This window comes from Rhineura floridana, chromosome 6, assembly GCF_030035675.1.
Source record: "Rhineura floridana isolate rRhiFlo1 chromosome 6, rRhiFlo1.hap2, whole genome shotgun sequence".
Lineage (NCBI taxonomy): Eukaryota > Metazoa > Chordata > Lepidosauria > Squamata > Rhineuridae > Rhineura > Rhineura floridana.
Window position 1 is genome coordinate 104,027,651 of NC_084485.1, and position 144,179 is coordinate 104,171,829.

At 42.1% G+C, this 144,179-nt stretch overlaps 3 protein-coding genes and 1 non-coding gene across 7 annotated transcripts; 1 reads left to right on the forward strand and 3 right to left on the reverse strand.

Annotated features, from left to right (window-relative positions):
• The first annotated feature begins 14,807 nt into the window (after positions 1-14,807).
• Positions 14,808-54,104, forward strand: LOC133387806 (probable methylcrotonoyl-CoA carboxylase beta chain, mitochondrial). 3 transcript variants are annotated; one of them, XM_061633394.1, is made up of 13 exons: positions 14,808-15,000; positions 21,499-21,831; positions 23,169-23,365; positions 25,308-25,486; positions 34,618-34,698; positions 35,082-35,260; positions 37,795-37,987; positions 41,950-42,041; positions 47,742-47,898; positions 49,293-49,415; positions 50,755-50,903; positions 51,224-51,305; positions 53,419-54,104. In XM_061633394.1, exons 2-13 carry the CDS (start codon positions 21,503-21,505, stop codon positions 53,506-53,508), a joined length of 1,851 nt encoding a protein of 616 aa, XP_061489378.1. In that variant the 5' UTR covers positions 14,808-15,000; positions 21,499-21,502; the 3' UTR covers positions 53,509-54,104. The 3 variants fall into 3 exon arrangements, with proteins under 3 accessions (XP_061489378.1, XP_061489379.1, XP_061489380.1); XM_061633395.1 differs by having other exon boundaries at positions 14,808-14,963; XM_061633396.1 differs by lacking the exons at positions 37,795-37,987; positions 41,950-42,041.
• A 586-nt stretch (positions 54,105-54,690) lies between these two features.
• Positions 54,691-65,812, reverse strand: RPE65 (retinoid isomerohydrolase RPE65). The gene is made up of 11 exons (XM_061633397.1): positions 65,721-65,812; positions 65,479-65,620; positions 63,125-63,272; positions 62,578-62,659; positions 62,129-62,261; positions 61,867-62,006; positions 61,046-61,175; positions 56,578-56,692; positions 56,245-56,339; positions 55,114-55,225; positions 54,691-54,842 (listed from the first exon to the last, which is right to left on the reverse strand). Exons 1-11 carry the CDS (start codon positions 65,795-65,797, stop codon positions 54,691-54,693), a joined length of 1,326 nt encoding a protein of 441 aa, XP_061489381.1. The 5' UTR covers positions 65,798-65,812.
• Positions 65,813-73,178: 7,366 nt separating this feature from the next.
• Positions 73,179-89,702, reverse strand: DEPDC1 (DEP domain containing 1). 2 transcript variants are annotated; one of them, XM_061633398.1, is made up of 12 exons: positions 89,577-89,702; positions 87,703-87,968; positions 87,066-87,213; positions 85,816-85,934; positions 84,549-84,679; positions 83,948-83,995; positions 83,050-83,190; positions 81,768-82,628; positions 80,944-81,116; positions 80,524-80,700; positions 78,193-78,378; positions 73,179-74,920 (listed from the first exon to the last, which is right to left on the reverse strand). In XM_061633398.1, exons 1-12 carry the CDS (start codon positions 89,622-89,624, stop codon positions 74,780-74,782), a joined length of 2,439 nt encoding a protein of 812 aa, XP_061489382.1. In that variant the 5' UTR covers positions 89,625-89,702; the 3' UTR covers positions 73,179-74,779. The 2 variants fall into 2 exon arrangements, with proteins under 2 accessions (XP_061489382.1, XP_061489383.1); XM_061633399.1 differs by lacking the exon at positions 81,768-82,628.
• A 14,878-nt stretch (positions 89,703-104,580) lies between these two features.
• Positions 104,581-104,780, reverse strand: LOC133388194 (U2 spliceosomal RNA). The gene has a single exon (XR_009763679.1). It is a non-coding gene; the product is annotated as a U2 spliceosomal RNA (small nuclear RNA).
• Positions 104,781-144,179: the final 39,399 nt, after the last annotated feature.

The window sequence follows — 144,179 nt, forward strand, 5'->3', positions numbered from 1 at the left end:
TCTGTCACCAGGAAACCACTCTGTCTTGGAGCTGCCTGTGAGGGCCTGCACCTGGTGTCGGGCTAAGGAGACAGGAAACTAGGGTTGCTGCTGGTGTACCATCCACCCTGCTGCCCAGCAGCTTCTCTGACTGAGCTGGTGGAGGCCATCTCAGCTGTGGTATTGGAGGAGCCCAGAATGATAGTCCTGGGTAATTTCAATGTCCATGCTGAGGTTGCGTCTAGTGTTCCGGCTCAGGACTTCATGGGCTCCATGATGACCATGGGGCTGTCTCAAGTTGTCACCAGCCTGATACATAGGGCAGGGCACATCCTCGATTTGATTTTTGCTTCAGATGGAAGAAGGGGTGATCTGGAGATGGCGGGGTGGATGTCAACCCTCTGTTATGATCAGACCACTTCCTGGTAAAGTTTAGCCTTACAGCTCCAATCCTACCTTGCAGGGATGGCGGACATATTAAGATGGTCTGCCCCTAAAGCCTAATGGAATCCACTGGATTCCTGAATGTCCTGGTAGAGTTCCCAGTAGATAGAACAAGTGACCCTATTGAAGCCCTTGTCATGCCTTGGAACCACGAGGCGCATTGGGCTCTTCATAAGGTTCTCTCTGGCATTGTGGAGCTCGGTTTGTGCTTTTGTACACCAGTGAACTAAGGGCAATGAAACAGGCTGGATGATGGCTAGAGAGCAAGTGGTGAAAGACATGCTGTGAGGGAGATCAGGCATCAGTAAAACATCATAACCATGCCTACCGTGTGGCAATGAGGGCGGCGAAGAAGGCCCACTTCTCTGCCACCATCACATCCTCAGGTAGCAGTCCAGTGGAGCTTTTCTGTATTGTCAGGAGTTTGTTGACATCAACTCTAGGAAATGGAGATTTAGACCCTTCAGAGGCCCACTGTGAATTGTTTGCATGACACTTTGAGGGTAAAGTTGCTCACCTCCATAGCAATCTTGATGCCTCATCCACATCTACTGTAGTCCCCAGTGAGGTGTCCAGTGCAACGTCTGCTGCAACTTCTTGGGAAAGGTTTCAGTTGATGCAGCCTGATGACGTGGACAAGGTGCTTGCGATGGTGTAGCCTCTCGACCTTTGCCCTTCTTGGCCTATTAAAACTTGCTGAGGGGGTTTGACAGAGTGGATCCAGGGTGTGGTCAAAGCGTTGTTGTGGAAGGGAGTGGTTTCAGCTGCCCTGAAAGAGGAGGTGATGTGATGGCTCCTGAAGAAGCCCACCCTGGACCCATTGGTTTGTGACAACTACTACCCCATGGCAAATACTCCCTTTTTAGGGAAGGTGATCAAGAAGCTTGTGGCGCAGCAACTGCAAATACTCTTGGATGAAACAGATTATCTTGACCCATTCCAATCTGGGTTCAGGCCTGGTTATGGGACTGAATCGGCTTTGGTCGCCCTGATGGATGACCTATATTGGGAGAAGGACAGGGGGAGTGTGACCCTGTTATTCTTACTTGATCTCTCAGCAGCTTTTGATACCATTGACCATAGTATCCTTCTGGGCCCACTTGGTGAGACGGGCATTGGAGACTGTGATGTCCCTGTATATAGATATTACTGTAAATATGGTAAGTGCAGGTTTATTAAAGTATATATGGTAAGTGGACTGAGTGAGAGGGGGGAGTACATGGGCTAGAATGCTGGAGAATGCTGTATGAGTGGCTGAGTGTTTGAGTGGCTGAAGGTATAAATGAGAGGATGACAGTTGAGAGGGGGTTGAGTTTGGGAGTTCAGTCTGGTTGTTGTGGGTTGGAGTTGGTTGTGGGTTGGATTGTATTAGGCTGGTATTGAGGCAGATTATATATGACTAGAAACATAAAGAGGAATGCAATATATGAAACCATACACTTGTTAAATATACCTTAAGTAATCTTGTTATTTCCTGGTGTTTATAAATAAATATTTTCTTGGTTTACTAAAAGCCTGATCCTTGGCTGGGGCTTTCACAGACCAGAAGGGTGGGCAGGGTATTTACCAAGGTGGAGAAACAGTATCAAATGGTGGCAGCGGTGAAGAGATAGTGTAACATCATCAAGTATCCAGAGCAACCCAGGGCTGTATGCTTTATAGGCACAAAGATACAGGGGGTTGTGGCCTGCAAGTGCACCCAGACACAAAGTAACAATAAGCCAGAAGGAGACTAAGGCAAAGTCCCAAGGCAATATTGTGAAATAGGGAATGGCTGGTGGTGCTGCCTAGCAGTGGGATCTTGCGAGATCTGTGCTAGAGCCGGTGAGAGAACAAATAAAAACCAGGATCCTGACTGGAGGGACCTGACAGGTGGTGGCAGCAGGCGGTACTAATTTACAGTGGTTCCAATCCTATCTCCAGAGTTGTTTTCAGAGAATAGCATTGGGTGATTGTCTTTCAGCTCCCTGGCAGTTCTGCTGTGGGGTGCCGTAGGGTACCATCTTGTCCCCCATGCTGCTTAACATCTATATGAAACCCTTGGGATCAGTCATCAGGAGATTTGGGGCGAGGTGTCAGTATTATACTGATGACACCCAGCTCTATTTTTCTGTAACATCTGAATCCGGAGAGGCTGTGCAAGCCCTGGACTGGTGCCTGAACTTGGTGGTGGGCTGGATGAGGGCCAATAAAGTGAGTCTGAAACCTAGCAAGATGGAGGCACTGTGGAGTGGTGGTTCCCGAGTTCCAATAATTGGTCAGTTGCCTGCTTTGGATACGGTCATACTCCCTCTGGAAGAGCAGGTTTGTAGTCTGGGAGTGCATCTGGATCCATCTTTGTCACTAGTGGCCCAGGTGACCTCAGTGGCTAGGAGTGCCTTTTACCAGCTTCGGCTGGTGAGACAGCTGCAGCCGTTTCTGGACCAGGATAGCCTGACCATTGTTATCCATGTGCTGGCAACCTCTATGCTGGATTACTGTAATGTGCTCTAGGTTGGTCTGGATGCTGCAGCTAGTGCAAAATGTGGTGGAACAGCTGCTCACTGGGACACAGTGTTGCCAACATGTCACCCTTTTGCTGAAATAATTGCACTGGCTGCCCATTAGCTACTAGGCCAAGTTTAAGGTTTAGGTCTACCAAGCCCTATACAGCTAAGAACCAGGATAGCTGAAATATTGTTTTACCCCATATGTACCTAGTCGGTCATTACACTCTGCAGGTGAGGGCCTCCTGCAGATACCATTTTATCAGGAGGTCCGTTCTGCACAACATAGGAAGCAGACCTTTAGTGTAGTGGCACCTACCCTGTGGAATTCCCTCCCCTTAAATATTAGACAGGGACCATCTGTTATTTCTTTTTGGTGCCTACTGAAGACCTTCCTCTTTCAACAGCATTTTAAATAGAGACCTTAGTCCAGTCTGCGTCTGTGTTGGAATTCCTTTTAAGATGTTTTTCAAGGTGTTTTTTTTAAAAAAGATGTTTTTATAAATGTTTTGTTTTAATATATTTTAAAGTCTCTTTTTATGGAGTTTTATACTGTTTTTAGAGTTTTTGTTGCTGCCGTGGGCTCCTACTGGGAGGAAGGGTGGGATATAAAATTATTATATATTATTATATATTATTAGCAGGAGCTGGGGATTTTATCATGTCAGTTCTTCATTATTTACATGCGCTGTCAGTTGCAGGGCTCAGTCCAAGATGCTGCTCTTAATATAGCAGGTCTCCTACTGAATCCTGTAGACTCATTGCCAGGGGTGTAGTCGTCCAGGGTCTCGGGGTGGTAGTAGTCTTAGACCCTTTAGTTTTTTGGGAGCAGGGTCCCAGCATCTTCAGCATCCTATGAGACAATCATCATGAAAGGGGAGTGTGTTAACCACTGTATCTTCTAACATCTCTCTCTCTCTCTTGCTCACACACACACGCACACAGGGCAGCCTCAAAGCTACAGTAGGGCCCCGCTTTACAGCGCTTTGCTTTACAGCACTTCACTAATGCAGCAGTCTCAATTAGATGCAATTAGACTAAAGCCCCACTCATACGGCGCTTATTCCACTTTTATGGTGGTTTTCGGGCGTCGCATGTCATTCTATTCAATGAGTTCCGCTTTTCGGCGGGGGTCCAGAACGCAACCCGCCATATGAGTGGGGCCCTACTGTACTAAAGCACCTCATCCTACACAAACTGCTAAGTGCACTTCAGGTAGGAGGGCCTTCCTGGAGAATCCAGAGGCATCGCAGGAGGAGCTCTCAGGTCCTCAAACACTATACACTTGAGCTTGGATCCCATTAATGGAAAGCTCATGGAAGGATACCTTCCCTCATACTTTGGCTAAACAAGCATGTCTTAGCTTTATGTGCAAACCTGGCCAATGTCAGGCCTGGCGCAATTTAGAAACCTGCTGCTCCCTCCCCATCAGATTAACACATTATAGAGCATTTGTTATGTCACAGGAATCTTGCATCTATAACATTGTTCTCTTTTTCATAACATGACTGGCAGTCTCTTCTACTCCTGGCTTTCTGGTATAAACTGGAAAGGGGTAGGACAGAGAGGCTTTGGGCTATAAGATTTTCATGTCGCACAAGACATACATATTTCTAGATTCGCCTGCTTGCCCATTTCCATCCACCCCCACCCCCACTCCCAGAGGTTAGGGGTTAACTTTGGGATTGATATCAGGGGATAGGAAAAGTAGGCTGAGAGAAGTCTCTCGAGATTAGCAAGATCATACAGAAATGTTTTGCTTCTTTTATATTGATGTATTTGGTTGAGAACTTTTAATCAATATTTTATTATAATTGTTTTATATAAACGTTGCAAATGTGCCTAGAGTATAGGACTGGTACAGTGGACAGATATGAATGAATAAATTAAGCATTCTACTACCTGTGTAGGCACCACATCTTCCAGCCTCGAGATGGACTGCAAATAATTGTTTAATGCTCCACATCACATTGGTTCTACATAACTGAAATTATTACTTGTTATATATGCTGCCAGTTTCCAGATTATCACTGCTTACATGCAACAAAATAAGAAAGATGTGCACTATAGGTTTAGAGTCCTTAACCCCCTTTTTTCACTCTTATTTTGTCATTTTTGTCCATTCTGCAGTTTTCTGATCTATAGTTCATTTTCTTATCTTTTAGTATTGCCAAGCGTTCAAGCACCCTGAAGCAAACATATTCATTATTACATTTATGTACAACCAGTTGAGTGGACTGCTTGGTAGAGTTAAGGGAGCCAAAATTGTTGTGGTTCTGGGGTTTCTCTAGGAAAACAAACAAAACTCTCTAATTTAGACACAGTTTCCAAGCAACTATTGTCAAGGTATGTGTGAAAGGGCTTTTCATATTTTTTTAAAAAGCAACTGAATAAGTAACAGGTTGGAATAGATTTCTGCAGGAATGTACTTAGCTTTAGCAGAACATTACAAGATGTGATGCCCTGGTCCCCTCTAGCAGCCAGTGCAAAAGTGTTTTGGTTATCAAATAAAAGTCAAGCAATGGACTATGCTACCCATAAGGAGTATGCCTTCTATGGCTACACAGTGCTTTCAAAATACTCTGAGCTTTGCTAAAATCCTTCTTAAGCTAGCAAATATGGAAAAGCTGTTGGTATAGTTTTTCATTTGGCTATTTCTAGACCGTCTGTTTTAAATATTTAAGATAATGCAAAAAAAAAAAAAGTTAACAAGTAAGCACTTTATGGTTCCAAATGCAAACTCTACATGAATTTTTAAAAATCAGTTTCACCTCAGTTCAGGTATCTTCCATTTGGTTGCTTATTGAAGCATGTCAAAACAGCATAAATTATATGACCATCTGAAGAATTCTGATAAGTGGAATATTTGTGTCTAACACAGTATATTTGATGTCCACAGCTGCCTCCCAAATGGAACAACAAATTTTATTAGAAGAAAAATTCTTACACAGTATTTCCTGTTTGTAACATGAGACATTTGTATGCAGTGTATCGAAAATGGTGTTGGCTCCACGGCCAAAGAGTGGCACAATGAACATATTTAATTAAATCAAACTGTGTTAGTGGGTGAGAAGAACTGTTTCCCAATGTGGAACATGTCAGTATCAGAAAGAATGGAAATACTTACATAAAACGCCAACACATCAGTGGGCTGGCTATCTAGATTAAAAGAAATGTGGCATTAAATGCAGCTGACTCTCTGGGAATCTTGAGAATTATGTTGTACTTACACCCAAGTACAAGATCTGCTGCTGTTCAAAGCATGTAGTGTATCCAATGCCTGACATCTTTCAGTTGTAGCAAAACCCCAAACAAAATCTGACCAAAAGACATAGTCCTCTTCAACTCGCCCCTTATTTACGTTCTCTCCTGTTTGAAAAACTAGATGCTGTCAACGCTCCATAGTGACTAAGCTATTGCATATTTAGATATGGATCTATGGGGAAAAAAATGAATTGCAGGGGAAAAAAAGGTTTTAATATTATTCATTAACAAGTTAAGCCATTTCCCCTGTATAGCTAAGGTGTTATGATTTTGTAATATTTCAAATAATACTCACATTAAATAACGACTCTTTTCTCTCCCTTGCCTCCCCCTTTTTTACAAGTTATATAACCACTAAAAAGTTAGGGATGAATGGAAAGGTATCTATTTCAGAGTCTATTCATCATTTTTTCCAGCATATTAACAGTTTTTCCAGCATGTTGTGCAGTGAAAGCACTGTCGAATTAGATGTGGCCTCCTCTGCCCCAGCTGAGTTCAGATAAAGGCAGTTTTGCCAGTATGCAATTGAATTCCACCCGCAAAATAGTGATAGTCTAGAAGCAGACAGAGTAAAGTTGTGAGGAAGGAAACATTATATATAACTCATGGAGACCTCTGCAGGACAATTAATGAAATGCAAGTTGAATTGCAACATCCTCCTATTATGTCTCTCTCCTCTGGGAGTATCAAGTTTTCATCTGGTCAAACCTCTGGCATCCTAAGGTTATTGTTATATACAGCTTTTCTATATTATTTTTAAGGTCAGCAAATTCAACTCATTCATATATATTATTCACTAATACGCAAAAAACCTTGCGGTTTAAGAATGTACCTATAGCCCACAGATATTTCTACCAAACTTTAAAAAGCAGGGAAATTGGGCAGCTATAGTGAATGCACCAGGGGAGCAGGAGACCTGACCTCCTCTCTGAGATATTGTACTGCCCTACAAAGTTGTCAAAATGCAAACACAATTTGGGTTGGTCTTTCACAGTCCAATCCACTTCCTGTGTAGCTTGGAAGAATTTGGTAACATGTGCCTCTGAGCATATGGTGAGTGTGGGCAACACCTGTAATCAGCCCAAATAATAGAAAGAAGATATGTCCTGTGCTGATCTTGTTTTAGCCGGGAGGGAGCAACATTATTAAGACAGTTGATATAGTTGAGATGGTTACTTTAAATATGTCTGATTTAATGGACTGGATGAGAGTGAATAAATTGAGGCTCAATCCAGACAAGACTGAGATGCTGTTAGTAGGTGGTTCTCCTGAACAGATGGTGGATGTTTATCCTGTCCTGGATGGGGTTGCACTCCCCCTGAAGGAGCAGGTCCGTAGTCTGGGAGTTCTTTTAGAACCATCCTTGTCACTAGAGGCACAGGTAGCCTCGGTGGCACGGAGTGCTTTCTACCAACTTCGGCTGGTGGCCCAACTACGCCCCTATCTGGACAGGGACAACCTTGCGTCAGTTGTCCATGCACTGGTAACCTCTAAACTAGACTACTGCAATGCACTCTACGTGGGGCTGCCTTTGAAGACGGTTCGGAAGCTACAGCTTGTGCAAAATGCAGCGGCCAGACTATTAACAGGGACTAGGCGGTCCGATCATATAACACCGACTCTGGCCCGCTTGCACTGGTTGCCCATATGTTTCCAAGCTTGATTCAAAGTGCTGGTTTTAACTTATAAAGCCCTAAACGGCTTGGGACCGCAATACTTGTTGGAACGCCTCTCCCGATACTAACCTACCCGTACACTGCGCTCAACATCAAAGGCCCTCCTCTGGGTGCCTACTCAGAGAGAAGCCCAGAAGGTGACAATGAGAAAAAGTGCCTTCTCAGTGGTGGCCCCACTTGATGAGGTACGCCTGGCGCCAACATTATTATCTTTTCGGCACCAGGTAAAAACCTTCCTCTTCTCCCAGGCATTTTAATATTTTAATATTTAATATTTTAATACCTTTAATATTCAATATTGTAATTTTTAACACCTTAACATCTTCACATCCTAATATCTTAACTAATTAATTTTAACATTTATTATCATGTACTGAGTTTTTTTAGTTATTTCTGTGTTTAATTATGTTTGATTTATGGTATAATGAATCTTTTCTAAAGTTGTTTAACATATGGTCTTAATTGTGTATTGGTTGTTTGTCTGTTGTGCACCGCCCAGAGAGCTTCGGCTATGGGGCGGTATATAAATTTAATTAATAAATAATAAATAATAAATATTTACTTTGCAATTTTAGTGACGTTTCCTATAGGAAATCATTCTTAAACCGCAAGGTTTTTTGCGTATTAGTGAATTTCTTTGCTTTTTAATCCAGGAGGTAAGAAATGGGATCCTGCGCAAGTTTGCTGAGAATGGATTGATCATTTGCATGCTTATTGAGTTAAGTGGGATTTACACACGCACACGGCAATCATGCTTAGGATAGGTGAAACTGACCACAGGGGATGGAGGGATGGAGTGGGCAGAGGAGGTGGAAGAAGGAAGAGGGCAGGGGAGGAGAAAGGGAGAGGAAAGGGGAAGGAGGGAAAAGGTAGGTCTGATGATTTGTATGATTATTGAGTTGAATCGGATATACTCCTATGCAATCATGATTAGGATAGGTAAAACTGACCAGGCTGGGCCTGGCAACCAAGATGTCTTCTGTATCTTTCAAAGTTGGGCAGGGGGAAGGGAGAATTCTACCTTGTGGTTTTTCCCATTACAGAGTTGCAAGAACACCTGCACTTGGCTGACTTTCTCTTCTCCTAAAGATACAGGATCAGTCTCAGGCCCTGAACCTGGCAACCCTACATCCCACCCAAATTTAAAACAAAGCTGTCCCTGGCCCAGAGCTTGGAAAAGTTACTTTTTTGAACTACAACTCCCATCAGCCCAATCCAGTGGCCATGCTGGCTGGGGCTGATGGGAGTTGTAGTTTTAAAAAAGTAACTTTTCCAAGCTCTGCCCTGGCCACATCCACACCAGGCCTCTATTACACTTTGGACAATCATTATTTATTTATCTATTTATTTAGTGTATTTATATACCGCCCCATAGCCGAAGCTCTCTGGGCGCTTTAAAATAAACATTAAAAACAAATATACAAATTTAAAAACACATCTTTTAAAAACAATTTAAAAGAATTTATCATGGCTTCGCTCAAAGCCAATCATGGCTTCTCTCAAAGAATCCTGGGAAGTGTAGTTAGTGAAGGGTGCTGAGAGTTGCTAGGAGATGCCCTGTTCCTCTCACAGACCTTCAATCAGAGTGGCTGATTGTTAACCATTCTCTTAGGGGAACACGAGTCTCCTCTCAGCACCCTTCACAAACTACACTTCCCAGGATTCTTTGAGGGAAGCCATGACTGTCTCAAGTGAAATCAAGTCTGGTGTGGGTGTGGCCCCCTGATTAGCCAAGCCCAGCAGCTGTGAGGCTTTTAGAACATTGACAGTTGGTCCTTACTGAGCATGCCCCGCGTTATAATAGGCTTCCAGCCAAAATTTCTTAAATTAATTAAAAATCAACCAAGCATTTTTTTAACTTTTAAACTGCAGTAGATGAAGGTCAGAGTATGGGGCAAGGTCAGTATTAGGATTACAGCTACTCTGTGAACACGGCTGATTTTTAATGAATTTCAACAGATTATGAGAACTCTGGCAGAAAAAAGTCTGAAAGGGCTCTGAGGTTTTTCCTCTCTCTTTTTAGACTTTGAACTCTCGATTCTCTCTGACTGTTTTGTGTATCGCCATGAAAATTGACAGGGTTGTTAAGCAAGCGTTTCTGAGTTCACAACTATAAGTTTTGTAAGGTTTTGTTTTGAAATGAGCTTATGGGAAGCATCAGAATGGCATGTGGGGGTATTTTCCATTTAACATTGCGGAATGTGAAAAATCCATGCTGGCTATAGTATACAGCCACTCTCGTGGCTGTATAATTTTGTAGTAATTGCTCTAACAGCAAACTCAGCTAAAGAGTGCACATACGACTGTAATAAAAAGCAGAGCTACTGAGAAAAAAAGAGGAAAATATCAGCATGCTGTGGAAACTCCGAGATTTGCAGAACAACAACAAAAAAACTTTAGGAAAACTCTAATGGGTGACCTTCCCTCCCCAAAACAGCCCATTGCTTAGCAGCCACAGACTGCAAATATCGGGAGGGGGGTGAAAAACAAGGGAGGGGAAAACGGAATGGACTATAAGAGTTCATAGCTGACTGTTCACAGTATATTTTGTTTATTAAATTTATATTCCGCCTTCCTCCCAGAAGGAGCCCAGGGCAGCAAACAAAAACACTGAAAGCACTCAAACATATTAAAACAAAACATCATGAAAAGCAGTTCCAATACAGACACAGACTGGGACAAGGTCTCTACTTAAAAGGTTTGTTGAAAGAGGAAGGTTTCCAGTAGGTGCTGAAAAGATAACAGGGATGGTCCCTGTCTAATATTTATGGGGAGGCAATTCCAAAGGGTAGGTGCCATAACATAAAACGTCGGCTTCCTATGTCGTGCAGAATGGACCTCCTGATAAGATGATATCTGCAGGAAGCCCTCACCTGCAGAGCCCAGTGATTGACTGGGTATATAAGGGGTAAGACATATATTCTGGTTCCAAGCTGCATAGGGCTTTGTACACCTAAACCTTGAACTTCACCAGGTAGCTAATGGACAGCCAGTGCAATTCTTTCAGCAGGAGGGTAACATGTTGGCAATAACCTGCCCCAGTGAGCAGTTGCACTGCTGCATTTTGCAGCAGCTGCAGAATCCGGACCAACCTCAAGGGCAGCCCCACATAGAGCACATTACTAGCCTGGGGGTTACCAGTGCATGGACAACAATGGTCGGGCTATCCTGGTCCAGAAACAGCTACAGCTGTCTTACCAGCCAAAGCTGGTAAAGAGCACTCCTAGCCACTGAAGTCACCTGGGTCTCAGGATTCCAAGATGGATCCAGGAGCATCCCCAGATTAGGAACCTGCTCTTTCAGAGGAAGTATGACCCTATCCAAAGCAGGCAACTGACCAATTATTCCAACTTGGGGACCACCAACCCACAGTGCCTCCATCTTGCTAGGGTTCAGACTCAGTATATTGGCCCTCATCCAGCCCACCACTGAATCCAGGCACTGGTCCAGGGCTTGCATAGCCTCTTCTGATTCAGATGTTACAGAGAAATAGAGCTGGGTATCATCAGCGTACTGCTGACACCTCACCCAAAATCTCTTAATGGCAGCTCCTAAGGACTTCACATAGATGTTAAACAGCACTGGGGACAGTACCCTGCGGCGCCCCACAGCACAACTGCCAAGAGGCTGAAAGACAACCACCCAATGCTCTTCTCTGAAAATGACCCTGGAGATAGGATTGGAACCACTGTAAAACAGTGCCTCTGATACCCATCTTAACATGTCGGCCCAGGATACCAGTCAATAATATCAAAAACTGCCAAGATATTAAGTAAGAATAACATGTTTGCACTCCCCTACCCTTCTCCTGATAAAGGTCATCTATCAGGGTGACCAAGGCCGATTCAGTCCTATAACCAGGCCTGAACCCAGACTGGAATGGGTCAAGATAATCTGTTTCACCCAAGAGTACTTGCTATGCCACAACCCTCTCAATCACCTTCCCTAAAAAGGGGATATTTGTGTTCAGATCACCATCTCTTTCAGAGCAGCTGAGACCACTCCATCCCACAGAGACTCACTGACCACACCCTGGATCCACTCAGTCATACTCCCATGGCAAGCTTTAATAAGCCAAGGGCAAGGATTGAGATGACTCATTGCTGGCCGCATTGTCACAAGCGCCTTGTCCACATCATCAGGCCGCATAAACTGAAACTGATCCCAAGAAGTTGCAGCAGACTTTGCACTGGCCACCTGACTGGGGACTAGAGTATATGTGGATGGGGCTTCAAGATTGTTATGGAGGCGAGCATGAATGCAACTATCTGGACTGTTTTGTTCCTCTCTACTAGCATGGGATAGAAACAAACCATAACTCCTAAACCAAGAACTTACCTTGGCTTATTACTGAGGCTTGTTTGCAGTGAAACAAACAATCCATGGTTTGGATGCAATGCTAAGCAGCCATCATGGTTGCTTTCCTCTGCATCTAGTGGGGATGAGTAAAGCAGGCACAGTCAGCTCAGCTCTTATACAATTAATCATAGTATATGGTTATACAAGATCTGACACACTGAGATGTGTGAATGCAGTTCTTACAACAGGTCTGTCACACAGGTCAGGCATGTAATGATGGGAAAACAAAAAAAAATCAAGGTCTAAATAGACACAATAAGTTTCAAAAAATATGAAAATAAATAGTAGAAAATATAAACAAAGCTGGTAGTCGACAGAATGCGCGAAGAAGCCCAATTTCAAATGCACAGGCACTTTAGGAAGAGTGTGCTGTAAAATGTTGACTCAAGAATCAAAAATGTACACATACCACACAATGTACCAATAAAATGCAGAGATGTACAATTACAGAAATATGGAAATTACAAAGATAAAATGCACAACAAAAGTCATATAATATGCCAAATATGCCAGTTGCGTTTCGACTTAGTTCAAGTTTTCATCAGTGGCATCTATTTGGAGGGCTTCTCTATGTGTGTTGATTCAATTTGTACAATATTTAAAAATATAAAACACAAAATATAAACTGCTTGGATTCATTCTGTCAATAATTAACATATTGAATACAGTGAATTGAAATTACAGAACTTAACATATAATACAGTCAAAAATCCTTAAAAAAGAGCCACGAAGGCTTACAAACAATGGCTAGGGATACCCAATAAATAATCTATGAACAGAAGGGTATGACCCTACATGATAGGCATCCAATCTGGGTTGGGTCATGTAATGATAACATGGATGCAGCCCAGTTGTACATTGTTAAAATATAATAAAAATATAAAATATAATAATAATAAAAAGCATAACAATGGTTGCAGCCTCTATGAACTTAGTCATATCTGATCACATCTGTGCGCTGGACAGACCGGTCAAGGAGACCTGTACTAACATCCTCACTCAGTCATAAAACTCACCTTGAGTTTTGACACCATCACTCAGCCTACCTTACCTCACAAAGTTGTGAAGATGAGAGGAGGAAGGAACCATGTTTGAACTGTTTGAATGTTTATTTCGGTCCATGACCAGCCAGGAATGAACCATGTATGCCACCCTGAGCTCCTTGTTAAAAGGATGAGACATATTTGGTAATATAGGATTTAGTAATATACATACGCAAATGTTCTCAATAGTTACTGAGTTTCTCCTTAAGCTGTTGTAGTCTTTATTTGTTTTATAAGCTTACCCATGATAAACTAAGTACTGCTGTAATCAGTGCGTTTCCTGATCTTCCTTTTTGTTGCCTAAATTTTTGAACTCGATTTCCAAATAAAATTTGTTTTTATGTGCCTTCAAGTCTACTACGACTTATGGCGACCCCATGAATCAGTGATCACCAAGAGCATCTGTCGTGAACCACCCTGTTCAGATCTTGTAAGTTCAGGCCTGTGGCTTCCTTTATGGAATCAATCCATCTCTTCTTTGGCCTTCCTCTTGTTCTACTCTCTTCAATTTTCCCCAGCATTATTGTTTTTTCTAGTGAATCATGTCTTCGCATGATGTGTCCAAAGTATGATAACCGAAGTTTCATCATTTTAGCTTCTAGTGACAGTTCTGGTTTAATTTGTTCTAACACCCAATTATTTGTCTTTTTCGCAGTCCATGGTATGCGCAAAGCTCTCCTCCAACACATTTCAAATGAATTGATTTTTCTCTTATCCCCTTTTTTCACTGTCCAACTTTCACATCCATACACAGAGGTCTGGAATACCATGGTCTGAATGATCCTGACTTTAGTGTTCAGTGATGCATCTTTGCATTTGAGGACCTTTTCTAGTCCTCTCATGGTTGCGCTCCCCAGTCTCAGCCTTCTTCTAATGCAGCGTAAAAAAAAAAAAGTAAAAAGAATTAAAGAGGGGATCAAACCAGCACTTAAAAGGTGAGACTCTTCCACTACTTCTGTTGAATTGCCACTGGTTTTCCGCCTGTTTATTATTTGTTCACTTGTTTGTTTGCTTAATTTAAATGACATATGAAAGGCAATGCAATAAAAGGCGGTAACTTTATTTCCACTTGTGGTCAACTCTCAGAATCAAAATAAGCCTTCCTGTGCAAGTCCCCAGACAGATAAAAAAAGAGAGTTTTGATAAGTTTAAACACTCTCTGCATATTAATTTTTTAAAAATCCAAAATAAAGTTTATTAAGGAACAGAAGGGGAGGGAAAGTAAGATAGCATGCTGAAGGGATATGAAAATCTGACGAAATCTATTCAGGAAAAGGAACGGCCAGGGCCTAGAACATATGGATGACAATGAAACTAGGCGGGAGATGAGCGGTGAATATTCCGAGCGTTATTTATTGAGCTCGAGACATGGACAAGAACTCGCGACCGATGACAAGCTGCTATACAGACCAGAACGTTGAAGAAACTCAGCACGTGCCTGGGCAAAGGAAAGCGATTAAGAAAATGACGGGCATGCGCACTTCACCACTTACAAGGCAACGAGTGTGTTCCACTGTTTGGGACGCCAAGGGGGCGGGGTCTTTTCTGCAAGGGGGAAGACGCGATACGTACAGAGGCGGGCCGGGGCTTCTGGGAAAGGCGAGGACTTGAGAACGGTGACTTCAAACTTTCTTTCGGCGCGTCGAGGGTCGGTGCGGGAAGGAGAAGCAAACTTTGAGACGAAGGCTGCAATCCGATACATGTCTACAGAAGTAAGTCGTATTCGGGTTCAGTGGCACTTACTCCCAGGTAAGTAGCATTGGATTGCAGCCTAAGGGTAGGACATGGCTACTTTGTTGTTATTGTTATGTGCCTTCAAGTTGATTACGACTTATGGCGAGCCTATGAATCAGCGACCTCCAATACTTACTAGCTACTAAATATGGCTACTAGCGCTTAATAAAATGGAGTGGCTGTCAGGCTTTGGGCGCTCATTCAGTCTGGATGCAATCAACGGTGGGCGAACCTAGCGATGTTGTCGAGGTGACACCTGGGGGGGCGAAGGCTTCTCACGTCTACAACTACTTTGCCGGTACAGCCGTTTCCCTCGAAACTTCAGTGCCACCTTTTAAGGAGTTTGGGGGAGTTTTGCGCCCTTCAGGAATCGTCCCCTAAGAGATTTTTATTGGGACTATAAAATGCTCACTGCTGGGCTCCTTTATTTACCAGCTGAGAGTGTCACTTAAAACTAAAGACAAGAAAGAGTCGAGGCACAGTAGTCAGAATGGCTTAGCATGGATGTCACAATCTCAGTGGGAAAAGGATGGATTCCTGCCCCTCTTAAATGCCTACTTTCCATCTCGGAGGTGTGAAGGAGGAGATTTAAACTCAGGCTACCATTATTGCAATGACTTAATAGAAGCCGACGATGGGACCACGTGTATTAATTTTATCCAACCTCTCCCTGAGCTCCAAAGTGCTTACAGTGATTCTTCTATATTAGTATGTCTTCCTCCAATGGACTTACAATCTAAATATAATTTGGAATACTGTATATGTTTCTGGACACCTTATCTCAAAAAAGAATATTGTAGGGCTGGAAAAGTGCAGAAAACAGCAACCAAAGTGATCAGGGGATTGGTGCACAGAAAAGGTTATAAAACCATTAATGGTGTGGAAAAAGTGACTTGAGAAGTTTTTTCCCCATTTCTTTCTCATGATAGAACTTGAGGTCATCCAGTAAAATTGACTGGTAGTAGATTCTTTTGTCCAGTCAGACAAAAGAAAGTACTTCACACAAAACATCATTAACTTACAGAATTCACTGCCACAAGATGACTTCCAACTGTTAGAGTGGTATGACAATGAAACCAATTTCCTAGGGAGATGGTGGGCTCTCCATCACTGGAGGCCTTCAAGAGGCAGCTGAACAGCCACATGTCGTGTATGCTTTAATTTGGATTCCTTCATTGAGCAGGGGGTTGGACTCGATGGCCTTATAGGCCCCTTCCAACTTTACGATTCTATGATTCTATGATGACACTTGTCAGTAGCTTGGATGGCTTTAAAAGGGGATCAAATAAATTTTGGTGATAACTCTGTCAGTGGGAATATCTGGGTTCAGAAGTAGTATGCCACTGAAGACAGTGGGAGAGGACTTTACATCAGCCTGTCGGGATATAAAGTCAGTAATAATTTAATAATACCTTACTTCTGGCCCTAGAACCAATTGGTTGGCAGAAGCTGGAAACAGGATGCAGGAACAGATGAAGCCATAGTCTGATTCAGCAGGGATTTTCATTTGTATTGTGTGGATTACAATATTTGCTTTTGTGCTTCAGTGTGTGTCTGTATCTGACTGGAATTACTATCGATTCTTTTTGACATTATTTGTAGTATATTGTAGTATACCCCCTTGTCATGGTCAGATCACTACTTGGTGAGAGTAGACCTTTCGATGCCACACACCCTCCACGCCCCAGACGCTTGATGGATCCTGATGGATTCCTGAATGCGCTTGGGGACTTTATGGAGCCTGCAGACGGGCACTCGGTTGAGACCCTGGTGGAGGAGTGGAATAAGGCAATCACCGGGGCATTAGACCGGGTGGCTCTGAAATGCCCTCTCCCTCTGAATAGAGCTCAGACAGCACCGTGGTATACTCCACGGTTGCAAACTCTGAGGCGGGAGGTGAGATGGCTAGAGCGCCGGTGGCGGACATCTCGTTCTGATGACGATCGGACACGGGTTAGAGCGGCTGCAGCAGCCTACCATGTGGCGATAAGGGCAGCAAAAAAGGATTTTTATGCTGCCTCTATTGCGTCCGCAGAGTGCTTTGGAACCTATGGAACATTCTAAGACTTCCTGTGATGAGTTTGCAAAGCACTTTGCAGATAAAATCGATCGTCTAAGGAGTGCTATTCCGTGCGCTGTGGACACAGTGAGCGAGCCAGAGTCGGTCCAGTGGTTCTCCGGTGGTGTGGGATCGGTTCCAGCTTCTTCCTTCTGATGAAGTGGACAAGGTGCTTTCAACCTTAAGGCCAAGCACCTGCTTACTCGACCCTTGCCTGTCATGGCTCATTATGAGCTGCAAGGATAGACTGGGTGAGGGGATCAAGGCGGTGGTAAATGTGTCCTTGGAAGAGGGCGTAATGCCATCAGCCCTCAGGGAGGCAGTAATAAAACCAATTTTAAAGAAGCCCTCCTTGGATCCCCAAGATTTGAACAACTTTTGCCCAATCTCAAACTTACCATTTTTGGGCAAGGCAGTGGCGGCGAAGCAGTTTGCAAGCGCATTTGGAGGAAGCGGATTATCTGGATCCATTTCAGTTGGGTTTCAGGCCTGGACATGGGACTGAAACAGCCTTGGTCGCCTTGGTGGATGATATGAGGAGAGCATTGGATAGGGGTGAGTGCACCTTCCTCGTCCTCCTGGACCTCTCAGTGGCTTTTGATAACGTTGACCACAGTATCCTGGATCGCCTGGAGGAGTTAGGCACCAAAGAGTAGCATTGGGGGATGAGGTTTCGGACCCTTGGCCTCTTACATGTGGGGTGCCACAGGGTTCCATCCTCTCCCCAATGCTATTTAACATCTATATAAAGCCGCTGGGGACTATCACCACGAGATTTGGGCTGCAGTGTCACCAATATGCGGATGACACGCAGCTCTATCTCTCATTTAAATCTTCACTGAGGTTGGCTGTAGAAACCCTATCCAAGTGCCTGGAATTGGTGAGTGGCTGGATGGGAAGGAATAAGCTGAAGCTGAACCCTGACAAAACCGAGGTACTGTTTGTGGGAGACAAGGGAAGGTTAGGGGATTTCGACCTGGTGCTCAATGGGGTACAATTGCCCCTGAAAGACCAGTTCCATAGCCTCGGGGTCATTCTTGACTCCCAACTGTCCATGGAAGCTCAGGTTTCGGCTGTGAGCCGGGCAGCACTCCATCTGATACAGAGGCTACGCCCCTGCCCTCCCAATCATCTGCTCCCATCGGTGGTACATGCCCTGGTCTCCTCTCGCCTTGACTACTGTAATGCGCTCTACGTGGGGCTACCCTTGAAAATGGTCCGGAAGCTGCAACTGGTACAGAACGTGGCGGCGCGCCTGATTAAAGGCAGCCGCCGGCGAGATCATATCACTCCAGTGCTAAAAGAGTTGCACTGGTTACCAGTTGCTTACCGGGCCCAATTCAAGGTGTTGGTTTTGACCTTTAAATCCCTATACGGTTTTGGCCCAGTCTATCTAAAGGAGTGCCTCCAGCATCATCAGCTATGCCGCCCAACAAGATCAGCCTCAAAAGACCTTCTCTCCATCCCATCAGTCAAAACAGCCAAACTGGTGAGGACTAGAGAGAGGGCTTTTTCAGTTGTGGCTCCCACCCTGTGGAACTCCCTCCCAAATGGTCTCCGCCATGCCCCTTCCATGATGAGTTTCCGCCGGGCCTTGAAGACCTGGCTCTTCAGGCAGGCTTTTGGGGTGGGCTAGATTTTATCTTCATTGTTTTTAGATTTTTAATGTCTAGGTATTGTATGCCTATTTTGTACGTCGCCCAGAGTGGCTGGACAGCCAGCCAGATGGGCGACTAATAAAGTCAATAAATAATTAAATAATTGTAGTATATTAGCTAAAACGAAAGGCAATCAATATCTGCTCCTCTCCAGACTAAAAGAAAAAGACCAATGCAATGAAAGTGAAGTATCAACAAACACACACTTTTGGCCAAGGGCTTGCTGAATATGTTGAAATGAACAAAGTATTCAAGCTTAATATGCAGCTAAAACAAACAGTGTCCAAGAATTAAATATGTTCATAATTCTGCTTCAGTGCATTTCAGAATAGAATTACAATTTTAATAGCAAAGATATGAAGAAAAGCAGGCCATATTGGGGCGGGGGATGTTTGGCCCTCTCTCAATGTTGCTGAACTGCAACTTCCATCACCCCAGTAAGTGTGGCCAATGGCCAGAGATGATGGGAGCTGTAGTTCAGCAACATCTGGAGGGCCAAAAGTTCCCACACCTGGTGTAGGGATAGCTCCATGCAGCCTTCCCTGACTTCTTGTCCTCCAGGTGGTATGCACTACAACTCCCATCAACCCCAGCCACCATGGCCAATGGTTAGGAATGATGGGAGCTGTAGTCCCAAAAATCTGGAGGGCACCATGTTGGGGAAGTCTGTTCTAAGGGCTGGAACATCCTGAATGAACTCCCAGGGTTTACCTTGCTACAAAATGATTTCATATTATTATGGATGGTTCAGATTTATAATAATAATAATAATAATTGTTGTTGTTGTTGTTGTTGTTATTATTATTATCATTCACCCTTCACTAGCAGGTCCCAGGGCAGGTTATATCAGTTTAAAATTCAGCATTAAAAGCAATTAAAATAAATTACAATCAACAGGAATAGGATGGCTCCTGAAAACATACTTCTCAAGTGGCAAAGGCCAGGGTAAAAAGGTGCATATTTAGCATTTCCCCCAAACTGTACAGCTCACGTGTCAGGCGCATCTCTGTAGGCAGGGAATTCCACTTAGGGACTTTCTCCCAGTCCACTGTCCCTCAAACTTCTTAGGGTGGTGGAAGTATCAAAAAGACCCCTCTCCTAATCTTAACACCTGAGGGTCTGTAGGGAAAGAGTCTCTCAGATATTTGGGGCCTAAGTTGTTTAGGGCTTTCAACGCTAGCGAGAGCACCTCAAATTGGGCCCAGAAAAGAACTGTCAACCAATACAACCATTTTAGAATGAGTTATAAGGGTTCTGAAAGCAATTCCAGCCAGTAGTCTGGCTGCTGCATTTTGGACCAGATGAAATTTTTGAGTCGTCTTCAAGGGCAGCCTCACAAAGAGCACATTGCAATAATCCAGTCTGGAAGTTACTAGAGAAGAGGAGTACGATGGCCAAGTCATATGTGTCCAAAAGGGGCTGGAGCTGGCGAACTAGCGGGAGCTGGAAATAGGCATTCATAACCACCAAGGTCACTTGGGGCTCAAGTGACAGTGTTGGATCCAGGAGTACCAAGCTATGAACCTGCTTCTCCAGGGGAGTGCAGCTCCATCCAGAACAGATTGTCTTCCCATCCCTGGACTCAAGAACCTGTTTTGTCAGGATTTGGTTTCAGTTTGTTGGCCTACATCCAGCCCATCACTGCCTTTAAACACCTCCCAGTTTAGATGGAACAGAGAGATACAGATGGGTGTCATCTGCATATTGATGTCTCTTTACTCCAAACTCCTGATGACAGCTCCCGGCAGCTTCATATAGATGTTAAATAGCTGGGGGACAAGATGGAACCCTGCAGGACATCACAGAAGAGCTCCCACAGTGTCGAACAGTAGCCTCCCATAACTACTTTCTGGAACATCCCTGAAGGTGGGAGCTGAAACCCTGAAGTACAGTGCCCCAACCCACACTTCCGTGAGCCACTCCAGAAGGATACCGTGGTCAATAGTATCAAAAGCTGCTGAGAACAAGCAGGGGTGCACTCCCCACATCTCTTTCCCAACAAATGTCATCAACCAGGGCAACCGAGGCAGTTCCAGTGTCATGATCGGGCCTAAAGCTAGACTGAAATGGATCTAGCCTGTCCCTTTACAAAATAAAGTTGAGCTGTTACTGACACAACTTACATACTAATCCTATATGCACCAGCCCAGAAGTAAAGGTGCAATCCTAATCCCCAGATACACAAAATCCTAACATTATCCAGCAGTGTGTTTCTTTCCACCTGCTGAGCTGGAGGCAGCATGCTTCCAAATAGCAGTTGCTGGAAACTGCAGGAGGGGAAAGTCCTCTTGTACTCTGGTACCCATGGGCAACCAGTTGACCACTGTGAGAACAAGATGCTGGATTAGATGGGCCGTTTGCCTGATCCAGCAGGCTCTTTTGTGTTCTTAAGGTGATGTAAATGACTTACCTTGGCATACATCTACTTACATCAGCTGAGGGAAAACCCTGGTGGTACAAGGTAAGCCAGCAGAAGTTATGTTGGTATACACACCCCAAGGGGATATGTCAAGGGAGGGGACCAGCATTAAGGTAGACCCTAGAATTGTCCTGCCCTTTGCTTAAATTCTGTAACCATTGAAATGAAATTAATGAGCAGAGATTTTGCTTCAAGAAAACACTTTTTAATGTACTTGCTTCAGTACATCAATAAAAATTGTTAATGAAATGGTATGTGCTATATTATTTGATCTCGTGCGATTTATTGGTGTACTTTTGTATGAACCAAGGGACGATACTGGATAATGTATTTTAAAAATAAGTAATATGTTGTTATATTTCTATATATGTTTCTAGGATCATGTGGAACCATATCACTTTCATGATGCTCTCTAGGTATTCCCGATGCCTCTTGGCTACATCCTGTTCTCCATTATTCCACACTTCTAAGAGCATAGCCCAGGAATTTGGCATAGGCAGACAGCAAATGAGCCTACTGAGCTGCAAGAGTGGAATAAAATATGTCAAGGTGGTTCTATGCAACAAGATACACTCTTCACCTGTAAGGTTCAAAATAAAAAATAAATATCAGCATACAAAAAACTTTCCAGTATTAGATGGGGGCATCCCTTCCCTATATAGACATGTATTTGAAAGCAACACAAGGAACAGTGAGATCTGCATTCAAAGGTAACTATTTTTTTTTCTAATAGCCTTACAACATTAGCACCTTAATTCAACAGTTTTAGGCAGGATATGTACTTTTCAGTTCCTGTAAACTAGCCTTACCTTGAGTTGGGATCCAAAGTAATTATGCTGAAGATTTAAGTCTGAATCAGTTTGGTAATTTCAAATATCTATAAACTTGAAAACTATTAAAATTATTTCTCTTACCTCTTGAAAGGTTTAGAATGATTTCTCAACTTAGAGATAAGAGATAAACATATGCTGTATATATCTGGAAATCGATGAAGATTTTTGCCTTCACAGGATAGTTAGGTATGTGAGTACCTTTGGAGTAATGTTAGATAATTGAAAGAGACATTAAGCATGCTGATACCTTTTTAAAGGTTAGCTGTGGTGTATGTTTTCATATTTTTGAAAATTTAATAAAACTTGTCCCATGTTCCATTTGAATTTGAAATAAATTCAAAGACATATATAATGAGTAACATCATTCTAAAACCCTAGTGAATTCATGGTTGACAGCTTTCAATGTGTTTTAAATGTGTTTTAAATTGTATATTTGTTTTAATGTTTTTGATTGCTGTAAACTGCCCAAAGAGCTTCTGCTATGGGGTGGTATACAAGTGCAATAAAGTAAAGTAAGTAATTAACTATGATTCATTAATAAAGGCAGAAAAGTGACTAACTACTTTTATGGATTGGTCCTAAAGGACCATATACCAGCAGCCCCAAGGGCTTTATTCAGTACTATTAACATAAGCTGAAAGACAACTCATGAAGATGATGGTATGACTTTTCATAGTTTAACTGTTTCTACAGTATTTTCTGAGGAAGCCAAAGTCAAAATATCAAATAGTGCAATATTGTCCAAATGTCAGATTGTCATAGTTTTGCAGATTAGTCATAGGCTGTTAGTAAAGTAGATGAAGCAGTTTCATTTTGGGGACTGGTTCCAGATGAAGACAAAATTCTATTCTTTTATTTTCTAAATAAATGTAGTGCTGACGGTGCTTCTGTTTTTTAAGTCTGTACTTTAATCTCTAGTCACAGTCCCCTTAAGCAAGCATTTTCATGTTTCTGATCAAGGTTATGTCTGAGTCATATAACATTTCCCCAAATTTGACATGTGAACAGATGTACATGTCCAGTTTAAATTCAGATTTGATTTTTTTCTTTTTGCTGAATTTTGAATAATACAGTAGGAACTTTTCATCTATCTACACAAATATCAACTAATTACCTCACTATTTTCCCATAAATATGTCAGGGTAGTTAATATATTTGTTGTATTAAGAAAATGTTGGTTTTCAGCTCCTTTGAGGTTTTCATTTTGATATCAGGTACTCAGAGTTGTTTGCGAAGGTCAGTAAAGGAGGAGGAAAAAATGCAATATTTCGTCACACTCAGAGGAACAAAAAGATGCTTGTTCGTGAACGCTTAAAGATGCTTCTTGATGATGAAAATTTCCTTGAGCTCTCGCCTTTTGCAGGCCTTGATATGCCTTATGGTGATGTTCCTGCAGCAGGATGTCTCACTGGTAGGTCTTGTATAAGGAAATTTTTAAAAAGTAAATTGTATTATAATAAATCTGTATGCACTTAATTAGATCAGGTCAATCAGTAGTTTAGCCTGCCCCCAACAACAAATAAGAAAATCCATTTCATCTGTGCTGTGTCTGTTGGAAGATGCAATAGTGAAGACGGAATGAGCGGAGACATCAGAGTGATTTTAACTACCTTTTTGACAGAAACAAAAATGCTTGGGATCAGGTGTGATTTGGAACATCTAATAAGGTAATCCTAGGTGGGCACTAATCTACAGCAACCTCATACATCTGTTCATGGTACCCACCTTACAAGGCAAGAGTGGTGCTCTTATGTTTTCTTTCATATTTTAATACAATGTTTTTGTTCTGCGTATAGTAACTAATGATTTCTGAGGGACAGCTTATGTCTGTTAGCTGATTTGAAGTAGCAACTGCTGGCTGTGGAAAAAAGACAGAATGGCACACTCCTATCCATAGTTAACCTTTTGCCAACTCTTCAGCCTGCCTGCTGCTTGCCCCAGTGCAGCAGTGACATGTGATGTAAGCAATGGAAATTGGCCCTCGCTAAGCGACAAGATTGGAAAGAGTAATAAAGGGCTTTACCAGCTAACAGTACTTAGAATTTAAGTAATGGTCATGGAGTAGGTAGGAAAGCTGTTCATTTGAACTTTCAAATAGTGGTTGCCGGTATAGTACATATTCTGTTGTTGTTCCTCTATGATGGGCAGACTGTTTACCTCAATATTTTGCAATAGATTTTAATTGGTAAATTAATCAACTAAAGCTTCAGTCAATTAATTGGTCAGGCTGTGATTGAGAAAATAACATATTTGGAGGATATTTTGGATTCTTGCATGTGAAACAGGATTGAAGAAGGAAGTATTAAAGATGGCCTTTCATTCTGATATCTCAAAGTACCCAAATTGAAGTTTTGGTAATATGCAAATTTAATTGATCAGATAAAGTTAGATGATAATCAGTTAACAGAGCAATCCAACACCCATTTTGCCAGACTGGGGGGTTTGGAATCAGTAGAGACATCTCTCAGCCCAGCTCTGTTGGCTGGCTGCGAGCATGTGGCCAGGCAGGAGGCCTGCTGGACATATCCCAACCTACAGAGCCCAGCATTAAGCCCCAAAACGGGGATTCCATGGGTGGGAAGGAGGCTGAGCCAATGTGGGATCCAATGGATACCGAGCCAGATTTCCTTCAGTTGGACGATGGCATTGGGCCTGATCCAGACCTGATCAGTGCACCACCCTTGAGCTAGCTCAGGGATCAGGCCTGATCGTCCTGCCTTCTCCCCCACCTTCCACTGTGGCCACCATGACTGGCCAGGCTGTGGATGCAGCGGTGGCTCTGCTGCTTTGCAAAGCCCTGGCAGCAGTGGGGAAGAGTTAGGGTTGTAACTTCAAATTATTTTTTTTATTTATTATTAGATTTCTATCCTGCCCTTCCACCCAGTAGGAGCCCAGGGCGGCAAATTACTTAATTGATTGACAGAATTAATTTGCTGTGGACAAAGATAATCACTCTTATGATAACAACCAGAGTAAAGCAAAGTAAGGAGGTTCTATATTGAACTTATGGGATCTTTTGATAAGTACATTTATTTGTATTTATTGAAAAATGATACCATAAGATTCCTTATTGGTCTTGTCACGGCTTAGTTCAAAAACTGTTCTTATATATTCCACATGTTCACACTGTAGAAGCACTGCAAGTAAACCAGGATGCTTAAAGTCAAGCTGCATTCTTTCTGACTTCTTTGGCATTTTCATATGTTGCAAGACCTCTCCAGCATATTTATGTACTTATGTGCCATACTTTATGATACAATTACAAAATATTTCCATACGGATAATTCATATTATTTGTAAAATGTAATTCTTTCTCTTTGGACGATCTTTTCAATAGTTTTTCTTTGTTGCAGGCATTGGAAAAATCTGTGGAGTCTGGTGTGTCTTCATGGCAAATGATGCAACAGTGAAAGGTGGGACCATTTATCCTATTTCAGTGAAGAAACAACTGAGAGCTCAAGAAATAGCAATAAAAAATAGACTTCCGTCTGTTTACCTTGTGGACAGTGGGGGAGCATTCTTGCCACTTCAGGTAAAAGACATGTTGTATAAAATCAGTTGATGTCATCTGCTTAAAATGATTCCCCTTGACTTGTTTTATAGTTAGCTTTCAAGCCTGTGTCCTAAAAGTTTTGTGTACTAGAAAATATAAATATTTTAAAAATCACAAAATTTCAATCTTTGAAATTTAATTAGCTGTTGAATACTTTTCTTTACTGAAGTGAACACCCTACCTAGCCACTAACTGAGCTGCTTCAGGTGTCATGAACATTCTAACTGCTTAAGTGCTAAAACTCAATATACAGAGCCAAGGGGTGGAAATATGCAGGAGGTATTACTACTGTGACAACAGTCAGCTGTTAATATCTTCATAGTATTTCATTTCATTGTGAAGATTTGTACATTGTCTTTCAATCAAATAATCTCCAAGGAGGCTTCCAATACATGAACACAGTACAAAAACTACCCACCATCATTGGCCTCTTTCCCCTAACCTGAGGAACAGAATGTTCCTCCCCTTGCATTTACAGCTCCATGGCAACTGGAAGTTATTTTATTATTATTATTTGTAAATATTTGTATACTGCCAAACATTAAAAAATACCAAGGCGGTGAACAACAAAAAAATCATGAGTAAGATTACATTGATAAAAACAAGTAAATTATTATTATTATTATTATTATCCAGTAGGAGCCCAGGGCGGCAAACAAAAGCACTAAAAACACTTTAACACATCATAAAAACTGACTTTAATATATATTAAAACAAAACCACCATTAAAAACATTAAAACAAAACATATTTAAAAACATTTTTTAAAAGCTTTAAAAATGTATATTTTTTTAAAAAGAAGGCTTATAAACCTATTAAGTTGCAATTCCAATGCAGACGCAGACTGGGATAAGGTCTCTACTTAAAAGGCTTGCTGAAAGAGGAAGGTCATCAGTAGGTGCTGGAAAGATAACAGAGATGTTGCCTGTCTAATATTTAAGGGGAGGCAATTCCAAATGGTAGGTGCCACTACACTAAAGGTCCGGTTCCTATGTTGTGTGGAACGGACCTCCTGATAAGATGGTATCTGCAGGAGGCCCTCACCTGCAGAGCACAGTGATTGACTGGGCATATAAGGGATAAGACGGTCTTCCAGGTATCCTGGTCCCAAGCTGTATAGGGCTTTGTAATTCAAAACTAGAAACTTGAACTTAGCCTGGTAGCTAATTGGTAGCCAGTGCAATTCTTTCAGGAGCGGGGTGATATGTTGGCGATACCCTGCCCCAGTGAACAGTCTCGCTGCCACATTTTGCACTGCTGCAGCTTCCAGACCAACCTCAAGGGTAGCCTCAGAATGAGTGCATTACAGTAATCCAGCCTGGAGGTTACCAGTGCATGGACAACAGTGGTCAGACTATCCTGGTCCAGAAACGGCTGCAGCTGTCTTACTAGCTGAAGCTGGAAAAAAGCACTCCTAGCCACTGAGGTCACCTGAGCCTCTAGTGACAAAGATGGATCCAGGAGCACCCCCAGACTACAGACATTCTCTTTCAGAGGGAGTATGACCCCATCCAAAGCAGGCAACTGACCAATTATCCAAATTCGGGAACCACCAACCCACACCGTCTCCATGTTGCTACGGTTCAGAGTCAGTTTATTGGCCCTCATCCAGCCCACCACCGAATCCAGGAACTGGTCCAGGGCTTGCACAGCCTCTCCCGATTCAGATGTTACAGAGAAATAGAGCTGGGTATTGTTGGCGTACTGCTGACACCTGATCCCAAATCTCCTGATGACCGCCCCCAAGGGCTTCATATAGATGTTAAACAGCATGGGGGACAAGATGGTACCCTGCGGCACCCCACAGCAGAACTGTCAGGAGGTCGAAAGACAATCACCCAATGCTCTTCTCTGAAAACAACCCTGGAGACATGATCGGAACCACTGTGAAACAGTGCCTCCAATACCCATCTCACCAAGTTGCTCCAGAAGGATACCATGGTCAATGGTATCAAAAGCCACCAAGAGATCAAGTAAAAATAACAGGGTTGCACTCCCCTTGTCCTTCTCTCGATAAAGGTCATCCATCATGGCGACCAAGGCCGATTCAGTCCCATAACCAGGCCTGAACCCAGACTGGGATGGGGCAAGTTAATCTGTTTCATCCAAGATGCAGTTGCTGCGCCACAACCCTCTCAATCACCTTCCCTAAGAAGGGAGTATTTGCGATGGGGCAGTAGTTGTAGCAAACCAATGGGTCCAGGGTGGGCTTTTTCAGGAGCGATTGGATCACTGCCTCTTTCAGGATGGTTGGAACCCCTCCCGCAACAATGCATTGACCACACCTTGGATCCACTCAATTAAACCCCCTTGGCAAGCTTTAATAAGCCAAGAAGGGCAAGGGATGAGAGGATACATTGCTGGCCGCATCGTTGCAAGCACCTTGTCCATGTCATCAGGCTGCATCAACTGAAACTGATCCCAAGAAGTTGCAGCAGACGTTGCACTGGACCCCTCACTGGGGACTAGAGTAGATGTGGATGAGGGATCAAGATTGCTACAGAGGCGAGCAACTTTACCCTCAAAGTACCTTGCAAACAATTCACAGTGGTCCTCTGAAGGGCCTAAAGCTCTGTTTCCTGGAATTGATGTCAGCAGACCCCTGACAATACGGAAAAGCTCCACAGGACTGCTACTTAAGGATGTGACGGTGGCAAAGAAATAGGCCTTCTTCACCGCCGCACAGTAGGCATGGTTATGATGTTTTACTTGTGCCCAATCAGCCTCACAGCACGTCTTTTGCCACTTGCTTTCTAGCCATTGTCCAGCCTGTTTCATTGCCCTTAGTTCACTGGTGTACCAGGGTGCAAACCGGGTTCCACAATGCCAGAAAGGGCGCTTGGGGGCAACTGTGTCAAGAGCCCAACGTGCATCGCTGTTCCAAAGCATGACAATGGCTTCAACAGGGTCACTTGTTCTATCTACTCAGAACTCCCCCAGGGCATTCAGGACTCCAGTGGATTCCATTAGTCTCTGCAGGTGGACCATCTTAATCTGCCCATCACTTCTGCAGGGGAGGATTGGAGCCATCAGTCTAAACGTCACCAGGAAGTGGTCTGACCCATGACAATGGGGTGACATCCACCCCCCCATCTCCAGACCACCCTTTCCTCCATCTGGAGCAAAAACCAAGTCGAGGGTGTGCCCTGCCCTATGCGTTGGGCCAGTGACAACTTGAGACAGCCACATGGTTGTCATGGAGGCTATGAAGTCCTGAGCCAGAATACTAGAGGCAGCCTCAGCATGGACACTGAAATCACCCAGCACTATCATTTTGGGCTCCTCCAATACCACAGCCGCGATGGCCTCCACCAGCTCAGTCAGAGAAGCTGCTGGGCAGCAGGGTGGATGGTACACCAGCAGCAACCCTAGTTTCCTGTCTCCTTAGCCCAACACCAAGTGCAGGCCCTCACAGCCAGCTCCAAGACTGAGTGGTTTCCTTGTGACAGAGATCGAAGTTCTGTTGATCTCAGCAACACTTTCCCCCCCGTCCCTGCAGCCTTTGCTGGTGTTGCACCAAGTATTCAGGTGGGCAAAGCTGGGTCAGATCAACTCCTCCCAGCTCACCCACTCAGGTCTCAGTGATGCACACCAAATCGGCACCCTCATTCATGATCAAATTATGGATGAGTGTGGTCATATTGTGTACCAATCTGGTGTTAAACAACAGGCCCGTGGGCTGATGAGCAATGAGGAACCTGCCCATGGGAGAAATGGGAGCGAGGAACAAGGCGTAGATTGATTTGTTTGTTGGGAGGTTAGACGGTGTTGCATCAAGCGTTATCCCACATTTTCCAGTGCATTTTTAATCATAAAATCATAGAGTTGGAAGGGGCCTTGTAGGCCATCGAGTCCAACCCCCTGCTCACAGCAGGAAATCCACAGCTAGAGCATCTCCCGCAGATAGCTGTCCAGCCTCTGCTTGAAGACATCCAGTGAAGGGGATCCCACCACCTCCCTAGGCAGTCGGTTCCATTGCCGAACTGCCCTTACTGTCAAGAAGTTCCTTCTAATTTCCAATCTGAATCTACACTCCAACTTAAAACCATTAGACCTAGTCCTACCCTCTGGGGCAGCAGTGAACAAATCTGTACCCGGCTCTATGTGACAGCCCTTCAGGTACTTAAAGAGTGTAATCATGTCGCCCCTCAGCCTTTTCTTCACCAGACTGAACATGCCAAGTTCCTTCAACCTTTCCTCATAAGACTTGTTCTCTATACTGGCTATCATCCTTGTCGCCCTCTTCTGAACCCGTTCTAACTTGTCTATATCTTTCTTAAAGTGAGGCACCCAGAACTGAACGCAGTATTCCAGATGAGGCCTGACTAATGCAGAATATAGTGGGACTATTATTTCCCTCGACCTGGAAACTATAGCTCTGTTTATGCATCCCAAAACCACGTTTGCCTTTTTTGCCGCAGCATCACACTGCTGGGTCATGTTCAACTTGCGATCCACTACAATTCCAAGGTCCTTCTCACACGCACTACTGCTAAGCACTACTGCTAATATCACTTTCCTTATTGCAGAAAGCCTGATCTTTTGGGGGAAGCAGGTTTGTTGCATAGTATCTCCCAATCAACTTTAATTGTGCAACCTGAATTGGCCACCTGAAAATAGCAATAGTCTGAAAGTGCTCCGTATTAACTATTGTAAGCCACTATGAATAATGCATATCCATTATAAGGACAGGATAGAAATTCTTGAATAAATGAATAAATAGTGCTTAGCAAATTGTCTTCTGAAGACCTTGTCTCTCTTTTTGCTGATCCTTCTCACTGCGGAATCCATGATTAAATCATGGATGAGTGTGGTCTTATTGTGTACTGTTCTGGCATTAAACAACAGCACACTCAGGCCAGTGGGCACAGCAGTTGAGCAATGAGGAACCCGTCCATGAGAGGAGTGGGAGTGAGGAACAAGGTGTAGATAGCCTTGCCTTCATCTTCTATGGTAGTTCACCACCTCCCCATGGCCACACCTCCCTCTACCCATGATTACTGAAATTGGGGTGGCATCACCTGTGTTCCTCCTTACTAAGAGTTCTCCTAAACACCTGATGTGGACCCAGCAAGAGCCCACCAGCAAAACCTGCCTGAGCCAATTATCCCGGTAGGCCTCTGCGAGAATTGGGAATAGTCAAACCTACTCAATCTCTTTCACACAGGGCACATCTACTTCCCCCTTTCTGACACCCAGGGAGGGCCAGCCTTCTGCCAGTTACAGACTTTCACTCTGAAGGCAGCTGGCGACTCTCCTATCATTGAGTTTACCGCACAGGCTCTCACTGTGTGCAGGAACTACATATGCACCACACACCCTCCCTGCTACCAGTCTCCTCTAGATTGGTACAAAAAAAATAAAAATAGAAGGGGGTAGTGCCTTCTCCCTTGGAACTCCCTAAGGGGCTATTCCCTTTGGTGGTGACCCCAGCGGCAGCAGACCTGCCACCCAAGGGCAGTCGGGCTTTTATGCCCGCTGACCCAGCCAGGAGCTGACGCAAGAGGCAGCAAGATTGACTGCAGCCTCTCTCTGGAGTCAGGGTCAGGCAGGGGGTCCCAGTCCTTGCAGCACTTATCAGGGACTTCAGCTGTCTCAAGAGACAGCAGCCCAGAGGAGCGAGCAAACAAGCAAGCACCAGATGCTCAGATACTCACTCCCAGGGCAGGTCTTCTCCAGTCCCCCAGTGCTGCAGCTGTTCTTCAATGAATCAGATTAATAACTGACCTTAACTGGATTGCCCATCACTAAAAGCCTGGGTAAACAAATGTGTTTTAAGCAGGTGCCTAAACGCCAATACTGTAGGCACCTGCCTGATATTTGCTGGGAGCACATTCCAAATGGTGGGTGCCATAACTCTAAAAGCCCTGTTTTTTGTGGACATAAGGTGACTCTTGGGAGCGTGCAGCACTATTAAGAGTGTCTCTCCCAAGGAATGCAGTGACCCATAGAGTAAGGTAATCCTGAAGACAATCTGGTCCAAAGGACTTTAAATGCTGAAAATGAGACCTTAAACTTGGCTCAGTAGTACGTCGGCATCCAGTGTAGTTCTTGCAGCAATGGTGTTGCATATTGTCGAAAGGACATCCCTTTAGCAACCTCGCTGCTGCATTCTGCACTAGCTGTAGCTTCCAGACCAGTTTTACGGAAAGCTTCACAAAGAGCATATTGCAGTAATCAGTTCCAGATGTTGCCAATACCTGTACTAATACAGGAATGGCTGTAGCTGTTGGAGAAGAGTTCTTTCTGGCAAGCTGCTCATTCTTTGGCCAATAGCTCAGACAGGTTGTTCATCCGCTTTCCATGGTGCTCCTCCTGGGAATGGGGAAGGGCAACCTTCAAGCAGCCTTTCTTCCTCTGACTGGATGAGAGAGATCAGAGTGTACTTCCCTCTAATTAATTTTGGTCACACAGTTCAATCACTTTATCCTGTTGAGTAGAAAAGCATTGCCTAGACTCATTCTTACCTGTTCTATATGTAGGTAAACTAGAACACCTCTGTGGTGGTAGTTGAAGAATATAAGGAGTGTCAGTTTAAGTCCTTATCATATTGGCTTTAGTTCATACACAGTCTTTCCCCCAGCTATGCAAAACTATTGTCAAAAGAACTAATTTTTCTGAGTTTAGAAATAGGCTGAAACAATTCATTTATTTATTATCATTTAAAATATTTTAGGCTACATTTTATGGTAAAACCCTCACAAGGTGGTTTACAATCAGAATATAAAGTATATTAAAACATCAAACAACTGAAGCAATGATAAAACAGCAGCTGAAAAAAGGTGACAAAACAATGAAGATAGGAATGTGGCTTTACTGAAACACCTGAGCAAGAACTATTCTGTTCTTTCAGTTTTGCCCTGGTTATATCTTAAACTATTGACCTTGTAGGAGCAAAGAAGGCCTCTTCACAGACCCAAGATGTGTACATTTCTATCTTGTGCAGCACAGTATTGCCGTCTCACAACAAATATTTTGCTTAGGGGCTGGGGTTCAACCCCTTAAAATGTGGATTTCATGGGGAACAGGATTAACAGTTTATTCACGAGGGAATGGAAAACATCAAGCTAATTTTGTTGGTGCTTGTAATTATTATTTATAGTATGAGCTTCTTTTTTACTGTTCTTTTTACACAAAAGAGTTTCCAAGCAGGATGTCTCATTCCTTACCTAAGAATTCCACCCACCATTTTCCCATGCCCACTAACAGCTTTAACCAGCAAATGACAACTGCTCATTTATTTATTTATTATTTGATATATATCTCGCCCTTCCTCCCAGCAGCAGCCCAGGGCAGCAAACAAAATAACTAAAAACACTTTAAAACATCATAAAAACAGACTTTAAAAAAACATTAAAACAAAACGTCTTTAAAAACTTTTTTTAAAAAACAAAGCTTTCAAAACATCTTAGAAAAAGGTTAAAAACATACCGTATATTCCGGCGTATAAGATGACTGGGCGTATAAGACAACCCCCAACTTTTCCAGTTAAAATACAGTTTGGGATATACTCGCCGTATAAGACTACCCCTGCTTATGACATGCAAGCGATGTACCTTACCGGCGATTGGCTGGTTGTTGTATACAAAGCCTATCGTGCGAAGGCAAGAATGTCTTTGAAGTCAAGACTAGGGGCGTCAGACCCCTCCCACTCTCCAGTTCATTCTTGCCTTCGTACGAACAAGATTGAGATCCTATAGCGTAGCATTTAGCTAAGTATTTGTTTGTGTGTTTGTTTGACAGGGTGCGGAGGTAGTGTTTCTTGTGTGTCTCCCTAGTCCTTCCCTTCCCCTGTCTTGCTTTTCACTGCTTATTTCAGCTTATTTCATTTACCCGGGCAGTTTATTTTCCCTGTTGATTGTCTGACGGCCCCTAGAGTGACCGCGGCTGCGGGTCTCTACGGCTTTGGCCATTTCCGAGCTTTTCCCCCTGAGTCACAGTCCTTGCGAGCTTGCGGCTGTGACTTTCCCGTAGCGGCTTTTCTGGGCTGGGCTGCCTCGAGCCGCGTTCTGTGGCGTCGTTGGAGAGACCGTGGCTGCGGTTCTCTCTCAGGCGGGAGCTTGCGGCTGCGGCTCCCTGCCTTTCCCCGCCAACTCTTTTTAGCTTGCCCGGGTATTGCCGCGCTCCACGGGAGCCTGCGGCTGCGGCTCTCTCATTAGAGAGATTCTTTTTCCTTAGCCGCACTCCGCTGCTTTAAATTCCGCCGTGGAGAGCTCTGCAGTCGGCGCCGTCGGCTGCTTGTCCCTGCTGCCTTACACTTCACAGTATTCTCCTGGCCGTCCCTTCCTGGGGTTTTTCTTTTTCAGAGCCGCTAGTGCGGCTATCGGCCCCGCGGCTGCTCCTGCGAGCCTGTGCTGGGCAGTTTCTCCCCAGTTCAACAGCATACGGCCGCCATTGCCCCTTCTTCTCCGTCATTTTTTGACTTAATTTTCCCGCTCTTTTTCAGCACCCGGCGTATAAGACGACCCCCGACTTTTGAGAAGATTTTCCTGGGTTAAAAAGTCGTCTTATACGCCGGAATATACGGTACTTAAAAAAAAAAGCTTTCAAAACATATTAAAAAACAATTCCAACACAGACGCAGACTGGGATAAGGACTCGACTTAAAAGACTTGTCGAAAGAGGAAGGTCCTTACTCTGCATTCTGCTCTCCAGTAGACTCCCCTCCATCTTACCTTAAATTACCATCCTCCGAAGAATTCCCCCCTTTCATCCAATAACACTCTAGAACACAAGGACTACATCAGTTAGTTATGAGAACACAGGAAGCTGCTTTATACTGAATCAGACATTGGTTCGTCTAGCGCTGTACTCTCCACACTGAGTGGCAGCGGCTCTCCAGGTTTTCAGGCAGGAGACATTCCCAGCCCTGTCTGGAGGTGCCAGGGATTGAATCTGGGACCTTATTACATGTAAAAAGAACATGTGAAATAGTTCGAAAAGACTGCTGTTCTCTAAGAATGCCTTTCTAAGATTTGGCTTATTGTGAAATATGGTTGGATGTATTTTTTTGAGTGGGGTTAGCCTAAAGTATAGATAAGAAGTTAGGTTTTGGATTTCTACTGTCCTACAGAAACGCACTCTTGTTCTTTCCTGCTCCTGTATTGTCAGGCAGAGCTATTTCCCGACCAATTCCACGGAGGCCGAATTTTCTACAACGAGGCTGTGATGTCTGCATTGAGAATCCCTCAGGTACAATATTGGGAAGAGATCTGTGAATTTAAAATGCATTTCCCAGTAGTATTCAGTTAATAACCAAAATAATGTACTGCTGAGCATAGCACTTGATAGTATTTCAGAAATGTTATGCAGGATCTTGCATTTTGCATTTGTTGCACTAGGCTGCTGTGTTCAGAAACCATTATGGTAGATAGCCCTGTAGTTACTCATTACATTCTTGTCTTAAACATCTGTCAGTGCTTTCATCACATTCTCTGCAACAGACTAGTGAAAAATAGCCAGTAGATCAAGTGCAGAAACAGTATTCCTTTTTGCAGCTGATAGGAAGATCTACGTGCAGTTCACATCATAATGCCTGTGGGTCTCTACCTAATCTGAGCTGGTGTGTCCTCCAGGTGGCAGTCGTGTGTGGTTCTTGTACTGCAGGAGGTGCTTACGTTCCTACCATGGCAGAGGAAACAGCCATTGTAGATAAAATTGGCACAATGTTTCTTGCTGGGCCCCCTCTAGTTAAAGCTGCCACAGGAGAAGACATTCATCCCGAGGAACTAGGAGGAGCCAACCTGCATGCTAAGTAGGTATAATACTGATTGAATCATACCTTCAGTCATAGTTGTGCTAGACATCAAAATGTCCATTATGAAAAATGGCCTGCAGAGCTGTATTCAGAAACAAAGAAGCCATGCTTTATTTGCACTGAACTTGGCTCCAGATTTATTTTCAGACTGACAATTGTCCCTCATCACACAACATTTATATCCTGTTCAGTTACAAAGGCTTTCAGTTGCTTATACAAATACTTAGCATTTTACATTAAACTGGGGGAGGGTCAAAACAAAATAGCATACAGTACTAATGATTTTTTTCTTGCCTGCTAAAGGTATATGGTTTTTATATTTTACCATTCCCATTCCCCCCCTTTTGCTTTTTTTCAGACACTATTGTTCCCGGTCCAAGATGTACATTCTGAAATGTAGGGCAGAACCGGTCTGTGTTGCAGGTACATTCCCATTGGAGCAGGGTTCGGAACCTGTAGCCCCTCTAGATGTTGTTGGTGGACTACAACTCCCTTTTCCCTGACCATTGACCATGCTGACTAGGGCTGATGGGAGTTGGAGTCCCACAACATCTGGAGGACCACAGGTTCCCCATCTCTGAATTGGGAGGAAAATGCTAGAATCATGTGCACGCACGAGCCATGACTCAGTAGGTGAGCATCTGCTTGGCATGCAGAAGGTCCCAGGTTCAATCCCCGGCATCTCCAAGTAGGACTGGAAGAGAGCCCAGTCTGAAGCTGGAAACCCACTGCAGTCAGTGCAGATAGGAGCTAGGTGGACCAAAGATCTGACTCCTTTTAAGCCAGCTTGCTATGTTCCTACATAGCTAAGTACAAGCAGAAAGTACTTATGCGCGTGCGTGCGTGTGCGTGCGCACACACACACACAGATATAGATAGATAGATAGATAGATAGATAGATAGATAGATAGATAGATAGATAGATAGATAGATAGATAGATAGATAGATAGATAGGAGGCCTCATATTTCTTTCCATCAGCAGCTCCTTTCACCTTGCTTTGGAGGACCTTCCAATGATGGGGAGGGTACTTTGCAGGGGATGTGGGAGTCTGTTGGTGGAAAGAGTAGAGTACAGTTGCGCAGCATGGATACCAGTCAATACAGATTGCTAGACTTAGATTAACAAGAGACATCTAGAAATACAAACACTAGCATCCATGTCAAATTTCAGTTCTAGAAGGGTGCCTGGGAATCTTTGAGGAGTTCTGTGTCATCCTAGGAGATGAATCTTCCATATTATATATTTGTGTTTCTCTGAACATGCAAGCTAACTAAAAAGGAAGTGACTCTAGATTTAGACCCAGCACTTATTTTTACACATCTGTGTTGAATATACATTCTCCATACCTTTCTTGTCCATTCTATACATTCTTACCCATTGAACTTAAGGGGGCTTATTTCTGAGTTCACATGTATAGAATTGCAGTGTAAGTCCTGTGAAACGACTCTTGATTTCTAGCATATCTCTTTTTAGAAATGAACTGTTATTTCAAAAATTCTCAGGTGGTAATGTTGCAACAATAGCTTCAAATATATAGTTTTTGAAATTTATATATATGATATGATTTCTAAACCACCCTTCATAAAACTTATCCCAAGGCACTTTACCCATCTGTACAATTAAATTAAAATATATAATAAAAACAGTAAAATATAAAATGAAAAACCAAATAAAAATCATTCCTTTAAAACTGTTGAGACAAAAGAACAATGGCAAGAATCATATCACAAAAAGCCAGACAGCATCAATCTGCACTGTAAGCCTGATTAAATCTCAATAAGGAGAGAGCTAACTACCTCTGGGGGAGGGACTTCCACAGACAGAGTGCCACAACTGAGAGGGCCTCTCTTTGTATTGCTGCCCCATGCACTTTGCTTAGTGGGGGAATCATGAGGATCTGCTAAGATCTTCAGCAAATCAAAAGGCACAGACTGGCTGATAATAGGAGAGGTGCTCCTTCAAGTACTTAGGACCCAAGTTGTTCAGAGCTTTATAAGTTTTGTTGTTACCTTGAATTGGACAACAAGTGCAATTTGTACAGAACCAGTGTTTAGAGATGTGAAGGTCTGGAAAAAAACTGGAAAAAAAGCATACTTTTCCATCCCCCCATCCCCCCCCAGTTTTTCCATTTTTCCCCCCTGGGCCTTCACATTTCTGCTATTGTTATATGGTCCCAAAGCACCACTCACTGCCTTGGCAGCTGCATTCTGCACTATGTGGAGCTTCTGTACAGAGCATGTTACACTAAACATGAGAACTTTGGAAGAAAAATATGATTGAGTGCTATTTTTTCTTCTTCAGTACAGTTAATGCAAATGATAGTACAGTCTCTCAAGCCATAAGTCTTTCGTAACCTATTTTCTGCAATAAATGATCTTGACTGAGGCAAATGTTTGTTGTTTCCAGTCACAGGAAAGTCTCAATATAAATATAAGGAATTCTTCATTTTACTGTTAGTACTAATGCTTTGCTGATAATGTTGTCTTGAACTTTACTTGTGGACAAATATTTGTGAAATCTTTTTCTTAGGATCAGTGGTTGTGTTGACCATTTTGCATCTTCAGAAGAAGAAGCATATGAGTGTGTTAGAAATATTATTTCAACATTCAATTATGAAATTCCTACAGAAGAAACTATAGAATATGACAACCCCTTGTACAATGCTGATGAGCTTCTGGGGCTTGCACCACAAGATTATAGGAACACTCTGCATATAAAATTGGTAAGAAAAATGCTGATAGCAATCCTGAGCAGTTAGGCTGCATAATATCAATCCCATTGACATCAGTGGGATTAAACAATAAACAGCTTAACTGTGTAGTTAACAGTAACTAAACCACAATGTTTTAGCTTAGTTTTCTTGGACCATTTATGTAAATGTTAAATTGGTGAAAACAAAAAGTCTTGTAAGATTCTTCAGGACTAACAATTTTATTATGGCATAATCTTTTGTGAGAGTTCACTTCATCACATGCATGAAATGTGATTCCCATTAGGCAGCACTGTCAGTCACACTTTATGCATCTGATGAAGTGGCATTTATTAGTTTTTTAAGTGCTTACATGATTTTTTGTTGTTTTTTGCAGGAACTAACACAGCTACTCCTCTGGAAGCTCTATTGGTGCTTCCTTTTATTTATTTGTTTATTATTGATTAAAAATCATTTTAAGAAATTCTACATTTTTCCTTTTGGAAGTACTTCTAGATATCGTTGTGGTGATGAGTTAGAAAAAAATCTTCAAGGATTAATTTGAATATTTCAGATTGCTGCCCTGGGCTCCTACTGGGAGAAAGAGCAGGATATACAGCCAATCTAATAAATAATAAATGCTGTACTCCCTTATGTATGCATAGTCAAGGCATTGATTTGAATTGAGCCTTTATTTCCCCTAAATTCAGACGTGAGAAGGATTCACTATATCCTTCATGAATGAAAGTGCCTTATTAGTCTAAGTACTTACTTCTATTTAAGTTTGTTTTATTTTGTTTTTATTAACAGTAAGATTTATCCCCTTTCCCCCCTATCTCTGTCACTTCCCTCCCTCCATCGCCCTCTTTCTTTCTTCCCTGTCTAGGTCCTTTCCTCATCACTTTAGATCAGGGGTGGGATACCTCAGGCCCTCCAGATATTGCTGAACTACCACTCCTATCATCCTTGGTCATTGGCTATGATTGGTGGAGCTGATGGGAGTTGTAGTTCAGCAACACCTAGCAGCTAAAAGGTTCCCCATCTTTGCTTTAGATAGTCCATAGTTGTTCATTTTTACATATATATAGAAAAGAGAAAGAACACATACAAATAAATTTGTTTTTATCAACCTGTACTGCTACCTCCTAATTCTCCTTAGTGGCATATGTGTCCGGATGTAGCTCAAATTAGATGAGAAGGAACTTCCAGAAGTAACTTGCCTAGCTCTTGGCTAATTTAAAGAATAGAAATGGAATAAATGAAATGAATAAATATGTGAGTTTTGCACACTTATGATTGTCTTAGTCATGACATGAATAAGAACATGAAATCCTCAATTTCTCTAGAAATAATTCAGATCAATTCCTTCATTGTTCTGCTAGCTTGGATTCACAAAAAATATATTCACTATATTTTAAAAAGTGCTGAATTTAGAGTCCTAACAATGCACGTGGAAAGTTATTTTAGCTCATTGGTTGAACTGCTGACAATGCGACACAGACAACAGGACATAGAAAGTTTTTTGTTTTTCTTTAGACATACTGTATATATTTATTATTAATATGTATATACCGTCCTTCACCCTAAGAATGCAGGGTAGGTTAAAACATCAGATAACATAATAAAATAAAATGGGTGATTACAAAATAAATCCCCCAAACATCTAAAAACAGTATCAACAATCTCCATCACTATATTTATCATCTCTAATGAGAGTATAATTTGTATCTGCTGCTACTGCCTGGCAAAATAAAAAGGTCTTCCACTGTTGCCAAAATCCATTCAGCGTAGCAGCCTGCCTGATGATCATAGGGGGTACCTCATTCCAGAGCCAGCGTGCTACTGCTGAGAAAGCCCTACGCTGGGTTCCAGTGAACATGATTGCCCTTGATGTTGGAACAGATAATAGGATCCCCCTGGCAGATCTCAGTTCATTGGCAGGATAGTACTGGGAGAGGGTTTTTTTAGGTATTTGGATCCCACACTATTTAGGACTTTATATGCCATAGTCAACACCTTGAATTGGGCTTGGTGACATGTAGGCATCCAGTGCAGCAGTTTCAGTAGCAGGGTTATATGCTCCTGGGGTATTGCATTTGTCAGTTCTCATACTGCAGCATTTTGCACCAGCTGCAGTTTCTGAACCATCTTCAAGGGTAGCCCTACTGCTGTTATAATAGTCAAGCCAGAAAGTTACTAGGGCATGGATTACTGTGGCCAGCCTATATCTGTCAACCATAGATGGCAATACGCTGAAAGCAAATTTTAGACCTCTCCAAACTGAGTGAATGGGCAGAAAAATGGCAAATGCAATTCAATATAAGCAAGTGTAAAATTATGCACATTGGAGCAAAAAATCTTAATTTCACATATACGCTCATGGGGTCTGAACTGGCGGTGACCGACCAGGAGAGAGACCTCGGGGTTGTAGTGGATAGCACGATGAAAATGTCGACCCAGTGTGCGGCAGCTGTGAAAAAGGCAAATTCCATGCTAGCGATAATTAGGAAAGGTATTGAAAATAAAACAGCCGATATCATAATGCCGTTGTATAAATCTATGGTGTGGCCGCATTTGGAATACTGTGTATAGTTCTGGTCGCCTCATCTCAAAAAGGATATTATAGAGTTGGAAAAGGTTCAGAAGAGGGCAACCAGAATGATCAAGGGGATGGAGCGACTCCCTTACGAGGAAAGGTTGCAGCACTTGGGGCTTTTTAGTTTAGAGAAAAGGCAGGTCAGAGGAGACATGATAGAAGTGTATAAAATTATGCATGGCATTGAGAAAGTGGATAGAGAAAAGTTCTTCTCCCTCTCTCATAATACTAGAACTCGTGGACATTCAAAGAAGCTGAATGTTGGAAGATTCAGGACAGACAAAAGGAAGTACTTCTTTACTCAGCGCATAATTAAACTATGGAATTTGCTCCCACAAGATGCAGTAATGGCCACCAGCTTGGACGGCTTTAAAAGAAGATTAGACAAATTCATGGAGGACAGGGCTATCAATGGCTACTAGCCATGATGGCTGTGCTGTGCCACCCTAGTCAGAGGCAGCATGCTTCTGAAAACCAGTTGCCGGAAGCCTCAGGAGGGGAGAGTGTTCTTGCACTCGGGTCCTGCTTGCGGGCTTCCCCCAGGCACCTGGTAGGCCACTGTGAGAACAGGATGCTGGACTAGATGGGCGACTGGCCTGATCCAGCAGGCTCTTCTTATGTTCTTGTGTTCTTATGTTTAGCTTTGGATGTACAGTTAGTATCTAAATAAGTAAAACAATTTTTAATGTTGCATTATACCATTTTGTGATCTAACATAGGATGGTATCTGACTCAGTCATACTTGGAGTAGACTCATAGACATCAGTTGGCTTAGTTTCAGTGGGTGTACACTTAGTATGATGGGAAAGGCAATCCAAATGCTGGGGAGCTGGCAGAAGGGGGGCTGGTGTAGGAGGAGCCGGCGGAAATCTCCATGGGATCCTTGTCCTGCTCAGGAGCCACCAGCTCAGGTGAATGCTGGCTCTGTCGGGAAGCCCCGGCTCCTGTGAATTGTCCTCCTGGGGAGTAAGTGCTCCCTATAGAGGCCCATTGCAATTTTTTTTACTCTGCCAACCTTTTGGCCGGTGGAGTTTCTGAGTGGAGCAGGACCCGGGGGAGGGCTCTGAAGTCCCCCTCCCCCGCAGCTCTTTTCGGGGCTTCTGCTGGCCCTCTGTCCGCCAAGTTGGCTGACCCTGGTGGATCCCTGGTGGTGCTGGCAGGCTCATGGTGGCACCACGACTTAGCTGTGGGAGAGGGCTGCTGCTGGTGCAGCTGGGGATCTGCAGCATCCAACTCACCCCAGCCTGGTGGAAAGGTGAGTTGGATTGTGCCCTTAGTCAGATACCACCCATTATCTTTGAATATTGAGCCATAATTTGAGACAGAGGAAAGCATGTCTTTTCTCTTTTAGCAAGGTATCTACTATTGATTTTTTATTTCTCTTGACAATGTTTTATAGATTCTGAGTCGTATGATAGATGGCAGCAGGTTCCAGGAATTCAAAGCTAATTATGGAACAACCTTAGTAACAGGATTTGCCTACATGGAAGGGTAAGAAGGAAGTTTAATACAAATTGAGCAGGTTATTGCCATGGTTTTTAATAATCAGTTAATTTTAAAATAAGACTACTTGATTAAGCAAATGATAATTGGATCCTTTTTGATTCACGTGAAATTGCAGTCTTGAGTTTAGATTTGTTACAGTGATAGAAATGTAGCTGTAGTACTATAGCCATTATGGCTTGGTTATATGGGCTTATACACATGTGTTTATATTGTGACTGGCTTTTCAAAGCCACAGGGTATGATGGGATTTCAATTTTGTTGGATTTATAATCATATTTCACATGCTTAGTACTTATAATTTTGGTTTTTAAATTAATATAGCATGCAGACAATAGACATTGCTAGACAATAGGCACTACTGATTAATAGTAAATTGCACCTGCTATTCACCACCACCACCACTGTCTGGGTTTATAGAATCATTTGGAAATGCAATCCTATACCCACATCCCATTGAATTCAGTGGGACTTCTGAGTAGAAATGCATATGATTGTGTTGCTTTTTCAGACATAGCTCCACTGAATATTTTCATATTGCTACAAAATCATAGTGTTTAAGAAGCTTCTTTCATGCTGAACACTCTTAAAGAAATACTGGTACAATTGTATATGTATCTGAAATAACCACATATTCTTCCCCTGTATACCTTGCCTTCATTTTCTTCCATTGTTGTTTGTCTTGAGTCTTTAGATTATTAGCCCCTTATGGTAGGTACTCATGAAGTCCATGTTTTACATCTGATGAAATGTAGTCCATGAAAGCTTATGCCATAACAAAATTGCTTGTTTTCATACCTTCTTCATCTTGGTCCAATTCTGCTTTCCGTATGATATGTTCTGCATATAGATTAAACAAATAGGGTGATAAAATACAACCCTGTCTCACACCTTTTCCAATAGGGAACCAATTGGTTTCTCCATATTCTGTCCTTATAGTAGCCTCTTGTCCAGAGTATAGGTTGCACATCAGAACAATCAGATGCTGTGGCACACCCATTTCTTTTAAGGCATTCCATAATTTTTCATGATCTACACAATCAAAGGCTTTGCTATAATCTATAAAGCACAGGGTGATTTCCTTCTGAAATTCCTTGGTCCGTTCCATTATCCAACGTATGTTTGCGATATGATCTCTGGTGCCTCTTCCCTTTCTAAATCCAGCTTGGACATCTGGCACTTCTTGCTCCATATATGGTAAGAGCCTTCGTTGTAGAATCTTGAGCATTACTTTACTTGCATGAGATATTAAGGCAGTAGTTCGATAATTACTGCATTCTCTGGGATCCCCTTTCTTTGGAATTGGGATGTATATTGAACGCTTCCAGTCTGTCGACCATTGTTTAGTTTTCCATATTTCTTGACAGATTTTAGTCAAAATTTGGACTGATTCAGTCTCAGTAGCTTGTAGCAACTCTATTTGTTTGCCATCTGTTCCTGGTGATTTGTTTCTTAAGAGCAGCTTTCACCTCACATTCTAAAATTTCTGGTTCTTCATCATACGGTTCCTCCAGAGGGAGAAATATCAATAATTTAAGATATGCAGACCATACCATACTACTAACAAAAACCAGTAATGATTTAAAACGAATGCTGATGAAAGTTAGAGGAAAGCAGGACTACAGCTGAATGTCAAAAAGACTAAAGTCATGTCAACAGAAGATTTATGTAACTTTACAGTTGACAATGAGGACATTGAACTTGTCAAGGATTATCAATACCTCGGCACAGTCATTAACCAAAATGGAGGCAATAGTCAAGAAATCAGAAGGAGGCTAGGGCTGGGGAGGACAGCTGTGAGAGAACTAGAAAAGGTCCTCAAATGCAAAGATGTATCACTGAACACTAAAGTCAGGATCATTCAGACCATGGTATTCCCGATCTCTATGTATGGATGTGAAAGTTGGACAGTGAAAAAGGCGGATAAGAGAAAAATCAACTCATTTGAAATGTGGTGTTGGAGGAGAGCTTTGCGCATACCATGGACTGGAAAAAGACAAATAATTGGGTGTTAGAACAAATTAAACCAGAACAAATTAAACCAGAACTACCATTAGAAGCTAAAATGATGAAACTTCGGTTATCATACTTTGGACACATCATGCGAAGGCATGATTCACTAGAAAGAACAATAATGCTTGGAAAATTGAAGGGAGTAGAACAAGAGGACGGCCAAAGAAGAGATGGATTGATTCCATAAAGGAAGCCACAGACCTGAACTTATAAGATCTGAACAAGGTGGTTCACGACAGATGCTGTTGGAGGTCACTGATTCATAGGGTCGCCATAAGTTGTAGTCGACTTGAAGCCACATAACAACAACAACAAGATGCCACAAAACTGCGTTGTTGTATAGCAACAGACTAACATGATAACCCTTCTGGAAAATTTATACAGAAAATGCTATATAAATAAAAATTCTGTCCTGAATGTGCACATCAGCTTTCACTCTGATATCTTATTCTTAAAGGGATTTATTGCATTATGTTGCTTTTTTTTCTTAAGGGTCAGCAAATATGTAACAGTATGTGTGGATTAGAGCTGGGGTTTGACCTTGAAATGTGCATGCCAACTTTAATTCTGATGTCTCAATTTTCATGGCAAGTATCACCTTGCATTCTGTTTTACGCCTTTCCTGGCCTCGTGAAAATGTGCAGGAGGGAAACTGGTATATGAACATATATAACAGGATTTTGTTCTGAGCATGTATACCAAATTTCATTCTAATATCTCAGTGCTCAGGATTGACCAGATTCTTCCTTTGCTATCCAATTGTCTCTTCTCTGCTGTCTTTCTTCTTGTCATGGACCAAATACAGGTCTCTCACACAGGCTAACAGTATTTATGGCTGGGTGTAAAAGATGTGGATCAGACATAATTTAATATAGTCCAGTTGATGATTTACGTCTAGGATCTTTCAAGAATAGTTGTCTTGCATAAAGAATGTACAATCACATTCTTGCATGGGATCTAAACATCTTTCCCTCATGTAGAGCTTTGATGTGTGGGGAACTTGCATTTTCCCACTAATCAAACAGATGTTTACTGTTACTAGGGAAATGTGATTGTCTAGCCATCATCACCACCCACAAACACTTCCACTGTGTGTGTGTGCTGGGCACCTTCTGACTAGTGTCTAGCAGCTAAAGCTTCCCCTACCTCTATATTTTAAAAAGCTTGATTTTTTTAAATTTTTCAAAAATGGAAAATTGAATAGTTTGTCACTCCAGTGGGAGTAGTTATATACAGCCTTTCAAACTAATGGATTAAGGGGAAACCTGCCAAGCACTAGCAAGGCTACCCAGTCTCTCCATAACACTGTTCTGCCATTTTGTAAGCCTTTCTTAACATTAGTTCTAGGCAGCGTGGTCTCCAACACTGCAATATACACAACCTCTTCAAAACAAAATGTCAGCATGGTGAGCAGGTTCCCCCTCCCCAATGTGTAGCTAATATTTCCTGCAGTTGGCTATTGCTCTTACCCCTGCTCTTTCTCCATCCAATGAGAACCCAGTACTGTCCTGCTTTGGGCTAGCGCTACATTAACACTGTATAATACTACTGTATTTTGGAGTAGTGGTGTATTGCGTAGAAGATCCATTTCTACACATAGCTCTCTAAGTCAAGTCTAGGATCCAGAGGGTAGTAAGTGCTTGTGATGCAGGGTGAAAGAGTGCTGCATTCTGGGTTGTCAGTTGGATGGCTATGCAGTAGAGCTTATTCTCTAGGGCTAATAATAAGGCTGCTTTCACTGGCTCTAAAATCACTCGAAACTTTAAAAAGCTCAAATAAATATTTAAAGTCCATTTTGTATGAAGCCTCTTATGGTCTAACCTTTTCCCTTAATGTTAAGTTTATCTCTAAACAGCTCTAGAAAGTGAATTATTACACAAGGATTAATAAAGCATGGTATAGACTCAAACTCAGTGATTTCTTCTGAGATAAAACGGTGATAATTGAGTTGGTTTGTCTTTTCATCATAATGGAAAATTATGCCACAGAGAATTATGGACTGTAATTTGCTTGCTGTTGTAAGTAGCTTGAGAACACTGTAGGTTCACATTCTTTATTTAGGATTTTTTTATGAACATGTATGCTTTTGTCACTGACAAGATAAACTTGCATGACTAGTCTGAGCTTTTGTAGCCTTGAGTGCATAATACAATGCACAACATTACCACTACAATCAAAGGTTTACTCATTTGATTGTTATTTCATACTTTACCACTTGGATTGTGTTTGTCCATGCATTTTAAACCACTCTTCTTTGGGACTACAACTCCCATCATCCCCAGCCAGCTTGGCCAGCGGTCAGGGATGATGCGAGTTGGAGTCTTAACAACATCTGGAGACCCAAGGTTGGGAAAGGCTGTTCTAAACAAACCTTAATTCAGTAAATATCAGTGCCCCCTTCATACATTAATTGGGGGAAGTGGCCTCCACATGATAACGGGTTTGCAGCTGCACCGCTTGCCATGCCCCTAACATCAGATATGCCTGCTGAGTGTCCACACATTGGCATGGATGTCAGCAGAGAGGGAGTTCACATGTGAGCAGCTGCTGCTATGTCTGCAAACATCCATGCCAACAAGTGGATGTTCAGGATGCTTAGCTGGGAGTATGGCCCTCATCCATGGCATAGTTGTTCATCACATGCGTGAAGGGGGCACAAGAGGAGATGAAATAATATGCAGTTGCTTGATTTCATAACTGTTTCTCACTTCCAATCACACAGTAAGCCCAGCTGTATGTCTCTCCCACTCAGTTCACTTCCTTTGACTTCCAAACAGCTGGGCTTACTGTCAATATGGACAATATCATAAATGATTTAAATCCTAAAGGGAAAAGGCAAATTTAAACCATTGATGTAGAACAAGGTTCCCATTGATACAACTTCACATATTTTCTTCACAGTGGAGCAAATCTGACCAATAAGGCTGCACACTTAATTCAATAGGACTTGTTTCTGAGTAGAGATGTATTAGATTGCCCTATAATTCATTCTTATTTACAACTAAATAGAATATTATTTACACAGTTTTGTAATCAGGCCTTGTATCATTTTGTCGCAGTGTATGCATTTTGCATGCTTTCCCTGTTTACCTATAGAGGGAATGCCTTCAGTTAGTCCCATATATGATTGTATTTGTGTATATCATGACCGTATTTTAGCATCGATCGCTCATTCATGCATATAAATGATAGAACTCTGATTTTATCATGATGTTGTTTTACAGGAGGAGACTCCTGTAAACACTCATGGGAGGTAGCATGAAGGGTGTTGCAGTTGGGGAAGGAATAGGAGGAAATTGGGGAGCTGCTTGTATAAGAGAATGTGCGTTCTCCTCACAAAAGGGGCTATCTAGATCTCTCCTAATAACTTGCAATATATCTTTTGTACCAAACACTTTTGTGACTGATTTGCTGAGAGAATTTGGACAAATAGTTTTTCATGCCTGCACTTCTCTCAAACCGTATTCTTTTAAACTTCCTGCGGTAGTAGATTATTTAATGTAAACATTTCTAAGTATCTTGGAGAGGTTTAAAATGAAAGTAGTGCAAGGCATTTGTTGCCCCTTTTAAGATGATGTTATGAAGTTGCAGTAAACAAATGGAGGGTACTCACTGTTTTGATTTCAGTGTTTCAGCTGTCTTTATACTCTAGAAAGTGTTTTATGCTTTTCTTAGACAGCTAGTTGGAATAGTGGCTAACAACGGTGAGCTGACGCATGATGCTTCTCTGAAAGGGTCCCACTTCATACAGCTTTGTAGTCAACGAAACGTTCCAGTCCTGTTTGTTCTGAATACAGCCCCATGTCTGACAGAGCCAACCAGTCTCTCACAGGTAAAGTAACTAATACAGAGCACATTCAAATGGCTCTAAATTAGAGTGTCAGATTTTCAGTTTCAAAAGCATTGTCTCTGTATTCTACATCTCCACTGACTTTTAAACTATATTCCAGGGAACTTTTGACTCCTCAAGAGATTTATGCAAATTAAAAATAGGTTCCTCCAATGAGAAGATAATAGCAGGCCAACTTCCTTGAAAGACAGCTTGCTCACCACTCTTCTTCCCTGAAATATGCTCCTAAACCTTCTGCAATAAGCAGGGGTTCTTCTGCATGCAACATGGAAAGGATTCCCTTAATGTGAAAAGTTTGAAAAGCGACTGATTGAGGGGAAACCTAGGGACATGATGTATCCCTAGTGTAAGCTATAGCTTCCCAAACCAAACTGGGAGCTCAACAGCTTACCATCTGGACATGCTATACGAAGTACTGTTGTAGGCTTTAGATTTAACTTCTTATATAAATAATTGGAAATTGTAATTTCTTTATAATGCAAAAGTCTCTTTATTTGAAATTCACTATAGTCATAAGATTAATTTCTTGCTAGGTGAAAAACATTAGAAGTAGCAGATTATCCCACTTGCAATGAAAAATAACATTCCCTACAGAGCTCAGTACTTCCCAGCAGTGTGGTGTGGTTTTGTGCCTGGGAAAGGGTAGGCTGGCAGTTTTTGAAACTTCTTGATTACCTTTTTCCTCTGTTCAGCATGTGCAAACACAGAGAGCTTGGTTCTTTGTTTTGAAGATGAATGGACCCTAGCAGGGCTGGTGCCAAAGGGTGGCCAGGTTGGACCTCGGTCCACAGATGCCCCTGAAGGGCCCCTCGTTAGGGTGGGGGAGTAGTGCTGCCCTTCTACGATCTGCGTCAGGCTCCCTGCTGCAGATTGCAGGGAGGGAGCTTTCAGGCCGCCCACCCGGAGGCTTTTTAAGGAGCTGATGATCCTACCGCCATCTGGGTTGATAGCAGGCATGCATGAGCATGTAGCATACCACACATGTGTGCCATCAACCAAGATGGTGGCAAAGACATCAGCCTCTTAGAGAAGTCTCCACTGCCATCTTGGTTGATGGTAGCCCTGTGCACACAGCTCGCACAGCAACAGGATACAAGAGAGAGGTAGGTGAAACAGGCAGGAGCTGCGTGCCCGGTACAAGCTGGTGCCCAAGGGCCCAGTCATGCCTGGCGCTGGCCCTAGACCCTAACAGTTAATTCAAGTGCTGAATGCAACATTAATTCCTATTATCTGCCTCTTCTTTTTCCTTTTGCTGTAGACAGGAAAATTAACCACTTAAATCTTCAAATATAGGAATAACGAGGCCTAGGAGTAAAGGAAACCACTATCTTTAAAAATAAAATAAATAACTATAATCATTCTTTCATTTTATTTAGGCAGAGGATCACACAAATAGGTTGAAAGCACAAGCATCCATGATGGCTGCAGTTGCTTGTGCTGCTGTTCCCAAGATAACCCTTGTGATTGGTGGCTGCTATGGAAATGAAAGTTATGCCATGGTAAGATTGTTGAACATGATGGTCAATATGTCAGCTTATCAGTTCTCAGCTGATGGTGACCAGCTTCTCTCTCCTCACCTACACTCCCCAAGCACTCAGCTCTTGTCTAAGCTAGTCTCTTGACACTTTACTTAACTGATGATCAATCTTTGGTGTTTAGTGGAAAATATATAGAATCACTTATTGTGATGATGAGCAGCCCTGGCATAGAATCGAGACTTTATACAGGTCTTGTTGTTGTCCTGACATTTGCACTTGCTACCTCAAGTCTTCTCATGGCATAGACTTTGCATCTGTGCCACTCATTAATTTGTGTTAAAAAGATGGTACAATTATTTTCATTTAAGTAACTTTAAAATGTTACACATGAAAAATTAAAATAGAGCTGTGATTCTGTAGCTCATACATTAAATTACTCATGGATAATAAAACAATTCTTAAAACCAACAAATCAAATACAGTGAACAGCAGCAATAAAACTCTTTGGCATCACAGATAATACCTCAAGATCCAAATGCTCAGGCTAATAAAAATGTATTTTTCTTTTTTGGGGGGGAAGAACAGATATCATTTGGGAGGAAATTCCAGAGGGGTCACCACCTCAAAAGCTCTCCTAGCCTTTGTCATGTGTGGAACAACAAGCAGGACTCCCTGATGACTGTAACTTACAGATTAGTCAGTAACAGGACTCCCTTGTGTACTTTGGTCCCAAGTTGTTGTTCAGGGCTTTGTGTGCTACTACCAAGACCTTGAATTGGGCCTGGTAGCCCACCAACAGCCAGTGCAGCACTTTTAGGATTGGGGTGGTATGATCCCTCCTTGCAGCATTTGCCAACTGCAGGGCTGCAGCTTCTGGACAATCTTCAGGGGTGGCCTCACATAGAGCACATTACAATAATCCATCTGGGAGGCTACCAGAGCATGAGTTACTGAGGCCAGATTATCATGGCCCAGAAACAGTTGGGTGAAAGTGTATGATATTCTTGGAAGAACACAAGCAGCACTATGGATGATAACCATCAATGGTTCTAGGAAGGGATGCACAAACGGTGCAGCAAAATAGAAAGCTCTCAGTCAGTCTTTTCCTTAGTTGTGCCAAACTGGTTGGAATCCGGTGCTGTGGTAACTGTAAAAATTCAAGGTATTGGTTGTGCTGTTCCAGCTACCACAACTCCAAAGGATCAGGCTGTACTGAAACTGGAAATTGGTAAAATTAGATGGACCACAGTATTTTAAGGGCTTTTTAATGTCTACGCATGAATGGATGGTTTGTTCAGCCTGCCTTAAATGGTGAGTTTTAATTTATAAATTCCTTTGGTCTTGTGTTGTCTTTCTTTAGTGTGGGAGATCATTTGATCCAAACTTCCTGTTCCTCTGGCCTAATGCCAGAATTGCCCTTGTGGATTCAAGATATTGCCACACATTCTCAGTGGTTTGGGATGATGACTGCACAGGAGCAGGAACAGACATAAAACTACTAAAGGCAAAGTAAGTGGATTAAATTAAAAGTCTCAATGTTATAACTGAATTAATGGTATGGGCATTTCCATATGGATTTCAGGATATCATTTCTGAACAGCTAAAATAATTTTTAATTTCTGAAATTACATCGCTTTGTCATCTGTACCAGTGATTATCTTGCTTTTTGAAACGGAATTGCCTTCTCAGATTTGGGGCATTAAATAAAACGTCTTGCTTTTTCCTAGTCTTCCTTTGGGCAGATAGTATCTCCATGAGTGCATCTGAAGAGAGAAATTTGGTCTTTAAGAAATGTTACTTTTGCTTTTAAGAAATTCTTCTCTTTCCAGACTAGATAAAGAAAGCAACGCATTTTATTCTTCTGCCAGAATTTGGGATGATGGTGTAATCCTACCTCAGAGTTCAAGGAAGGTAGGCTTCTTTCTCTAAGTGTATGTCTAGGTAATGCATTCAAGACCTTTTCCTTCCCATGCCTTACTTATAAAAAAAATTCTTTACCATCTTTCATACTGTTGATTTTACTTGTTGAAATAGTATGTCTGTCATGTAGCTCATTCATCCTTCCAATTAGTTTGTTGAATCATCCAACACTAGTTATTCTTGCTCCTGACATCTCGTACAATGGATAGAAGTGTCATGTGATACAATCCTAAGAATGTTTAATAAGAAGTAAATATTGTTCAGTGGGACTTGCTTTCTAACAACTGTGCTTGGGATTGAAGCCTTAGCTATTTCCCTGCATCTGGAAATGAGTGGATTTAGAGAATCCTTTCTTCTTTTACTACCTTCTTTCACCCTCACCCCATGAAACAATTGTGGAATATCTTCTAACGCAGGAGTGGGGAGCCTTTGGCCCTCCAGATGTTGCTGAACTAGAACTCCCATCATCCCTGGCCATTGGCCATGCTTGTCAGGGCTGATGGGAGTTGTAATTCAGCAGTACTGGGAGGGGCAAAGGTTCCCTGCTCATGTTCTAACTCATTGCTTTAAAAAATACTCCTTGCTTTGCCTCATGCAACAGCCCAACCCTAAGTATTTTTCCTCTTGAGTAACACTGTGTTGTCATTCCCAAGGAAATATGCATAGGATTGTACCCTTTGGTTAGGTGATTGGTAAAGGAGCCAGGTAGGGCAGACTGAATTAAAACAGAGGAGTTATTGCTAGTATACTTCAGGGATGTCGTTATTCTTGAAAAAGGAAAATAATTCAAATGCATCCAGTAGCCAAACTTGTAGATGCTGCTTTTTCTCTTACTACTGTGATAGTAAATTATCAAGCTCAACATTTTATACTGTTTATCTGCTTTGCCCCATATACCTTTGCTTCCTACAGTTTCACCTTTATATCTTCTGTTCATGATCAGTGCCCTAAGCACCCTCTCTCTAATCTTTAAAATATCATCAGATAACTTTTTTTCAACTTCTCTGGTAATTGCCTATCATTTTTGCACTAATTATGAGGAAGTGGCTTAGATCCAAACATCATCCCACATAAGTGAGCAGAGAGCATTTTCACTCACTTTGGAAGTGACCACCAAGTTTGAGTAAACTGGCTGTAGAGGGACAGCTGTTCAGGGGTACAAAGTGGGGAATGTGGCTTGCTAACTAGTATCTTTAGATCGAATCCAGTGGTTTTTGGCCTCTGTTGTAAAAAAAAAGTCAAAAAGCTCTACTCTGAATAAAGAGGTTGTTTTAAGATCAGATCTTGCTATTCCTGCATCTATACCTAACATTCTGGGCTTTGTAACCTGTTATATTTTTCAGAAGGCACTTGCTGTTTCCTCAGACTATATCAAAATAGCATTTTTCCCCTACAAGAAAATAAGCCTCATGTCCCTGTGTTATGGGGAAACAAGGAAGATGTTTCCAAAAATTAATGCAGCAGTAGCAAAGATACTCATACTATACTCAGTATTTGACAGGGAACATCAGTACTGCAGAAAGTGTTGTTTGGTTAATCTATTAGTTGTTTAAAAAGACTGTGTTTTGGGATGAAGATGCTTGATGTAGTTTTTTTTAATTATCATAGGTGATCCTAAATTTAATTTACTTTCATACAGCCCTGGAAAAATGATATCTTTCCCACCTAGCCTAATATTGATCTTGTGTTCTATTTGATAGAGAGGTTGAACAAATGCTTTTCTTTTTGCTATGGCAATCAGATCTTCCGAAATTCTTACAATGGCAAATAATCGAGTTATCATGTGTCTGCTCTAATACTGCTACTGTTTGTACTGAGCTCAGAATTAGATAACTATATTGTTTTTAACTGTTTTAATTATGTGTTTTAAATTGTTGTAACCTTCCCTGGGATCTCTGGGTGAAGGGTGGGTAATAATAATAATTTTTAAAAATTGACTAGATACACTAGCCATTAACTCTCAATATCTAACCCCCTAACTTGTCATATGAGAATAATAATGTTAACAGGTTTGATGTAAAGATTACAAGATAATGTATGTCAAGCACTTTAGAATGTTCAGTGTGCATTTACTGTTATATTTGTTGTCTTTTTCTTTTGACAGGTTATTGCACAATGTTTAAGAATTATAAAACAGCAGAAATACCAGTTCATTTCCTTGCACCAGTCTCCTCTTCCTGTCATAAGAATTTAGGCAGCAAAAGCCTGCCTATAAAGAATTGAATTTGAACATTTGAGACGCTGATTGTTAAATATTAATCATTAGTATTTTAATGTCATTATATCGGTATGAAAACACAGCTTGATTTCAAAAGATATGTCAGTTGTCAATCATGCTTCTAGTCCTGTCCACATCCACTGGTAGGTTAATTTAAACTGATGCCCTTTGCACTGAATTATTATTAAAGGTATTTATGGGCTGCTTTTCCAAGGTTCAAGGTGACTTAGGCTAATAATTTAAAACAAAATTTAAAAGAAGCAGAAAACCCAGTTGAATAGCATTAAGAAAAAAAAATCCAAATAAACCAACCAGCCAAACCAAAATCTAGATGGAAGAGATACATTTTGCCACCCCTCTGAAAGGCTCCAAAGAAAGAAGAGCCCACTGATGTAAAACCCGATTCTAGTATTGACAGTTCTCACTTCCCACAGAGTTGGCTCATGAAATATGAGCAGATTAAGATGACTGAAGCGGAGGATAAGGACAGTGCATTCACAATTTTGATGCAGTTTTTACCTCTGTCTTGAAGAAACTATTGACCTTTTGTGCAATAAAGACTTTCAGCTTAACTCCTTTTGCATACGATCATGGTAATTTCCCCTCACGAGTGGGGATTTATTGTAATTTAAAGAGATTTATTGTAATTAAAGTTTTTCTTACTTGTTCATAATTGTTTAAAAAGTATTAGAAGTCAAAGATGAGTTCTCAGTTTGTTTCTGAAAATGTATTTGCTAAATGACTATATTAAACAAACAATTCCAGACTTGTAATAGAGCTTTATCCGTTTAAAATGAATTGGTTCTCTCTTCCCTTGCCCCTTAGTCAGCCCCTGGCTTTAAAAGTTAATGAGTCAGACTTCTAACTCATTAGAGTCACTAGTATGGTGCTGATGCATCTTTTCACTTAAATCTCCAACTCTAGAATGAGAAATACCAAATACTGACCGTTTTTATGTACATTTGTTTATCTACAGTGCATGAGGTTCACAAAAGCATGCTTCAGTTTTGTCATTGTACACTTCTTTGAAATGTTAATATACTTCTACAGATCCTCAAATGCAGATAGTTAGAGGGGTGCAGTTTTTCAGTTCAGTTTGTAGCTGCATCCGTTATGCTAAAAGGCAGACTTTAATAATAGGTGTAATGAAGGCAACCATCATGCTCTTTTGAAAAGCCCGTGAAAAGTAACTGGGATGTTTATGTCCACTTCTGCCCTGGCAACTTCACTCATGTCCTTTGCGCCCAAGATCAAAAGGTAGGCAGGCTTTCGCCCACTGCCCGGACTAATGACAATGCTCAGGACAATACCTGAACGGAAAGAAATATGAGTTAACTAGTTGAAGCCGCACCAGACACGTCAACAAATCTCCACTCTTCCATCCAGGAACATTGCAACAATTAATAAATCAAAACCCTTACAGGTTTTCCACTATCCATCAGTGAATGTTTGGGTACAAACCAAGCATCTTTTCTGGCAATCCTGTATAGCTGTGCAACACGGCTGGCATGCAAAGAGAACCCTCCTAACCCACAGGACAGAAGATTTCTATAAACTTGATTAAAGACATCAAAACATTACCATCATCTTCTTCCAGGGCATCTGGGTGAGAAACAAAGATGGGTTCAGAGGGATAGGCATCTGGTTCTTGCCATACCCATGTCTCCCTTGTTTTAACATTTATCTTACAAAGCTGGAAAGAGATTAAAGGGAAATACTGAAGTTTGTTCATTTCTCATTAGCATATAAGTGGTTGTTAAACAGGCATGTGTGGTAGCAGTGCGGGCAGGGCAGTATTGCTCACCTGGCTTTCTAATGCAAGGGGAAGGAGGGAGGCAATGGGGAATTCAATGCTATGTGGGTGTGACAGTGGAGCCAATCCAACACACCCATCACTGTGCCTAGCTCCTCGTGAACCCGCCTCTCCCTTTCAGTGACTGGCAGCAAAACATGGTGTTGGGATGCCAGGTGAGCAATGCTGCTCTGCCCATGCCACTCCGTCAACCGCTACTGCAAATGTGTCATTACCTTTTGCTGATACTGCAAAATCACCTGAGAATACCTCTTACCCATTATTTTCACATAATGTGCCATGAGATGTTATAACAACACTACAGTAAAAACAATGGTCCCTTTTATGTGACTACCATATCAAAAGTGGTCATGAGACCTGGGCCTTGGGCAAAGACTGACATTCATTCTAGAGCTAAAATGATTGAATATGTATCATTGCACTGTGGAAAGAAACTTGTATAGAATGGACTTGGCCCAGTGCAGAGGAATACGTATTTGTCTAGATGTTAAAATATACTGTTTATGCTGCATGTTCATAAATTTACAAGGCCCTGAATGTTTATCTGTCTGTTTTTATACTGAGTGAAAAAATGCATTTACTAGTTTGGATACCTTTTACACGCTGGATTTTTCTTTGAGAGCTGGGCTTGGATTAATCTCTCAAAATACGTTTCACGTTTCAGTTAAATCAGATTCCTTTTTGATTAGTCTTGAATTGGGCTTGATATTAATATTGAAGTCTGCTGGACATTGCAACAGCAAAAATAAGTGTTGAAGATAGTGTAAAATTTTGACTGAGCTGTGCTACCTTGCACTTTCATATCAATGTTGACCCTGGCCCTGTTGAGGAATCTAGACTGGTACCCATCTTTGTCCCTTAGCAAGATTTAGCCTAGTCTATTAGCGTATAATGCTTACCCTGTCTGGAACAAAATGATTCAATCCAAGGCCATATGCATATGTGTAAGGTTTCCCAGAATACATTGCATAGTTTATTTGTGGAAACTCAAAAGCTATAAAACAAAACAGATGCATTTTTAGGGATTACTGAGTCACTTCATTCTTTAAATTAAATAATTTTTGTCCTCCTCTTTAGCCAAAAAAGGCTCAGCGAGTGGCTTATAGATTGCTAAAAACCTGCCTTCTGATTAACAATCTAAAAAGACAAAACATAAAAGGAAGATGGATTGGAAGGGAAGAGGAAATAATTTACTAGGCTGTTTTTGTTATTCTGGCTGAGAGTGATCTTACCTTGACGGGGCCCTGAAAAAATAACTTCTGGCTCCAGCCAAATGGTTTCATCACTGTGCAGAACGGCAGTAGCTGTTGTATTAGGCAACGTGATTAAATTTTTGCCTATATCAGCCTAGGATAAAGAAGGGCAACTAAAAACCTGCTTTACACTTCCTTATACATGCCATTTTCCAGCATTCTTCCTAACAGTGTGTCCAAAAAACAACTGAGGACCAACGATGCAGTTAGGAGCAAGCTTGATTCACAGAATAATAATTATTATTTACATTTATTACTCACCCTTCACCCAAAAATCCCAGGGCAGGTCATAACAGTTTTAAAATATATCATTAAAAACCGATAAAAACAACCTAAAATCACATCACCAAAAATAGGGTGGGTCCTAAAAATATACATCTCAGATGTCAACGGCCAAGGTCAAGAGGTGCATCTTCAGGATTCACAGAAAACTAGACAGTAACGTTGCCAGACACACCTCTGTGAGGAGTTCCACAACCTAGGAGCTGCCACAGAGAATGCCCTCTCCAGGGCCACTACCCCTTGAGCTTCTGAGAGTGGCGGAACTACCAAAAGGGCCCCCTCTGCTGGTTTTAGCACCCAAGAGGGTCTGTAGGGAAGGCGGCAGTCTTTTGGATATTTGGAGCCTAAGTCATTTAGAGCTTTAAACACTAACGTGAGCACCTTGAATTCAGCCCAGAGGCAAGCTGTTTTGAAACGGGTTATACGAGATCTAAAGTAATCTGGCTGCTGCATTTTGGACCAGGTGAAGTTTTGAGACTTCTTCAAGGGCAGTCTCACGTAGAGCGCATTGATCCAATTTGGAAGTTACTAGAACGTGGAGTACTGTGGCCAAATTATCTCTGTCTAAAAGCGGCTAAAGCTAGAAAACTAGCCAGAGCTGGAAAAAGGCACTCCTAGTTACTGAGGCCACCTGAGTCTCCAGTGACAATGTTGGATCCAGGAGAATCCCCAAAGCTTTGGACCTGCTCCTTCCAGGGGAGAGCAACCCCATCTGGAACAGGCCATCCGGACATGGGAACTCTGGACACATAACACCTCTGTCTTTTCAGGATTCAGCCTCAATTTATTGGCCACCATCCAGCCCATCACAGCCTCCAAGCACTGGTTCAATACCTCAACCACCTCTCCTGATTCATATGGAATAGAGAGGTAGAGCTGGATGTCATCTGCATATTGATGGCACCTCACTCCAAATCACCTGATGACAACTCCCTGTGGTTTCATATAGTGTTAAATAGCATGAAGGACAAGAACACCACAGGACAATTCCCATCATGCCAAACAATAGCCTCCCATAACTACCTTTTGGAAGCGGCTCTGGAAATATGAGCAGAACCACTGAAGCACAGAAGGATACCGTGGTCAATGGTATCCAAAGCTGCCAAGAGATTAAGGAGAATAAGCAAGGATGCATTTCCCCTGTCTCTCTCCCAGCAAATATAATGAGCCAGGGCAACCAAAGTAGTTTCAGTGCCATGGCCTGGCCTGAAGTCAGACTGGAATGGATCCAAATAATCAGTTTTCTCCAAGCATGCTTGAAGCTGCAGCCAACCACCTTCTCAAGCACATTGCCCCAAAAGGGGATGTCTGCTAATGAGCAACAATTCTTTAACACTTCTGGGTTTAGGGAGGTCCTCTTAAGGAGGGGATGAACCACTGCTTTCTTCAAGGCAGATGCTCCCTCCCCCTCCTCCAGTGAAGCATTAATCACTCCCTTGACTCAATCCTCTACAGCTAGCTCTAAGAACCCAAGATGGTCAAGAGGGCAGGTGGTTGGCCACACTTCTTCAAAAGCTTGTCCACATCAGGCCACAAAAATTGAAACTGATCTAGAACTGGTGGCACAAACTGCTCTGGACACCTCCATTGGACTTGCTCTAACTGTGGCATCCAACTCTGTCTGAATCTGAGCAATTTTGTCCCTGAAGTGGCCTCCAAGGGGGTTAAAGCCAGATGACAAAAGCTAATTCACCACTTGGAAAAGATCTGCCAGATGGTTACTTGTGGAAGCAATGGTGGCAGGGAAGTAATTTTTCTTTGTGGCCACCACTGCCATGTGGTAGGCACACTGGTGTAATCTTACCCATGTTTAGTCAGGTTTGGACTGAGATTTATGCCATCTGTGCTCCAGCCACCGACCCTTCTGTTTCATTGCACACAGATGACTGGAGTATCAAGGTAACCTATGTGCTCCAAAGTGACAGCAAGAGCACTCAGGAATGGTTGTGTCAATTGCTCTACGCATCTCACCATTCCACAGACAGTATGCTGATGACACGCAGCTCTACTTCTCCTTTTCATCTTCTTCAGGTGAGGCTGTCGATTTGCTGAACCGTTGCCTGGCCTCGACAATGGACTGGATGAGAGTTAACAAACTGAAGCTCAATCCAGACAAGACTGAGATGCTGTTGGTGGACGGGTTCTCTGATCGGATGGTGGATATATACCCTGTCCTGGACGGGGTTACACTCCCCCTAAAGGACCGGGTTCGTAGTCTGGGAGTCTTTTTAGACTCTTCCCTCTCACTTGAGGCTCAAGTAGCCTCGGTGGTTAGGAATGCGTTTTACCAACTCCGGTTGGTAGCCCAGCTACGTCCCTATTTGAGTAAAGAGGACCTTACATCAGTGGTACATGCTCTGGTAACCTCACGTTTGGATTACTGTAATGCGCTTTACGTAGGGCTACCTTTGAAGACAGTTCGGAAGCTACAACTAGTGCAAAATGCGGCGGCCAGATTGCTGACAAGGACCAAGCGGTCCGAGCATATAACACCTGTTCTGGCCAGCTTGCACTGGTTGCCAATATGTTTCCGGGCTAGATTCAAAGTGTTGGTATTAACCTATAAAGCCTTATACGGTGCGGGACCACGATACCTTGCGGAACGCCTCTTCCGATATGAACCGGCCCGTGCACTACGTTCTGCTACGAAGGCCCTCCTCCGGGTTCCAACTCACAGGGAGGCCCGGAGGGTGATGACAAGATCTAGGGCCTTCTCAGTGGTGGCCCCCGAACTATGGAACAGTCTCCCTGAGGAAGTACGCCTGGCGCCGACTCTGCTTTCCTTCCGGCGCCAGGTCAAAACCTTCCTATTCTCTGAAGCATTTTAAGTTACATTGATCTAATTTTAATAATGTTTATTGTATTGTTGATTGTATTTTAATATTATTTTGTTATTCATTGTATTTTTATACTATTTTATGTTCACCGCCCAGAGAGCTATCGCTAGTCGGGCGGTATATAAATTTAATAAATAAAAAATAAATAATAAAAAGCCTCGACAAGAGCACCAGCCATGTTAGCCAGAAAATCCCCCAGAGCATTCAGAAATCCATCAGATTCCATACATTTCCGAGGGTGGACCATCTCAATGGGTCCCCCACCCTTGCAGAGTGAGGTAGCTATATTCAGCCCAAACCTTACCAGGGAATGGTTTGTCCATGATAATGGACTCACAGTGAGTCACCTAATCAATGGGGTATTACCATTCCGCTCTGTGGCAAACACCAGGTTTCTGTATAGCTTGTGTACTGCGACAGGCACTCAACTGCTTATACCTCATCTTTCATTATACTTATTCTCAAAGTGGGGTATGGCAAAGCGACAATATACATTCCAAAAATATATCCCAAATACATTTGGCTGTTTTTCAGCTGAAGGGTTAACAGCTCTGACCATGTATCTCATAGTGTTGCACTTATTCACAATTTAATATTCACCCCAAACTGCAGTGTGTTGAAGTCATCTCCAAGTAAAATACCTTCATTACTTTTAGCTATGTGTTTCTGCACACGTTCCAAGCTATTGTGTAATCTAATGCATACATTCTGAACTGAAAAATATCTACAATCATATAGCTATTAAAATCTATAACAAAATGGTGTGGAGGACCAACAGGTTTGTTACGGTATAAGTTCTTATGTACTAGACTTCAGTCCATGGAACCTTGTGCCATATAAGATGTCAAAAGTCACTTTGCTGTTTTCACAGATACAGCCTAACAGCTGCTTCTCTGAAAGTCATAATCTTTGAGTTACTAGTGAATTTCTGCTGAAGACGGACTGTAAAAAGATTTTCTGCAATAATAGTATGAATCTATCCTTGGAATCACTGACAAAATTCATCCATGAAACAATACATTCTGAGGAAAACTGATCTGTAGACAAACAAACATGCAGCATTATTTATGGATGAACAACACGCAGCTTCATAAGGGATTGTGTTTGAAGTTTTTTGCTTTGCTGCAACTGGTTTCATATTTAAAATTGTTTGTGTGTATTCTGGAATATTTTGTAGAAAACCTGAGAATTTAAGAGGAAGTTATTCCCCTCTCAAGGAAAACTGAAAACTAGATGCAATCAAAAGTGAGACATCCAAACGGATTTCTTCAGATGTTGTTCAAGTCTTGGTATTTCAAAGAAACGGAGCTATTAACTATTACTGCTACCTTCTCAATATTTAGGGGAAGGACATATCGGCGAACTTCAGGTTGAGGAGCTTTTTGTGCATTTTTCTTCACTTCTTCCCAGTTCTCCCGTAAATTGGCTAAGTATAAGTAATTGTAAACAAACTCATACCTGTACAAAGACAAAAGTATTAGCATTTCAATGTTGGAAACAAGCAGTTAGGGACATACAACATGGTTCTTGTTATGGCACCCTAGAAGCAAGATAGAGATGGATCAAATTTCTTGGAAAGTCCTGGCCCATAAAACATGCTCCATATAATAATCAATTAACATCTAGTTCACAACCAGTCTTCTAAAGCTGGTGGCATGAGGTTAGGCTTTAAAAAAACAAAACGAAAAACAATTAGATTAGGCCCCTTAGTCTGCAATCCTAAATACTTAGAAACAGAGAAGTCAGTGAGAGTTTTCTACATGTGTGGCTTAAAGTGTTCATACAGTTGATCCCTTTGTCAGTACAGAATTACTTCAAGTAGTAGTATGTATGCCAGTATACAATCTAATCTGTTTATTACACTTAAAAAAGAAAGCTGACAGTAACGTTTGGTGCTCATCTGTTTGACAGATGCTGCTTGGACTCCTTTAGAGCCTTTAATATGTAAATTCAAATGCAACACTCAAACTGTATTCAGATGACCCACCAGCCCTCTGAATGGTAGTTTGCTGCATTCAAACAGAACAACAAACTATGATTTAATCAAGCCAGGAAGTAAGAGGAAGCATGTGAGCACAGGGAACACTCCTGATCCTACAACCTGTGGTTTGGGGAACTATCTGAATGTAGCCTTCATGTCAGTACCCACCCCTTCCATGTGCATAGATCCACAACCAGAAATTCATTATCTTCATAGGTGTTAATGTGATGAAAGAGGTTAAAGGGTGAAGTCCGATATTTGATGTTGAGGTACTTTCCTTTTTTCTTTTCAGCTACATGCATCCAGACCTAAAAAAAATCAATCAGTCACACTGTTGAACTATGTGAAACCATAACATTGCATCCACTGCTTCATGCCCTAATATACTTTTGGCCAATGGGCATGTAGATCACAGAACAATAACACTTACCCCCATGCTTTCATTCGACTCAAAACAATCCATGTAATTGGCACCCCAAAGGCTCCAGGAAGAAAGAAACTTGAGCAAGTTGATTTTCACTGGGGTTTCCACAAACACAATGTAATTTGGAGTCAGCCCAAAACTGTTCAGAAATATAGTTCAAGGTTTCATGTCAGGTGAAACCATTTTGCAAAAAGGCAAGTGACAGCATACAAAATTCAGCTACAGGTTTTTGGAACATTAACCATTTCTTTACATTTTTAGTTGCTATTTAAGTCAGCCTTATCTGTCAGTAATAAATGAGAGCTCATCAAGTCCTACTCAAGTCAAGCTCATTTTCTGCTGGAAATTGTTTTCAAATGAGGATTGATTATATGAATTATATATTGCCCTTTAATGAATGTATGGCTAAAGCCATGCATTTATATAATTGGCTTATATTAGAGGGTGGAATTTACCTATGCACATAAGATGGCTTGAACCTGTCACTGCATGGAAACTGAACAACCACCTCACATTTGGTCATTGGATCTTTCTTATCTGAAGGGAAAAAAAGATAGTATATAAGGGCCCAATTCAACTACTGATCTTTTGTACTGTACAAGCTAATTAATTAGAATTGCATGCAAGAAAAAAACTGGTGCTATAAATGAAGAAACAATGGGTTATATCCAACATTAAGCATACTCAGAGGAGACTCATTGAAATGAATGGACGTTACTCACTTAGATCCATTAATTTTAATGGGTCTACTCTGAGTAGAGCTTAGTTGAATGCAACTCAAACATTCTGTCTTCAAACACAATAACTGCTTCTGTGAAAATTGAGTCTTTCATTAAGAAGAACCCTTTTGATGCTTTTTGCAAAAACACATCTGAAATTTTAGTTAGTGTGTAAGATATGAAAAAGTATAGCACAGTATGTGGCGGGTAGATTTAATCAGTATAATGGAAAAGTAACCATGCTGTGATAGTCTAAGTAGATTTTTTTGGGAAGTGAACAGACCTGCTTGTAGGGGAGGTATCCGTACAATATTGTAGGCAAGGGAAAAATTCTTTCCAAAGCAGTTGCCAATATTGTAAACTGTTCCGTCATTCTCAATGTGGGGGTGTGCTGTTACCCCATTGACTGAAACGTATTTGCTGACATCTACCTGGAGAACATAGTAGAAAGATGGAGGAAAATCCATTAATTCGCCTGGGGCAATTGTGCATCATACACACAGGATGTGTCTGGAGAGTTCGTTTTGTCATTTTCCATATGTCATCATATATACTAACAGCCAAGCCATACTCTGAGTGCCTATCTAATTCTCAAGTAGCCAGAATGGCATCATCCACACATAAGAGGGAAGCATCAGCACACAAAGGTCTGGAGAAGTACCAAATGTCTTTAGCGGGGGGAAAACACCTAAACTGGAAGCGGGTGGCATGGGGTGGGTGGGGCTGAAACCAAAAGCAGTACAATGTAGACAGAACATGCTCAGCAGGCACAAAATGCAGACTGCATGGGAAGGGAAACCAGAGAGAGGGAATGTACACATTTCTATAGATTTAGAGGGGGAAATAATACCTCCTTTGAGTTCAGTGGAACAATTTTCACTCAGATTTTAAGGTCATTAGGATAAGCCTGATTAATCTCCTGGATAACTACTGGGCACAGAACAGCATTCAGACAGTACTTCATCCAACCCACACCTTGTAGTTGAGATATCTGCGAGAAAGACACCGAACGTACCTATGGAAAAGCACTTTTGGTTACCTGTAATTGCTTATACAAAAGGGGCAATGGAAAAACGATACCTTGAAAAGCTGCTTTTGCCTAGTGAAAATCTTTTTAGAAAGGCTGACAAGACACAGATTTTTTCTGTCAAAAAACAAAAACCCTACAATAAAAAAAACCCAAACCATTTGTCAGGAAAAAAATCAAACTGATCAACAAGGAACATGAAATTTAAAAAAGAGTTTTGAAGCTGTCCAGTTCTCCTGGCCTGGTAACTTACATCCCTTCAGTTGGGACTGGATAGGTGTGTTCAAAAACATTACAGTGAAGGCTTGTACAGATTTTATCACTCTTTAAAAGGGGGTAACGCAAGGGTGGAGTCTTCAAAGTGCTATTCAGTTGCTCTGACATTTGATAGCATATGACAGTCCTGACTTTAAGCTGGCAATGGTCAAGTTGCTATCTGTTATCTTTGTGGAGAAGATCTTGAAGACACAAATTCAATTTGCACATATCCATATGGATGCAACTCTCTCCACTTCGGTATATATAGCTTCCTGCATGCTAGCTTTGCCTGTTTTGTGTGTGGACCAAGTGTTTGCGTTTGTACATAAACATGCATGACTCCCTCAAAATCCACTTTGGGCCTTTGTCTTGGGTCCTTTATGAACAGAATGATCTTGAATAATAGCTACTGCACACGTTGGGCTAGATCCAGAGTTTCTGTGAGTGGAGGTCCTTTCACAGGACTTCCCTACTACAGGAAGAGGGAGAAAATGGTTTTTTCTCTTTTCCCTTACAGCCCCGTGAAAATATTAAGGGACAGCCCCTCCCCCAGAACAGCATGGGAGGAAGCATTGAGGGCTCTGGGGGAAGGGGGAATTGGCAAAAAAACCCACCCTTCCTCTAGTGAAGGGGGGGGAGGAAATCTTCCTCTGCCTAGATCTCATATTTGAATATGTATGAAGTACAATGTCAGTATTTGTTTTGCCATAAATACCTGCTGCACATTGGCATTCCAACATATGTTTATGCAGCTAATTTTGATAACCACACCGCACTTGAAACCTAACTATCTACAGTTTTTCATGCACAAAAACTATGTCCTGCAATGAAAAAGGCTCTCTAGTTCTAATCTCCTAATGATGTCATTGTCCTCTGGTACCACCCATGAGAAGGTCTGCCTACTCGTACCAGCTATGTCATAGCAAGCTCTGAAAAACTACTGGTCTCTTTACAGCTCTTGCTGAAACACAAAATCTATAAAACTAACATGGCTACTTTACGATGTTATAAATCCAGTTATGAATACCCCACAAGTAGTAGTAACCAGCAAAATGTCATTGGAATGTCATTTGGCTCTGGCATAAGCACCAAAGATGTCAGTGTTTGCATGATATTTACTGGAGCATTCTGATAACACAGATTTTGTAAAATATGTATTGCAGTATCCCAGCATCTGAACAGAATTCTAATGGGTAGGTAAGTCTGGGTTGTAGGAACTCTGCTACAGGCCACATACACAAGGCAAACTGCTGCACATTCATATATTACATTGCACATGCAGACTGTGTGTCCCCATTTTTTTCCTTTGCATTTCTCATTCATCTCCGTCTTTTATCTGTCATTTTGTAAACCTTTTTAATTGTTTCCAAGTTTTCTGGGTTAATTTTTGTTATGAAGTTTGTCTCGGTACAAGCATAAAAATCTTCGCCCACAGGGTACACATTAACCAGGGCATTGTCAGTGACCTCCACACCTTGAAAGTACGAAAAAAACCTGCCAAATAGAATAAACAAGGACACTAGATTACTTTGTCTGATGGTGTAAAAAAAAGGGGGGGGTGTTAGTCTCTCACAATACATCTTTATTTTGTCACCTGGAAAATATATTCTTGCATGGATCCGGGTAAGCATATGTGCCAAATTCTGTAATCACTACTCTTTTCTCGGTCATTGCCCTTACATAGGCATCTGTCCGGATAAACCTATGGGGGAAGCAAGATAAAGAAATCCACATAACTATGTATGCAGTAGGCCCTATTTATATGTACCAGCAGCATGTGGTTGTTACTACCTTAAGGTTGTTCATGCACAACATCTGTTAACTTATGCCACATTCATCCATGTGGTGAAAGTGGATCGCACAGTTATGTGTGACACCTTCGTGACATGCCCTTTCCAATATTACTTCAGTGGCACACGAGCTACTGCAGCATATCTTAATTTCGTTTTGGTCTGATACGTTGGAATCCTCAGAATACGCAGGAAGAGTCCTTTCCATGGCTCCTTCCCATGCTGCCGGGATTGCCACATATCCCAGGAGGGATGACACTGGCATGGAAATTAGCTCTTGTCATAGCACTACGGACTTTTTGGAGACGCATGGGAAGATTATATGCTGCCACAGTTTCTGTGCTGCTAAGAGTAACAGTACAAGGGGTCCTTGGTGGTATGTCACATACTCACTCAAACAATCCTAACTATATGGATGGAACTTACATATGTTATTAGAAGGGATGGGGGAGAAGCCGCCAGAGGGCAGCCCCTTGCAATACCAGCAATGTGTGAAGCAGGATGGAAGTAGAAGCAGCAGCACAGTACGGAACAAATTCTAGAAAAAGGTGGGGGTGGGGAGTTGTGTAGGACAAAGGAAGTCAGCAACCCCATAAATAATGGAAGGTGCAGCCCAAGCATACTTGTTGCATAAATCTCCAGCTGATATGATTAATCTCTTACATGCCCATGTTTAACATGCTTTACGATCCTTAATGTTATTGTAAGGCAGAGAATTGATCCCCATTTCATAGGATGCAGCTATGTGTGTTAGTTTCGGAACAGAATGTTTTAAATTTTGGATTAAACAAAGAGGTGAGAGTGACTCAGATGATGGCATGTGAGAACTTGCCTTGGGCTTGATTGCTAACAGTGGGAATACCAAGCAGGGGGAAAAATAGGGGATACTTACCTCCTGTAATAAGTGACATGCCCTTCCTTAAAGTCAAACTTGTGGAGAAGTGCTTGGCCATCAAACAAATGATAAAATGGTTCTGAGCCAACTTCAAATAATCCAGGCCCACATCTGAGTAGACTGCCTTTGAGCCAGATTGGAATCCTGCCTATTGCAATGACAACAGAAAGCGCTCTCACATCTTTAAGAAATAAAAGGACCGACTGGAGTAGTGCTGTGTAAAATAATAGGAGATGCCTGTTGTAGATTAGGCTAATAATGACAACATCTAAATAAATAAATAATAAGCAGCCAGTTGCCTAAGTGATGGTGGCAGTATGTGTGTGCATGTATGTCCTGGCGCATTCACCCCTTATTCCTTCCATCTCCACTATCGATGTTTGAGGGACAAGTGGAGGCCTAGCCCTTCAGGGATGGTCACTTCTCAATCTATCACATTGACAATAGCAACAGCTGAGAAAAAGGACTGTAAAGTTGGAAAATGTGAGGGTGGTAATTTCCCCTCTCATTTTCATGTCTCACCAACCACCATCCCAGATGTTATTGCTGTGTTTCAAGCAAGCAGAAATGGAGGGGGGCTTGATTCACTCCTATTCCCACCCCACCCCCCCACCCCCCCACCCCCACAATCACACTCACCCTGTGGCAAGCCGACACAGACAGATTATAAGGCAAGCAGCAGATTTTGGGATATTAGTAAAAGACAGCAAATCGTCAGATGCTTAGATAAATATATTTTATTTAAGGACAGGAAATCTGGATTTTCTGCCTAGGCACTATAATGTCTCTGGGGAGGAATATGCAGGAACAGCTTCTCCAAGGGGCTCTGGGTTCTACTTATTAGCTGTTAATACTTAACTGCTTGCATGAACCTCAAGAATGGAGCTAAATAAAGGTATTTGTTATCATACAGAGGAAGATTCTTCCATTTAGAAGATATACATAACTAGCAAGTCTATTGCTGTATTGAACCCTTCCCCCCCCTGAAGGATTTAGTGAGAGAGAACTGAGCTTGAAGTATGTGTACTTTAATAGCACATATAATGAATGCCCATAGTACAGGATTCCAAATGATCTGCTTTCCCCAACCTCAGCATATTCATGCGAACTGATTCCACTGAAAGGAAGCCATTTCTGATGAGATAAGTGGCTTAGGGTAAATCCTGTCAGTGAATTTACAATACTTAGCATACAATGCACAACTATGATACTGTACAACCATCAGAGGGGGGAGGGCAAAGTTTTGTTTTGTGGAAGGCACTTGGAAGAAGGCATCTCCAGCAATTTTTTGCTTTGTAACAATATTGACATTGCTATTGGATTGCAACTAAGATTGCCAGGCTGCCTTCAATGGCACAGGATTTCAGTGTTAGTTAACAAAGAGTTTGTGATTAGACCAAGGATTTTCATTTGTGGATTTTCAGTGTTAGGCTAGGGCAATACCATCTTTGCATTTAATTCAATAAATCAGTAATTATGATTAATAACGGCCAAGGTTTCTTTCTCCTCCTCCTCCTGCTGCCCCCGAAATTGTTTGCTTGTGAAGGCAAATAAATGACACAGAGAAGCAGTATGGAAAGAAAGCATAAGAAATCCACATACCTGTGACATGAGCAGTGATTGGTGAGGAGAGTTCCTCCACGGTTTCAAAGAGCTTCTTGTATCCACCAGCTGGATGTTCAACTCTGAAAGGTGTTTGGAGAATCAAGGTGAACAAATTCAGGATTTCCCTCCATTATTAGATAAAGCAAGATTAGAACAAAGCTGTAGAACAACAGAAATTGTTGTTTCGACTGACATAAACAGAAGACTAGGTAACTGGAGACAAAATGTATGATTGTGCTACCATTTCCTTATAACAGTAATTTGTCAGTCTTTAGCCCAGATGTGATTGTTTTTCTAGAGAAATTTTAATTTTCACTTAGCGGAGCAGATTGTAGCCAGGGGGAACTGTTGAACTGATTTCCAGAAATCAGAACCCACATACAACATTCCTCCAGCCAAATGCAAGCTGCTTCTTCTTCCCCATGGCCAAATCACATTAACTTTGGACTAATTTACTCTTCCCTCCAAGAGCCGGTCACCATGCTCCATTTGCAATCCTGCTCTCATCACAAGGTGAACCCTCCAGCACCAATACCCTCCCTACTCTTATCACACACATGCTGGTCACAATCCAGAGAACTAGATGTCAAGCTATGCCTTCCTGGTGGAGCTTTAGGCACACACACACTTTTGAGAGGACCTGAAGTAGCTCTTTAACCATTACATGGAAGTTTAATTGGGCATATTTCTATGCAATGGATTTACGTTTTAACTATCTAAAGCGTGGAACCAGTTGGGTCCAAGAGAGTCCAGCTTTATCACTGCCTTTTGAGTGTTTATGCTCTCCCCCACAACATTGCAGATTGTTGCAATATTATACATGTCCCATAGGCATGTGAAGATGCCTGCCTCTCTGCTTCTGAGAAACCTGCTAGCTGCAAGAATTTAATGCCATTGTTACACTTACTTGGCTGACATTCAAACTCTATGCAGAGAAAAGCCTAAGAAAGGATACTTACTGGCTGGACATTGTCTCCCCAGGAAAGGATTTGAACTTTCCTGAGCCAAATGCAGACTACAGCAGTCGGAGATGTGTGCTGGGTATTTATATGAATGTTAGGTCTTACTGATGGGAGCAATGGCTTTATGGAAACATATGAGCCAATCAGCTTGGACCTGGAAAACAGAAGTATCTTTCACCACTCAAATTCTACTGACCCTTTATGAGATTTTGTCCTGCTGTTCAGAACCCTTTGAATGTTTTCCAGAGACCTAAATCCCCATGCAGAAGTGGATTACAAAGAAACAAGAAGGGAAAAGAAAGCAGACTAGTCACACTGCCTTTAACGTGCCTCGCTCCTTGGCACAATACGTTTGCCCCATTACCCAAACCTCCAGCTTAGAGGAACTGGCCCTTGACATACTGCTGGCTCCAGGAGCCAAGAAAATATATATTGCCTCCCAAGTGCAACATACGCTCAGACACCCTATTCTGTGTTACAGAGAGGTGTTGATGAAAATACAAGAAGCAGAAGATTGCAGCAGCCACCAAGGGTAACTGCTAATTTATCAGTGTTTAACCTGTCCTTCACTCCATTCATAGGTGTGTAGGCTATATTTTATTATACACCAAAACAAAGTTTTTTTCAAAGTTATATTTTTTAAAATAAACAATCTTTCCAACCTCCCAAGTCAGGAAAATGCTTGATTAACAACATTGCATATACAGTACAGTATATTTGGGAAACAATGCAAGCACCTTTTTCAGATAGCATAAAATCTGTTCAGAGCATTACTGTTTTTAGTGTCAGGGACCTAACCTTCGAAAGTGTATCAGAAGGTCATGTGTTGTGGTCAACTCAGTTTTACTCAGAGTAGACCCACTGAAATTGATGGACCTAAGCAAGTCATGTATGGCTAACACTGTTTGATTACAGTCCCTTGTTTCCCTTTCTCTATTTTGTACAAAGGAATTTGCCTAGAACAGCCTCAGTCAACCTGCTGACCTTGATGGTGGGCAGTTCTATGGTGGGCAGGGCTGATAGAAGCTGTAATCCAACACCGCAGGAGGACATCAGCTAGGGAAGGCTAGCCTAGAGCGTATAAAGTACATGAAGTGTCATCTTGCATTGGACTAAGCATATATAGAATTATTAACCATTGTTCTCTGAAATATATTGTTGGGTTAACAGAAACAGCACAAATTAAAGCAGATTGGTGTTCTCTCAAACACTTATTGTGCTTCTGTTGCAAAACACACATAGTTTCTTAATAAGTATCAAAGAAGGGAATCTGACCAAACAAAATTTTAATTCCCAGACGTTGTTTTTCTTCTGATAGTATAAACTGCATAGATTACATTTCAGTTCACTCTCAAAGGTATCTAGCTTTGCTCATATGGCACTTTAAAGTCTGGTGGAGGTATAATGTAAAGAATATGACTTGAAGAAAAGAGTGAAGGACTTGGTTAAAATGTCCTTGAAAATGATCCTCATTGTTCCAGTTTCACTTTTGCCTTCCTGTGTTATTTCTGTTCAAACATACTAATGTCTCCATTTTATGGAGCTAAAATAGTATAATCAGGGACTTTGTGCTCTTGGAGGTGGCAGGGCAGCATCTTCTCCCTAATTTTCATTTGCTCATTTTTACTGCAGGCAAAGGTCTGAAAAAGGTAGTGATCTTTCTTGGGATTACATCCTGATTCTCAAAAACACAGGGTCTACAGGTCAGTAGGAACGGTACTTCAATGACAGAGGAGGGCAGGTTCTCTTATCTTTTGTGATGCCTCATTTAGCCAGTTTTCAGAATATAAGGGACTTAAATTGTGGGGTGCCAGGAGTTGAAGCTTCGGATTGCATAAAAGGTCACACCCCAATAGATGTGCCAAATTTAGGTCTGTATAAATAACTGCTTAGTGAAGCGCATAGTTCACCAACTAATGGTCCCAGGACTAATATACAACCTCTGCAGTAAAGCTTCCTAGACATTCCCATTTGAAATCCTGGAGAGCTGCGCTATTGCAGACAATAGTGAGCTAGATTAGAAATGGTCTGAGTTGGTATAAGGCAGCTTCCTATATCCCTCGTTTCAAGAAGTGTAACAGGCTTAGAATAATAGAATAGTAGAGTTGGGAGGGGCCTATAAGGCCATCAAGTCCAACCCCCTGCTCAATGCAGGAATCCAAATCAAAGCATTCCCGACAGATGGCTGTCCAACTGCCTCTTGAATGCCTCCAGTGTCAAAGAGCGCACTACCTCTCTAGGTAATTGGTTGCATTGTCATATGGCTCTAACAGTTAGGACGTTTTTCCTGATGTCCTGTCGAAATCTGGCTTCCTGCAACTTGAGCCTATTATTCCGTGTCCTGCACTCTGGTATGATCGAGAAGAGATCGTGGCCCTCCTGTGTGACAACCTTTCATGTACTTGAAGAGTGCTATCATATCTCCCCTCAGTCTTCTCTTCTCCAGGCTAAACATGCCCAGTTCTTTCAGTCGCTCCTCATAGGGCTTTGTTTCCAGTCCCCTGATCATCCTTGTTGCCCTCCTCTGAACCTGTTCCAGTTTGTCTGCATCCTTCTTGAAGTGCAGAGACCAGAACTGGATGCAGTACTCAAGATGAGGCCTAACCAGTGCTGAATAGAGGGGAACTAATACTTCACATGATTTGGAAACTGTACTTCTGTTAATGCATCCTAATATAGCATTTGCCTCTTTTGCAGTTTTTGCAGCCTTGCCAACTTCAGCCTCTACTCCAGCTATATGCTTTGATTTTCAATATGTGCTAGACAAAAATCTTTGAAAACAGTATTTTGAAATTATGTTCTAACAAAAAAAAAATCAGTGGGGCTGAAAACATTAAGGTTAGTTGTTATATGATGACTTTGCCTTATTTAAAATTCAATAAATTTTGTGGACGGGAATCCTCGATAGAAAAGGCACTGTAGGCATAGGTTGCAAGTGTAGGGGCGATGAAGAAAAAATGGGAAGGGGAGCATTAAATTATCAGGAATACTGGCCTATTTTTTCCATTGGAAATGAGTGTTAGAAATAAAAGCAAATAGTGGTTTAGAAGGATTGACAGGCTCAGGGATGAGATAGGGGACAATAATCAACTGATTGAGCGCTAAGAAAAAAGGATAAACATATCAAACTTTTACATGGAAATGAAGGTATCTAAAAAACCAGTATGATGACAATTAATAAAAAATGAAAAAGAGGCCACATAATAAAAGCCTTAGAATAAGCAACATGACCATTGTAGCAACTCAATACATCTTTGGTCTTTTGAACTAGCCCTTCATCAGCTATCAAATGCTAACACATGTTGGGGCCTTCCATTTACCACTGCAGCCTTTAACCCAGCGCATACTGCCAAGGCAGATAATCTAAATTCAGTGCTTAGTGTCAGAAAAGGTACCCTGTATAGACTTTCATGCAGGGCTGTGGAGTCGGTACACCAAACCTTCAACTCCAACTCCAACTCCTCTATTTTTCTACTGTCCGACTCCGACTCCTCTATTTTTCTGCTGTCCAACTCCGACTCCACCCAAAATTGCTTCTTGTCAATAAAAATTTATTTGGAAGTCAGAGTCGGTACATTGCTCCCGACTCTGACTCCTTCCAAAATTGCTCCCGGCTCCGACTCCACAGCCCTGCTTTCATGTGCTACTTATTCTTACTCCCGTTCTCTTTTATTTAACTCTCAAAGTGCAATTGTGTGTTTAGTTCCTAAACTTGTAGATCCTTTAGTAAAATTCAGTTTGGGCAGTTTGACAGGCTTTCTGCAACACACTTCTGAACAAAACACAACTGAATAACCAGCAATAAGTCAGAGTTTATTGAACAAGTTTCCTTGGACAATTTTTTAAAAAAAATCTAAGTTAACTTAAATATTGAGATACATGCTGTAAACACAAATGTTCTACAATGGATACACATAAAAGGGGGGAAAGGAAAGAATCCGTACTATCTACACTTACAACAAGACATAATGGCTTGGATTCAGACTAAGTAAGTTGTGCTTAGGTCCCACTGAAATTAACTTTTCACATTAGTCACGACTTCAGTTCAGCTGGCTTCCAGAAGAATCCAGATCCCTACTGAAAGCTGGGGGGGGGGTAGAGTGGACGTGTGGCGCTGCCAGTGAGGAGGTGCTCTGCTGCCTGGATGGTCCATCTGCCTTAGAGGCCCCCTGTATGTTCACAGAAAGCCATGGCAGTAGTACTGCCAATGGTTTTTCCACTAGCAGTAGGGCTCAGTTGGCGGTGGCCTTTGATTTCTTGGATTCAAAGCTCCTTTGTTGGGACAATCACTATATCGGGACCTTTATCTACATCAGCCTGAAGCTGGCATAATCAGTTCTCCTCCTATTGAAATGGATGGAAGGGAAGATATTAAAAACAAAACTAAGCCTGCGAGTGAGGAGGGGGTTGTAATGGAAGCAACACCCTTCATCTCCCATTCTAGCAAGAGCAAACTGGCAAGGGTTTGGAAATGCCAGATTGCCTGCCTTTTAACTCCCCGCCCCATCTCTTGGTCTTTTAGTTTGGAATCTGGATCCAACTCACTGGTCTAATTTGAAAGAAAGAACAAATAGAGTGTGGAGGACTAGTCCAAACACAAGTAATGAATTCAGTTATCATTAGCCATGCATTGCCAAATATTTCAGGACTACAGATGCAACAGACTTGCTTTGGAAACTATGTAAGCAATAACTTTATTACTCCTTTATGGCTGTTGAAGCCTTTTTCCATGAAAGGCCTGATCTGTGCAAATATGATCAGCTTTATGATCACTGTCTTCTATTGAACCCCATGAGCATGTTCCATGCCTCCTATTCTCAGTTGTGTGTTACCCTGCCTCTCAATCAACAGCTGACCATGCAAACCTTTGAGACCATATAGAGTCAGTTTACACTAAGTGCAAAATAAAAAATAAAAGTTATATACTCAAGTTACTTGCAAAGCTATTATATTCGCTTAAAAAAAATCAATCCCCCTACATTTTTATTTACAATTTTTAAAAAGTGCACCTTGAAAATTAACACAAGTATCAGCTTACTGAGGTAAAGATATGCCTTTTTTTGGAAAGAGTTAGTGCACATGTGCTTCATTTTCTCAATTTTGCTAACCTCCACCTCTTTCTTTTTGGCTGTTGAAATCTGTACATTTATTGTTACCCTTCATTTCACCCAAATCCACTCATACAAAAACAAATCTATGTACAGATGTTGGGTTATTTTGTAAACAGTAATATCATTTCCAGACTTTACATATGACAAGGAAACTCTAGATCCAACCTATTTTAGCACATTTCAACAAATTCACATTTGTGTATACTTGCTCACTTAAATGTTGCTAATATTTGTTTTCCAAAGAAATGGTTCACAAACATCAGGCAAAGGAGTTCTCAAAAGATGTAAAATTAATTTCTCATGGTACGAAACTTTGGCTTTCGCAGGCTGAGCATTGGCTGCTTAATTGCGGGCCTGTCTTCAAACAAGATGGCTTCACTCTCTGTGGTTGGAAATCTGTTCTGATAGATCTGAGGATACTCTTTCTGAAACTGAGAAACAAGAAACCAAGTTAGTCATACTGAACCTAGATAAAAACCAATGCTACAACAAGGTTGCTGACTGCAGTAGATATTTTCTAATCAGTTAATGTGTCTTATAAAAATGGAGTCAGGAGAGAGCAAGGAGGTGGCCTAGTTTATTGATGACAACAAATTATTCAGGATGGTGAGAACTCAAGTGATTTGTGAAGAGCTCCAAAAGAATCTCTCCAAACTGGGTGAATTGACAACAAAATGGCGAGGTCCAGTATAAGTAAGTGTAGTGATGACACTTGAGGCAAGGTGCCTCCTCCAGATATATATACACTGAAGTGGTGATGACTAACCAGAGATCTTGAGGTCAGCGAAATGTTGGCTCAGGGTGCTTTGGTGGTGGCGAAGATGAAAGTCCAGGTTGGAAATTATTAGGAAAACAACTGAAAATAAAAACATAGCTTGTATATAAAGCCATGGTGTGACTATATCTGGAATACCATCTGGTCAATCCATCTCAAAAAAGGACACTGTAGAGCTGGATAAGTGCAGGAGAGGGTAACCAAAATGATCAAGGGGTTGGTACTTTAGCCTTTGACCACGGTTGGAAACAAATGCTGGAATAGATGGAACTCTTGGTCTAAATTCAGTAGGACTCTTAAAATGTTCTTATGCTTTAACTTCTTGTTTCATTTAGAATTGTAGATTGAAAATGATCAAGGAGCTAGAAGGATTACAACTTTTGGGGCTATTTAGTTTAGAAGAAAGGAAGTAAGGAGGGACATACAGATGTGTATAAATTATGCATGGTGCGCAGAAAGTGGGCAGGGAAAGTTGTTTTTTCCTCCCTTCCTCCCTCTTTCAAACACACACGTTCAATACTAGAACCTGCAGTCATTAAGTAAACCTGAATGGTGAGAGATTCAGGACAACCAAAAGAAAGTACTTTTTCACATAGCTCAACTATGGAAGTTGCTACCATGATGTAATAATGGTTACCAATTTGGACAACTTTGAAGGGGAGTAAACAAATTCATGGATATTAAGACTATCATTGGCTACTAGTGATGGTGGCTACTTATTACCTCCAGTATCAGAAGTAGTATGCCTCTGAAAACACAGATGGAGAGAGTTATTGCTGGCCACTGAGGAACAGAATACCAAACTAGATAGACCTTTGGTCTGATCCAGCAGGGCTTTCATCAACCGCTGTATAGCTCCCTTGTAGCTCTCGTAACATTTGTTGAACAATAAGTAGAACAAAGCTTTCAAAGATATATTGACCACAGAATCCTTAAGTTCTGCATACAAGTGGAGTCAGGGGGAAGAGATCTAAGCTGAAGTCCAGAACATACGTGCCTTTTTGGATAGCAATTTAATTTGGCTACACCATTATTTTGATTTGGCTCCCAAGCTGCATCTTCACATGTCAAACAGGAATAGGGCTTCTAAGTGATACGAGTAAGATTTGGTTATAGTGATTTTCCAGCGACAAGAAGGACCCAACTAAAAGACTGGAGCTAGGCGCTGCTGAGCGTGGGGTAAAAAGCTGTTTTATTGATTTTTCAGTAGCTGGTGAATGCTTATTCAAGCAGCTCCAAGTAAGAAGCTGCCAAACACAAGGGGGGGGGAGTGTTTTGTCAGCACTTAAAAGAGAAACAAAAGTTGATCTTCTCTTCTGTTGCATGGCTATGTGAGTCTTGTGCCCATCTCTCTACATAGATGTATGTAAGAAGACTTCTTGATACAAGCTTACTGCATCCCAAAATTCCCACCACTTGAAGTGGATATAACTGAATATGTGGTTAAACTTTCCTTTCAAGAGTGGAGAAGCTGAACATGTATCGGTGAACATGGCTGTACATTACACAGCCACTCCAGCCACAACTTAAAGATTGTGGCATTCTGGGGTGAGGAAAGACCACAAAATTATAGCTTATGTTGTCAGGTTTTAAAAATCTACTTTGCCTCAAAATATTGGCTTAAGACTTTTTACTATCCAGGATGAAACAATTCTTTTGCTGGCAGCCAACTAGCGAGGGAAGAGAAAGTTAACAAAATGATGTACTTTTGGCTGAATTTGAGAAACATTTCAAAGCCCAACAAAGTCTACATTACCGCAAGAGAGTACAGAGAATTGTAACAACAACTTGGTGATTTAAAAGCTGCTTGTTTTAGAGCTGGACTCTAGTCATAAGACTTGCTTAGAAAGGTCTGGGACAAGTACAATTTTGTATAGGAGTTTGTCCAGAAAAAAAAATCCCAAAGGTTTTCTGCAGAAGAACAGAAATCCCCTGTATTGAGCTGTGCCAAAGATATTGTACTTTACCCCCAAGCAGATTACAATAAATTTTGTGTCAGATGGCCTTGAATAAACCTAGTGAAACACTTAGAAAACAACTGCTTATTCAACATAGCATGAACTTTCTAAATGCAAAGATAGTTTTAGAGTACTAGTTATAACATTAGTAGCGGCCAATTGCAAAAACGGGATGTTGACCATTAACACCTTAAGCCTGAAATCCTATGCACATTTATTTGGGATCAAATCCATTGAACTGTGGAATTTGTTTCCAAGTCAATATGCATAGCATTTAGCTGGTGAGTGAGGGAGCAAATTTGGCTAATATGTACTGCAGACTAGCTCTTGATCTATTGTACCAACTCAAAAACAAAAGGAAACCTCTAGCACATTTAGTTTGCAAAGAGCATTGCCATTCAGACAGACATCTTGAGGCAGGCTAGGTCAGAATCTGTGCTCTATTGCCAGGGGTTTGAACCTAGTGATATGAAAATGCTGTGGCCTCCCGTTATGGGGTTGCAACACCCCCGTCATACCTGCAGTGTATAAAATGAAAGTACTTGTACATCTCAGCTATGGAGGCAGAAAACAGCAGCCACCTGGACCTCAGCAAAAGGTGTGATGTGGTGTGAACTCCTTAATGCAGGTAAATGCCCCAGCAGAATGCCAAGTTATTAGCAGCAAGGTTAAAACAGCAACCTTGGGCTTAGCTGTTATATCTTTGTCCTACTTGCCAGGCCTAAGGTGCCAATTTAGCTGTTGTAGCATAAGCCTTATTTGCACTACGATAGCTTTAAGCGGCAAAATAGTGATGGGGTTGTAGCAGGCTTCAGAAACAGACCTCTTTGTCCTCCACACTGCTAACATTAATTTCCAAGCAACCAGTTTTTCCGAGTGTGCCACAGGCAACTAACTGTAAATTCTAAGAATAACTAAATGACCCCCTGCTTAGTAATAATGTCTAAGCAGGTTTAACATCTTTCATTACCAGCTTAAGCTTTTTCTTCTTGTCTTTCAGAGATAATTTTTTGTCTTTAATGATGCTTTCTAAAAGCTCAGCAACTGCTGCCTGAGAGGTATAAATCTTTTGTTCGTCAAATTCCTGAGAAGTTATCCTTTTACAGTAGGAGTAAGTTGGGAATATGGTGCTCAGTTCTTCCCCTAGAAATTCCATCTGCAAACAAACAAAGGTAATGAGATTTCCCAGGCATTTTATACAAAGATGGTTTAGTGCATTTGTTAAACAGTAGGAGTTCTAGGTTTGGAACTCCCAGTTCAAATCTAAGCTGCTGAGTGGGCCTTAATTCTCTCAGCCCTCCATCTGCAATATGGGGATGACAATACTGACCTACTTACAGTATCTGAAACTCCCAATGGGAAGACACCAAAGATCAATGGAATCTTAGTGAGATAAAAATGTGACTGTCACAATTTTGTAACATCATCGAAGTACCAAAGGCCACTGGATTAAGACAGTTGTAGTACAAAGTAATATAATGCAAATTTTATTCTTGTCAATTGATAATCAGATCTCAAAGTCCATAGAATTCACTGAAAACCAAACTGAACAATGGCCAAAATACAATTGAACCACAGAATCTCTATCAATTGTAAGTGAATCCAGCAGTCTGTAGAAGAACAATAAATGCAATAAAAATCTTCAGTGCTAGTAATGATAACAAACTTATGGTTTTAGGCAAAATATAAGGATTCCATAAAAAGCAATCTTCAACATTCAAAGGAACCCTCAGTCTGCAGTAGAAAAAGCTTTCCACTAACTTGGGAGTACCAGTTCTGCAGCTTCCCCAAAGAACTAGCTAAGTGAAGATTATTCTCAATAATCCTTTGCATCACATCCTATATTACAAATATTTGACAAGTCCAATTTTGTATTTCATGTAAATACCAGATTCTACTGGTATCCCACGTATTTTACAGAATAATCTCACACATATATTAGAAGTAAAGCCCATTGTCTTACTTTCAGGTACATGGGTATAGGCTTGATGTCTTAGGAGTTCAGTTCTTATGGGACAACCTTCCTTCTAGCAGAACGTAAAGATTAAACCCATGTTCACAAAAGATTTTGAAAACTGAGCAGAAAACACACTACATAAAATATTATGGAGGGACAAAAGGTCAGAGCTGTTCTTCACACAGGGCCTCTGTACAAGTGAAGCAGATGAATAATGTTCTCATGGATAATATACCCTATATACTAACTCACTGGGTGACTTTAGGCCAGTCACTATGTTTTAGCCTAACTTACCATCACCTACTTATAAGGTGGTTGTGAGGATAAAATAGGGAGGGGAGAACCATGTACACCACCTTGAGCTCCTTGGTGGAAAGATGGGACAGAAATATAATAAAACAATAATAGTAATAATAACAGCAATAATAGCATTTTTACTAAATCATTTCCTAGCTGTGAATTGGGATTATGTACTCAAAACGAGACCTTCGATGCACAAGAGGGAGGTATAAGCAAACGCAGGAGAACCAAGGTACCAACTTAAGAAAATAAATCAGTGGGCATGGAATCCTGGCTGACTGGAAAATGGGTGGTGTCGGGGGGAGGTAGGTATATTCTGGAAAAGGGCACACTGAACTTGAATCCTCATACTACAACATTTTGTTGAAGAGCCCAATTGTATTTTTCATTTCCCAACTATGTGCTAGAAGAGAGAAGTGAAAAAATAATTCATTTTAAACAGTGTTAATACAAGTCTGATGCCCTGCCATTAAAAGATGATCTGTTCTCATAAACAGAGAATTCCCCGGACCTGGAGAGCCAGCAAGTTTTCAGCCCTTGCCTCTGAAAAAGCATCAAGTTGTTGTTGTTTTTGCATTCATTCAATGCACACTCAGTGTAGTACAGTACATTTGAATCCAGATATTTTATGTTAGTCACTGCAATCCAATTGGTGTTCAGATGGCCCTCAGCATGCATGCTGGTGCTTCTGTACTCTTTTAAAACCAGTTTGTGATGCAGTCCAGGAAGGTTGCTGCTTGGCATAAAGGCAAATACCTTACTGTGTGCACAGATCTAGCCACCCTGCCCCCTCTGGATTATTACCATTACGTGAAGACATGGGAAGAATAGTACACCAATGCAGAACACCCTTAACTTTGTTAAGGAGCAAGAAATGTCAAGTTCTGCATTTTAAGTAAGTGCCTTAAATAGGAAACTTAGGAAAATTTTGTTAGCCTGGGATTTGGAACACAAAAACTTGAGCAAGTTCACTAGTTAAAATTTCTGCATACGATGAGTTTTTGTTTGAAGAGTGACAGAAATGCTTTAACCTTTTTTCCTCACCTGAGTAGTTTTTAAAGTTTCTATGTGTTCTTGCACTGCAACCTGTAAATAAGTTGGCACTTCTAGAATTTCTTGATGATGATCCATCAGAAAGGAAACTAATCTTATGGCAAGTAACTCATCAAGGTCTACTTCTTCTTCACAGCACAATACACATCGAGAAAATGTCTGAATCATCTGGAAGCATGTAAACAAAGTGTTAGGAAACAAAAGGGGTTTGTACTAAATATTGCCATAAAATCCTTATAACACATTCCTTAACAAAATGTATCCCCTTTACAGTAATAACCACAGAGCTGAAGGGAAGATTGATAACTGCAATAAACTTATTATTTACAGAAGAAAAACTGAAGCCCAATTTTGACAAAAACAGATGCAATGGAATAACTTAAGAAAATCTTTAAAAGCAAGGAATCTTACCAAAGACCTGGTGCCCACTGCATCATGAAGTTGTGGCATATCAACATTTTCACTCATTCGAGAGATCATGCGCATTAAGAGCTGAAGTTTTCTGCGATTTGGTGGTGGAAGCAATAAGCAGCATATCTGCAGTGCTTCAATGGCCACTCTTTCTAAATGAGGTTGTAACAGCTCTAACAAATTAAGAATTGGGACAGACATTATTCTCTGTAACAATATCAAAAGCAGAATTAGTAATTTGGTAAGTTTTCCCCCCTGAAAGAAAGAAGCAATCTTAGTCTGTTCCAGCTAAGGGGTTAGTTATGTGCTCTATCCTAGACTACTCTGCCAAGATCTTGAACTCGCATCATTTTGTTCCAGTAATGCAGGTGAAGAATAACTGAAGGCAGAGAGTTATTTTCACACTGACATGTGCTATTGTCTAATTATATGCACATAGATTAAATGTCTATAGATAGACATTTAGATGCTGGGAGACTAGTCGTATGATTTACCAAAGTCAGTATCCAACAGCAACTTTTCTCTAGAAATTGCTTAGAAAAAAACCAAACACTAGGTACAAATATGCTGAATTATAGAAATATCACAGCATTGACAGAAGAACACACACTTTGCATTAGCATGCACTACAGAAGATACTGATGCTTGCATTGCAAAATATTAGTTTAAAAAGTTACTTAACCTCGTAGGCCACAGGATCTCTTTTGACAAGTCTTGTTGAATATGTTTAGTTATTTAAAACCCTGGGATTTACAAAAAGAAAAAGAACAGAAAAGCAAACTAGTTAGTGAAAATAAATCCCATGCTCTGAAAAGCAATCTTACTTGATGTGCCAGTCAACATAAGGGACCTGGGGGAAAACGTGCTTTGTGAAAGTTGTGTTGCACTTTTGCAGAGTCTTTTATTGATGGCCATATCAAAATTCCTCAGTTTATTTTCTGTTTTAGTGACCAGTCTGGTGGTACTTTCGGCTTTTCGTCCAAGAGGGACTACTGGATGTGGTTTCACAGTGATCTCTGCAACTGGAGCATGTATGCCACACCAACTAGAGTTGCTATTGCCGCGTAAACTACGAGACCTGCAAAGATGCTTTGATTTGTAGTTATCACTAGATAGCTCTTGGTCTGGAATACTTGATGTGGAAACTTTCTTGAAGCCACAAGTTTGTTTGGGGTTAGAGCTGTCAGAACAAAGATCCAACAAAGAGTCTGGCTTATGCTCAGAATGCAACAGTTGGTTTTCATTGTTTGTGAATGGCATTACGTGAATTCCAGTTTGAGAAAGCGTCTTAAATCCATCTTTAGTATACTTGCTTGAGGCTGTATCTGCAATTCCCTCCAAAGAGTAACATCTCGCCTTAAGTTTGAGAGGCAGAGCTTGTTCTTTTTTCAGTCTTGCAAGATTTTGACAACTGCCACCCATTAGTTCTTGAATAGTGGCATGTTTACAAGCCACACTATAATTCTGCAACTTTACATCACAACCTTTTTCAGCTGTGCACTTTATACAAACTGTTTTCGACTCAGATTCATCTTTTTTGTCAGTCTCATGACGAAGCAAACTTAGCAGAAGGCATTCGGTTGACTTGAAAGAGTTTAAGTGTGGAGTTTTTGAAAGCGTCAAATCATTCCGTGTACTAGATTTTCCACTGGATCTATATGGAATTGTGATGTAGCCACACAAAACTATCAGAAAATGAAATACAAGTTCAGATGCAGGCGGTGTGACAGGGCAACAAGACAAGCAACATAAATCAGAAAAGCTAAGGCAAAGATTAAATGTTAGTGAAGATGAAAAGAACATTGGCTCGTTTACAGATATTCAACAACATACATGCAACAGTAAGCCCAGATATGCAAGACACATAACAAGCTGGTCTATGTTCAGCATTCAGTACAAGGACTAAGAAACCTTTTTTATGTTATTGCACAGAGAACCAAAAGTCGTCAAGATGTGTTCTGAATTACTTATTCTATTAAGGCAGCCACATTTCATTCTGAATCTAAGGTAAACAAAGTGATTTCCCTCAAACTCTTGGCACCTTAGTTCATATTCTCAAATGGCCATTAAAGTTTGTGATATTGCAGGATCTAGATGAATACGTACCCAATATGTTCACAAATAATTCATAGTACTGAAAAGTAAGCAAAGGTTCAGGGAGGCTAAGAAAATAATCAGCAACTGTTTTGAATACATCTCGTTCAAAGCCCATGTACATTGGCTGGCTCATGTCATTACTTCTTGGCCCTAAAATACAAAAGGAAAAAAAATCTCAGTAATACTGAACTGAATTACACTTCAAAAATTTACAACAGGAAACAACGTGAAGAGCCTAATTTGGAGGAAGTGGGGATCTTATGGGGCACAGTAATCCAACCCCTCTTATGGAGGCTCACTGGCAGTATCCCTACCAGAGAAAGCCCCGAAATGGGTGCTCTGAGGGTGGAGCCAAGCCATCCTGGGATCAAGCTGGTCTCAGTCATTGCTGGCTGATATCAGGCCCAGTCACTATACTAGCCTGAAGCTGACATGGGGATCGGGCCCAATCATCCTGCCCTCATCCTCTGCTGTTTTGCCATGAGCAGCTAGGCTGTGGTTGAGGTGGTGGCTCCACTACTCTGCAAAGTCCTACAGGCAGGGGTTAAGATTGCAGCCTTAACCATCATGCATATGAAGCATTATACAAATGGAACTGTCTTCCTGAATGTGTGGCAAAAGTAAATAATTATTTTAAGAACTGTCAGTGTACAGATCAGATACATGACCAAAATCTGTGTTGCATCTTTATTTGTAAGTATATCTTTAGGAACTACACTGTCATTATTTTGCTCTACTTTATTGGCCTTTCTGACTTTATTTTGCTTACTTCATGAAATATTCTAAAAACCAGATAATTTGAAGCCCAGAAGAAAAAGAACCTTATAGATGTCACCAGTCATTTCTATTCTGCTTAACAATTTGAAATGTCAGATGCCGAAATAAAAACAATTTATGTCTAACTTACAGTTTGCCAAACACTTCATAGCGGATAGTACCCAGTGAGGCAGGTCTTCTACAAGAAAGGCAGCAGAGGGAGAAAATAAAGATTTTCCAGTTCTCATTATTATTCTTAACAGCACACATCATACGTTCTTTCTATTTATCCTATTTCATCCTTCATCCAAGGAGTTCTAACAGCATATGTTGGAAGATATAGAGACGATATCTCATTTTAACCCTCATGATACCTATGTGACGTAGTTGGAAGTCAGGCCAAGAGTCATCCACTTGCTCAAGGCTACTTTCTTAGTAAGGGTCATAAATTGATCTTCTAGTCACTGCATCACACTGGCGTACTTTTAACTGACATAAACAGTTTTAAAACACGTCGTCTGAGAAGTGGCAAAAGTTCTAGACTTCACATTTGCTGTTTCCTCTCTACTGCTAGGATATGATGATAAAGTACATTTATATCAAAGTTTTATTGAAATCACTGGGGCTTCCCAGTAAATATATGTGGAATTAATGATTAGAGTTTAATACTGATGTTATATTACCAAAACGGGAGAAATACTGCACTTGTGGGAATATACTGGAGGAAAAACAGATCTTAAAACAGGACTTGCCTGATTTGTCTTGTAGAAGAACAATACCACGTTTACTTGTATTAGTCATGTTGTATATTATGTACCAAGGAACTACTTGTGCAGGCTGCAAGACTTGTTCCAATGATGGCATACCTAAAATAGTTTGCAAACTGTGGGGAGAAAGAAACAGACAATTCGAGAACAGAGCACATCACTTTTAGAGCCTCCCATGAAACAGAAATGTGAAAGGATTCAGCACATCCTGGAATTTGAGGAACTCTGAAATGATAAACATATCATTTTATAGGGTTGTTCATGCCACTGCCTGCAAATCAAAACCATGTTTTCATGAAGACTTCACCACTGGGTCACCATAATAAATAAATAAGAGTACAGTAGAAGAAGAGTGATCATATAAATCCACTTTGACTTTCAACATAATGTCTAGTCCAAAACAAATTATCCTGTAAAGCTTCCTAATAAGAAAGGGTAAATCTGTTAAGAGTAGACAGGTAAATGCTGAAGGATGCCAGATAGCCGGCATCTTCAAAAGTCCCACAGCAGTTTATTATTTATTTATTTAATTAATTAATATCCCGCCCTTCCGCCCAGCAGGAGCCCAGGTCCATGAAGTATTGTAGAAGCTTTATTCATATGTAATGCTACAGTATGGCTTAACATTAGATTCATGAGCAGCTGTTAGCCTTAGGCTTGCACAGTCCCCCTTCCTTCATCCTTCCCTCATTTTCTTCCATGTGGTCGGAAGGAGTTCGGCTGTTTAGTTTTTATTCCCATAAAACCTGGTTTGTTGTTACATATGAACTAGGGATTGTGCACTAAAGTCTTGTTAGGTAAACAAGCTAGCTTCATTATCCATGGCAAGAAGTTGGCTTCTTTAGAAACTGACCAGAGGGATTTAACATTAACATGTGAATGAGGCCAGAGGAAAAGCACACATGCTCTTCCCATAAGTAATACTATTTCTTCCAAACACACTCTGTATTTCATAACTGAAGCTATAATAATGAATTTATGCCATTTTTATGATTTAGTAGGAGCAGTGATCTTTAGAATACTATTATTTTTAACCTGCATGATAGAAATGCTTGCTTCATTCAAAATTTTCAATCCTCAGAATGCTCTGCCAGCAAAAGCGTACCACATAAAATCAGGCACGTGCTAAGAGAATGTTTTGAAGCACCAGCTGATCATTGGAACGCTACAATTATATCTGCTCAAGAAGGTAATGATTCTGTGCTTAGGTATGTTGGGAAATGACAAGAGAGGAAAACCATTTATCACTCACTGTATCACAACAATGTTTCTCCAAATTTCTTCAATGTCTCCTTGGGTTACTTCTCTGCTGCATATCGTCTTTTGCTTATCCTCTTCCATTGTTCCACTTTTCACATTTTCTGTGTTTTCCTATGTACAATAATAAAAGTGTTATAAATATGCATGCTTGAGATTTTTACTCAAAAGTTGGGGGAGAGTCATTCGAGCCGTCTCAGAACAATCCATCTTTCCTCATCCTTTTAGGAAGCTGGCAGAAGACTGCTAATGGATATTCCCACAATCACTCATTGGACAGGTAACCATTCCCACAAATAAGCCTATAGCAATCCTGCATGAGTGTAAAACAGGGGTGGGGAACCTGTAGCCCTTCCGATGTTGTTGGATCACAATGCCCATCAGCCCCATCCAGCATGGCCAATGGCCAGGGATTCTGGGGAGATGGACTCCAACAACATCTGGAGGACTATAGGTTTCCTACACCTGACACAAAGGTGTCAAAAGCTGTTGCCAGTATACAGCACAATTTCTGCAAGCAATACACCTGTATGAGTCAGACCAAGAAGATTTTATGTTGGGTCCAGAGAACATCCCTTCATCAGATGAAGCATCTCTGGATCCAACCCATTAAAAAGTACTCTTAGCTCAAGTGAAATGGCTCTTTAAGTGACGAAACTAGAAAATACACAGAAGTTAGCAAAACATTTGAGGACTTCATTTGTTCCAGCAGGTTTTCAACTGGAATAGAGTTTGAATAAACATGGGATATCTGTTGCTATTAATTTGATCTAGGAACATAAGCGGCCTCTGGATTTGATGCTTCTGTCTCATTAAATCTGTTTTATATTATTATTTTAAAATAGATTTGATTTGTAATTAAAGAACACTGCTAGCTGCCTTGGGTGTGTTGCTACAAACAAGAATCAGGACAAATATGCTTTTATGAATAAAGTGAGCAGACAACTAGCACTGTAACCCATATTTGATCAGATGGCCACCAGTTGTCAACACCAACACTGGCAATCTTATAAGTGCTATTCTGTTTTTGGCTCACTATGCAACACTTCAGTGTTGCTTTTTTCTGTTAGAAATGTATCTGATCAGAACTTTACTTATTCTCAGGTGGGAATAAAATATTTGACATACAAAGAGCAATCATATGCATATTTACTCAGAAGTAAGTCCTACTGTGTCCCATGAGACTTATTACTAGGTAAGCATGCACAGGATTGCAGCTATAATTAGTCAAGGATAACCTATTACCTGACATTTCCGAAATTCGTATTTTTTGGGAGTTCTCCTGGAGAAATGTAACTTAAACATACTTTCTGTCTCTTTAGGTATGTTATTTGTGTTCTCACTCAACGGACACCGATGTGGCAGAATTTTCACTGGGGAAACTGAAGGAAACCTATAATTTAAAAACACAAAACTGCATCATTTACAATATAGCAGTTTAACTTCAACTGATTATAGTTTCACAGGCTATCCTGAAGAGAGGTTTGCATTTCAAGGTAATTAACTATTTGGAAAAGCGCTCATCACTCAAACATATTTACAGCAAAAATGTCAACCATTTTCATTAAGGTAGTGGATATATGTCACACATAAGTACTGAAAGGTAGGAAGAAGAGGAATTCTTTTGTCATATAAAGATGGAATAGGCCCACCATCTCCTGCAGTTTGTCATAAGGCTAGTGCATATGATGTTATACTTCTAGATCTTGAGCTTATGCTGCAGCCAATTTCCAATTCCATATGCTATTCAACAGCGGAAATTGTGAATAAATTCACACCACACTACTCTTAGTAGTAACACTCAGGAGAGAGAAATTAACTAAGTTGTATTCAGTCAAACTATTCCCCCCCCCAAAGTTTGGTCAATATGACTACATATTACCTGTACAAGTTATGGTTGTCATCCAGATTTTCTGAGCCCCATCTTCCTTTTATATCCTCAATCACGTGATTTTTGAGAAATTTCCTTAACAGTTGAATAGTTTGCTGTCTAGTAACTTCAGGGCCAAAATTATTGTTGTTCCTGAGTAATTCATGAAGCCAGTTGATTGCTTCTGTTGCAGTAAAACAATTCCCATATTTTTTGAAGTGTTGCCTGTGTTTCCTCCGTGGCATTTCAGCCTGAAAATATTTAGTAACTTCATTCCACTACAAGGCAGGAGAAGTGAAATTTAGGTTTTATAAACAACAAGAAACTCATCAAAATCTGCCATTTTGAATTGGCTTATAAAATGATACATTACCGACCACATATACACAAATTCCCAGATATGCAAGAAACCTTTGTGCTGCCTATCAATGAATTACTGCTGCATGTCAAAATCCCCATTTCAGGCATAAAGACAACTGAAATTGTAGTAACATTCCACCTTAGCCGCAAGGACAATTACAAGGGTGTTAACGGGTAACAAAAGGCTGATGCACAAGACCATAAAAGTGCTCTGAAGTGTGGAATCTAGAGGTGTGCAAAGAGATCACTTCAAAGTCCTGCTTCTTCAAAATAAGCAAATGTTTTGCCATACCACCAGTAATCAGCATTCAAGACCCATATTCAAGACCACTTAAGAGCAGTTAGCACCCTGTCAGTGTATACTTAAAAGAACTAATCCACAGATTCTAATGTGGATTAGTTACCACCTTGTGTGTGACCTTAAGCATGCAGTTTTAAGGGGGAAAAGGCAAACTCCATTAATAACACCAGCTTCACTAACATTGGACGGAGAATTCTCTAAACATATGTAGTGGTTCTCAACAGAAATAATTTCTGGCTAGGAAGCAATCCACAGCATGTGTACAGACTTTTATGTGTGTGGCAATCACACATGTGTGGCTTCACACTCCATGTATACCAGGGATCAGGAAGCTGTGGGCCTTCAGATGTTTTTGGAATCCAACTTCCATCAGCCCTGACCATTTGCCATGCTGGCTGGAACTGATGGGAGTTAGAGTCCAACAACATCTGGAAGGTCACAAGTCCCCCATCCCTGATTACCTGGGGAGATGGTGGGCTCTCCAACACTGGAGGCATTCAAGTGGCAGCTGGACTGTCTGGTATGCTTTAAGTTGGATTTCTGCATTGAGCAGGAGATTGGCCTCCAACTCTACTATTCTATGTACATGCAGTGTCCTCGGAGGAAGAAGACAGTTGCAGCTTATTTGCATGGGGACATGAGAGAAAACCTGTAGGTGTGATTACTCCAACATGCAAAACAAAATTAAACTAAAGCCCATCCCTGATGACTTTTAGGCAAGTAGTAAAGCCTCCCATCCACCCACTCCCGGCTCTTACTAGTCGTTAATCATGAGACTGAATATTTTGACGTTTCCATTCCCCTTGGTTTTAGTGTTGTTTAAATGCCTTTTATAGTTTTAATGGATCCTAAAGTGCGGGGTGGGGGAGGGGAGCTTTTAGGGCCAAAGGGCAGTCTAAAAATGCTTTTATTAACAGAATAGTTAGGGCTGCAAATTGACTCCTAAACTATGTCACGCGTGGAGCCTCCCCTAACTACACCTTGTTGCACTCTGCGAATGCTAGTTAAGACATCGCTCTGCATAAATTATTCTGGAAGCACCCTTCCCTTTCGGATCTTCGTTTATGCAGTGACCTACACGCAGTTTGACAACCATGCACAAACTCCCTTCTCTCACCTCGAGACTCTTGCCCAGGGCACTCCATCCTAGCCTGCCCTTCATCCCATTCCTTTAAAACCTCTCCCTCTACTTTACTGCGTTCCCCCCTTCCTCCGCCCTTCTTACTAGTTTGGTGGCTCGATAGGGACCGGGAGACACCAGCCGACTCTCCATAGCGCGCCCCGATGGCGGTGTAAAGACGAGGGGAGCGACACCAGCCACTGTCACGACAAGCAACCGCTGCCTAAAGGTTTGAACTGCGGCCCGGAGCCCCTGATTGGAGGAGTGCGACATCATGTGATGTGTACATCTATGCGGAAGGAAAACACTTTCACCAGTAAAGGAGGTGGGGTCGCTGCAGAGGGAAAGGATGCTCCGGCTTTGGGCTGTTGTGCGCTGTTCTCCCCTTTTCTCTTTTCAGGGAGTAATATATAGCATTATGGGGTGGGGAAAAAAACAACCGGAGTTTACTGGGTGAATCGTGTGATGCGGACAGTACAATGAAGAGAAAACTAGGGACGTACCAAACTGGGAATAGGGTGCAGTGGAGAACTACAGAGAGGGTCCTGCAGCTTTCCCCCACCCCTTCCAGATCCAGTGGCCCGTGATTGCTCTCGACTATTAACCCAGGATTGTGTGTTGAATTCCTAAGATGGGTGGTTCCTAGAAGTCAGTGCCTTCTGGCAGAGCCTGTCTCCTGATGCCAGAGGTGTGGGGTTTGCGGTGCTTCCTCAGTGATGACAGGTGCTCGGTCCATGCCAAGCTATTCTAGGGCTGACCGGCTGAGTATCCAGGATCCTCCTCCCCGCTCCCTGCCCCAACAAGACTTGGCTGAAACTGAGCTTTGGAGCTTCCGTCGGAAGGGAAGGTGAATTCGATGGAGGAAGAAGGATAGAGGGAAAATAATGAAAGGAATCGATAGGAGGAAGGCGAAGTACAATTCCAGCAGAGAGAAAGGGGTGTGTGCAATACCTTTGCCATCAGGAAACTGGCAGAGGATAGAACGAAGGAGGGAGGAGACTGCAAGGGAATTCATCCCCTGGACTCTAGAAGGTACAACAGTATGACAGGGGGAAGAACTCGTGCAGAAGGTTGGGAATTCAGGGGTGTAGTCCTCCAGAGTCTAGGAGAGTCTTAGACCCCATACTTTTTTCTGATGTCTCCAGCATCCTATGGGACAATCAGCATGAAAAGGGAGTGTGTTAGCCTCTGAGAATAATCTTTTAACATGATGCCTTGTCCTTTCCTGCTGATTGGAGCCAATCAGAGTGACAGGAGGTGAGTCAGCCACAGAGAAGAGTCTTCTCAGCAGCCAACACTCTCCCCTTTCGTGCTTATTTGTTCCTAGGGATATCTGTTGTTGTGGGAGAAGGTTTAAAAGGATCTCATTCTTAACCAGCAGCAAAAAGGGGACATGGTTGTGACTAACCTGAAGGGACACTGCACTTCTGAGTTTGCCACTAAACTACTGGTTGGGATAGATTTCCAGAGTGTTTCGACTTAATTGGCCTGCCTGATGGAGTCACTATTGAGCTCAAGTCCCCAACATGTGCCACACTGGGGTAGATACAAAACACATTTTACCGCCACTTTCACAAATATTCTTTATCAAATAAAGAAACCAACATCATACCCATGTGGATTGATTCCATAAAGGAAGCCACAGACCTGAACTTACAAGAACTGGGTGGTTCATGACAGACGCTCATGGAGGTCACTGATTCATAGGGTCGCCATAAGTCATAGTCGACTTGGAGGCACATAACAACAAACCCATTACAGCAACTGCAACACTTCTTCAGGTATCTAGAATCCAACAAGCTCCAGATTTTAACCTACCTTTCTTATTGTTTTATGTAAGTATTAAGATATTTTGGCTTCCTTTTTTCTTTTTTTACTGAGAGCTGGAAAGCTTGATAAAGGCACCACATCTTCCAAACAGAGAGGGAGGAAGGAGTCAGCTCCTATGCAAAAGATAGGAAAATCTGGCAAAAATCAGTAGTTGAAACGGTAAGTGCAAAAACGGTTGGGACAGGCTGGGATAAAATCATCTCTGCTTATTTGCAGCCCTTGCTCTCCTTGTGCAAAGAATACCTCCACCACCAGCAGTCTGCCTGGAATAGTCCCAGAAGCCAACAGGAACTGGACCAATTCCTCCACTGATTTAAGATTTAAAATTGTACTGGCTGTTGGGTAATTGGGACAGATTAGGGATTCTGCTGGTTTACCACCCACCTCGCTGCCTGAGCTGCCTTAGCTGGTCTAAAAGGTGGTGTTGAAGACTCTCAAGACAGTTAGTTCAGGGGGACTTCAACATCCATGCTGAGGGCACTCATCCTGGGGCAGCTCAGGACTTCATGGTAACCATGGGGTTGTCCCAATATGTCATTGGTGTAATGCATGTGGCAAGCCACACTCATCTGGTTTTCTCAACTGGCAGGAAGAGTGATCTGAAAGTGGGGCGTATTAACATCAGTCCCTTGTCATGACTGGATCACCTTCTGTTGAGACCTAGGCTTTCAGCATCTTTTCCCCTCTGTAGAGGCAGGGGACCTATTAAGATGGTCTGCCCTTGGAGGCTGATGCATCCAATTGTTTTCCAGATGGCTCTGGAGGATTTTCCAGCTGATATGACTGGCACCTCTGTCAAAGCTCTGGTAGATCTGTGAAATATGCAGATAGCCTGGGCTATTGACACAATTGCCTGAGCTCCCTCTCCTGCTGTGTGAAACTTGTTTGGCTCCTTGGTATATATCAGAGCTTAGGGCAATAGAACAAACTGGGAAACAGTTTGAACGCAAATGGAGAAAAACTCCAAAGGAACACTGTCAAACGCTGGTGAGTGTTCATTCTCGAGCCTACTCCGTGGCAGTGAAGGCAGTAAAGAAGGCACACTTTGCTGCCTCCATTACATCCTTATGCCGTCCAGCAGAGCTTTTCTGGGTTGTTCTGGCCCTTTAACACTCTGATCCAAAGGAAGTAGTAGAACCAATGGTGGCTTGCTGTGACCTATTTGCAAAGCATTTTGAGGGTAAAATTGCTGCATCTGCCAGAACCTTGATTCCACAGTTATAGCAGATGAGTCTCAAGGGGTGTCCAGATCTTGTCCTGTTGTGTTGGATGAATTTCAGTTAGTAAGGCTCAAGGATGTGGACAAGGTGCTTGGTTCTGCCTGGGCAATCACTTGTACTTTTGCCCCTTGCCCCTCATGCCTGATAAAAACTAGCAGAGAAAGGTTAGCTGGGCCATGGAGGTGATTAATGCCTCCTTGTGAGAGGGGGTGGTCCCTGCCTGTTTAAAGGAGGCGGTGATAAGACTATTCTCGATTCAGAAAATCTAAGTAAATTATGGACCAGTTGCTAATCTCCCCTTTTGGAATTTGAACCAATGGGTTTAGGTGTCTATTGTATTAGTTGCAACGTGGTGTAATCCAGTTCAGCTTCCTAGCCAGCCATGCCCTATTCCAGGATACTCCACCCCCTTCCAATTTTCCCTCCCTCCCAACAGTCTGACCAGATTCTGTGGCCATTGAGCATGCTTCGTTTAGGTGGTTTCTCTTTCACTAAGAATTTTATTTCTCCTACAGATTTTTGTACTATTGCAAACCTGGAGTTTGTACATTGATTTAAAGTCCATTTTGGAGTGGGCTGTAAGTTCCTCTGGGTCTGTCCTTGTAAGGGAATGGATGGTCACTCCCTATCACACAGTCAGAGTCGCTTACCTGCTGATTCTCATGACAGAGTGCAACGTGCTAGTGACAAAATTATGTCCAGACAATAGTAATCCTTTTTCAGGCAGGCAAAAATTCCAGCTGTGTTAAGAGTGTAAGAAGGAAGCAGCCCTATCCATGTTTACTGGTGAATTAGCACAACTGAACTCAGAGGAACTTGCTTCCATAGCTTTGGGCTGGTAATAACAAAATGGTTATATGGCTCTGCCTCTCCAGAGGCAACAGTATCATACAGAAGAGAATAAGCCTTATTTTATTTGGAAATGTTAAATGAGAGTTCTTAATGTCCATTATACTAGAGATGCTTTTTTTCATTCCTGGCAGGAAAAAATAAAAGCTGAAGCTCTCGACATTTGCTCAGACTCACTGGTGACTGTTTTTTAAAAGACTAGTGCATACACAAAGGCCTTCTGGCACGAATTGTATTGTCCAAGTGGCCAATACTTGCTCAAATGAAACATTATGTAGAGCTAAAGTAAGTCAAACTTACAATCTAATCCTAGGATTTAAATATTTCCCTAACAGGATGCAGGAATAGTTCGCAAGCTTAGCAGTACATTTTTGCTTTACCCAACAGTCCTTGATTACTAAAGTAGTCTTCAGCGAGACTGAACTGTCTATCTGTGCCATTTTCTTTACAGCCAGGGTAGCCAACGTGGTGCCTTTCGGATGATGTTGTTAGACTGTAATTCCTATAATCTCTGGCATTGCCCATGCTGGTGGGAGCTGACGGGAGTTGGAGTCTAACCATATCAGGAAGGTACCCTGTTGGCTAATCCTGCTTTAGAGGAAGCTGCCCTTGAATTCACACTCCATTGTTTAATGTGTCATGGCTCGTGTATAAAAACAAAAGACAAGAATTAAAATATATAATGCCCTAAGGTTCAACATCAAACTCAATAGAGGATCCAGATGTGTTCAGAGTAAGTCAGCATTCTTATTATCTAAACAAACTAAAGTAGTGCCACAAATGTAATAACTAGAATGTAGGAAACACCCATTATTATATAGCCATGAGAGTGGCTGTATACTATAGTGAGCATGGAGTTTTTGCATTCCACAATGTTAAATTGAAAATACCCCCCATGCCATTCTGATGCTTCCCATAAACTAATTTCAAAACAAAACCTTACAAAACTTATAGTCCTGAACTCAGAAATGCTTGCTTAACAACCCTCTAAATTTTCATGGTGATACAACAGTCAGAGAGAACTGAGAGTTCAAAGTGTAAAAAGAGAGAGGAAAAAACCAGAACCCTGTTGGAGTGTCAGAGTTCTCATAATCTGTTGAAATTCATTAAAAATCAGCCATGTTCACAGAGTACCTGTAATCCTATTACTGACCTTGCCCCATACTCTGACCTTCATCTTCTGCAGTTTAAAAGTTAAAAAAAAATGCCTGGCTGATTTTTAATTAATTTAAGAAATTTAGCATTGAACTCAATGATAATGTTGGGCATGCTCAGTAAGAACCAACTGTCCATGTTCTAAAAGCCAGACTCACAGCTGCTGGGCTTGCCTAATCAGGGGACCACACCCACACCAGACCTGAATTTCACTTTAGACAGTCATAGCAAATTATTTGAGAAGATATGTATTGATGAGAAACCTGGCAATTTGACCAGCTGCTTGTCTATGAACTACTTTACTCCATTAAACTGATAAATACTACAGTCTGAGGAAGAGACATATGTTTGCTGCTTTTTGGTTTTAAATACTGCATTTGTTTCCATGAACAGGGATACTCTGTGTAAAATTCTCCAAAATAAACCTCAATTGCAATTTGCTTATTCTAGTCAAGGGGCTAACTCCAAGAGCAGAGCCATTTAAATTAATGGAGTTAATTTGGTTGTTTCCATAGATTTCAGTGGGAATTAGGGTTGCCAGGCTCAGGGCCTTAGACTGATCCTGTATCTTTAGGAGAAGAGAAAGTCAGCCAAGTGCAGGTGTTCTTCCAACACTGTAATGGGAAAAACCACAAGGTGGAGTTCTTTCTCCCCCCTGCACAACTTTTAAAGATACAGAAGACCTCTTGGTTGCCAGGCCCGCATTAAATATAAAAGGGAGCAAGGGGAGGAAGTAATTTCAATTTACTTCACTTTTCAGAGACTGTTAGGTTAGCTGATGATGTATTTCTTATGGGTTTTGAAGATGAAAGGGGTTCATCTCAGAAAAAGGAGGAAAAGGGAGACAGACAAAGGCTACCTCAGAGCCTGCTTCAGCTGTACTCTCCACTCCCCATCCATGGCCACCTATTATCAATTGCCCTGTGGGAAGGACATGATGAATTGTTATACTCTAATATCATAGCTATAATTTTTAATCTTGATGATATTGGTAAGCCATCTTGGAAGGCTTGGAATCTTAAAAGGCAGTACATAAATAATTGTTTTTTTTTAGAGGTGTAGAAACCTTTAAACCAGCATGAAGGTGTTTATAGGTTCTTGAGAATGAGTTGTGGCAGCAGTACAGAATGGCAGGATCCTGTAAGTGATGCTGAGGTCTATGAACGGATTATTAATTTAGGTTCTTCTGAGTTGATAATTGTGATGTGACACAGATATTTGATCTTAATTCCCTGTATTTTCTTTGTTCATTGCATGGTATACATTCTGTCAAGCATTCCATTGTGACTAGTGCTAGTTTGAAAATGAAACACTGACTCTTCAAGCTCTGAACATCTTAGGGACTAATTCACTATTTTCTGAGTCATTCTTTAGCAGGACAGCTCGATTCTACTTTCATCTAGACAAGCAGTATTATCCTTCCTGTCACACTGATAGAAATGAATTTTCCTTATTAAGAAAATGAAAGCAGAAAATTTTTCAACTTGCAGTCAACCAGATGGCTGCTATTTTCAACCATGAAATTACAAAAAAGGAGCTTTCTCAACACATTGCCCCACTTTTAAACAACAATCACTTTTCATTTACTGTGCTGGCCACAGTGTGTGATTTGAAATGAATTCAGATGTTTTCTGCTGGCCCCCAAGAAGACTAATGCATTGTTCCATAGCTTTAGGAATGATAGAAGGTGGTGGCTGCAAAACTCTGACCATAACTGGCAGCTACTGACATGTTGGTAAGTATTGAAGTTTGTTTCTAAAGGTTCAAGAACTTCTTTGATTTTCTCGGAAGTTATGTTTCCTCCCAGTTAGCATAATTTGTACAAAAACTGCATGTACCTGTTGGCACATTGTGGCAATATTAATTCAGATTATTTGGCTTGATGACTCTGCATATAAATAATATCAGATGGACAAAAAATAATAATAAACATAAATAATAAACAAAAGATGGACAAAAGTGACACAAGAGCCCCCTTCACACATTATATGCATGAAGAAGGGGAAGTGGGGCTGCACTGTGGAAACCCTGTATACCTAGGCCTTCCCTTTTCACAGTGTCCATGCTCACTGCAAGGGGACAAAGACCGTTGCAACGTTAGTCAGTGGGACTTAATTCTAAGTAAGGTTGCATAGGTTTTCAGTTCTTAGTTCTTTCCATAAAACATTTCTTTTCTTATGCAAGCAATTGTAGGGGACAGTGGATCCTGAAGGTCACTAAGAACCAACCTTGTATTGAGGCAGTATTTTGTATTTATTTCTTTTTCCATATAGTCCACCTTTCCTCGTAAAGGGTGCTCAGAGCAGCAACAATATATTCCTTGTCCATATATATCCTTGCCCATATAGTGCACCGTTTCTCCAAAGGGCATACAGAGCAGCAGCAATGAAAAAATAGTGTTAACAATATTGTAATTTGTCATCTTCTCCATACCCAGTACCTTGACAAATTAGCTCTTGTCAATCTAATAATGTACTACAAACAGAAAACTGTGGGGAGCAAGGGCCACATTCACACCATACATTTATTCCACTACTATTCCATTTTGAACAGTCATGACTTTCCCAAAAGAATCTTGGGAAGTGTAATTTATTAAGGATGCTGAGGTTTGTTAGGAGATCCCTATTCTCACAGAGCTACAGTTTTCAGAGTTCTCTGAGAAGAGGGGCCGACAGTGACATCACTCTGAAAACTATAGCTCTGTGAGTGGAACAGGGAACTCGCAGCACCCTTTCAAATGATACTTCCCAGGATTCTTTGGGGGAAGTCATGACTGTTTAAAGTGGAATAATAAAGGTGTGGAATGAATGTGGCCAAGGTTTGGCTTATCAGAGATTTTGCTAGTATAAAATATAGGTTTAGTTAAAAGAACAGCAACAACACAAAACTGAAGGCTAAAGAAAGTAAATTGCGCAAAGTGCTCAAAGGAAAGGCACCAATCTAAGGAAAACCAGGCAATCTGATCTGAAGTAGTCCATCATTATCTCCAATGTAATAAAGATTATGATAGAAGATAGTGGTCCAAATGGATTTAATTATATTGCCACATGCTAACTGCCAGCCTGGGTGAAGAATACAGGATCAGACACACAAGTGATTTTTTCTCCCATACGAACCTGACAAAGCTATCATACTCCCAGCCACTCAGAGACCAAGAATGGGGAAAGAAATGCCTTTTCAGATACTGTAAGGATGGTGACGATAATTAAAAACAACAATTAATTAATATTAATAAAAATGAGGGTCAGTGGCAGTGCTACAGATAGGATTCACAGGCCCCAGAAGATCTGTCAGAAAGTGAGTTAGTTACATCTCCAGAGTGTGGATGTATATGGAGCCCTTTCAACAACTTTGTGAGGTAGGGTTACAGACTGGAAACCAAGGCAGCTCACAATAAGAAATAAATCCCTTTAAAATCCAATAGCCATTAAAAAGTACAAACAGTTGCAAAACAGCTTAAAGTGGCATGATTCTGAATTTTGGGTTGGGTGAGTGAAGTTCCTTATCAAGTGAGGTTGCAGTTCTGTGCATGCTTCCCTGTTTGAGTCAGCCCCATTGAATACATTGGGGCTTGCTTCTGAGTTAACTATGAATATCTTTACAAGTTGTGTAAATAATAAACATCTTTGGCATTCAACCTTATATAAATATTTATTCATACTATGTCCTGATAAGTATTTGATTTCACATTATGATTGTACATTATTATTTCCTCTACATTTTCAGTGTGCCCTTCTTCCTTGGAGTGGTCATGGTTCCTCTCTGTTGTTTTCATCCTTAGGGGCCAATTAGGCTGAGAGATGGTGAGTAGCCCATGGTCATCCAGTAAACGTTATAGCTCATTTCCATTTTTTAAAAATAATTAAAACAATTTACATGCAGGCAAAGTTTATGAAGTAGATCCACACAATACATTTAAAGCGCATCCAACTTGCATTTAAAGCACGTGACTTCCCCTAAAGAATCCTGGGAAGTGTAGTTTCCCCCTCACAGTTATAGTTCCCATCACCCTTAACAAACTATAGTTCCCATGATTCTGTGGTGGGATTCATGTGCTTCAAATGCATGTTGAATGTGCTTTAAATGAATGGTGTGGCTCTGCCCTAGTATGCTGTGCATTCATTAGTGAATTGAAAAGAACAATTTTAAAAGATACTTTTTTAAACAGTGGTAGGACACATGCTTTGCATGCAAAGGTCCAAAATTCAATTTCTGGAAAAGACTATTGCCTGGAATTCTGGAGAGCTGTTGCTAGTCCATGTGATCAGTACTGAGCTAGATGGTACCAAATGGCCTGAGTAGGTATAAGGCAGATTCCTTTGTTCCTAAAAGTGGAAAAAGACCCAAAGGCCACAGTGACTCCAATTTTTTTTAATGTATTTTATTTATAACATATACTGCTTTTTTGTAAAAATCTCAAAGCAGTTTACAGAAGGAATTAAAACAATAAAATTATTGGCAAAAACAGTTAAAGGCAGGTATTTAAAAACATTGAAAATAATAAAACCAACAATGAGTTAAAAACAGATAAAAACACAATAGCTTCTACATGCCTGGGTAGGCTTGCCTAAACAAAAATGTTTTTAGCAAGGGCTGAAAAGGGTACAATGAAGGCATCTGCCTGATGTCATCCAAAGTGTAGGTGCTGCCACACTAAAAGATTAATTTATTAAAAGAGCAGAACAAATACTATGTGGCACCCATAACATGGGAAGCACACCTTGAATTTGGCCTGGTAGCAAATCGGCAACCAGTGCAGATTTCAGAGCAGAGGTATTATGTGCTGATAGGGTCTCATTCATGTTAGCAATCGTGCCACAGCATTCTGCGCTAACTGCAGCCCCGAGTCAGGTTGTGCTGCATGGGGATTTCTGTGACCTTGGCTGACTGGCTGCCAGAATTTTTTTAGTTTGGTTTTTGGTTAGGAATCCTGGCTGGTTTCCGGTGGGATGCTGAGTTTTCTGCCTTACTCATAGGAATCTTGTTGTGGTTGGTATGGTGTTGCATTTAGGAAATCATCACTGTATTTTGTTTTTGTTTTTCTATTTGCATTTCATTTACCTTTAATCTCACTCCGTGACATCCATAGAAGTAACAACAGCGGTTCCATGTGGTCAGCTCAACCTTCTTAAACCCACTGATGATGCACCTTGTTGGTTGCATGAAGGTTTGTTTCTTGCCCAATAGGGTAAAAGAGAATTCACATACTGGGAAGTGTGGCTGCAATTGTTGTTCCTAGCTGCCGCCTGTGAAGGTAGACCAAACCTTATGTGTTTTCTCTCTATCAATTATTACTCACTGGAATTGGCTTTCAAAGTGAGTTTATAGCAGCCCACAGGGTAGACAGAAAAGGGTAGAGAATCTTCTTTCTGTTAATCATTTCTCGGTCCTCTTTCTGAAGTGAAAGGTCAAATCTATAAAGAAGTTTGGAGCAGCCATGTTACAAGGTAGGGGCAGGGCGTTCCAGACAGGGGATTGACAAACAGATTTGCAGAGGATCCCTAGTCAAGCTTTACCAACAGCACAATCCAAACTATATCTACTCAGAAGTAAATACTATTGAGTTCTATGAGGCTTAGTCCCTTAGTAAGTGTGTTTAGAATTGCAGCCTTCAGGGGCATCCATGTTTACTCCTGAGTGCTCCCATTTAACATCTCCACAACACTAGGCTCCTTTCTTCCTACAATGGCTTTCCGGTGACTGGGCTGGCCTGAGGGCACTTAAACCCTTCATGCTTTGATGCTTAATGACATCATTAGGACCCACTGCTGTAACATCATTAGGGTCCCTCCTGTGACATCACTAGGGCCTGCCCCTGAAATAGCAGGGTTTGGGATGCTTCTGACCTGGCAACCCTAGTTTCTACCCACAGAATGAGTGCCTTTTCCTTTCATATGTATTGTTGTAGTTTTTGTTTCTGCCACATGATGGTGCTCTTGATTTTCTTTTTTAGGCATGTAAATGGATTTTCTTTTTTAGGCATGTAAATGGATCAGGCCAGTGGCCCATCTAGTCCAGCATCCTGTTCTCACAGTGGCCAACCAGGTGCCTGGGGGAAGCCCGCAAGCAGGACCTGAGTGCAAGAACACTCTCCCCTCCTGAGGCTTCCGGCAACTGGTTTTCAGAAGCATGCTGCCTCTGACTAGGGTGGCAGAGCACAGCCATCATGGCTAGTAGCCATTGATAGCCCTGTCCTCCATGAATTTGATATAAATCAATGTTGAATTATTAGCATTCCATTTTTATTACATATGGGCTATAATAAAGTCTTCGTTTCTTCAGGTGAGCTCCTGAAGAAATATCCTCATTGGAAAATATTTTCAGGAAGTTAGGTAAATCATCTTCCTCAGCCCTGTTCTTTTCTGCTCATGCCAGTTCTTCATGTATTGTCTTTTGATCATTCTGAATAGCTATTAACAGGAAATAAAAAGTTGTTTTTCATTAGGTGAAATATACTCTGTGTGTGTGTGTGTGTATATATATACCCAAAGTTTTTATCTTTAAGCCCTTGTAACATTATTTTGCATAATTAAACATCTTGTTCATATAAATTCAGCTTGTTCGACATTGTAATGCCTAAAGGGGCATTATTTTATTTCTTTGTAGACTGCGTCTTGTAGGAGCTCAACAGGGATTGTGCTTGTCAGTTTCATATCCATCTTAGAATGAAATGGTGGCTTGGGGTTTTACATTTAGTAGCAGAACATATGTTAGATTCTACTTCAGAGTTCAGAACTTCTGAACTGATGTGGCATAGCAGCTAAGGGTGAATTGTCAAGTAGACACACCTTAAAACCTCACCTCAACCATACATTTGCTAGGTGGAGATCGTTAAACCACTATTCACTGGGCTCCTCCTCTGCAATATGGGGGTTAATCACATTAGCTTACCACAAGGTTTCAGAAGGGTGACTGCAATAATGTGTGCGCACCCCATTTTGAACAATTAGAATGTGCTGTCTTAAATGCTGACCATTATAAAATGCAGAACATTTAGGTGAGTAATAGCAGTGACCCAATTTTTCCTGAGAGTCAAATTACTTGCATGTTGTTAATTACTTACTGGGATGTGATTTCTGGTTGATTTATTGCATAGGAATGTGGGACACGGCCTTGAGTCAGGTCAGTACGAGCTCAGTATTGCCTATATTAACTGGCAGCCGCTCTCCAAGCTTTCAGATGGGGTCTCTCCCAGCTGTACCTGGAGATGCTGGTGACTGAACCTGGGACCGTTGGCATGCAAAGCAGATTCTCTACCACTGAGCTGTACGCTGCTTCTCTTCCCTTGGCTTTAAATCAGCTACTGCTGCTGCGTGTGATAAAGACATGCTGATTTTCAAGTGGTTTAGTTTTCGTTCCCGGACATGTTTAATCAAAAGCTTTTGTATTATCACAGTAGGAAAAGTTGCAAAAAGCTTCTGTCTGGACAAGCGTATGTGATAGTCCTCTTACAGGAGATATAAGGAGTATGTGATCCTTTGCTATACTAAGAAATAAAATACCAATTGTATGTGAAGTGTATTGCGTCATAACCTGACCACATTTCATTTGAGTCCCATTTAGGAGGCCTTTCACATAAGAATGAGTGGATGATCAAGAAAATCTATTTTTGATGTTCTGGCTGTGAGTGCTGTTGCTTATGTACAGTACTTAGACTTCCCTTATAGAATACGTTAAGAGCTTCAGCCTTGAGATAGCATAAACATTGTCACAAGAACTAAGGAATAATCCCAACAGCAGATAAGGTTCATTAGTATCTAATAATATAAAAAGCTCTGCAAAACCGTCCCATATTGGACCTCAGTGTAGACCACTGATCACGGTGCTATGTGCTGGTCAGCTCCTAAAAGGGTCCATTCATTTGGTCCTTATTTCCTTAATGTAGTTATTCCAAATCCCAGGCCACTATTCATGTCAATGGCTTTGATTGTGCCTTTATTACCTTGAGAGTTGCCCTCTGTCCCCCTTTCTTTTTGCTATTGCTATTGAGGTGCTGGCTGATAAGATCTGGGAGGACACTGACATTAAGGGATTACTATTAATGGACAGAAGCATCTTATCTTTGCAGATGATATCCTTTTTTTGAGTGTCTCATGACAAGCACTTCCTAATTTGACACTCCATCTAGCAAATTTTAGGAAAGTGCTGGGCCTTGAAATAAACTATGGAAAGTCCGAACTTTTACGGTATGTCTTAATCTCCCTCTGCAGACTCAGACCCACTTCAGGGATGCATTTGGAGCTTCAGATACCCAAGTGTCATGTTGCTTCAAATGATCAATGGTGAACTGAATTCTTGGAGAAGATCTCCTGGCTGGGAAGGATACTGCTGTGAAGATGGCTATCCTCCCAAAGTTCCTCTTTCTCTTTCAGACACTGCCTATCCTTCTCCCAGACACTCTCCTCCAACACTGGCAACTGCTACTAAACTCTTTTTGTAACAATGGTAAGCGTTTGAGCTTCAGTAAGGCAACTTGCTCTAGTGGCAAGGGGGGGCTTAGGTCTCCTGAATCTACAGCTTTATTGTGAAACTTCCCAAATTAAACAGCTGGCTTCTATTGTCTGTTAATGATTCAGATATTTCTTTGGTGTCTATGGAGATGGCTAAGATTGGCTCTGGCCCATCGCTGAAATCACTCCCTCTGCTTCCTTTGTCCTAATGTACCACCAAGGTCTGTGGAGCACTCTTTTTGTAAGAATCACCTTGTTTGTTTGGAGCCAATGGGCTCATAAACAAGTTCCTCAGTTGTCCCCTCTGCTCCTTTTCTTGGACCACCTTAAATTTTGACATCCTGACAATCAAGTTGGGGACTGCTAATAATACAAGATCTTTTCAACGGAGAGAAGCCTTGTACAGGCCTCTCAGCTGCAACAACTTCTCTCTAGATTGTGCATTACTTGGTTCCAAATGGCCCAAGTCACTGCCTTTGCAAATATGACTGAGAGCTCACCATACTCCCTAACATTGTTTGAAACCTTTTGTAAGCCTGGCTTTTCTGTCATCTATTATTTGTTTTCAGATTTGATATGGGAAATTCTGCTCATAAGGCATGGGGAAAGAATCATGGGTTTGAGCTCACTGATGCAGCCTGGGAAGGCATTTGGTTGGGTCCACCTGGTAAAGCCACCTCAGCCCTTTTTCAATGAGGTATGCTAAAATGTATTCATCACTGGCATCTTACTCTAGTCAAACTCAGCCACTCCCATACTTTGCTCTTGCTCTCCTATTTTTAGGGAAGATGCTGTAATGACAGCAAGACTCGAAATTGCCAAAAATAGGAAAGGGGCAAAGCATCTCTTCTTGAAGAACTAGTATAGCAGGCCTGGGCAGCTAGTCTTCGATGAGAAACTGACCTAAGAATGCAAAAAGGTCTTAGGGGAAACAACTACTGATAAATTTACAGCTGTATGGTACCCCTTCTTCTATTTTGCTACTAGGGGTCAGGTCAGATAGAAGGCTACCTTCACCCTCTTTCTCCTTTTGGTGGGATGTATTTCCTAATGAGAGACAGGGGGAGTGTGTCCCTGTTAATTCTCCTTGATCTCTCAGCCACTTTCAGTTCCATCAACCATGGTATTCTTCTGGAATAGCTATCCGAGTTGGGGGTAGGCAGTACTGATTTGCAGTGATTCCAGTCCTACTTCGATGGTCATTTTCAGAGGGTGGTGCTTGGGGAATGCTGTTTGGCCCAATGGAACCTTCAATGTGGGGTCCCACAGGGTTCAAGTCTGTCCTCCATTGTATTTAATATCTACAGTACATGAAGCTGCTGAGTGGGGGCATCTGGAGTTTTGAAGTACGTTGTCAGCAATATGTTGATGACACACAGCGTGCTTCTCCTTTGCATCTGCAGGTGTAGCAGTGGATGTACTAAACTGGTGTCTTGACTCAGTAATGGACTGGATGAGAGCCAATAAACTGAAGCTTAATCAAGACAAGACTGAGTCACAGTGGATGTTTCTCTAGACCGGATGGATGGGATGTGGACTGCTCTGGATGGCAATGCACTCCCTTTGAAGCAGCAGATACAAAGCTTTGGGGTATTTCTGGACCCATTACTGTCACTTGAAGCTCAAGTGGCTTCGGTGGTGGTGCAGAGTGCCTTCTAATAATAATAATAAATAATAATAAAATTTAATTTATGTGTCGCCTATCTGGCTGATGGCCACTCTAGGCGACGTACATGTACATGTATCATATTAAACTGATAAGAACAGATACTACACTTGATCTTAGCCAAAAGGCTATTAGCTTTGGCTGTTGGTTCAGCTGCACCTCTATCTGGACAGGGATAGCCTAACTTCTGCTGTCTACACTCTAGTAACCTCTATGTTAGACTACTGTAATGCATTATACATGATGGTTGGGAAACTGCAGCTGGTGCAGAATTCAGCAGCCAGATTGATAATTATCAGGGCAAGGTGCTCTGCACTTTTAACACTAGTTCTGGCATGACTGCAAAGGCTACCAATTCATTTCTGGGCTCAGTTCAGTTTTGACCTATAAAGCCTTCCGTGGCTCAAGAGTTCAGGATCTCAAGGAGTGCCTCTCCCCGTATGAACCAACCTGGACTCTGCATTCATAATCAGAGGCCCTTCTTTGTGTGTCCCCTCCACGGGAGGCTCAGAGGGTGGCAACACAACAATGGGCCTTTTCATTGGTGGCCCCCTCAATGTGGAATGCTCTTCCCAGGGAGGCATACTTGGCACCATCTTTATGCATCATTACACACCAGGCAAAGACCTTCCTCTTTTCCCAGGCCTTTGGCCCTTGATGTGTGGTGTCCCAGCTACTCTTTCTGCATTTTATGGATTGTAAGCTTTCAGTAAGTTCAGTAAATTTTTAATGACTATTATATATGTCTTTGTTTGGCTTTTAACATATTGGTGAGTTTTAGATTTTATTGACCATGTGTTATCCAGTTTTTAAAATGTAAGTCACTTTGAGTCACTTCAGTGAGATAAGTGTAGGGATGTAGTCATCCAGGGTTGTGGGGGGTCATAGACTCCTTACTTTTTTTGGAAAGCAGGGTCCCGGGTAGGTTCCTATGTATGAGCCAATCAGTATGAAAGGGGAGCATATCATCTACTGAGAAGAGTTCTTGCCCTTTTGTGCTGATTGAAGCCAATCAGAGTGAAAGGAGGTGAGTCCGTCACTGAGAAGATTCTTCTTAGTAGGTAACACACACCCTCCACTTTCATGCTGATTGGCTCCTAGGGACATCTGTTGTAGTGGAAGTGGACTTGTGAGATGACAGGAAGAGCAGGGGGAGATGAGAGAAAGTGGAAAAGGGGGCATGGTTGTGACGGGGGCATGGCATGAATATCATGAAGGGACCTGCACTTCCAAATGTACCACTATACTGCTAAATAAGCATCTAACAAATATAATTATAATCATAAAGTTTAGTATAAATATTTTATGTTCTCTTTTTTGCTGTCATAGTGTTGTAACCTTTTCTGAACTGTTTCATCTTGTAAGAAGGACATACTTGTTGGATGTTTTATGTTATGTTTGTTGAAATTGATAATAATATTTTTTGGGGGGAATGCAACAACTCTGTTACACCTGCTGTTGTTATGCTTGTGGTCCTTATGCATATGAGCTTCCTTCTATGAGATAGTAGTGTGCATATCCTTTCTAAATCTTGTGCTTTCCTATATTTTCCGACGCTTAATCAAGCCTTAAGACACGTATACATGCTGCCTTTTGCGTCTTGCATCTTAGCAAAAGCTTTGATAGTTGCTAGTTGCTTATCATAATAATAGAGTAATGTGTGTGGAATGGAATTTCTTTCTAGGCATCAGGCCTGAGACTGTGGGAAAAATGAATGCCAAGCATGACGGCCATGATGATAAAAGAAGAGGATGCTGAAGAACACGTTGCAACAACTATAGTAATAAATGATCAGTCTGGGCCCCTCGAACTATGGCAAAAGAACAGGGTGCCCCATAACCAATAGCCCTGCTTCACAACAATGAAGGCTTCAGTGGCACTGAAATTGGTGTGGAGGAGAGGCTAAGTGCTGATGAGCAACGTTAATGGCTTATTGTTATGGACATAGTCAAGGCATTGTTTGCATTCCTCGATCAAGGGGGAAAGAATGGGTCAGTGAAGACATCCAACAAGTCCTTGAGTATAAAATCCAGAAGCAAGCTGGAGAAACACCCACAGCTACCACTGAGACAGTGCTGTGTGCCACCATTTCTCCAATCTCTTCTGCCACATTACTGCTCCCTCTGGCCAAGGTCAGCAAGGATACGGACATTGGGTAACTGGCCTGCATAGTACATTTCTTTTCTGGGTGACTTACAGGAGCACCCATAGCTGAGTGTTAATTTGATACTCTAAATAAAGCTTTAAAATGTTCAATATCAGTGTGTTCATTGGGCTTCCCCTTGCAGCAATCCCATGCCTGGTCTGATCAGCCTGGTCTAATAGCTAATTCCCGTCACGCTATATGTATTCATAATGTATGCTGTCATACCTGCTTTATACTCTATAGATAATGTATTTGCTTTATACATGCCCTAAGTGCACCCTCCTTCCCTTCCATGAACCCACCGCATCCAGATTATTGGTGCCACAAGCAGAGAGCAGATTCAAAGTGAACCATCCCAGAGGCGCTTGTCTTACATGGGAACATCTGACCAGAAGATTCAATTCAGACCCTGATTTGGCATTTGGATGCTGCCTGATTTGGCTTTGAATCCAAGACGGAGTCCAGAAAAGAAAAGAAACTGTCCCCCTCACTTCATTCACTATTATGGACAAATCAAAATGCCTATAGGTTTTTGCTTTTGACAGATGTGGATGAAATTTGCAGGCATACTTATATGTCCAGAGTGGATAAGCCCTGCCAAATTACAGGCAAATAGATCCAGGTCTATTAATACTTCAAAATTAGTTGTTTAAAAAACAAAAAAAATGTATATAACTTTTTAAAGTTTTGGCAGTCTTAGATGAAATTTTCAGACATGGTGACCCTTCTGAGGGCATGAAGCCTGACAAAAGGATAGCTACAGTTCTTTCCTTACTTGGACAGCCATTATTGTTTGAGATGGGTAGAAAAGGATATGCTTAATCTTCGCTACTATTTTGTGGAAAATTGCTATGAAAATGAAGACGAGAGAAGTGTTCCAGGTAAGAAACCTGCCAGATTGCAGATAAATAGGTTCGCAGGTTTTGGGCCTTTAAAATTGGATTTTTTAAAAAAAGGCTCCATCTATAACTTGGGGAGACAGAATTTGATTAAATTTGCAGACTTTCCTGAGGGAATGAATCCTGCCAAGAAGTAGCTGTTGATGGGGCATGCCAGGTTGGGGATGTGCTGTCAGTTATGAGTGGGAGAGGGGAGAGGTGGCAGGGAGGTTGGTGCTGGTGCAATTGTGGAGCCAATTTGATGCTTCAGATGGTGCACCCACACCACCTACCCTGCTGCCTTGTTCCTTCTCCTCTTCCTCCAGGGAACTGCAGTTGCCCTGGGGTTGAGAAGCCAGGCAAGCAATGCAGCCCCATCCTTTCTCCACAGGCTGTTACTGCTGTCAAATCGCAGGATAGCGGCAGCAGTTTTCCTGCAAGGGCAGCCTTTACAGTTCTGGGGTGAGTAAAACAATTCCCCCTGATTATAAGCTTGACCTGTCAATCACAATGACGGTTTCTCTTCTCCCTGCCCCCACCTTTGTGTTTAACTTATATGATAAGCTTAAGTTTTTCTTTTAACAGAAAGTTGTCTTGATGATGATGTTGATGATATTTTGCATCCAAAGGGGCCATGATTCCTGCTGCCTAGAATCCCAAAGCATCCCACTTTAGCTCAGGATTCATCTGAATAGACTGCACACCTAGTTTATATCCTAGTCTAGTTTTTAGTTATAACCGGTTTTACACTTGGGGGGGAGGAGGTAGTGAGCTAGGACATCATCATCCAGGAGTGGCTTACATGATGGGATGGAACCACAGGAATAGCCGTGTACTGGGAAGACAAGGCAGTGACAAGACTGGGGCTGCATGTGCACACTAGTGGAAATGCTGGATTGGCTCCGCTGGTCTGCTTGCACAGTCCTGACTTCTCCACTGCCTCTCTCCTCCTCCTCCCAGTATGTGACAACGATGCCACTTCCCAGGAGACTATTGCTGTGGCTCTGCCCAACTGGGTGAACTGCTCCTGTCGTCATTCTCACACTCTGAAACAGACAGCTTTTGTAACAATGGGAGGCAGGCAGCAATGCCATAGCAGGAATGGGAGTAGGAGCAACTTCATAGCAACTGAGAGACTCAGAGTTTGGCCCAACACCTACCAGTCACTGATGACTAGGTGCATAAAATAAGCAAGTCAATTAAGACTAGAGCCCAGGCAGTGGTGGCTGATGGCTCTATGTCAGTGACATTTCAGGCTTAAACCCGGGGTGGATTCCACTCTCCCACTGACACAGAGCCACCAGCTGCCACTGAGCCCAGGGGAAGCCTTCCTCTCTTGTCCTGCCTTCCTTGATCATTGTAAGTGAAGAATTTCCCATCTTCCAACATAGGGATTCATGACATCATGGGTGTGAAACAAATGCCAGATATTTTCTTACAAAGTCAATGTCATATTTCAGTTAATCTGATATTTTCAATAGATTATAAAACATACCGATGTCAGAAGCAATACTTTTTCATCATTCCCTTGCCTATCCTCTGTTCCTGCTGCTCTTTGTTTTTGCATTGTTATTTATCAGGCAGGTGCTTATATAAGCTTTTATACCGTGTTATGAAAATTTATGACCATATATGCAGTTATAATTAAGTTGGTTTTGATGCATACTCCCCCCCCCTTGCCAAGTTTCCACTTTTGACAGGTCTAATTTTAGAATTCAAGTGAATTTAAAATATGAGAAATGTTGAAGATGGTAAAAGTAATGTAATGAGGTGAAAATAAAATCCAACAGATTTGAGTAATGCTACAGAAGTATGCCAAACTACCCACATCCATCTAGTCAGAGAACAGTTTCTGGGGGAGTGAAGGTTCATGGTAACCATTAGATATATTTTTCTTCATTTAAAGGGTACTGTGAATAAGATTCTAGTTACCAGAGACCTTCTCATGGTTGTAAGGTCTTGTCCCTAAACTGCTTGCAATCTAAGGGATGTAATTCTCTCTCTGATATGTGTGAATAGCTCCTATTATTAATATTAATATTACTGTCCTTGGGACATTAATACTGCTGTTAGGGATAGTTAGGCATGGGAGTTGATAGAGCTATAATAATTTAAATTCAGATTGAACATTAGTTACACAGGGACTCTTCTACTCCATGATCAGACAAAGTCATGCTGTATTTATGTTAATCTTACCTTTCCAGGTGATGTTTGAGCTGCACAGTTCACAGTGATTTCAAGCCCCATGAAGACCTTTCAACTTTTTTTAACCCTTAGAAATTCCAGTTTTAAGCAGCTGACGTTCCTAAGCATTGTGGTTTGAGTATAAAGAATGATAATGTCTGTGTCTCTCTCTTCAACACGGCACTGAATCTAGTGTGATCTGAGGCAGTGACGGTTATACATGTGATTAAAAAAACAGTTTCCAGTTGCTCCTTGTGAACCTGCGGGACTTTAACTTAAGAGCCTTCTTCAAAGGAAGTACTGCTATAACAAACCCATGCCTATGGGGTTGTTAACAGCTTGTGCTGCATTTGAAATGTTCAGCTCCTTTCCTAGTAACTATCAAAAGATTGGGTCACATTACCTATAATTACCTTAATGACTTTTTGTTTGTGGAGGGCCAGAGAACTGAAGAATACTTCTTGAGGGCTTTCAGCATCTGGCCAGGAATCTTGATGTGCCCTTTGCTGAGAAATAAAGTGAGGGTCTATTGATCATGTTGACTTTTTAGGGGTATTGTGTTGGAATCCATCTCTGGCATTGGAAGACAAGGTCTTCAAGCTGCAAACTCTGCTCTGGCTGTACTGAGAAAATCCAAGGCAACTTTCACACATGTCCAATTTTTGCCTACTCTTTTAAGAGATGAGTAGGAAAGAGCAGAGCTTAAGAGACTTTGGGGACTAAAACTACTCAAACTGAGGAGAGAACAGGGAGAGCAGTGTTTGTGAACTTGCGTCTTCCTGAAGCCATCTCCTTACCTGTTTGGCTAACAAGCTTGTGGGCTGTGCTACAATTATGTGGGGGAGGGCTATAGCTCAGTGAGAGCATCTTTCCTTGCATGCAGAAGGTCCATGTTCAATCTCTGAAATCTCCAGGTCGGGCGGGGAGAGATTCCTGCCTGAAATCTGCCTGTCGCTGTAGACAATGTTAAGGTAGATGGACCAATGCTCTGACTTGGTATAAAACAATTTCACATGTTCATATGATGCCCTGTCTTGGCATTGCCAAATTGTTTGGGTGTCTGTATGTTTGCCACAAAGTTGTGGCCTTTCTTCAAGCCAGGTTGGTGTACAGCTCTTTTTGCTCCCTGCTCTGGGCACAATTCACCAACAATCAAGGGCTTAATTCCATAGCGCTGCACTGTTATCTGTCAGCCATTCATGCAATTAAGAGAAAATATCTACCGGCGTTTCCATGGCACTAAAACATTTCAGTAGAACAGTCAGCCCACACAGGTCCTAAAAGCCGTAAAACATTAATTCAGTACAAGAATAAGTTGGGTAATCTCTATGTTTATTGCAAGTTGTAATCATTAACTCTTAACAAATTGTCCAGCTAAACAGAATCCTGCCAGATGTTGTTATACTTGACAGCTCTGAGTTAGCAATGAAATGTCGGTTATCCAAACAGTCAACTAATAATCTTTGGTGAAAAAGAAGTGAAATTTCCAAAGGATTAGCAAGATGCACATCATGAGAAGCAGGCTAGATATGAAAGGAGGAGTCTTTATATGGCATAAGGGCATAATGTGTGCCTGTGAATTCTGCTAGACTGTCCGGCAGGAAGGGGGATGTTATTATGTCCCTCCTGCATTGTTGTCCCAATTAACAAGTAGTTCATTCAGTAAAGTGGCTGCATCATGTAGGAGTGAGAGGCAGCCACTTACAATAGGAAAAGGAAACCTGTAGCTCTCCAGGTATAATTGAACTCCAGTTGCCATCATCCCTGCCCACTGGTCATGTTGGCTGGTGGGAATTGGAGTTCAGCAATATCTGGAGGACCACAGGATCCTCTTCCCTGACTTACATGCTAGAAATTAAATGAGTGTTTTTAGGAGTACCACTGAAGTGGTGATAACCCCTTGGCCCTTGTCTGGTGCAGATCTCCCTTCCATTTATTTCATCCCATAGTAGTCAGAGGGAGCCACTAGAAATTGAAACAGTACATCTTTGCATAGCCTTGCTCCTTCATTTGTATGGCCATTTTTTGGTCACACTACACTGTAATTATTACAGTGTCACTGAACCAAAGACCTGTTTTGTGTGTGTGTATGTGTGTGTATTCATTTACATTCACATATATGACATACTGTATTCATGGAGGATAATGCTATCATGATTGTTAGGTTCTACCTCTAGTTATTGGGGGAAGCATATTTCTGATTACCGGTTGCTGAGAGTCACAAGCGAGGAGACTGCTGTTGCACTCATGTCTTGCTTGCAGGCTTCCCATAGGCATCTGGTTGACCACTGTGAGAACAGGATGCTGGGCTGGATGGACCTTTGGTCTGATCTGGCAGGGCATTATGTTCATACATAATGAGTGTGGATTATAGTATATTATATTGATCTGGGCTACATGGAAAATAAAGAATGAATTTGGATCATTAGGAGTTTCATAATCCATTGTAAATCAGTGCTTCTTCTGCAAGCCTCATGTATCTGAATGTACGTAGTACAGGTGTAAGCACATTCATCCTCTTGCTCAAGTTCAATTTATTACCATGGTGCTTGTGGTGGAGATGTAACCCAGTGGATTGTGTCTCTAGTAAATTTGCAACAAAACAATTATTAATGGCATTAGCTTATTAGGAGCAGTTGGTGCATTCTGAACAAGAATTATGGATCTGACAAAGTTGGCTTAATATGTTCGAAGATGTAATTATTGAAGTAAATCATTTTTCTCCCATTTTGTGGGTTTGGTTTTGGTTGATCTGAGGAAAAGGTTATTTCAAGTTATTTAAAAATAGCTGAGATGAAGTACAGGTAAAATGTTAATAGGTATTAGTCTTTTATAGCAAAATAATACAGCAAATAACTACTAATCCTTTTCATCAGCTTTTTTCTTTTTCTGCTACCATTCACTTGGGAACAGAATAGTCCCACTACCTTAATGGAATCTTCCATAGGATTGTTCCAGACTATGTGGCAGATAATAGCTACAGTCTCAATGAAGAGATTTAGATATTTCAACGGAGGCTTGTCTATTAAGGCAAATGGGGCGCCATCCACCAACCTCAGTCTGCCCTGCGCCAACTCTCACCTGCCTGCCTTCTTACTTACAGCCTTTCCAGGAGGTGGGCCTTCCTCTCAGCTTCCTTCTCCTTAGTCTCAGTTGTGCCCTTGTAGAACACAGCAGAGATGAGAATGGGGACAAAACTAGAATTAATTGGCTGTGGCTCAGCTTACTGCTGGCCTTCCTGCTTTCTCCCCCATCCCATCCCATCCCATCCCAGTGGGCACCAGAAATCACTATATATGTTTGATAGTTACCCAAAAGGAAGAAGGTGCTGAGGTGTATACAGTGGTTGAGAGACTAACCAAAAGTTCATGAAAGTTTGGAATTGCTGAAGGGATGAGGCTGAAAGGTCGTGGGATAGGTATTTGCAATGTAGTGTTATGGGTTTGGGGTTGAGCCTCTGATTTGGAACCCTGCACCTGGAGATGAGAAATCTGCTCTGCTGGCCAGATTTCCCTTTGTTAGTCTAATAGAGTGGTGTGAGGATCCCCCCTGCTGCCACCACCTGTCAGGTCCCTCCAGTCAGGATCCTGGTTTTTATTTGTTCTCTCACCGGCTCTAGCACAGATCTCACAAGATCCCACTGCTAGGCAGCACCACCAGCCACTCCCTATTTCACAATACTGCCTTGGGACTTTGCCTTAGTCCCCTTCTGGCTTATTGTTACTTTGTGTCTGGGTGCACTTGCAGGCCACAACCCCCCTGTATCTTTGTGCCTATAAAGCATACAGCCCTGGGTTGCTCTGGATACTTGTTGTAACACTATCTCTTCACTGCTGCCACCATTTGATACTGTTTCTCCACCTTGGTAAATGCCCTGCCTACCGCTCTGGTCTGTGAAAGGATCAGGCTTTTGGTAAACCAAGAAAATATTTATTTATAAACACCAGGAAATAACAAGATTACTTAAGGTATATTTAACAAGTGTATGGTTTCATATATTGCATTCCTCTTTATGTTTCTAGTCATATATAATCTGCCTCAATACCAGCCTAATACAATCCAACCCACAACCAACTCCAACCCACAACAACCACCACCAACAGAACTCCCAAACTCCACCAACAGAACCCATCTCAACTGTCATCCTCTCATTTATACCTTCAGCCACTCAAACGCTCAGCCAATCATCATACATCATTCTCCAGCATTCTAGCCCATGTACTCCCCCCTCTCACTCACTCTACTTACCACATTTGCCCTACAAAACCTGCACTTACCATATTTGCAGTAATATCTATATATAGGGACATCATAAGTGGCCAGCTGAGTTAATGGGCCTATCAAGTGCCCATTAACTGGTGAATGAGCCAGGGAGATCCTATTGTTACTGAAACTCTTCAGGAGAGCCCCTCCCCTTCCTGAGGCCAAGGAGAGGCTTGTGTTTTGAGTTGAGTCTGAGGAAAGGCTGGGAGCTGTAGGCAGGCAGAGAGGCTGGCTCTCTGCACTGTGGCTTTAGGGTGCCTCCTGTAAGCCTGATGGGAAAAGAAAGATCTATTGGACAGCTGATGCTTTGAACCCCCCCCATCTTAAGCTCAAGTTGGAATGTGTGTAAATAAATAAATCATATTTCATAAAGACACCACAGCCTCCGCTGACCTTCTTTCCAGGGACACCAAGCCTCTGGGTGAGTGCAGGGACCCCTGGGAATCTCTCATTACTCAGAGATTGGGGTGGCATGCAACACTGGTTTTTGAAGTGGGATTGAGTTTCCTGGAAGAAACATTGGAAGCAAGGTATGCCTGAGTTAAACTGGAGGGGGAAACAGCAACCATCCCGGAACAGATAAAACTGATGTTCCAGCAGCAAAGTCAGGAGGACCAGCAGCAAAGGAAGCAGGACTAGCAGCAAAGGCAACATGAGTGTCAGGAGGACCAGCAACGAAGTCAACAAGAGTGCCAGGAGGACCAGCAGCAAAGGCAACAAGACCAGCAGCAAAGGCAATGAGAGTGCCAGGAGGACTAGTATCAGAGGCAACAGGACCAGCAGCAGAGGCAACCAAGAGCACTGACAATGAATGGGGGAGATTTTTGGAAGCTTCTTTGGAGAGGAAAAGGAGACCCCATGTGAGGAAGTGAGACCCCTGCCTGATCAGCCGCTACAAGGGGTTGAGAGTGACCCCTGAGAGCACCCAGACTGCGGTGGCTAAAGAGATCCAGAAAGTGGATGAGCAGCTGGAGAGCTTGGACTGTAAGGAGTTGCAGTCAGCAGCAGAGGAGGAAGAAGAGGTCTTGACTGTCTAGGAGCCTGCCAAGGGGGAAAACACCAGAAAGCTGGAAGTAAAGCCCCAAGAATTGAAGGAGGACAGGCTGGAAAATGAAGAGGAAGATGCCTCAGAAGAAAGTGGGGTAGAGGCTGGAGAAGTGATGCTGCTGATAGATTTCTCTGCTCCACATGTCCCTGCTGTTAAAGAAGTAGTGCAGGAGGAAGAAAAGGCCTTTGAGAAAGGTGAACTACAGGCTGGATAAGAGCCGCTGTTGATGGATTTCTTCACCTTGTGTGTGCCAGCTGTGGAAGAGAAAGTGCAGGAGGAAAAGTTGGAGGCATGTGTGCGAGAGGAGCTGCCAGCACCTGGAGAAATGGCTGTGTAAGAAAAAGTGCAGGAGGATAAGCCTGAGGTGGGAGTGCAAGTCCAAGAGGAGCTCCCAGCGCCTGCAGAGATGGGTGAGATAAAATCCCCATGTGACTTTGCTCCTTGGGTGCCCCATAATGGTCTTATAGGGTGGGATGCAGCTCCTATGCTGGGTGCAGTCCCTGAGCAAATTCCAGCAGTGAGAGGTACCCAGTGCCCTGTGAGTTTGGAGGGCAAGAGACACTGGGAGGGTTACCTGCTTCTGTTTGGGCCCATGATTCACACTGGAGATTGTGAGGAAAGACAGAGAAGTTTGTTCTGCCAACTTGGGTGGGCTAGGCCAGCTAATCCTGTAGAAGATATCCCCAGATAAACACTTGCAACTGGGCTTTGATTTGGAGTTTGGGGCTGGAGGTGAGGTGGGCTGGCTTAAAGACTTTTCCTAGGGCAGAGAGTGGGACGAAGATGGCTATGGTCTGCTGTGTGCTGATGAGAAAACAAATGTGTCCCTGGGGATGCGTCCCAAGACCCTACAGGCAGCAGCAGGGATCAGCTTGGACTGGAAACTCCATGAAGCCCCAAGACAAAGGGCCATGTGGGCAACTGCATGGTTTGGGGGTGGGGGTTGTGCTTATGGGGCTGTGTACTGATTTGCTGTAGGAATTCTTCCTGATGGTTTTAGTATTGCCTTTTGGAATGCTTTTGGTCTGATCTTTTTTCAAACTTGTGGGGATATGAACAGTTTAATGATTTTTTAGGAATTGTGCTGATAGGTTTTTGCAGTAAGGTTTTAATGTTTAAGATTTACTATACTGTGTCTGTTAAGATTATGTGTGTGTGCAACTATGTGGGGGAGCAAGAGAAAAATGTGCATGTGGTTGAGGGCTGCTGTGCTATAGTGGCACAAAGGAGCTCCAGTACAGAGGCTGTAATCTGGCTTAGACATGTCGGGAACTCACTATCTTGGTCACTGCCAAGTATGAGTAAGTTGGGTAAGCTGGGTAAAACCTGTGACTGGGAGCTCGAAGAAAGAAGAGGAAGCCCAAAGAGAGAGTAATTGATTGGGAACTTTCTGTAAAGGGCAAGTTTTTGTACTTGTGTGGAAATGCGACTGTACTATGACCATGCTTTTAATGATGTTTATTTCAATGTCTTATTTATTAATTATTTGATTTATATCCCGCCCTTCCTCCCAGCAGGATTATTATACATTATTAACTTGTATCTATTATTTCTTTTTAGGAAAAGCTGTTAGTCTGTTGTTTGTTTGCAGGTCTGGGACAGGCCTTAGTCAGGGAAGGGGGTAGTGTTATGGGGTTGGGGTTGAGATGGATGATTTCTGTGAGGCCCCTTCCAGCCTCTGATTTGGAACCCTGCACCTGGAGGTGAGAAATCTGCTCTGCTGGCCAGCTTTCCCTTTGCTAGTCTAATAGAGTGGCCAGCTGAGTTAATGGGCCTATCAAGTGCCCATTAACTGGTGAATGAGCCAGGGAGATCCTATTGTTACTGAAACTCTTCAGGAGAGCCCCTCCCCTTCCTGAGGCCAAGGAGAGGCTTGTGTTTTGAGCTGAGTGTGAGGAAAGGCTGGGAGCTGCAGGCAGGCAGAGAGGCTGGATCTCTGCACTGTGGCTTTAGGGTGCCTCCTGTAAGCCTGATGGGAAAAGAAAGATCTATTGGACAGCTGATGCTTTGAACCCCTCCATCTTAAGCTCAGGTTGGAATGTGTGTAATTAAATAAACCATATTTCATAAAGACACCCGAGACTCCACTGACCTTCTTTCTAAGGAAACCAAACCATGAAGTGCAGAGACTCCTGGAGATTTCTCACTGCTCAGAGATTGGGGTGGTGCGCAACAGCACTATATGCTCCAGCAGGTTAAAATCTTTCAGAATTCTAGTACCACCCTTAGGGGTGAAAAGATCTGTCAGTTTTGGTTCTCTCACTTTCTCATTTTTCCAATCTTGAATCAGTTCTTCACATTTCTGCAGAAATTTGTGATTTTTTAAAAAAAAAAACTCATGAAAATTCTCCAGCATTTTATTACAAATTTATCCTAATAAACATATTTTTGTAGGCAGTTTTGACTAATGTACACATTTTGCAAGCAATTTCTCATCATACTGTATGCTGCTTTTTGTAAGTTATTTTCATTCTTATATTCATTTTATGCACTTTTTCTCCTAACATACATTTTTGTAAACATTGGTTGGTTGGTGAACTGGCTGCAACATTCAAATATGTGTGAATTTCGAAGGATGGCTGTGCTTCAGTTCTCAAATTATTTCAGAAAGTGAGAAATTGATAGATTCGGCTTGAAATGTAAACAGTACTGAATTTCTTGCCCATCCCTAACCACTTTTGATGCTGGAGTTTCACAGGTCTGTATCAGCATTTCACTCAGACAGCAAACAAACAAACATTAAAAGTCCTTCAAAGGTGAGATAAGGAATCCTCATTTCAGTAATATTATTTATATCATGACAATCAAATCTGCCCATCTGGGCCCTAAAACTGGGCTCTCTGTGTCTAAATTTCTGTTTCCATGGCTGTTATGCAAAGCCAGCATGATGCTAGTCTACGATTCACAGGAACAAAGGGCCTAGCAACAAGCTTACTGTGTTCTGTGCTATAAATACCTTCCATTGGTTCTCTGTAGGGTATATTATTCAAGCAGGAGAAAACAGAGAAATCTGGAAAGCAGAAAGATAAAATGTTTTTCCCACACCTACTCTTACAAGTGTAGATGAAAGGAACATCACAGCCCTCAATTTTCCTTTCATCACCTCCTTTATGTCATGAAGCATTTTGTTCAAGTTATTGCTGAGGAAAAATATTTGGGAACTTCTTAGGAACCCCCATTCCACCATCAGCTCTCCAAGTGATTTTTAAATATATATTTAGAATTGCAGAGGCATTTGACCATCATTAAAGACATTCATAACAGAATTATCATGCACATAACTGTACCTGTCAAAAATAAGACAATTTTCAGTAATTAGTTAGATTTAACGAAACTCAACTGCTTACAAAGAGAAATTATGGATTGTGATGCATTGTTGAAAGCTGCCTTGAGAGGGTTTGACTCTAAAAGGCAGCTTATAAATATACATACCTGTACTGTATATTAAAAAATCAAATCAAATCAAAATAAATTAGTTTAAAAATATGTGTGTCATGGAGTAATGGAAAACAGCAGTTGAAAACGGAAGAGAGCCCTCCTGGTCTACTCCTGGGCTATAAAAGCTTTGTTCCTTGTAGTATATTCTCTTGAGTTTATCTAGTCTTGTTTGTCTAAAAACCTTAGAAGAAGTTCTACTGACAGAATGATGCTACAGCCTAGATCATCTTAATTTTAAGTAATTAGTTAAGAAACTATGACCTACAAATATTGATTGATTGATTGATATTATTATTACATTTGTTCCTCTAAGGAGCTCAAGGTGGCATACATAGTTCTCCTCCCTCCCCGTTTTATCCTCACAACAACACTGTGAGGTCAGTAGCTGGCCCAAAGTCACCCAGCAAGCTTCATGGCTGAGTTGGGATTTGAACTCTGCTCTCCCAGGTCCTAGTCCAACAATCTAGTCTAACCACTATACCATGCTGGCTTTTGTATGGGAATATGGAAAAATATGGGACACTTTGGCTTAGTTCATACAAAGAAGAGCCACCATTCCTGATGGAGCAGCAAACAGGCTGGTGCCTTTCCCTTAGGTCAGCCTTTCCCAACTAGTGGGCCACCAGGTGTTGGACCACAACTCCCAACAGCTTCAGCCAGCATTGCCAATGGTCAGGAAAGATAAGAATTGTGGTTCAATAACATCTGGTGGCCCACTAGTTGGGAAAGGCTGCCTTAGATCATGCAGTCCTGGAAAATTGTAACGAGAGGGTGTTGCATGTAAAACCTATGTATGCAATTCTTCCGGAGGTGGGTGGGTAGGTCGCAAGTCAAGAAAGATTATGCAGATGGAGCCATCTTGCTTTTTATTTAAATATACATACACCACTTATTTAAATCAGCAAAATGTCACAGCTTTGCTCCGGCTAGTTCTCTCAGGCTGTAAAGCTGTATCTGGACTGCACTACTTCAGACTGCAGTTGGGGGTTTGTTTAATTTGAATTCAATTTGAATGCCCTTCCAAATATAGAAATTCCCTCCATACAGAAAATTAGGCAGGACAAAGGCTTCAAGACTAGTGTTTGTCTTGATAGGCTTCATTTCAATATGCTGAGAATTTTTCCTTTGTGAACTTGCAACTTCAGCCTGAAGTGGTACAGTCCAGACCAAAGATATCACTTTGTTGCCAGCTAGGTGCTACATGGTGCAATTATGTTGCTTTCTTCGTAAAGAAACCTGAGCCCGAAGCTTAAGCTCTGACTATACTTTTGAGCATGCTAGAAAAAGAAATGGGGAAAGATGTAGGTACATGCAGGGTGAGATCTCTTCCTTCTTTTTATGCCACAAGTAATGTGCAAAGGTGGACATGAAACAGGTTGTTCTATGCCCATATAATTCACTTTCCCAGTGTTGGGCAGGTGTCAAGCTTCAGCATGGCTGCCACCTGGGGAATTGGCTCAGGGTGCTGGAGCAACTTGCTGAGGTGAATGGAGTATGATCAGCTATCAAGCTGGAAGCTTTTAAACCTTGCTTGAGCAAAAGCAGGAGGAAGGAGGACAGAGAGGAAAGCAAGGAGGAGCAGAGAGAAAGGATGAGGCAAGTGCGGAGCAGACCAAGAGTGAGAATGAGTGAGAAGGAAAGCTTAGAGGAGGGAAAGCAAAGAGTAGGAATCTGAAGAAGAGTTGGAGAAAAAGTGAGGGAAGGAAATGGAGAGGGAGGGGAAAGAAAGGGAGGATTGGAAACATCAAATTAAATGCAGACAAAAGCCAAAGTGGAAACAAAGTTAGGAGCAAGAAGACATTGAAAAGATAGGCTAACCTGAGGGTGTAGTAACTGATATAGAAAGGGGAAGAAGGGAGATTAGGAAGAGTAATACGCATACCTGATGGTAGCCATAATTCCCTGTGGAAGTTTGGACAGTGTGGTTTCCAGTGTGCATATTTGAAGTGCAGACGTGGCTACAGACCAGGAGTTTCCTTTGACTCAACATATTGGGGAAAGCACAAGAAGACTCTGGGAAAACAGAAGATCCAGAGAAAAGTTTCCTTGAGTCAAGGTCCATGAAGAAACCTTTAAGATTGGATGAATCCTTAGCGTAGGGGCAGCCAATGCTATTCCTGATGGGATAGGCTCTAAGTCCCATCAGCCCCAGCCAGCATGGCCAGTGGTCAGGGATGATGTCAGTTGGCTGCTCTTCCCTTAGTGCCTCAAGGGTTATATGCAAAGAGAGGGTTTCTCCCATAATTAAGAACTGTGTACTTTATGGATTATGCTGCAATAATAATTCCACTAGTGCACAAAACTGAGAGGAAATAAAGGTTTCTTTTTTCGTTGAGCCAAAATGGTATGAGAACATAAGTGTAGAAATGGACCGTACAAGTTGTGAAGTGTCCTTTATCTCAGAACCTATGACTTCGCACTTCCCACTCAGAAGCTCAAAAACTTTGAGGCACTAATTGGCTGCCAGAACAACACAGGGTACACGAAGGATCAGCTCTTGTGTGACAATTAGCTACAAAGCAGACACATGGAGCAAATGTGCCCAGCAACAGTCCCAAGCAGATCTCATATAGCAAAACATTCTTAAATGCCTTTGAATAGGTAGTCCTAGTGGCTGGATGCCCATAGAGTCAATGGGCCTTAATCATGACCCTCTGTTTAAAGAGACCGACACAGGAAATGGTATATATACTACTTGTGGAAGAAGCAGGTCGATATGTGAATATAAAGAAGGGATGGAAAGATCTGTCAGTTTTGGTTCTCTCAGTTTCTCATTTTACCAATCTTAAATTCAGTTCTCCACATTTCTGCAAAAATCCTCATGAAAATTCTCCAACATTTTGGTGCACATTTCTTCTCATAAACACATTTTTGCAAGCCATTTCTCATCATATAATGCATTTTTGTGTGTCATATATTCATTTTTAGGCACAGTTTCCTGTAATATATGCATTTTTTTGGTAAACGTTGATTGGTGAACTGCATTGCAAAATTCAAATAAGTGCTAATTTTGAAGGATGGCTGTGTTTTGGTTCTCATATGTGCAAATTTGATAAATTCAGCTTGAAATGCAAACAATCAAAATTCTCACCCATATAAAGCATGTCATATGGGCTCCATGTGAGAGGAAGGCCAGGATATAAATTTAATAAATAAATAAATAATAAAGAAATCTATCACAATGCTTACAGGAAAAATATTCTATACTAGAATAGTAGGGCAAAAGATAATGGTGAACTGCTTGTGCTGGCTTAAGCCCTCCCTTAGTACTTGAGAGCAGCCAAAGTTATGGTGGAACAGTCTTGGGCTATCCTGTTTTCATTCACCTGGAACTGGTTGCAGTGTTATGCACTAGACACTGTGGAAGCAGCTGTTCCTTGAGTGGAAGAATTCTCAATTGCAGATGAACCTATATATTCAATCCCAAGAATGCAAAATGCACCACCTGATGGGAGAGGCTGGTAGTTTTTAGACAAGGAACTCCTCCACAAACTAGTAACCTCAAGAAACCAGGAAGTGGTGAGGGATCACATAAAGGCCCTAGGGAGATACCACTGTCACCAAATCTGAGCCCCATGGGGGAACTCTTGTACTACCCAGAAGCCCAATAAGCTCAAGATAAAAATCAACAGCTGTTGGTCTGTCAGGACTGCCTAGTAATGGAGTATGCCTATGTGGATGCCTGGTTGGCTATGTAGGTAAGCTGTCCCTGTGACAAGCTGTGGGTGGAGGTCCAGGTGGATGGAATGGTGGTTCTTGCCCAATTAGATCCTGGGTGTGGGTGAATTTTAATTTGGACCCTTTAGGGGAAGCCCTTTGATAAAGTAGTCATGACCTGCTGCATTCTTAGAGGTGTGAAGTTGTATACAGCATTTCCCAACCTTTGGGTCCCCAGATGTTGATGGACTACAACTCCCATACACCCCAGCCAGCATGGTCAATGGTCAGGAATGATGGGAATTGTAGTCCAGCAACATTTGGGGACTAGCTGCTCTACCAGATGGGCTAAGACCACAGTTTGTTTGTTTGTTTATTAAAGTTATATCCTCCCCTTCCTCCAGGAAGGAACCCGCAGTTCTGTGAAACATCTATTGCAGGTTGGGATGGTGCCAGGATCTGCACAGGTTATGATTCTGGGGAAGAGACTGGCCTGAGGTGGGCAACTGAGACACATACAAGGTAAATCTTCCCCTTTTGTTAGTTAAGGAGGACTACCCAATCCTGAACATTATGAGGTGCAGTTAGTGCCATATTAATAAAATGATGCCAGACTGACCCCAGCCTTGGCCCCAGACTCAATTTGAAGACCTGAATAAGAAACCTAGTAGTTAAAAGTCCTGTTTCATATTACAAGACTATTAGCTTTGCCATGCAGCATTTCTCTAGCGCAAGAAACTTGAAAGATCAGTTTCATTTGATGCTGCCTGATGATGTGGACAAAGGGCTTGCAACGATGCTGCAGGAATGTGTCCTCTCAACCCTTGCCCTTCTTGGCTTATTAAACCTCGCAGAGGGTCTGACCGAGTGGATCCAGGGTGTGGTCAACGCATGGTTGAGGGAGGAAGTGGTTTCAGCTGCCCTGAAAGAGATGGTGATCTGACCTCTCCTGAAAAAGCCCACCCTGGACCCACTGGTTTGTAACAACTACCGCCCGATTGCAAATACCTCCTTTTTAGGGAAGGTGATTGAGAGGGTTGTGGTGCAGCAATTGCAGGTACTCTTGGATGAAACATTATCTTGACTCATTCCAATTATTATTATTTATTATTATTTATTATTTATTGAACTGGGTTCAGGCCTGGTTATGGGACTGAATCGGCCTTGGTCGTCCTGATAGATGATCTTTATCAGGAGAAGGGCAGGGGGAATGCAACTCTGTTATTTTTACTTGATCTCTTGGCGGGTTTTGATACAATTGACCATGATATCTTTCTGAGGCAACTTAGTGAGATGGGTATCCGAGGCACTGTTTTCAGAGAAACAGTTTTCAGAGAACAGCATTGGGTGATTGTCTTTTATTTATTTAATTTATTTATTTATTTTCATTTCTAGACCGCCCATAGCTAATAGCTCTCTGGGCGGTTTACAAAACGAGATTAAAATACAATATAGAATCCCCTGGCAGCTGTGCTGGGGGATGCCGCAGGGTACCATCTTGTCCCCCATGCTGTTTATCATCTATATGAAGCCCTTAGGAGCAGTCATTAGGAGATTTGGGGTGAGGTGTCAGCAGTACTCTGATGACACCCAGCTCTATATTTCTGTAACATCTGAATTGGGAGAGACTGGGCAAACCCTGGACCAATGCCTGGACTCGGTGGAGGACTCGATGAGGGCCAAGAAACTGAGTCTGAATCCTAGCAAGATAGTGGTATTGTGGGTTGGTGGTTCCCGAGTTCGGATAATTGGTCAATTGCCTTTGGATGGGGTCATACTCCCTCTGAAAGAGCAGGTCCTCCTGGACCCATCTTTGTTGCTAGAGGCCCAGGTGACCTTAATAGCTAGGAGTGCCTTTTACCAACTTTGGCTAGTAAAACAGCTGCAGCTGCTTCTGGACCTGGATAGCCTGAATAACTGTTGTCCACGCACTGGTAACCTCCAGGCTGGATTACTGTAATGTGCTCTATGTGGGGCTGCCATTGAGATTGATCCAGAAGCTGCAGCTGGTGCAAAATGCTGTTGCGTGACTGCTCACTGGGGTAGGGCATTGCCAATATGTCACCCTGCTGTTGAAAGAAGTGCATTGGCTACCTATTAGCTACCAGGCTAAGTTCAAGGTTCTGGTTTTGGTATACAAAGCTTTATACAGCTTGGGACCAGGATACCAGAAAGATTGTCTTACCTCTTATATACCCAGTTGGTCACTGCGCTCTGTAGGTAAGGGCCTCCTGCACATACCATCTTATCAGGAGGTCTGTTCCGCATAACACAGGAAGCGGACCTTTGGGATAGTGGCACCTACCCTTTGGAATTCCCTCTCCTTAAATATTAGACAGGAGCCATCTCTGTTATCTTTTCGGCACCTACTGAAGAGCTTCCTCTTTCAACAAGCTTTTTAAGTAGAGACCTTATCCCAGTCTGCATGTGGGTTGGAAATGTTTTCTAAGAAGTTTTTAAAGCTTTTTAAAAAAGATATTTTTAAGATGTTTTGTTGTAGTATGTTTTAAAATCTATTTTTATTATATTTTAGAGTGTTTTTAGTTTTTTGTTTGCCACCCTGGACTCCTACTGGGAGGAAGGGCAGGATATAAATAATAAATAAATAAATTGTTTTTGTTGAGCCAAAACTAAGTGAGAATGCAACTGAAATAACCAAAATGGATGGTGTGGGATTTGAGGTGCCCCTATGGCACCCAGTAACTTCTAAATGGCAACAATGTGTGTGGCTGGGGTGAGCCATAGTGTGTATGTGTGTTACAAAATCCACTTCTTGATTGTGTAATAAATGTGCATTTGTTGTACATTCATATGTTTCATTAAGAATGCACTTTATGGCAGAAATATTGTATTTTCTGAGCTCTCAAACTGCAGCATTTTTCAACTAGAAGATGAAATGTTTACCTAAATAAAGTATACATTGCTCTTGTGATTGCTATGGGAATTGTGTTTTCAAGGGTACCTGTTAAATTTTGGTGTGTGCTGTAATTGGAGCCAGGTGGCACTGCTTTTTAGCCCCTTGTCTGTGCCATTTTGGGAATCTTTCATTAATCTGTATTTATTTAAACGCTTTATTTGTACCCTTCCCTGCTGCAGAATGGCTTGCAAATGTATGGACCTGAAACACTTACAAAGGAGTCCTTTAACTCCTTTTAAAGACATTTTAACTTTCTGGGTGTGTGTTTAACCTGAATAAGTGTGTACAGTTTACTTTGCAATAGCTATGGATGTGAAAGATGGTTGCTGTGGCAATCCAGGGAAGAGGATGGTAACCAGGCAGGGAGAGGACAAAAGGAAGAGGAAATGGCAGTATGTTGGGACTGAGAGCTGGGGTAGGTTCATGATTGCACTCATTGTGGGAAGGACGATAAGGGGATTCTTAATAACTGTGAATGGTTCCCTAGACGGGCAATTTATCTGCAAATGTGGGGTCTCAGGATGTGTATGTGTGAGAGAGGGAAACAGCAGTTTAGATGGAAGGAGAAAGAGCTGGAAGTTTTCCAGGCAGGGTTAGCTAAAACCGTGGATGCAGTCTGAGGTGGACGCTATATAAGTTTGCTATCTGAGGAACTACTGCCTCATCTAGGAGCACTCATTTGCTTCCACTATGCTTTGCTTCTATATTTGTAAACAAAGCAATTATTTCAACAACACAGAAATCTCCAGTGCTCTCTCAGCCAAAGGAAACAAATCCCCTCTTGCATTGCCCCAGAATTTTTTATTTGCTCAGAGAAGTGGAGAGCATGTAATAATAGGAAAATGGGCAATAGGAGCATTGATTTCCCCCCCCTCAAGTCAGAAATGCTGGGTAAACCATTCCATTCCATTGCAGAATCATCCATCCTCGGTATTTATATTTAAATGTTTTTAGACTGTTATCATTTTTAATTTGCTTGCTATTAGATACTTGGCCAAGAATTTGTATTGATGACAGCTAAAATGAGCTTTTCGTCTTTCCTTATAGATCATACCCCTCACGCCTCTCAATCATTTTCTGTCACTTTTCTGTCAGTTGATATGAAGTATCTTCATCATTCCAAGCAATTAGGTGGCCAGAAATTATTGTTGTGACAGCAAAACAGGTTTTATCTTCTGATTTCGATGAACTAAAATCAGGTCTGGACGACAGTTTGATAGCATCAAACACTTGAAACCTGCCTGTGTGAGGTTGGTGGTGAATTTCCTCAGATTTCCAAATCTGGCATAATTACGGTCTTTTAACAATCTGTTCTCATGGGTTTGAACTGGTTTCAATTAACCTCTCATAAGGAATTTCTAATGTGAGTATTACCATGTCTACTTGTGTTTTAGATATAATTATTGGGTTAGCAAAATGTTTATAATGAAGGTTAGTATACAGAGGGGTTGCTTTTAGACAAATTAATAAGCAGATTGCAGCTACATTTAAGGTATTAGATTTAGTTACATCCCGGCAAGCCAGGGTTTGGACAAATAAAAAAGATTTAATGCTAATGTATGGGAAAAGAAACTCCTCACTACATTTTAAACAATGGGTGTTGTCATTAACTTCATATGAGCAAATAGAAGGGCGGTAGCTCAGAGGTAGAGCACATGCTTCTCATACAGAGGGCCCCAGGTTCAATTCCTGGAGCTCCAGATATGGCTAGGAAAGATCCCTGTCTGGAACCCTGGAGAGCAGCTGTCAGTCAGTGCACACATTACTGAGCTAGATGGACTAATGGTATAAGACAGCTTCCTGTGTTTTTGTAACTAATGTTTAGAAAGCATTATTTTGAGAAATATAATCAGATCTATAAGATTTTTTGTTTTCGTAATTTTGAGATCCCAAGCATGGGACAAAACAGCAGTGAAAAACTGGATTCAGCCAACAGGCCAGATCCTTAACTCTCCCCTCCTTGCCTGCAGGCCAATTGAGTAGCTGATTGTTGGGACTTCAAAGCACAGTGCCAAGAGCCTTGCAAACCCCTTTAATCCAATAAAGCATGAGCACAAAGAATAATACTCTGACTTTGGTGGATTTTGGCCTGCTGTACCCGTTTAAGCTGTGTGGCTCCTCTCTTAGTTGTCTTGAAGGCAGAAGGAAGTTGGAGTGGTGTGGCAGAAACTGGCTGATACCAATTCTAACTCATTCTCTCAGGTATTGAATGAATGCTGCAGCCGCACTTTGTTTATCTGGCTTTGCTGCTTGGATGCTGTCCAGTAAGTAGATGGTGTGATGGGCCAGAAAGGCTTCCCTGTTCTTCCAGCAGGTGAGTCGCTGCCTCCTACAGGAGTGGAGGGGCAAGGCGATGGGGAGGGTGGTGCAGTGCAAATGCATTAGCAGGAAGGCCATATTAGCTCCAGCAGTGAGTATGTACTGTGCTGCTCTTTCTGCCACCTCACCTGTTCCCTTCCTGGTAAGCAGCAGTGACTCACCTGCTCGGAGGTCAGGCAAGTGTCCCCACCCCACCCCAACATCCATTACTGGTGCTCTCCAGGGAGAAGTTGGCTTTGCTACTTGACCTGCGTGAGTGATACAAATGGCAAGCTTGTGTTATCACAGTTTCACTAAAACCTTGTTAACTGTGCCTCTTAATTATTCCAAATTATAAGGATTCATCCTCCTCCATCTCCATGCTGCCCACATAATCCCATATAAACAACTGTTCTGTTTAGCAAAACTTCTGATATCTTAATGTGGGTTGGATTTATGCTAAACCTATTCGTATAAATACTGTACTTTAAACTCAGTATAGAAAGTAAATATTTGTTAGTGCAAAAGACATAAAAGATGGATGCAGTTTGAGAGCACAATCCTGTGCATGAGAGAGAGCGAGACAGCACAATCCAATCCAATTTATTCAGAAGTAAATTCCACTATTTTTAGTAGGGATTATTCTTTAGCAAGTGTGTTTAGGATTGCAGCCTAAGAGTGCAAAATGGACAATCAGCACTTCCAGGAGGGAGCCTTAAAGCGGGTGTCAGTCAGTACCTTTCCAGATTTTCAAGAAACTGGGATAGCAAAGGATTGTCCAGAATGTTGAAGATCTCTTGGTCATTTAAGGTTGTTTTTTATTTTTACATCCCACCATATCCCTTTCATACAGATGGAGCATGGAAGCTTCCTTCTTCTTAGATTTTCTGCAGTAGGGAAATAAGCGCAGGACAAAGCTTCAGCAAAGTTTTTGACAAAGTGCCCCATGATATTGTGATTTGGCAAGTCAGCTAAATGTGAGCTGGATGGAACAACTATCAGGTAGATCCACAGTTGGCTACGGAATTGTACTCAAAGAGTGCTTATCATTGCTTCCTTCTCAAACTGGGGAGAGGTAACAAGCAGAGCACGGCAGGGCTTGGTCCTGGGCCCAGTACTCTTCAACATTTTTATTAATGACTTGGATGAGGAGGTGCAGGCAATGCTTGTCAAATTTGCAGATGATACAAAATTGGGAGGGATAGCTAATATCTTGAAAGACAGAAACAAAATTCAAAGGGATCTTGATAGGCTGGAGCATTGGGCTGAAAACAACAGAATGAAATTTAACAGGGATAAGTGCAAAGTTCTACACCTAGGAAAAAGAAACCAAATGCACAGTTCTAAGATGGGGGATATTTGGCTCAGCAATACTACATGCAAGAAGGATCTTCTTGTTGATCACAAGCTGAATATGAGCCAACAGTGTGATGTGGCTGCTAAAAAGGCAAATGCTATTTTAGGCTACATTAACAGAAGTATTGTTTCCAAATCACGTGAAGTATTGGTTCCCCTCTATTCAGCACTGGTTAGGCCTCTTCTTGAGTACTGCATCCAGTTCTGGACACCACATTTTAAAAAGAATGCAGACAAACTGGTTCAGAGGAGGGCAACAAGCAAGATCAGGGGACTAGAAACAAAGCCCTGTGAAGAGAGACTGAAAGAACTGGGCATGTTTAGCCTTGAGAAGAGAAGACTGAGGGGAGATATGATAGCACTGTTCAAGTACTTGAAAGGTTGCTATACAGAGGAGGACCAGGATTTCTTCTCTATCATCCCAGAGTGCAAGACACGGAATAATGGGTTCAAGTTACAGGAAGCCAGATTTTGACTGAACACCAGGAACAACTTCCTGTTAGAGTGATAGGACAATGCAACTAATTACCTAGGGAGGTGGTGGGCTTTCTAATACTGGAGGCTTTCAAGAGGCAGCGGGACAGTTGCCTGTCAAGTATGTAAGTTGGATTTCTGCGTTGAGCAGGGGGTTGGACTCGATGGTCTCATAGGTCCCTTCCAACTCTATGATTCTATGACAATGTCATCTGGGGACACCATCCCCCCAAATTGTATTAATAGGAGAGGGAATTATGCACATCAGGAAACATCAGAAAAAACTTCCTAACTGTTAGAGCCATATGACAATGGAACCAATTACCTAGAGAGGTAGTGGGCTCTCTGACACTGGAGGCATTCAAGAGGCAGCTGGACAGCCATCTGTCGGGAATGCACTAAAGGTTAGGTCTGGAAGTGCCCAATATTCATTGGAATTGTGTTCCATTAACACAAATGCCTAATTCTATACATTAATGCTCCATTTGAAATAAACAGCAGTTGAAATAAAGGCTTTTCGCTGCTAGTATCACAAAGAAGCAAGAATGCCTCTTGGGTTTATTTATAGAAACTTTACAAAACCCCAGATATGTTAATGGTGCTATACTTTCCCTTATGTTACTTAAAAGAGAGATGTGAGCCTTCATGCATCTGATGCCCTTTCTTGCAGAATGTGAACAACTTTAGCACACCATTACAATATGATGTAGAGAGTTCTGTTCTGTAATGAACAGGATTATTCTGATAGTTTCTCCAAATCTCTGTTTTATATAAAAAATCATTCCACATTCTTCTGTGCTGCTGTAAGCTGACAGTTGCTGCTTGACTGAGCTCTCATGGGAGACTGATAGGCCGTGAACCCTCACTGCCATAGAGGGATTGCTTATGTATGATTTGAATTATCAGTAGTCTAAATTGACAAGAAGGAATGTGAATGAAGATGTTTTTCCTATGGCACTGACATGTTTTGTTTTTTGAATCCCCTTAACATTACAGGTGTACGTTGGGAGGATTTTTGAGAAGTTAATAATCTGTACTGTTCTTTTAGATAACTAACCATTTCACTGCACTTAATACATTTCTGGGGAAATGATGACATGCTATTGTAGGATGCCTTTATTCTGTTGCATTATCCCACAAGTGTATCGGCATTCTACTGAACACCCTGCAAAAAAAGCTAGAGGGACATCTTGGGTGTTTGTCAGTTGATTGTGGGTGTTTGTCATTTGCTTTCTCATCAGATGTTGCTGTGTTGTCTTTATACAAGATACATGAATTGGAATGGGCTAACCAGATGCATAATTTAAATATGGCTGAGCAGTTACGTTGGTATGTACCCAAATCTGATTGGAAATATATCATTCTGATGTCATGACATTCACTACTTGATCCTAATTGGCTGGGATCCCTGTGTGAGTGATTCAAGCAGCATTACCCACACATACAGCAGTACCACAATACAGCAGCTAAATATAGTTAAATTTGACTGGTTTGGTTACCCATCATTATGATTGTTCGCCGCTCTGAGTTTCCAGGAAAATAGAGCGGGTTAGAAATGTTTTAAATAAATACATAAATAAATTTAATCACTATGTGATCCCTGATTGGCTGGGATCACCCTAGGAAAAAGAAAGACACACTAAAATGGTACTATAGCAGGGGAAACACATACAGCAAATAGTATTGAAAAAAGGTGAACATTCTTCCAATAATTTTTTTCCCCATCTGGTTAATTTCTAAGAATGAGTTGTCACAATAATTGTGTTTGGCTTTCACATCTTGGTAGACATTTATAGTTTTAAATTTAAAGACACCTCTGTGGATGAGAGCCTGTAGAGATCCACCCATGCCACCCAATCTTGATTGGAAAATCAATTCATATTATGTGATGCTTTTTAGGGAAGATGATCAAGAGGGTTGTGGTGCAGCAATTGCAGGTACAATTGGATGAAACAGATTATCTTGACTCATTCCAATCTGGGTTCAGGCCTGGTTATGGGTGACCTTTATCGGGAAAAAGACAGGGGTAGTGCGACCCTGTTATTCTTACTTGATCTCTCAGCAGTGGTTGATACTATTGACCCCACTGTTTCCTGAGCTGACTTTGTGAGATGGGTATTGGCGGCACTGTTTTACAGTGGTTCCGATCCTATCTCCAGGGTCGCCTTCAGACAATAGCATGGGGTGATTGTCTTTTGGTCCCCTGGCAGTTGTGCTGTGGGGTGCCAGAGGGTACCATCTTGTCCCCCATGCTGCTTAACATCTATATTAAGTCTTTGGGAGCGGTCATCACAAGATTTAGGGCGAGGTGTTAGCAGTACACGGATGATACCCAGCTCTATTTGTCTGTAGCATCTAAATCAGAAGAGGCCGTGCAAGTCCTAGACTAGATGAGGGCCAATAAACTGAGTCAGAATCCTAGCAAGATGGAGGTGCTGTGGATTGGTGGTTTCTGAGTTGATAATTGGTCAATTGCCTGCTTTGGATGGGGTCATACTCCCTCTGAAAGAGCAGGTTCATAGTCTGGGGGTGCTCTTAGAGCCATCTTTGTTGCTAGAGGTCCAGATGACCTCAGTGGCTAGGAGTGCCTTATACCAGCTTCAGCTGGTCAGACAGCGGTGGCTGTTTCTGCACCGGGATAGCCTGACCACTGTTGTCCAAGCACCGGTAAACTCCAGGCTGGATTGCTGCAATGCACTATGGGGAGCTCCCCTTGAGGTTTGTCTGGAAGCTGCAGCTGGTGCAAAATGCTGGGGCTGGGTATCGCACAGCACAGGATATAAGCAGAAATATAATCTGGCAGAGTGAGTGAAGTAAATACTATTAGTATAGATCCTCTTTATTCATCTTGTGTTGAACATTATGAAGTGCTCTTAAATGCCTGAGTAAGCCACAAGTGACCAATAAAATAAAATTAATTTATCCCTCTGCAAACCACAGATAGATACTATGCTTATGAGTGAGCAGAACATTAATATATCAGTGAAGGCAAAACAAATGCACAAATACACAAGGTGCAGAAGGTTATAAAAGGGTATGCAGTTTGCTGGCTGAGCTGATTGCAGGCTTCCCAGGAGCTGCAGCTTTAATCCAGAGACTAAAGGTCATCTGCATTCCTAGCAGTTTTTGCAAAGTATAATTGTTTAACCAAGGGACATTTCAGAAAAGGATAAATGACAGATGCCAATTTGCCAACCCTAGAGAGTTAAAAAGGCATCTTCATATAACTGCACTGGGTTAAAAAAGGGTAAAAGTCTTTAATTGCACACAGTAGTTACATTTTCAAGCATACTTCACTGCTGGTGGTTGATCTTCAGAGACCAACATGGAATTTGCTCCTGAAGCGAAGTTTTAAAAAAAGAAAACACAAACTTCTTAATATTTTGATCGTCTCCCCAACATGATTTCATAAGGATGCAAGACTGGTGGCAAACACATGTGAGATCTGGAAACAATGAAACTTGATTTAAATTCTTCCATTGCAATTGTGATGCACAGAAGCTGAATGAATGCTTTGCATCTGCCAGCCTTCACTGTGGAAGATGTAGGGCACATCTCTCTGCCTGAAGTAACTTTCTCAGAAAGGAAGTTTGAGGAACCGAGACAAAGAATGGTAGCAAAAGAGGAATTTATAGGCCTTTATTTATTTATTATTCACACTTACAGCTAGACCTTCAAATGGTGCCAGAGTGGGTTGAAAAAATATCACACTAAAATAATAAAATAAAATCACAAAAACAACCAATATCAGAATAACAAAACAACAGCACAGAACAGCAGTGCATCAGCAATGCACAGCAATACAGGAGGAGGAAAGGTACCCACACAGCAAAAGGTCTGGGTAAAGTAGTGTTTCTTGACCAATCATAGGAGGAGGGCATTCCACAACCCAGGGGCCACCATAAAGAAAGTCCTCTTATTTGCTGCCACCAAGGGCTGGCACCAGGCATGCTAGGGCCCTTGAACACCAGCCTGCCCCAGGCTCTGGCACCTGCCTCCACGTTCCACTTACCTTTTCCTTGAAGTGAATGCTGGCTGTGCTGTGTGCGTATGCCTGCCATCAACCAAGGTGGTGGCTGAGGCTTCCCTAAGGGGCTGGTGCCTCTGTCGCCATCTTGGTTGATGGCAGGCATGCACCCACAGTGTGGCCAGCATTTACTTCAAGGGAAAGGTAGGTGGGGCATGCAGGTGGGCGTCACAGGCCACAGGGGTACCTGGGATCTCCCTTTCTGTGATCCATGGCAGGGTTGGGAGCTGATGCTGATGCAGATTGCAGAAGGGAGTGCTACCCACCTACCCTAAGAAGGGGCCCTTCAGGGCCCTTAGACAGGGCCTAACCTGGCCACCCTCTGGTGCCGGCCCTGCTGCCACCCCTTGAACCACAGATGGTGGTGGTACTATCAGTAGGGCCTCTCACACTGATCTTAACAGCTCGGTAGGTCAATGAAAGAGGAGGCATTTTTTCAGATATTTTGGGCCCAAGTAATTTAGGGCTTTATATGTCAGTGTTAGAACCAATACACATCTTTCAAGATGAATGTAATATGTGTCTGGCCAGAAACACATTGTCAGGCCCAGGATGAGACTCAGGAACCAGACCAGGGGTTGCAAGTAATTCAGTTTTTATTAGAGTAATGTCCAAACAAAGACTGCGTCTTCTCATGAAGCAGTACAGAAATACAGGTCCTGCGGCATTGAGAGAAAGTTGACAGAGCAAGGAGCTGCTTCCCGCTTGTTCTTTAAGAAGGGGCCAAACGGGCGCGCAACCTTTCGCTCCTCCTTAACTGCCCCTCAGGTACTACCCGCCTTCCCCCCCTTCTCTCTTGTCTTTTCAGATGTCTCCGTGTGCGTGGCGAGGGGGGAAGCATCGGCCCCTCCTCTTCTGAAGTTTCTGATTCCAGTATGGGGGATAGGGAGGGGCTGATGGTAAACTGCCTCACGGCTTTTCTGCCTTGGGCAGCCCTCCCTCTTCTCCCTCCTGTTCTGAGCCTCGGAGAAGAGGAGGCGTGGGAATGTCTAGGGATGATTCTGAAACTCCAAAGCTCTCAGGCTCTCCGTTGCTAAGCAACCCTATCTCTGGCATTTCCTCTGTTTCGTCTTTGCTCCACTCGGGCGAAGTTGCTCCCCCTCCTCCCTGCCATCCGTCTGAATCCCCTTCTTCCAACCCCCCGGGACCCCAACTCTGCCTCCCGACATCATCCCCTCTCCCAAGCTGCCCCCCCCTTTTGCTGACTTGGGGTGGTGGGGAAAATGTTGATGGAAAAGTTTTACCAAGTCTGGAGCATGCACGTCAACTTCATCTTCCCATGATCTATCAGCTGGTTCATAGCCTTTCCAGTGAATCAAGTACTGCAACTTGCGGCGTCTTATTCTGGAGTCTAGTATCTCCCCAACTTCAAACTCAGTTTGCTCATTTACCAGGAGCGGAGCTCCGGGAGGGTCCTCCGGCCGTAACTCACTGGGAGGGGCGGCTTTTGTTAACAGGGATCGATGAAACACAGGATGTATTTTAAACGTGTCAGGTAGCTTCAGTCGGTACGCCACGGGATTAATTTGAGTTTCTATTTCAAAAGGACCCACCCTCTTGTCTTGTTATTTTCTACATTTACCTGGCATTTGGAGGAAGCGGGTGGACAGCCAGACCCGATCTCCCGGATGCAGCGGGGGGGCTCTCCTTCCTGTGCAGGTCAGCAACTCGCTTGTACTCCATTTTGGCTTCGTTTAACTGTTGTTTCAACGTCTGTTGCGCCGCCTGCAATTCCCTAAGAAAGTTCTCTGCCGCCGGTACCAGCATACCCTCTGAGCTGCTTGGAAAGACTTTAGGATGGAATCCATAATTAGCGAAAAACGGGGTTTGTTGAGTGCTGGAATGCAGGGAGTTGTTGTAGGCAAACTCTGCAAAATGCAAATATGATACCCAATCAGTCTGTTGATAGGACACATAACTACGTAAATATCTTTCCAAAACGGCGTTCACGCGTTCCGTCTGGCCGTCTGTCTGGGGGTGATGGGTGAAGGAGAGTTTTAACTCCGTCTGCAGCTGTTTCCACATGGCTCTCCAAAATTTGGCTGTGAACTGAGTTCCTCGGTCCGAGACTACACTGTTTGGCAACCCATGCAGCCGGTAGACTTCTTTGATGAATAACTTGGCCGTTTCTTTAGCCTCTAAGGCCCCTGCACAAGGAAGAAAATGCACCATTTTGGTGAGTAAATCTACCACTACTAGAATGGCTGTCATTCCTTGGGACTTGGGTAAATCAGTTATAAAATCCATGGATAGGTCCTTCCAGGGTTCGTGTGGGACAGGTAACGGTTGTAACAGTCCTGCTGGTTTTCCTGTTTGTGTTTTTGTCCGCATACAGACAGAGCAGGACTTTACATAGTTTTCAATATCCCGACGCATTTTAGGCCACCGTAAGTCCTTGGCCACGTTCTGAATGGTTTGTAAATCCCAAAGTGTCCCGCCGTGACGGAATCATGGCACTGGCGTAGGATTCTGAGCCTTAATTCCCCTTCTGGCACATATCTGGCTGTTTTGAACCATAACAGTCCATCCCTCCAGTGGAAAGTTACCTCTGAGTCTTGATCTTGTCCCGTCTCCTGCCTATATCTTAGCATGTCTACATCTTCTTGTTGTGCCTTTTTGAGTTCCTCTTCCCATGAAGGCTGACATGATCCCAACGTTAATTTCTCTGGCGGGATCACGTACTGAGGCTGGTCATCTGATGCACTTTCTTTGAATTGTGGCTGTCTGGATAAGGCATCTGCTCTCTGGTTTTTGGCTTGGGCATGATAAATAATCTTGAAGTTGAATCTAGTGAAGAACTGGGACCATCTTATCTGTCTCTGGTTCAACTTTCTGGCTGTTTGGAGGCTTTCCAGATTCTTGTGGTCGGAGTGCACTTCAATCTGATGAGAGGCCCCCTCTAGGTATTGTCTCCAGTTCTCAAAAGAATCCTTGATGGCCAGCAGCTTCTTCTCCCATACTGTGTAATTCTTCTCTGCTGGCTTTAACTTCCTAGAGAAGTACACGCAGGGGTGCAGCTCCTTTCCCCCTCAGTCTAATTGCAGAAGGACCCCCCCGATGGCAAAATCCGAAGCATCTGCTTCCATGACAAAAGGGCGGGTCGGGTCAGCAAAGCGCAGAATGGGCTCGGAAGCGAACCTTCTCTTCAGCTCCTCAAAGGCCTTGGTGGCATTCTCTGTCCATTGAAACTTCCTCTTTCCCCTTAAGCAGTCAGTCAGAGGAGCTGTTAATTTGGAAAACCCTGGAATGAACTTTCTGTAATAGTTGGCAAACCCTAGAAACCGTTGTACATCCTTTTTGGTAACAGGCAGGCCCCAGTCCAATATACAACTTACTTTCCCTGGGTCCATCTCCACTCCTTCTGCTGAGATTCGGTACCCAAGGAAGTCCAAAGACTTGAGGTCAAATCCACATTTCTCTAACTTGGCATACAAGTGATTCTCTCTCAGTCTCTTCAGCACCATTTTCACATGCTGATCATGGCCTTCCTGGTTCTTTGAGAACACCAGGATATCATCTAAGTAACAGATTACATACGTGTCCAACAGGTCTCTAAACACGTCGTTCATGAACTTTTGAAAAACTCCTGGTCTTCCACAAAGCCCGAACGGCATGACCAGGTACTCAAACTGACCATAAGCGGTCAAGAATCCCGTTTTCCATTCATCTCCCTCCTTCATTCTGATCAGATTGTACGCTCCCCTCAAATCCAGCTTCGTGAAGACTTTTGCGGAGCGCAGTCGGTCTAGCAGCTCTGAAATCAGGGGCAGCGGGTAGCTGTTAGGGATGGTGATCTGGTTCAATGCACGATAGTCGTTACAAGGTCTGAGTCCCCCCCTTTCTTTTTCACAAACAATAATGGCGCTCCAGCAGGGGACTGTGAGGGACATATGAATCCTCGCCTCAGGTTTTTATCCAGAAATTCCTTCAGGGCCTCCCTCTCAGTCTCTGTGAGCGAGTAAATTTTCCCTGATGGGATGCTGGCTCCTGGCACGAGATCAATCGCACAGTCGTAAGGGCGGTGGGGGGGTAGAGTCTCTGCCTCTTTTTCATCAAATACATCTTTGAATTCCTCATACTTCAGCAGCAGTGTCACTTGCTCGGTCTCCTGCACTGCCGCCGCCAAGGTGTTCTTGATTCCTTCGGGTTGACAGTTCTCCTGACAATACTGTGAGGTGAACCACACCACCGCCTCCTTCCAACTTATCTTGGGTTCATGCTTTGCTAGCCAGGGCATTCCCAGAATCACCTCAAAGTTCGAGAGATCTGACACATATAGCGAAATGAACTCTTCATGCCCAGGGATTTGAAGTTTCACTTCCTCCGTGGCCTGTGTCACCCCTCCTGACTTCAGGGGTCTCCCATCGATGGTCTCCACAGATAGGGGAGCGTCCAGTTTCCACCGGGAAATTCCATGACGCTTGGCTAGCTTTGCATCAATAAAATTTGCGGAGGCTCCACTGTCAATCAAGGCAGTAGAATTAAACACCACTCCTCTGGAAGTTGTAATCCGAATAGGTAAGACCAACACCCCTTTTGTGGGAGGTTGGATCATTGGAGGGCCTTTATACAACGCGGCCCCCAGTCCACCGGCCTGCACGTGGACTGGGTGTTTTAGTTTCCCGACGGCTCGGCTTTCCCCCCTTTCAGTCCACAGTCTCTGGCCACATGGCCCGGTCTTGAACAATAAAAGCATAAACGTTCTCGACGTCGTCTTTCCTTTTCTTCTTCTGACAATCTTGGCCTAGCCCCTCCTTGTCCCTCAGTTGCATTACCTGCCGCCCCTGCAGTGGAAAGGGCCTTGCTGCAGGATGCCGAGGCTGAGTATCTCGGGACCTCCTGCTTCTTTTCCAGGCGTCTTCCTTCCATCCGGTGATCTATCTGTAGGCATAGCCGGATTAGCCCTGGCAGGTCGATGGGAGGGGTGGTCCCGGCCAGCTCATCCAGGATTTCAGCATTTAATCCACTCCGGTACATAAACATCAAAGCGGCATCATTATAACCCGTTTCCTGGGACAAAATTTTAAAAGCGTTAGTGTACTCGGAAACAGTCCCTTTAGCTTGCTTCAGAGCGCCTACCTGCTGCGCTACTGTTTCAGCTCTTTGCGGGTCTTGAAACATCTCGGTCATCTCCTGTATAAATCCTCTGTATCTTCTTAAGACAGTATCCTTTCTCACCAGATATGGAGTCACCCATTTTGCAGCTTCTCCCTCCAGAAGGCTAATCACGAAGGCGACTTTAGCCCCATCGTCTGGAAATTCTGTGTGCCTGACCTCCAGATATAATTCACATTGAGCCACGAAAGTTGCCAACTGATCACTCTGTCCCGCATATTTTGGGGGCAATCCAATGGGAACCTTTACTGCGGCAACTGGAGGGGCTGTTCGCATCTGGTCTATCGTGGTCTTCAAGGCTTGATTATCCGTTTTCAACGCCTTGATGGCTGCTAGCAGGGCTTGGACATCCGTCTGCAAATCAGCTACCTTAGTCCTCAAGAGTTTCACTTCTTCCGTCTCGGAAGTGGGGTTCGTTCCCCCCCTGCTCCCTTTGACATCTTGTCCCACTCAAGTGAAGAGAGCATTGAGGGTGATTGAGGTGGCTCTGTCAAGCTGTCAGGCCCAGGATGAGACTCAGGAACCAGACCAGGGGTTGTAAGTAATTCAGTTTTTATTAGAGTAATGTCCAAACAAAGACTGCGTCTTCTCATGAAGCAGTACAGAAATACAGGTCCTGCGGCATTGAGAGAAAGTTGACAGAGCAAGGAGCTGCTTCCCGCTTGTTCTTTAAGAAGGGGCCAAACGGGCGCGCAACCTTTCGCTCCTCCTTAACTGCCCCTCAGGTACTACCCGCCTTCCCCCCTTCTCTCTTGTCTTTTCAGATGTCTCCGTGTGCGTGGCGAGGGGGGAAGCATCGGCCCCTCCTCTTCTGAAGTTTCCGATTCCAGTATGGGGGATGGGGGGGCTGATGGTAAACTGCCTCGCGGCTTTTCTGCCTTGGGCAGCCCTCCCTCTTCTCCCTCCTGTTCTGAGCCTCGGAGAAGGGGAGGCGTGGGAATGTCCAGGGATGATTCTGAAACTCCAAAGCTCTCAGGCTCTCCGTTGCTAAGCAACCCTATCTCTGGCATTTCCTCTGTTTCGTCTTCGCTCCACTCGGGCGAAGTTGCTCCCCCTCCTCCCTGCCATCCGTCTGAATCCCCTTCTTCCAACCCCCCGGGACCCCAACTCTGCCTCCCGACACACATTTAATGTTGTATTTGTTATATATATTGAAAAATTAAATGCATATAAATCACTGGGTCCAGATGGACTCAAATGTGAAATTCTTTAACTTCTAACAAAAATATGTAAGATCAGTCTCCATACCTGAGGGCTACAATGTGACCAATGTAACACAAATAAAAAAAAAGGATCTGGGGGAATCTGGGACATTACAAATCAGTTAGCTTAATGTCTGATCCAAAAAAAACTGATGGAAAGCATTATTAAAGATGGAGGATTGTATTTAGTGCTGCATATGCAGAATACCACTCACACAATGGGATTTCCTCTCCTCTCCCCGTGGCCCCCCACTCTGATCCTGGGGTTTCTCCAACCCTCAGAAACGTACAGTAGGGCCCCACTCATACGGCAGGTTAGGTTCCAGATCCCCACCAAAAAGTGAAAATTGCCAAAAAGTGGAACATAGCCCATCCAGAAAGAGAGTGAGTGAATGAGCGAAGCCTGCTGCTGAGCTGGCGTGATCAGCTGTAGCATGCTACAGCTTAGCGCGGGGAGCTTCAGGGGCCAAGCACTGTCAGCTGGAGCCCGGCGGCTGGAGCTCCCCGCACTATAGCTGATGGCACACTACAGCTGATCGCTCCGGCGCAGCAGGAGACTTCGATCAGCTGTAGTGTGGGGAGCTCCAGCCGCTGCGCTCCAACTGACAGCGCTTGGCCCCTGAAGCTCCCCGCACTACAGCTCATCACATGCTACAGTTGTAGTGTGCTACAGCTGATCGCGCCAGCGCAGCAGCAGGCTTCGCTAGCTCTCTTTTTGGATGGGCTATGTTCCACTTTTCTGCGATTTTTGCTTTTTGGCAGGGGTCTGGAACCTAACCCACCATATGAGTGGCGCCCTACTGTATTTTGAGGGTGTGGGGGGGACTGCAGGGGAGAAAAGGGGAAGTTCCATTGCACAAGCAGAAGTCTGTTGCGCAAGTAGAACAGCAGCATTGGATACAACCAAGAATTACCAAGCATATAGAAGAACATATCCTGCTAAGAAGAGTTAGGATGGCATCCACAAGGACAAGTCCCATATCACTAATCTTTTAGATTTCTTTTAGTGTCAATGCACACATGGTAAGTGATGAATCACTAGAAACTGTGTGTTTAGACTTTCAAAAAGGTTTTGATAAAGTCCCTTACCAAAGGCTTCTGAATAAGCCTAGCAGTCATGGAATGAGGGAAAAGGTTCTCTTATAGATCAGTAACAGCTTAAAGAACTAGAAGCAGGAAGTAGAAATAAATGGTAATTCTCACAATTGAGGGATTTAAGGAGTGGGGTCCTTGTCTTGGAGTTAGGAGTGAGCAGTGAGGTGGCCAAATTTGATGATGGCACCAAATTGTTCAAGGTTGAGAAAGTGGATAGAGAGATGTTTTACCCCTCTCTCATAATACTAAAACTTGGGGTCATCCAGTGAAGGTAGATGCCAGTAACTAAGGAGTACAAGTGGGGAGAGTGTTGTTGCTCTCATTTCCTACTTTTGGCTTCCCACAGGCACCTGGTTGGCTAGTATGATTCTATTGATCTTGAGGCTACACATGGCAGAGGCATGGACCAGCCAGCCTGGCTGTTGCCCTACATGAACCATGTGCCTTAGAACATGCCTCTGGATCCTCTGCAGCACCCATGGAAGATATGCAGGTGTTCCTAGTCAGATGAGTCCATTTATAAAGGTATTCCTGAGGGCAGAAAGCTTTGAAAACCACAGTGGTAAATAACGGATAAAGTCATCCATACATTAGCTGATAAAACCTGCGCTATTTCTTCCTTTAACCTGTTCAGTGAAGGTCAGTTGCTCAGCAATCTGAAGGGAGTGAATTATCTGTGTTGCCAAATGAAGTGTGGCTAATTGAAAATTCACGTTTATAGTGTGGTAAGTGAAAGCAATATGATTTCACTACGTGCTTACTGGGCATTTGGCATTTTGAAACTAATATGAAGTGACATCCTGAGGAGAAGGTTGGCTTGTAGATAATATGACTCAATGGGTCAAATATGCAGACCCATTTTTTTTTGCACTCAGTCCTTCATGGTTCTATTGATCTCATAAGGTGTATAAATCTATTGAACAGGTGTGGACACCTTGTGGAGCCCTAGCAAATCTTCTGCTGCTGTTTGCTGACTACTCAGGTTTATTTTCCTGATGTGTTCAATTTGGTGTAGCATATCTGTTATCTAGTTACCACAGATTCACAGCTGGAAGATTTCAGGCTGATCCAAAATGAAGACAATTTAAATCTACAGTGATACCTCAGTAGTTCTGAGGCACATCTAAAGGATAATTTATATTATTGAATGTTTTCTCAATTGTAATCAAATAGCTTGAATTTCTGCATTATTTTAAGCAGTTTGAGACTGAGCAGAAAAATAGTAGAGATGGAACGGGTTTTGGAAGCACCTACATTAACAGGGTCATTTGGCTTTTGATTTCACTTGATGAAACATATGGCTAGGCAAGTTGGAAGTGCCTCCATATTACAGTGTTGCACAAAACAATATTTAACAATGCAGGACAGAATATATTTAGAGCAAATGGTGATTCATTTTGAGCCCATTGGCCTCTTCATTGGAGTATATATCAAACAAACATAAACAGTAAGATCAATCACATTAGATATAAAGTGTTACACGCTCCCATATTAGTGACCCTTCCCCCCAAAACAGAGGTTGGGATTGGCAAATATAGTCTCTGTAACTAAAACAACCACCACCAAAACTTTCCATACCTTTTCCTCCTTATCTTAAAAACACCCAAGCCTTAAATATAACTGATATATATTCCAGATGAGACATTTTGTCCTATTATTTATTTCATTTTTAATCCCAAGGATCTCATGGCCAGGTGCATGGCTTTCCCCTTTATCTTAACACCAGCCCGGTAAGCAGCCTAGGCTGAAAGAACATTAGGGCGTCTATTCAAGTAAGCTTGAATCAGAGATTTAAAGGGTAGTCAATGCAGGGAGCATTGAATATCCAGTATTCCCTAAAAAAGAAGTATTTCTCTAGCCCCAGGGATAGCCAAATGGTGCTTTCCAGATGTTGCTGGACTCTAATTTCCATCAGGCCTAGCCAGCTTTAGTCCAATGGGCAAGTATGAGGGGAGATGGTCCAACAATCTGGAGAGTACCAAGTTGACTACTGCTGCTCTAGCTCATCTACCTATGGAGATAAATCCAAAGCATGTATTTCTACTCAGCAACAAATAGCCTGTTGCGTTCCAATATTCTTGCTGTGTGTGCTAATGCACTAATCACATTGCATAACACACTGTGATTATTAGGAAGTCAGTACATATTAACTATCATGCAACTGTATTGTATTTTATTACAGTAATATAATTTACATTTGTTTTAACTATTTGAAACTATCTGCTCAGTTTAGCCTTAGCATCATCATCCCAATCCACCCAGTTGCAAACTTTCTGCTTAGAACAGATTAATTCTTTTTCACTCAACAGAAAGAACTGCAGCAACCATACTTCCATCAATCAAATGAGCACAGTCCCGCGATCAAAATAATTATACTCAAGGATAATGGCAAAGAAAAGGCAAAGAAAACATTATCATTTAAACAGTGCCACTCTGCAGCACAGTGATTGTTTTGGTGAACGGTTATTTGATTTCACTTGAGTACTGAAATAATTAAAGCCAAAAAGACACCAATCTGATGCTACTAATGAAATTGACAAATATGTACTATTCCCAGTTAATGGAGGGATCACTGCTGCTATCAGAATTGTATTATCATTTTGAAAAATTGATTCTTTAAAAAACATACACATGAAGTAGCTCACGTACAACTTTTCATTGGTATTCAGGAAAGCAGCTTCAGGCCTCCACCTTTGGCAGCCTATTTAAAAAGTGTGAGAGAAGGAGTCTTCCATAATAAGGTTATGCTGTATTGATTTGCCTTTCAAGTATTTATGTATTGTATGTGCTATTTCTAGAAAAAGGAGGTGGGCAAGTGCATTCATGGAGTGCTCAATTATTTCAGGGCTAAAAACAAATCTAGTAATCAGAACATGAAGGAAACATGTAGGGATTGTATTTATTTATACAGGATTTTTGTGATAAACCTGCCTGAAATACCTGAGTTGCAGTCCTACACATCAGGGATGGAGAACCTATAAAGCTCCCTGGATATTGCAAAAGCTGTAACTTCCATTAGCCAGCATGGCCAATGACCAAAGATGATAGGAAATGGTAGTCCATCAACATGTGGAAGAGCACAAGTCCCCATTCCCGCCATACTCAATTCCTTTGAAGTAAGCCACTTTGAATTCAGTGGGATTTACTTTTGAGTAGGATTTCTTAAGGCAGGATTCATGATTTCCTTAAATCAGTATTTAAATTGTCTTACAGTGCAATCCTATGCATGCCTTCTTAGAGGCAAATCCTGTTAAGTCAGTGGGACTTACTCCCAGAGAAGTGTGTATAAGATTGTCGTACTGGTTCATTTAATTTTTAGAAAAATTGAAAGTGTTACAGAGCAAACATATAAAGACTGCACTGAGAAAAATACCTAACAATGAACACAGTCTCAGAACTTCTTATTCCAAAACATTACAAACAGTATCCATTTCTCAGTT

What these genes read in the sequence shown, in the direction of transcription:
- LOC133387806 (XM_061633394.1), top strand. Translation starts at nt 21,503, where the DNA reads ATGTGGAACCATATCACTTTCATGATGCTCTCTAGGTATTCCCGATGC. An exon ending in ACACTCTGCATATAAAATTG is followed by an intron (nt 37,988 to 41,949) that starts GTAAGAAAAATG and finishes AATGTTTTATAG; the next exon opens with ATTCTGAGTCGTATGATAGA. An exon ending in GAAATGAAAGTTATGCCATG is followed by an intron (nt 49,416 to 50,754) that starts GTAAGATTGTTG and finishes GTCTTTCTTTAG; the next exon opens with TGTGGGAGATCATTTGATCC.
- DEPDC1 (XM_061633398.1), bottom strand. Translation starts at nt 89,624, where the DNA reads ATGGAGAGTCGGCTGGTGTCTCCCGGTCCCTATCGAGCCACCAAACTA. An exon ending in ATTATTTGTGAACATATTGG is followed by an intron (nt 82,629 to 83,049) that starts GTACGTATTCAT and finishes ATTTTCTGATAG; the next exon opens with TTTTGTGTGGCTACATCACA. An exon ending in AAACTTTAAAAACTACTCAG is followed by an intron (nt 78,379 to 80,523) that starts GTGAGGAAAAAA and finishes GTTTGTTTGCAG; the next exon opens with ATGGAATTTCTAGGGGAAGA.
- RPE65 (XM_061633397.1), bottom strand. Translation starts at nt 65,797, where the DNA reads ATGACCGAGAAAAGAGTAGTGATTACAGAATTTGGCACATATGCTTAC. An exon ending in AGTCGAATGAAAGCATGGGG is followed by an intron (nt 62,007 to 62,128) that starts GTAAGTGTTATT and finishes GATTTTTTTTAG; the next exon opens with GTCTGGATGCATGTAGCTGA. An exon ending in TTTTTCAGGGCCCCGTCAAG is followed by an intron (nt 56,340 to 56,577) that starts GTAAGATCACTC and finishes TTTGTTTTATAG; the next exon opens with CTTTTGAGTTTCCACAAATA.